Below are 144,179 nucleotides of genomic sequence, written 5' to 3'. Positions count from 1 at the left end.
GAGTACTACACAGTAAAAAAAATAATGACATCATGAATTTTTTAGGCAAATGGATGGATCTAGAAAAAATCATATTGAGTGAGGTAACCCAGACCCAGAAAGACACATATCATATGTACTCACTCATAAGTGGCTCTTAGACACAAAGCAAAGAAAACCATCCTACATTTCACAATCCCAGAGAACCTAGACAAAAATGAGGGCCCTAAGAGAGACATACATGATGTGGGAGTGTCATATATCAATCTGTTGATTTCATTGGTTAAGCAATAAAGAAACTGCTTGGCCCTCATAGGTTAAAACATAGGTGGGAGGAGTAAACAGAACAGAATGCTGGGAGAAAGAAGCTGAGTCAGGGAGTAGCCATGATTCTCCCACTCCAGGCAGATGCAGGTTAAGATCATTCCTGGTAAGCCAGCTCGTGGGCTACATAGATTATAAGAAATGGGCTAGTCCAGGTGCGAGAGTTAGCCGAGAAAACGCTAGATATAATGGGCCAAGCGGTGTTTAAAAGAATACAGTTTCCGTGTAATTATTTTGGGGCATAAGCTAGAGCTAGCCATGTGGGCCGGCTGGGTGCCGGGGACGCAGCCTCGCTGCTCTTATTTCAACAGAGTGGTGCCCAGACGTGATGGGCTAAATCCACTTAAAAACCTGAGAGAGCTTAATTTTAAACAGAGAAAAAACAGAGTTTAACGCAGAGTTTTGCTCTTTGTTGGTAGTGTGCCATAGAGAGATTTCCTGATTCGGCATCAGCAGCAGAAAAAACGCTGTGTCATTTTAAAGCGCGGCTTCTTGGGGCTGTGCTGCCAGCGCGAACTCTGGCTTTAAAGTGTTTCAATGGATTTTATGGGACTGGATGTTTGTGTTCCCGCTTGGGATCGGAAGGAGAGTGCTCTGAGACAGTGCTGATGGCTCAGCACTCCCCAACTGCACCTGGGCAGACGGCCGAATCAGGCTTAGGCAGGCGGAAGGGCATGGCGTGTTTTCAGACTGCACAGTGCTCTGCATGTCAGATTTGCCTGTAACTTGGATGAAAAGAGTTTCTGTGCTGCATGCTCAGTCTCAGAATTAAAGTGCTGAGTGCTGCTCCTTCCTGGAGGCCCCAGAGCAAGCACAAAATGGTATGTACGTCCTCCATTTTGAAATTTTCCTGACTCAGCAGCAGAAAAAAACTGGCTGTTTTAAAATGCCGGCTTTCTGGGCTGTGCCGCCATTGCAATCTCTGTCTGGCTTCTGCGGGAGACAGAGCTTTTGAATGGAACGTTTGGAGTAAAGTGCTACGATTTGTTTGATGGCAACTAGACTGCTGTGTGCCTAAAAGGGGGACATTGTGCCGCAGCTCAGAGGCACAAGCAGCTCCGCCATGCTAATGGTACAATGTGCAAGGATCAGAGGCACAGAGCGGCTCCGCCATGTTGGACTGGGCGGGGCCAGCAGGCAGTACCTGTTTTTGATCTAGGAATGTCACAGCTTAGATTCTTAAGCGCCTAATGATTTAAAGGCGCAAATCAAAAGTGCTCCTGGATAGTAAAAAATTGCAGAATCACAATAGGACAGATTCAGACCACTAAATGAGTCACACTGTTGGATGAATGTACGTAGGCTTGGGAGAGAGAAGAAAAAGAATATAGAGAATAAAGTTAATGGTTTTTTTTAAAAAAAGTAAAGTCTTTAAAGAGACAGAATACAGATAGTTATAGATTAAGAGAAATAAAATAAAAATAAGCCACATAAAAATAGAAAATTCACAGAGAGTCTGGATTATGTACATTGTGTTTTCTTTAAAATTTTTGACTGTGAAGGAGCTAAGTACAGAGAGACATTTCATTATATGGGCTGCCAAGTGGAACCAGAATGGATATAAGGGTATTACGATTTCAAAATTTGGGTCTAAGGATATGATGCTTTAGAAAGGGTCTTCTTTTGTTTTCACAGAGGACCAGACCCTGTGGATTGCATCTATCCCGATATGGTATGATAGACCACGACCTCCTAAAAAGTTCCTGTGAACACCCTCAAAAAATTACTTCACTCAACTGCCAACTGAGATAAACCTGGCACACAGGTTACACCCTAAATGATCTGATTAACAGCGTCCCTATTCAGCAGGAAGCAGTTTGGAGAGAAAAAACTGTGCCCATGTTCCCAAAATATTGTTTATAAATGTTCTTTTACATTTAAAAAGGGAAATGATATAGGTATGAATAATTTGCATTGGTATCTATTTTAAGGTCAATTTTGTTATATGTATATGTATTTTTGATCTTTACTAAGGTATTGTGATTGTGTAGTTCATTTAAAAATGTAATGTATATAGGTTGTTAATGGATAATCATTAATAATAGTCAAGTTTGTAATCATGTTAGTTAGATTTTCTAGATATATAGATATATATTTCAGTTAGATCGGCATTCTTCATATCTTTCAAAGACTACGGAATATGCTATTTAATGTTTTAATAACTTAGGGTTTTTTCATGACAATGAGACACTCTGCTCCTGGCAGCACCAATCTACTTCAAGAAGAAGATGGGCATCGAAGAGGATCCTTATGAAGTTTGATAGCCATTTGGGCAAGAAACTGCTCTTGCCTGGACTGTTACATAAAATGGACACAGAGAACCCGCAGAGAGAGGACTGCTGAACTTGCCTAAAGGTGAGACGGTCTTTTGGGGTTCATGACTCATGAAAGAGTCTGCGAGACATTCTGCAGGACACAGCAGATAGTGACTGAACTGTCTTTGGAATTTCCTGCTTCATGGAAATGTCTGCTGGAAACTATGGGCCTGTAGGCCGAAGACGGATGCCCCAACAGTGCAGAGGAACTTTGGGTGACTGTCCAGGCAGCAAGATGTCTCTGTCATTTCTAGAGTTTGGATTTCTTGTTTACTTAGGTAGTATTATATCCTTCTGGAGTCTTTGATGGAGTTGAAGAATGAATAGATATAGTTTTCCTTAGTTATGATAAAAGATAAAATAGATATAAATATTGTAACTGTAATTCTTGCTTGATAACTGTTTTGTTATATGTAATTTTGCTATGTTAAAGTTAAAGCCTTCCTTTTTTTGTTTAAACAGAAAAAGGGGAAGTGATGTGGGAGTGTCATATATCAATCTGTTGATTTCATTGGTTAAGCAATAAAGAAACTGCTTGGCCCTCATAGGTTAAAACATAGGTGGGAGGAGTAAACAGAACAGAAGCTGAGTCAGGGAGTCGCCATGATTCTCCCACTCCAGGCAGACGCAGGTTAAGATCATTCCTGGTAAGCCAGCTCGTGGGCTACATAGATTATAAGAAATGGGCTAGTCCAGGTGCGAGAGTTAGCCGAGAAAATGCTAGATATAATGGGCCAAGCGGTGTTTAAAAGAATACAGTTTCCGTGTAATTATTTTGGGGCATAAGCTAGAGCTAGCCATGTGGGCGGCTGGGTGCCGGGGACGCAGCCTCGCCGCTCTTATTTCAACACATACATGTATCTAATCTACATGGAAGTAGAAAAAGACAAGATCTCCTGAGTAAATTGGGAGCGTGGGGACCATGGGAGAGGGTTAACGGGGAGGGGAGAGGAAAGGAGGGGAGTAGAGAAAAATGTAGAGCTTACTAAAATAAAAAGTGTGTGCCACCACCACCCATCTCTCTGCTTCATTTCTGAGATGTGGTCACTCACTGAGCTAGGACTCCTCCTGTCATTTAGACTGATTGGCCAGCCAGCTTTTTGGGGTTCCTCCACCTCTTCTTCACACCTCTGAGATGCTAAGGGCACCACCACACCTGCCTTTTAGGTAGATACTGGGGATCAAAACTCAGGACCCCAGATTATAAATAGAAAGCTCTGTACCAACTGAGCTGTGACCCCAGCCTGCTTGCATCTTGAAACAGTATTTGTACAATCTCCTGCACCAGAGACCAGGGATGGGAAACTGCTGATTCGGGTAAGCTTGGTTTTGTTTTGTTTTTCTGAGCGGGAAGGGTCAGTTAGAAACTGAGGCAGAGGAAGTTTGTCAGTTTTACAGCCTCAGTATTGTGGGGGGAACTAGGACTCAACCCATTTACTACCATGAAACCCTTTCCCTTCTCACAGGGGGAGAAAAGATAAGACTTTCGGTTTTTGTGCCTACTATATTGTGGGCAAAATAAAGGGGTGGTGTAAGAGTAAAAGTCCATCCATCCATCCATCCATCCATCCATCCATCCATCCATCCATCCATCCATCCCTCCATCCCCTGGCACTGAATATTTCATCACAATACCTATTATGGTTGGTATTTCCATACATTGCTTGTTTATTGTCTTTCTCTCCAACCTGGCTGCAAGTCCACAGCGCAGGGAGGAAATAAGTTGAATACAAGTATATTCAGTTCACACTCTGAGTTCATCTTCACACCCTCCGCAGAGTGGAAATTCAATGCATATTTGCTGAGTATGGCAAACACTACAGAAATTCTTTGTCGATTTTGTCTCCTACCCTTAAGCTCCAGTAGGATCCAAAAGCCTGTTTACCCTCAGAAGGGGCTGGCATTGGGCAAATGGCACAGCCACTGCTGGAGCCAGGGAGCTGAGATCTGTCTCTAAAGACCTGATCCCTCTCAGGACCACCTAACTGACATTTGTTCTCAAATATTAGCTGTTTGTCTCATTCAGAAGCTGCTCCCAATAGACTCTGACGTCTTCTACAGTTGACTTTTCTCAGAGGAAAAATAACATTTAGAATTCTTTGTTTGCTAGATACTTTGTTCTAAACATGTTCTAATCTGTGTGTGTGTGTGTGTGTGTGTGTGTGTGTGTGTGTGTGTGTTCGTGCGTGTGTGTGTGTGTGTGTTGGGGGTGGGGTCCCCTCTATGTAACCCTGGCTGACCTAAAACTTGTTGTGTAGACTAGGCTGGTTTAAACTCACAGAGATCTACCTGTCTGCCTCTGCCTCTAAAGTGCTGAGATTAAAGGCATAAGGTACCACAAACAGTCCATGTATTTCTTTTAATGTTACAAAACTAGCATGTACTTCACACAAAATTCAAACAAATATAACTCTTCCACAAGCCTGGTTCTCTTTATTTCCTTCCTTTTTCATTCTTTTCTTTCTTTTTTTGTTTTGTTTTTTCAAGATAAGGTTCATCTGTATAGCCCTGGATGCCATGGAACTCACTCTGTAGACCAGGCTGGCCTCCAACTCAGAGATCTGCCTCCCCCTGCCTCCCAAGTGCTGGGATTAAACGTGGCTCATACCTTTAATACCTAGTTTATACCTATTTAATACCTATTTTCAAGGAAAACTTCTTTTCAGTTCTTCTGTGGCCTTTCACTAAGGGTTTTATTAACTTGTTCCTCCCTCCCTTGTGTGTGTGTGTGTGTTCTTTGAGAGCAGATATATTTTTAAGTATTAGTTTTCAGAATACAGTTCAGAGCATCATGGCCTTGACCTCTTTGCTTGTATTCTCACTCCTCCAACTCTTCGACTGGACTTTGGGACTCAGCCCAGGGCTCCACTGTGACTCTCTGCCTCTGCTTCCATCAGTTGCTTGATAAAGGTTCTATGGTGACATTTAAGATAGTCATCAATCTGACTATAGGGTTAAGACCAGTTCAGGCACCCTCTCCACTATTGCTTAGGGTCTTTGCTCGGGTCAGTCTTGTGGATTCCTGGGAATTTCTCTAGTGCCAGGTTTCTTGCTAGCCCCATAATGGCTCCCTCAATCAAGATATCTCTTTCCATGTGCTCAGTCTCTGTTGTTCCTCCATCATGACCATCCTGTTCCCTCAAGTTCTCCACACCTCTCCCCTTATTCCCTCCTGCTCCCATTCCACCCTCCCTTCTGCTCTACCCCCATGCTCCCAATGTTCCCAGGATATCTTGTCTATTTCCCCTGCCCAGGGGGATCTATATATGTTTCTCTTGGAGTTCTTTAGAAGACTATTTTTAACACATATAGAATAGTGTTAATCTCCATAGCAGGGAGATTAAGGTAGATAAGGAACTGCCCACAGCGTTGCCCTGGAAGGGAAAAGCTCTTGGGGAGTCATTCAGAGAAAGTACACAGGGAGGCCTGTGGTAAGACACGCAGTCAATCTGTGGGCAACCAGAAAAAGAGGAGAAAAGGAAGAAGAGGAGAGAAAGAGGAAGAGGAGGAGGAAGAGGAAGAAACAACCCACTTTCCCAGTTCACTCATCCAGTCTTACCGAAGCCTTGAGTTGACCAACCCAAAAAGGAAGCAGAAGATAGCATGTTCATTGTGTGTGTGTACATGCACGCACACATGCTCCATGTGTGTGCAAGTCTGAGGAGGCCAGAGTGGTGGTAGACCCCTGAATTTCCAGACAGTTGTGAGCAACCCAGTGTGGATGCTGAGAATTGAACTAGTGTCTTCTGCAGGAACAGCAAGCTCTCTTTAGTACGCAGCCCTCCCTCCAGTCCAATATTTTAAAACCAAATGAGTATAAAACTTCCAACTCTGTTGTAAAATTCAGTGTTAGATGGTAGGACGAAGGTATTTTGTCTCATACAAAATTCCTAACAACCAACATTCCAAGACAAAAAAAAAATTCTTTTCAGAGCATACTATTCTTTTTTGATCCTTAATGACTCAATTACAGCTCAGAATTTGTTTTGCCTTGCTGCGGTGGGTCTGATTTTCCATTGAATGGAACAAAACAGATGTTCCACATGAGCAGGGGGTGGGGCTCTGCTATCCATTGCTGTCTCTCACCCACGGCCCAGTTGTTTTTCCTAGATTATAGAGAAGCAGTCAGGATCTACAGGCTATGTGTGAGTACGTTTGTGGGTGTACTTATGTACTAAGGCACACAAGCACACAAATGTGCACATGTATACATCCATGGGTACACATATACATGTGTATTTGCAGAATTTTAGATAAGTAATGACCTGCATCCCAAATACCAGTTCATAACAGTCAAGGAGCAGGAGTAGGTAGAGGCTGAAAGAGAAAGCATAGATATAGATATAAATAGATATAGATAGATATAGATATTTGTGTACATATATACCTACATATGTATAGGTATGTTCCATAATTTAAACATTCAACAATAATCAAACATTTTGATTAGTTCTGATTTTCTTGCCATTATGTAACCATGATGAAGATTGTCATTTGGATTCATATTTGTTTAAAAATGTTTTCTCCTGTGGTGGTTTGAATAACAATAAGGCCTCCATAGACTCATATATATGAATGCTTGACCATAAGAGAGTGGCACTACTTGAGAAGGGTTAGGAGGTGTGGCCTTTTGGGAGTAGGTGTGGCCTCGTTGGAGGAAGCGTGGCACTGAGGATAAACTTTGAGGTTCCAAAAGCCCAAGCCAGGCCCAGAGGCTCTCTCCTCCTGCTGCCTGTGGATACAGATGTAGAACTCTGAGCTCCTTCTCCAGCACCACATCTGCTGCATACTGCCATGCTTCCCACCATGCTGACAATGGAGCTCGGAAACCGTAAGTAACCCCAATTAAATGCTTTCCTTTGTAAGATTGCCATGGTCATGATGCCTCTTCACAGCAACAAAACCCCACCTAAGACACTCCCCCACTAAGGTTTTGAACACGTTTGCATGCGAAGTTTCTGAAAGCTTTGCTGAGAGCAGGTTTGAAGATTTTTTCATGCCTATGGATACTCAAGCTGTCCCTGTGCTGTTGAGTGACATAGCCATCTTTCCTCCATTGCTTTCCCAGGCCATCTCCCACATAAGCTCAAGTCTCCACGTGTGCAGACCTAGTCCCATGCTTTGATCTGTTCTGGGGGCCTCCTTTATCCAGTTCTTAGAACCAGACCATATCATTCCAGAGCTACAGTCTTGAGCCTTGGAGAGGAAGCCAGGATACGCACAATTCCTGAGCGCCAATGCTTGCTCATACTGTCCCTCTGTGGGAGCATCTTCAGGCGAGCATCAAAACACCTCTACTGCTAGTGCCTCTTCCTTTGTGGCAAAGTCGTCGTAAATGGGAAGCGCATAACATGCAGCCTTTTGAAATGTATTTCTTTCGCTTGGCACCAGGCTTCTGACAGTCATCCAAGTGGTTGTGCGAATCAAGTCCTTGCTCTTTTTATTACATGCGCTACACTGTTGGATGGTGGTACTAGTTCTGTTCACACGTTCCCCACTTGGGTTGTTTCCAGAGTTTTATTGTTTTGCAATTACAGAGAACGGTTATGAACATTAGCGTGTGTTTTGCGGGGGAGGGGTGAAAATATCTTTTCATTTTATTGGGATGCATGGGCTGGGTATTAAGTAAATGTTTAATTTTGGAAGACTCTTGTACAGTTGTCTAGAGCAGTTGTGTTGTGTAGCATACCACACTGAACTTCGTTAGCTTTGGATTTTGGCAAAGCCCTTGATTTTGGCCTTATGAACCTGACTGGTGGTTTTAAAGTGGTATTGAATGGTAGTTTAGGTTGGCATCTCCATTGATATTGAAGCTCTTAGCACGAGCACATTTTACAAATATGTTCTCTTTGGTGAAGTGAACATTCAAGTCTGTAACCTGTTCTTTAGTTGGGGAACTTATTGTCTCATTATTGAGAATTTAAAATTTTAGTGTGGGCAAGCATGCCTCTCTCTCTCTCTCTCTCTCTCTCTCTCTCTCTCTCTCTCTCTCTCTCTTTCTCTCTCTCTCTCTCTCTCGGGGGATCAGTTTTCTCTCTTTCTGCTATATGGGGTTCAGGGATTAAAGCCTAGGTTGTTAGTCTTGATTGTGAGTGTCTTTACCCACTGAGTTATTGTACCAACCATTGCTGTTGAGTTTTAAGAATGCTTTCTGTACATAGAATATGAATATTTTCATAGGACAGGTGATTTGAAAATGTGCTGCCTGATTCCATAGGTTAATCAACTCTCCACTTTCCTTGTATTTAAAAGATCTTTATCTCAATTTCTGACTCCCGAGTTTTTATTATACTGGAACAATTTAGGTAATTGTTACGCTGGGATTAAAGGTATGTGCCACCACTGTCCAGCAGGGAACGGTACTTTTAGCAGCATAAATTTTGGTGCTTTCAGATCCACATCCATGCATTGTCTACTGAGGGATGTGGATATTTTTGACATGGTCAGAGCCATGTTTCTCTGACAATTAGGGAAGCTTGTTCATGGTGCTTCTCCCTTCTTTAGCTTCCTTTCCATTGATAGCAGATAGTAACGGCAAGTGTATGACAATCAAATTAGATCCTCTGTGTGTGTGTGTCCCCATACGTTCACAGGCACACAAGCACTCTGAGCACACGCATATGGAGGCCAGAAGTCCAGCTCAACTGTGGCTCCATGTTCAACAAATGGTGCTGGCATAATTGGATATCAACATGTAGAAAAATGAAAATAGACTCATATCTATCACCATGCACAAAACTCAAGTCCAACCACACTGAACCTCATAGAAGAGAAAATAGGAAGTACACTTGAACACATTGGCACAGGAGACCACTTCCTAAATATATCCCCAGTAGCAGAGACACTGAGAAAAACAATTAATAAATGGGACCTCTTGAAACTGAAAAATTTCTGTAAAGGACATGGTCAACAAGACAAAACAACAGCCTACAGAATGGGAAAAGATCTTCATCAACCCCACAGCAGGCAAAGGGCTGATCTCCAAAATATACAAAGAACTCAATAAAATGGTCATCAAAAGAACAAATAATCTAATAAAAAAAAAAGTGGAGTACAGACCTAAACAGAGAACTCTCAACAGAGGAATCTAAAGTGGCTGAATGACACTTAAGGAAATGCTCAACATCCTTAACCATCAGAGAAATGCAAATCAAAACAACTCTGAGATTCCATCTTACACCTGTAAGAATGGCCAAGATCAAAAACACTGATGACAACTTATGCTGGAGAGGTTGTGGGGTAAAGGGAACACTTCTGCATTGCTGGTGGGAGTGCAAGCTGGTACAGTCCCTTTGGATGTCAGTGTGGCGATTTCTCAGAAAATTAGGAAACAACCTCCCTTAAGACCCAGCAATGCCACTTTTGGGTATATACCCAAAGGATGCTCAATCGTGTCTCAAGGACATATGTTCAACTATGTTCATAGCAGCTTTGTTTGTCACAGCCAGAACCTGGAAACAACCTAAATGCCCCTTAACCAAAAAATGGATAAGGAAAATGTGGTACATTTACACAATAGAGTACTACACAGCAGAAAAAATAATGACATCTTGAAATTTGCAGGCAAATGGATGGATCTAGAAAAAAAATCATATTGAGTGAGGTAACCCAGACCCAGAAAGACAAATATATATATTCACTCATAAGTGGCTCTTAGACACAAAGCAAAGAAAACCATCCTACATTTCACAATCCCAGAGAACCTAGACAACAATGAGGACCCTAAGAGAGATATACATGGATGTAATAATCTAATAATCTATATGGAAGTAGAAAAAGACAAGATCTCCTGAGTAAATTGGGAGCATGGGGATCATGGGAGAGCGTTGAAGGGGAGGGGAGGGGAGGGAAGAGAAGAGGTAAGGAGGGGAGCAAAGAAAAATGTATACCTCAATAAAATCAATTAAAAAAAAAAGAACTGTCTAGATCTCTTACTGGCTCAGAACTCACCAACTAGGTGAGGCTGCCTGCCCAGTGAGCCTGCCTGCCCAGTGAGCCCCAGTATCTTCCTGTCTCTGTCTCCACATGGTAGGATTACAAGTGTTTCTGAGGATCGAACACAGGGCCCCATGCTTACAAGGCAAGCACTTCATCCACTAACCCATCACATCAGTGCAGTGGTGAACTCAGAACTCCCCCACTGCTGTGGAAGCCAGAGCAGGGGAAAGGCTCCTTTTATGCCTGGTGCTAAACCACAGAGCTCTGTTCATTGCACTGCATAGGAAGCTACCGGGTTTTCTCTACTGACCATGTGGCTGACTGACCAGTTAATTCAATGGAAGGAAGAATATTCTTGTCTTCCAAAATAATGGCTTGGCTTCATCTATAAAAGGTTGAAATTTCCCAATAAAAGAAAACGCAACAAATACATTTTAAATAAGCTGTGTGTGCCCTTTCATAGATTTCTACGTTAGAATTCAGAGACAGCCCATTATTCCTCCAAATGAGTTTCCTGGTCATGGAAACAGGAATTCCATTGCTCTCACTGTCTGTCACAAAGAGTGTTTTCAAATCAGTGTGCCACAACATTAGTATTTAAGGCATTGATGTTTTCTTATACCTCCGCCGTCAAACTTTGAAACAAGCAGACCCTTAGTGGAAGACTGCATCTATACTATTTCCAGTTTTTTAATATAATTCATTTTATGTTCTCCCAATTTAATTCCTGAAAGAGTAACTAAAGCATGCTAAGTGACTTCTCTCCTCGGTGGAATTTCTTGAATCTAACGAGAAATACCCGGCACCAAAAATGCTAAGCCACAGGCCTGACATCTCCCAATGTTTACCCAACAAATATTAACTTTTCTCTCAAGTTCAAGTTTTGAGTTTCGTAGACACAAGAATTCCCATAGCAGCTGTGGATGCTGCTTTAAAGTAGTGAGAAAATCGAGATAGGGAGATCAGGATCCTCTTCAAGTCCGTCCTAGTTTCTATTGTTGGGATGGAACTCGGTGGCCAAGAGCAACTACTGGGAAAGGGTTTATTCCAGCTCACAGTGAAGCTCACAGTCCATTGTGAAGGAAAGTCAGGGCATGGAACTGGGGCAGGAACTAAAGCAGCACCCACAGAAGAAAGCTGCTTACTGCTTGCTCCCTATAACTAGCTCAGTCTGCTTTCTCACATAAGCCAGGACCGCTTTCCCCAGGGTTAGCATGACGCACAGCCTCCTGGGCCCTCGCGCACCAATCAAGAAAATGACCTACAGACGTACCTATAGGCTGTTCTAATTGAGGCATTTTCTCGGTTGAGGGTTCCTCTTCCTAGATGACCTTAGCTTGTGTCAAGTTGGCAAAAAAAAAAAACAAATAAAACCACCCAGTGTAGGTCTATAGTGAAAGATGTTGTCTAAGATGAAATTCAAGATGTCATCTGTCAGGGTTGGGGAGACGGCTCATGGTTACATACAACTGCCAAGGTGCTGTTGATCAAGATGGGTGTGTTCCAGGTTTGCATGAACACCGGGGCAGAATTTTAGAATAATTTAAATTTATGAAGAGGTTACCTGACTAAGTATTTCAATGACATGGTCAAAAAAAGTTAAGATGAAGAATAAATCAAAATTTATTAAATGAAAGGCATTCAAAGAAAAAGTGATGCTTTTGGATAGGTCCAGAGGAACCACCATCTGACCTGTATTCTGAACCTGTCACCATGGGAACCGCCCTGGGAGAAACCTTTGATCATATTTAATCTACCTTGGTAGCTTCTGTCCCCTTACTCCCTCTTTATGACCACACTGAATATACTTCATACATACATACAGTATATGGGCACAGTGAAGGCACAATAAGCCAGATTCCGCATACCACACCTACCTACAAACATCCTGGCAACTGGGGCACTGAAAATCAATGAATATCAGAAGCCTTATCTAAGAAAAGAAAGTCAAGATAATCTGAGTTGTAGTTTTAATGATTTGACTGTTACCAAACTATATCTCAGAGAAGCAAGGTAACCCAGAAATGACTACAAATTCACTTTTGAACTTTAACAGCAGGGATTCCTGGGGATTTACTGACAGGAAATGGTAGGACGTCACCATCAAAGATGTTGTTCACTTCAGAATGTGCTCCCAACATGACCATATCCATGACTCCCAGTGGCTGCACTCAGGAGATCTCTTCCAGTAATAATTAGAAAACCGGGCCAGTTGTCACTTAATTACACAATTCATGCAAATGAAACATTGCTTTTTTAGGTCTCTGTCATATGAATTAGACAAATTTGTGCCAAGAACTTGTAAGGTAGAAACTCGAGGGCAGGGGATATGGCTCAGCGGTTAAGAGCACTTGCTGCTCTTGCAGAGGACCCAGGTTTGTTTCCCAGCACCTACGTGGAAGAACAGTCTGTAACTCTAGCTCCAAGCCATCTGAACCCTCTTCTGGACTCTGTGGTCACCTGCTTGTGCATACACACATGTACACACACATACATATGCATACATTAAATAAATAGATGAAAATATTTAGATTCTAAATATGAAAAGAACTTAGGAACTCACTAAAAGGCTATCCTCTCACTATTTCCCAAACCGCCTACAGTGTATTTAGAGAGCTCTTGGATAGACGGGTAGAGCTGGCACTAGGATTAACCAAGTCCACTTCTCCCTCTCATTTTGCCTGGTGTATTCTAACTACTGTCACCACTTCCTGCCACTCGGTTGTCATCCTTCCTATTCTTAAGTTTTGTACCAACTTTCTGTTACCCCCGATTGACTTTGATGTATCTATTACCATCTCCGCGGTGAAAGTCAAGCTATTTAAGCAAGAGGGGAACGTATTAGTAGATGGAGGCAGACCATTAACAGTGTTAACGGTTGGTCATTGGATTCTTATTTAATCATTATTTAATTTTCTTGGAGGTAAGTTTCTGGCCCGTGTCTCCAATCATATGTAGCACAATACGTTATTTTTAAATTTATATTTTTATTACAAATTTAAAACTACTTCAAAAGCAATCTTTTACAAATTAGACATTGTCGTCATATAAATACATAGTTGTACAAGTTCATTTTCACAATAAGGGGTGATTTTTTTTTAACATTCATATATGAGGACCAAAGCATTAATGTAGGCTGAGCAGAGGCATTAACACATGTAGTGAGAAAATATTTGAGCTGTTTAACTCACAGCCAGAGCTTTGGTGTAATTTCAAAGTAGAATTACTTCATATTTAATAGGGTTCTTCACCTTATCCTGTTTCCAATCTTGGAGTTCAAAATAGGTTGAGTTTAAGAGCAACATGTTCTTTTACCCACTACACATTCTCTAAGTGTATGCCATTCTATTGGCCACTTTTTCTCTTTTAAAAGATAATTTTAAGGGCCAGAGAGATAGCTGAGTAGGTAAAGTGTTTACCACCAAGCCTGACGACCTGAGTTTGATCCTCAGGGACAGCACAGTAAAAGAAGAGAACTGGCTTCTGGCTTCCACATGCATACCATGTCATGTATACACACACACACGGATGCACACACACATACATACACATACATACACACACACACACGGATGCACACACACATGCATACACATGCATATACACACACACATACACTTGAATATATAACCACACACATACACACACAACACACATGCATATCCACACATGCACATACACACCACACACATACATGCATACACAGACACACCACACACATACATGCACACACATCAAAAAACTAGATGGTTTTACAAAGAAAGCATTGAACTGAAAGCTGTTCTCTGAAGACTGGAATACTAGGACTTAAGCATTTATTTTAAAAAAGTAATCTTGGCTGATCCTAGGAAAAAAATGTATTTCTTTAGTGTAATTTAAGTGACTTGCTTTTAATGACTTGAATCATTTTGAAATTAGATAACCTTTTCATTTTTCCTAAATAATGCTGTTTTATTTTTCAAAAGACAGGACAGATGGCTGCTATTTTCCATTTTAATTATAGCTGTGTATGTGAGAGGCACATTTACTGCCTTTCACACCAATCTTATAAAAAATTGCAGATAATTTTGTAAGTACCACATTTTCTCAATTTTCATAATGGTTTTACCAGGAGACATTGATTGGGCTAGCTGAACTAATCTGGAATAAGCAGCACATAAAATGAGACTTACATTACCCCAATATATATATATATATATACCCCAATCTTAATTTCATTGAGAATATCAACTTCTGACTATTTTAGTTTAGTCAAAACATAATTTGGTGGAAGAGGTAAGGTTAGTTCTAATTGCACTTTGGGGCATAGTTTTTCTACCTGTGATGTATTTCAACTCCTATACTGAAATATAATTAAAGATTAGGGGCTGAAGGGATGACTCGGCAGTTAATAACACACACTGACCTCATAAAAGATCTGAATTCAGTTCCCAGCACCCATAGTTAATAACTCACAACCACCTGACTCCAGTTTCAAGGCACCAAACCTTCTTCTGAACTCCATGAGGACCTGCAAGGCTTGCACATAACTCTCCCCAACACCACACACACACACACACACACACACACACACACAAAGTAAAATGTTTTGTGAAATTATTAAAATTGATGTTAGTCAATTAGTACCTAAAATCTGAAGAATAGCAAAATATGTCAACAAACTGAAAAGGCGGGGGGAGGCTGGAGTGAGTCAGAGCTCAGGTTGACCATGCCTCAAGAGTTCTTTGACTTTAGGTCCACTGACACTTCAGTAAGGATGATTCCTAGTGGGATTTCGTCTAAGGGCTCTTTGTGCAAGGTGTAAGGATGATCCTTTGGGCTGAGAAATTCCTTAGGCCCTATGGCATTTCCTTAAGGCCTAAGTCTTAGAGAGTTGTCTTGACAACTCATTTAGTTTCCTCTCTACACGTCAATAACACCTCTCCCTTCTGTGACCACCAAAAATGCCTCGAGACACTGTCCTGAGGGACACAAATGATTCCAATGGAAGACTATTACTTGCAATTTTCATACCAATATTTAAGAAATTCAGAGTATAGGTGGTTTGGAGACTTTCTAAGTTAGGGTTTCTATTGTTGCAATGAAAGACCATGACCAAAAAGCCAGTAGGGGAGTGTGGCGGAATATCTCTATGCAAAGATGTGTTGCATTTGTTTAACTATGTAAAATGCTTTGTATTTGCTTATGCTGCAGAATATTTGTTTAACTATGTAAAGAGGTGTTGCTGCCTTACTTTGCCTGCCTTATAAGACACCTGATGAGTCTAACAAAAATCTGAACAGCCTATAGCAAGGGAGGAAGTATAGGCAGGACTTCCAGGTAGGGAGAGTAAGTAGGAGGAAGAATTTAGGGTTGGAAGGAAAAAAGAAAAAGAGATACCAGGGAGACACCAGAAACATTCTAGGGGCCAGACAGACAGACATGGAGGAGGCAGGAAAGTAGGACATACAGAATAAAAGAAAGTTAAGAAGTTCCCTAGGCAAAATGTAGATGAATGGGAAAAGGTTAATATAGTTAAGAGTTAGTGGGGAAAGCCTAAGCTAAAGCCAAGCATTCATAATTATTAAGAAGACTCCATGTCATTATTTGGGAGATGTTGCTGGTCCAAAGAAAATGCCATCCACAGGAGTGAAGAGGGCTTGTTTGGCTTAGACTTCCAGATCCTAGTCTATTATTGCAGGAAGTCAGGATAGGAACTCAAGCAGGGCTGGAATCTAGTGGCAAGAGCTGATGCATTGGCCATGGAGAGGAGCTGTTTACTAGCTTTCTCATCCTGCTTTCTTCTAGAACCCAGGACCACCAGCCCAGGGGTGGCACCACCCACAATGGCCATTGATCACTAGTTGAGAAAATGCCTTACAGCTGGATCTTATGGAAGCATTTCCTCAACCAAAGCTCCTTCCTCTATGATGACTCTACATTGTATTGTGTCAAGCTGACACACAAACCAGCCGGTACAACAGACCCCTTGCCAACTTGACATGAACACATCACTATTAGGTCACAACCCTTCCTTCCTTTCTTCTTCATCCCCAAGACCTCACATTACAGATCATGATTTTAAAAGTTCCACGGGCTTTACAAATTTAAACACATTAAAATATCAGTCCTCAAAATAGCCAATCTCTTTTCAAAGAAGTTCAAGTCTTTCATCTATGGGCTCCTTTAACAATAAAGATGAACTTTTTTTTTTTTTCAAGAGAGAAGAACCAGGGCACTGCCACAGTCTGAACAAAGCAAAACCAAATTGCAACAGTATAAATAATTCAATGTTCAATTATCTGGGGCTCTCCCATGATTTTCTGGGTTCCTCCAAGGATCTTGGGTCACTTCTCCAGTTCCACCCTTTGTAGAACACACAGCTTTTCTTCTCTGCTCTGACTTGCTCCACTCCACTGCTGCTGCTGATCTTGGCAATCATCCCATGGTGCTGGCATCTCCAAAAGTATGGAGTCTTCTGCTGCAACTGGGCTGCACTTTCACCAATGGCCTCTCATAGGCTCTCTTCATGGTACCAAGCCTCAATTTCTTTATATGGCCCCTTCGGTCCTAGGCCTTCAACTGCCACCGAGGCTGCACCTTCGCCGATGGCCTCTCCTGGTCTCTCACAGTGCCAAGTCTCAGCTGCTCTCCATGACCCCTTCATGCCTTTAAAACCAGTACCACCTGGGTAACCTCTTACATTACCAAGTCCGGATACCAGCAGGAGGCATGACCTTGACCACCTCTGGAACACAGCTTCTCTGTGTTCTCAGGAAACACTTCCCAGAAGATTTTACCTCAGCGATGCTGGTCTCTCCTTAATCATCACTAATTTCTTAGCTCCAGTTGACCATCAACAATTGTCTCAATAACTCAAAGATTTCACATCAGTAGTTCTGGTATCTTGTTCATCACAGCTGGTTCTTCAGCCCCAGCCCACAAGAACCACAGAATCTTAAATCAAACCAGCAAAAGGCCCTGACAAGAGTCTTTACACTTCCCTCTTAAACTTCCCAAGCCAGGCCTTTATCCTCCGTCCTGCTCTCAATATTCCTGTCTTCCAAGTTCCCACAGAACATCCCACAGAGAGCTCTTAGCACTCAATGGCTCCTCCAGCCCAAAGTTCCAAAGTCCTTCCAAAAACATGGTCAGTTCTGTCACAAACAATACCCTACTATACTGGCACCAATTTTTCTTAATTAGGGGTTCTGTTGCTGTGACAAAACACTATGACCAAAAAAGTAAGTTAGGGAGGAAAGGGTTTATTTGGTTTATACTTCTACATTGCTATTCATCCCTGAAGAAGTCAGGACAGGAACTCAAACAAGGTAGGATCCTGGAGGCAGGAGCTGATGCAGAGGTCATGGAAGGGAGCTGCTTTTTGGCTTACTTCCCCTGACTGCCCAGTTTGCTTTCTTACAGAACCCAAGACCACTACCCCAGGAATGTCACCACCCACAATGAGCTAGGCCGGCCCCCTTAATCACTAATTGAGAAAAAACCTTACAACTGAATCTCATGGAGGAATTTCCTCAACTGAGGCCCTTTCTTCTATGAAGAGTCTCGTTTGTGTCAAGTTGACACACAAAACCAGCCAGTACAGAGACACAATCAAAAAAAGTCTCGAACCAGAGCTGTACTGCAGATCCAATTACCTGTTTGGTTTTATTTTCCTAGAGAGACGTTATCCCATTGAAATGTGTGAATTGTATTTTCACCCCGAAACCCATGAAGGATAAAATGATGTTGCATGAGAAGCGTGCACTCCCTCACCAGGTAGCTGATGGTAGGATATTATTGGGATTATGGGATTGAGGTAATGTCTTTTATAAAAACATTTATAAACAACATTTAAAACATTTATAAAAAAGCACTTCAGAGGGAGGGATATGCTGATCGGGATACACTGCGAGGGCTGGGGGAGGGAGTGAAAGAAGATTGGATGTGGGTGGATAGTGTTGAAATCACATGACAGGTGTGAGAATCCATTAAATTATTCTCTTTAAATCATTGTAGCTGTCACAATAGCACATGACAAAATACTTCTCCATGCCTTTCTAACACGTTTAGGCTTTATCCCCTTTATAACAGCTTAGCTCTTAAAGAAAGAGCGATTTAAGTTACTAATTACTATTTTAAGTATACAGAGACAACCACAATGCATTTTCATATCCATTGAATGGATCTATTGATCAACTTACAACACTATTGCCAAGCCCTTATCTTCTTCCATTAAGGTGGCAGAGTGAGAGCTATTCCATCAACTCTAAATATTTCACTTAAATTTCACCTTTTAGATATTTTCCAAGTGATTGTGAAACTGTCATTAAAAAACCCAGTTTGGAGCCAAACATGGTTGCCTATCACTCTAATCCCACCTCTCAGAAGATAAAGACAGAAGGATTATAAATTCAAACAAACCAACCTAGGTTGGAGAACTATCTGCCCATATGTATAAACTTAAAAGTCCCAAGATTAAGGAATCAAATTACCCCAGGAATCATTATTGAATGAAATAAAGAAAAGAACATTCTCGCATTGCAAGGTATTTAGTTGAAAAAAAAAACAAAACAAAACAGTAGTTTCCTTTTCTAATTTGAATAAGTCTGAATTTTATTAACAATTTCTAATGCTGATTCAGAAATGTGCACGTCTCAATTGTTCTACAATTGCCTTTACAACCATAATATACAAATATCAATTTAGTGTCCATTATTTTTAATCAACGTAATCTCTATAGTCTGAATGTTGATGGCTACCTTCCCAGCTCATGTCTAATAGTCAATGAGTTGAGGCGATTGTATTAAAGTGAGACCTTTGGGGAAGTGAGTGATGGCTCCATCTCTGTGAACAGAGTTAACATCCTTGTAAAATAAATAAAAAGGAGATGCTTTCTGTTGTCAGCATCTGCGAACAGAGAGAAAGCACAGCTTGTAGGAAAGATCCTCGATAGACACCAAGTCTGCTTACAACTTAGCCATGGACCTCCAGGCTTCCAGCTCCAAAAGATAACTCTGTATAACTTTTAAATTCCTTAAATTGTTCTTTATAGCAGACATACAGACTCATGTTGAAACTGGTGTCAAGAGTGGGATGTTTCTATATTACCTTAAAAAAAATGCGACAATCACTTTGTCACTGCGTAGAGGCAGGATGAATTTGCCTGTGTCTGCTGACATGAACCCGTGTCACAGGAGAAGGGAGTTACAGAGGACCTGTCCCCGCTCTTAGAGATTACCCACCCGAGTGACTGTGGTTAGAACGTGGCTGGAAGTACAGATGATGGCTGCCATTCTGGTGAGTTCTCAGACACGAAAGAAAGGTCATGTTTGTTGCAGAGTGGCAATGACCTTGGCTGAATGCTGTGTGCTAGTATTCTGGGGAAGCCAGAGCTTGGGTGGCGAGACAGGCTCGTTAACAAATGGAGATCTGTTCTATGCCACCCCGTTCGTTCGATTCTATCTGAAAATGCGACACAGCTGGTAATAGAATCTGATAGATCTGCTTGCAGCTCCAGGCAGGATATGTGAGTTGTAAGGGCAACTTTCCTTTTGTGGATTTCCCTACTTTGCATTGCGAGGATTACATTAAATAAAACATACAAAGCTCTAGCTGTTGTCCTCTCTTCCAAGTATCTACTTCTTCCTTCATATCATACTGCTATGGAAAAGATTGTTATATTTTGAAAACAATACTATTATAAAAGCAAAAATATTTCTTTTCTTAAACTTTTGACTATGTGCATAGGTGTGTATTTGAGTATATGTCTGTGTTCCACATGTGTGGTATCCAGCGGAAGCCAGAAGAGGATGTTAGATCCCTTGGAACTGGAGTTACAAATGGTTGTGAGCTGCTATGTCAGTGCTAGGAACTGAACTCAGGTCCTCTGAAAGAACAGTCAGTGTTCTTAAGCATTGAACAATCTCTCCAGAGATTTCAATTTTGTTATTTTTGTTTTGTTTTGTTTGCAGTGAGGTCTCATGTAGTCCAGGCTAGCTTCAACTTCACCATGTAGCAAAGAATAACCTTAGTTACAGGACGCCCCCCCCCATCGGTCTCCACCTCCTGAGGGCTGGGATTACAAACATGCAGGACCATCCCAGCACTGTGTTCCAATTTTCAATGCAGAGACTGCTGAAAGAGTGAAGAAGACACTCAAAGAGATGAGCCGCTTCCAGCTTGTTTGTACTATTGTCAGAAAAATAACTAAACTATGATAGGTGTGTAAACTACCACGCTGAAACCATTGGGGAGAAATAAGACTGACTTTTCGGCAGCAGAAGTGAGGGAAGAATAGACCCCAATCAAGTTGAATAATAATCTTTACATTGAGAAAGTAACTGGATGGTGGAACTTTTCAAAACGAATTGTGTCTCTAGGATAACGATACTGCTTATCTTTGTTCTGCAGTTATTTTTGCCTTTTTTTCCCGCATTTTAACATCCACTTATAACTTAGCGATTGCTAAATGAAGTGGTAAATTACACAGATGCATGAACATGGCTTTCACAGGAGAGGTCTAACCCTTTGTCACAGGCCCAGCATCCCTTTAATATGCTGAAGGTTCGAAGGTCTTACTCTTGTTCCAATGTATCCCCCGTGTAATGCACTAGATCATAAGACTCACTTGGATCCTGTGCTAAGGAAAAACACCAAAGAATCAGATTCTCAGTCTCCCAGATTCTAGCTTAAATTAATGGGAGCTCTGTGTGCCCAATGTTGAGTCAAAAACAAACAAGCAAACAAAGGGCCAAGATGATTAAGCAATCAAAGATTAATGTCCTCCATGTTATGCTTTTAATTAAACATTTTGAAAATTAGTCTCCCATAATCAGTAGTGTAACGAGGGGATGTTTGTACTATAAAGTCAAATACGATTAATTTTAGAATAAATCCATTTAAAAATATGTTAGACCTAATAAAATTAGCCCAGAACTATTGGGTTAGTGTGCAGTAATTAAAGAGAAAATGAGTATGCGAAATCTATGGGATAAAAACATGATTTATAACATCCAGGAGGGTTAACAACTTGCAAGAGAATAACTAATTTCTTTAAAGAGTTTCAGTTTATTAGAAAATGGAAGTGTGAAATGACTTGGATTCATTTCATATTGATCTATTTTAGGAAAAAAAAGCAGACTGGTTATTAGGAAGTCAAATGAGAGAGAGCCAAGCGAAAGAATCTATCCAGTTGATCATTAATTAATGTCTACTGTTTTTCTTGCTAGATGTTTGTAATAAATTATTAATATTGAAATGGTTTCAATAATTTTGCCAGGTGTTTGACATAGGTTATCTTAATGATCCATGAAAGATGCCTTGCTACCATTCTGGAATGAATAACTTTATTCTTATAGGCATAAATATCTTGGCCATAACAACAGACTCAGTCATGTTACCTCATTTCTTAAACAAATTACTCTGATATCAGACATTGTTCCTAGAGCAACGCAATCTTTTGATATTCATCTTGTTAGCTTGAAATCTACAGTGTAGCCACAGGAAGAAACAGTGGCTCTCAAAACCATTTAGTTCAACATGTAAGATTTTACAGTTTATAGGAGAATGGAGTTGGGGGTAGGGGACTGCAAGGCTTTTTATTATACTTTACATCTGAAAAATTAAAGCCTTGCAGTCGAGCAGATGAAAGCCTGTCTGGTTGTTCTTCGAACAATGCCCTTTTTCTACTCAAAGCTGAGGATGAATTCTGCGGTGCTGAGCCTGGCTGGCTTCGGAGAAACAGATGCGACTATTGTTCAAGATCTGTCTTAAAAGTGAATGCTTTGCTTGGGTCCCGAAAAGTGTTGCCACTATCAGCAAGGAAGAAAAAACATCCTGTGTCAGAGGACGAGAGAATATATTTGTTCTTTGATGGGCGGTGCTTTGCCGTAGTAGTCACAGACAAAAGGTCACCAGTGACTCTCCTGACCTCTGGGTTCTAGCAGATCAAAAAAAAAAATGTCAAATATACTGACAGATATGTAAGGCCGAAACACAGGTGACACAGAAGTTACAGAAGTTACTACACATGGTGCATCTTTTCTTTTTCACTCTTTCCTTCTTATTCAACTGCCTGACCTCCAAGAGGGAAAAGAAGCCACAGTAAAAGCCTTCCAGCCTTCCAGCAGAGACGAGAGCGCAAGACAAGGGTCCCAGGGAGGTAATGCTCCTGGGGGGAGCAAATACCAATCCAGGCCCTCCAGGCGACGCTGCCACCCGAGGGGCCATATCAGCACATGTCCTGAAATGTTCTCTTATGGGATACAGTGATGGCGCTAGAAGATGCCAGAGGCTTCATCATTACCGCGATAGACAACAGTGCTACCGATTTATAGTATTTGTGAAGATCATCAGTAATTGCCCAAGTAGCATACTAAGAGTACCTAATAACACTTTCAAACAGAAACCGGGGGATGGTTACTACATACACAGAATATTTTAAATTATGTGGGACATGCTTCTTATATGTAGTTCTGCATATTTTGAAATATTTTGTGTAGAGAAGCATGCATTAGTGGCCAGAGACTCCATAGGTAAGGCACTGGTCCCCAAGCCTTAGGATGTGCAGTGGATCCCCAAAACCCACATAATGGAAATGCAGAACAGACTCCCAATTTCCACAAGTTATTTCCTGGTTCCTGGTCTCCACATGCACATTGTAGCCTGCACACACACACACACACAAAGTATGAAAAAAATACTTTAAAAATTACCTTGAACTAAGACTCCTGTAAACAAAAGCCAGCCAAGCTCACTTCAACAAAGATACTGTACTTTGGGAAGGAAGTCTTTTAGCAGGGAAATCCCTTGACCTTTTTCATATACTATTTCTTTGCTGTTTATCTGAGGGTATGGTAACGTGAGAGCTTTGGCTCAACACTTTCAAATGTCCATCAAGGGTATGGTTACCATGGAATTTCCACACTAGGAAGGACCCCTTAAGCTTGCAGGGGGTGAGGGAGCTCTGCCAGTCTGCACAACAGCAAATGGAACTCTAATGCTGAGATACTGTCGGGACATGAAGCAATAAAGGACACTATCTGACAACTACATTCTTCAGCTTGCAGAGACATCATTTCCAAAGATCAGAACCGGGACCACAAGGGATGAAAAACTCCATGTCGCTATTAGATGCCATTTTAGTCTTGGATTACTTTGTTCAACTAGAAATTTGAATGTGTCGGTTAGTAACGAATGGTCACCTTTCTCTATGTAACCAAGAAAGGCTTTGAAAAACTGAAATCGTCATGTTCACGGCAGAGTAAGTTGGCAGAAAGAAATCAGAGCAGAGATCAGCTAAAAGTCAGGTTTTTGTGGGCATTAAAACATCACTTAAACAGCTAACCAGGGCCTAACTGCAGGGGGTGGGGGAGGTGGGGGGGAGTTTTAAGAGTTCAGACTTTAACTCAGAGGGGAGATAAAGCTAAGTTTTTCCTACTTTCAGTTGTGTGTCATCCCCCAGTTCCTACCTCACCCCCAAATCCTCTTCCCCCAACCCTCTTCCACACCTTACACCCCTGCCTGTGGTGGATGAGTGGATTCGACTCTCTGGGTTTTGAAGTAGCAAGAACCATTCTGTAATTCAAAAGAATATGATTCCTTTGAGGCAGTGATTTTGAAAGCTGGGCTTGCCTTTTTAATTCCATTGGCCTTTAGGACAATAGGAATTAGGCATGGCGAGCCACTGAGTACATCTGCCACGGTGACCCCAATAACTCTAAAAAAAAAAAAGAGATTTCTTTTGGTGGGAAGGTGTTTGTAACCTGAAAATTTCTCTTTTTTATCTTTCCATTAAAAACTGTATGAATTATCCTACAGTGTTATTTAATATGTAAGTTGTACTGTTCTGTTAAAAAAAATAAAGCACAGCTTTCAGGATTTAAAAAGAAATATAGGTCATAAGTTTAAGAGAAAATTACTTAACAGCTTATTTGATCACAACTGGCCGGTGAAGTTGATAGACAGCTCAAAACCACAATTTGGATCTTTTAGACTTCCGAATGCAAAACTGGAAAGGACAGAGATGGGTAATCCACCCCAGGCGTTTAGTAAGAGGAGGCGCATGTCTTTTGGTATGTAATTATCCATTCTTATCCTTACCGTGGTGCCCATCAGCACAGCACTTCCGAGCGCTACCATGGAGCCCTGTCTGACCTGTTTGGACATTCACATCACAGCAAATGGAGAGCCAAAAACAACAATGTCACAAGGCCCAGTGTTTCCTCTTGCTGACAGTCGAAGTGGTGGGATTAGAGTCCTTGCCACCAATGTAGAGCCTGCTAACCAGCCTCCCAAATTATTATAAGAAGTCAGGGCATGTTTGCCCGTTTTTACGTTGGTCACAAAATATCCGAAAAGGCATGTTCCAAGACTCTGTTTTGTTTTTTTCTAATTAGGTGGTCTCACTGAGAGACAAGGAGCAACCTTTCAGGGGCTCGGAAAAGAAAGGCACTTGGAGCTGGAAGCGGTTTAGTGAGCTTGCCTGGAGAAATTGAGGTAGCTAAGCCAGATCCGTGTTCACTTTGCCATCATGAAGCATAAAAAGCTAATATTTTCTACACTGAAATAAACTCTTATTTTCTAAAATAGTCTCTGGTTTTATTTTTATTGGTCAAATTGTTAACTTATATTAGGATTTTGAAAGCTTCGAGGCGTCTTGAAGCAGTCGGGCTGTAAGAGAGGGCATGAGTGGTCCTTGAGATGTTTCGGATGGCGGCAGCTCCCCTGGGTGGTGAAGATTTCAAGCCCGTCATTCCACAGCTATCTCACAGACCATGAGGTTTGTAGCTTCTCTGGTGTTTCCTTTGTGAGGCTGGCATTAAGCATATGAAGTCCACAATTCCAAGTGGCAGGAGGCACTCTAGGCAAGTATTTGCCCATGCCTTATGCTTCTCAAACACCTTCACCCAGATGGCACACCCAAAACAAGCCAGGCGAGCAGACAGGAGGGCTTTTCGTTCTACATTGTAGGTTAATAAACTGGGCTTTAGAGAGGCGAAATGGTCCGCCAAATGGCTGTTAGGTAGCTGAGCTAACGTTACACTGAAATTCTTCCTCTCCCACTTTGGGTTATCTGACTGTTACTTTCAGTTGCTAACTTTACACAATTTAGAGCCACATAGGAAGGGAGTCCGGGAATTGTCTAGATCAGGATAGCCTGTGGGTGTGTCTTTTGGGGATTTTCTAGATTACCTTTATTGATTTGGGAGGGGCTCTGCCTAAAAGAGGACAGCGCCATTCCTAAAATGTGCTTTACTCCACTCCCCCAAAATGTATACTAATGTAAAATACATTAAGAACAAGAGAATTTTATTGCTCACCTTGCTGTATTTTCCTGCGACGTATCTGTGTAAATTGAAACCTTACACACTTTCCCACTTTTATGGAATCGACAAATCCTTTCTCTTTTGATTATGTCTCAATGAGTCAACATTACTTATGCTAGAATGCAGCAGGGTTCCTCTTCAATTCCACATCTGGGTTTCATTGTTATAAACATAAGCATTAAGCTCCTGGTTCATTGCTATAGCAACATCAGCACCAATGACCTTAATCATTCTTTCAGCTCCAGATATCTTTTTTTTTCCTGGAGCGAAGCGATGAGATCTTCCTTTGGTTGGATGGGAAAAGGTGATTATGAAAGTCCAAGATTAACAGAAGGTCCAGGGAGGACATATTTACTTTCAGGACAATGAATATAAGCTGAGGGTCTTGATTATGAGTCCCTTAAAACCATTAGGTCATTATATACAGGAGGGAAGAGCATTGATTCAAAGGATACCCCTGTCTGGGTTGAGAGCATGAAGAGCACCCTAGTTGTAATGTTCCTTGATGTCTCAGGAGGGTGTGTAAGGTGAATCACATCAGCAGTAATAACTTCAGGATGTTGTAGTTGCTTTTGTTTGTTTGTTTGTTTTAGTCTTTGCTCTTTGGGGGCCTGCCACCGAGCTCCCAAATAAATACATGGAAACTTAGTTTTATTTATGAATGCCCGGCCTTTGCTTGGTTTGTTTCTAGCCCGCTTTTCTAATATTTTTGATGGCAAGCCTAGCCTTTAATGTCTGAGCAATCTCTCCAGCCCCTGTCAGCTTTTCTTAAATTTATTCCATGTCCCTCTGGGTTCTGGGTTTTCATCTTTCTATATTCCTTTCTTTCCTTCTTACTCTGTTACTAGTGTGGCTGGGCGACTGGCCCCTAGAGTCCTCTCTCCTCCTCTTTTGCTCCTCCCTTTCTCCTTCGCCCTATTTATTCTCCTGCCTGTTTCTCTATCCTGCCTAGCTAGTGCCTGTTCAGCTCTTTATTAAACCAATCAGGTGTTTTAGACAGGCAAAGCAACACAGCTTCACAGAGTTAAACAAATACAACATAAAGGAATGCAGAAAATCTTTGCATCGTTAAATAAATATTCCACAGCATAAAAGAATGTAGCATACCTTTAACTAATATTCTACAACAGTAATCTTAACTTTGCCCCCGGTTGGGGAGAACTCATCCTTTTGGGACTTCCTCTGGACAGTCACTTCCCCAGTGTACCAAAGCTGTGGCATACATAGCCAGCTGTTTTGCACCAGGCATTACAGCATAGTGCCCGGGCTTTCAGATTAAAAAGAAAATATTGGAAATAGATCAAATGTTAAGACCAACTTTGGTAGTCCCCAAACTGTCTCATTATTTTGCCAAGTGAATATTTTGGCCAATTCCACTTGTTATCACTAAATTTCACACGGATACTTCATGAGGTAGGACAGAAGGGTAGGGAAATTATGGGGATGAAAGAAAGAAGAACTCCCATCCTCGGGTCTGTGAAGCAGGAACTCTGCACAATCAACGTATTTCATGATGACTGCTAACATAGAAATAATATTCACTCCCTGTGAGTTCAAGGCCAGCCTGATCTACAAGAGCTAGTTCCAGGATAGGCTCCAAAGCTACAAAGAAATCCTGTCCCAAAAAACAAACAAACACACACCACTACCAACAACAACAAAGGACTCATTCATTAGATTGAACCCATGTCTGACACTACTCAGGTGGTCAAGCATCTGAGACCGATCCAGACAATGGACCTAGGAGAAACCAAATACTACTGTTCTACTAAAGGAACCTAGCAATAAAATGACTTCCAACGACACTCTGCTGTACTTAAAGATGAGCGTCTCACTCAGCCTTCATCAGAGAAATGTCATCTTTCAGTAGACGTGAATACATACAGAGACCCACAGTTGGACAATGTGCACACAATGAGAGACCTTGGATCACTCAGTCCAAAATGGGATTTCTCCATTAAATCTCTCCCCTCAGGGCCCAGGGAACTTTGCAAAAGAGAAGACAAAAATATTGTAAGAGCCAGAGCGGATGGAGGACACCAAGGCAACAAGGCCTTCTAGACAGAACGGAGCCGATGCACATATGAACTCACAGAGACTGTGACATGAGTAACTAGCTACCTGAGTTCCTGCCTTGACTTATCCAAAAATGATGGGCTATAATCGGGAGCTATAATCTGAATAAACTCTTTTCTCCCCAACGTTGCTCTTTTTTTGTTAGGGTATGTAGTGTCATTTGGGTCACCTCGTTCCATTTCTAGTTCACTCTCTCTGCTTCCTATTTGCAGCTGAAGCATCTACTCTCAGCTTCCTGCTCCAGCCATCTGCTGCCATGCATACCCCGCCATTCTAGGCTTACCCTCTAGAACCATAGCCAACACACATTGAGTCACGGTGTTCTATCACAGCGGCAGAAGAGTAACCGAACGCACCAAGGTTATGCTCCAATTACCTATGTCCTCTCACGAGGCCGCATCCCCTAATGGTTTCACTACCTTATGGTGCGCCCTCAAATTAATCAATGGACTGGTACATTGATGAGTAGAGAGCGCCCCCAGTCTAATCCGAACACTGTTGCCAACCCCAGCCTTCAGCATTCGAGCCTTTAAGAAACGCTTCAGACACATACCCTCCAAAGCATCCTCTTCTGCGTGAAATGTAGACTTTTATCACGTGGTTTTCAATGAACAATACAGCTTCAGTTCTCTTGTGGCTGCAATGCAAAAATATTATATCCAGTGCAGTCTTCTGAAATTAGCTTCTTTCATTCTGAGAAAGACCAGTTTACCCAGATAGCACACGGGTATGGTATATTCCTTTCTAAAGATGTGTGTCATCTGGGTAGAGTGCTATAATTTATTCACACTCCTGAAATAAACACTCGTGTTATTTTGGTATCTTTCTATTACAAGCACAATGTTGCCAGGACGGATTTGCAAGTATATTTTAAAAGAAAATTCTTCACCTATGGGTGAAGAATTTATATATAGACACACATACATTTTTGACTTTATATTTTTACTTTCTCCCTTAAGTGATTAGGCACATTTACATTGTCTCTGCCAATGTATTGTATTGACAAATTCCTACCTTCCAAACCTTAGCATTATTGAATTAATATTGATCAACTTACTAACCGTAAAATCTTATCCCCCTCAATCTTTCATCTGCAGTTGATAGACTAATAATAGACCTAAGTAATACTTATATTTTATTTTATGTATGGATTCAATGCTCTACGTCTGACACACATTTTGGGTATTTTCCAGCTGGATTTTTGTGACTGTATTGATTTTCAGTACTGGGGATAGAACTAAGGGTCTTATGTTTCTTGGGTACTTTGCCACTGAGCTAATATCCCCAGCCCCTTCCTTTTTATTTTGACCAGTTGGCTAAATTGTCCAGGTGGCCTCAGACTCTTAATCCTTCCTTAGCTTTCAGAACAGCTGATTGATAGGCAGGCCTATCCCCCATCACCACCTCCTTCACACATATTCTCAATATTGTCAGTGGTAGGTGATATATGTTGAATATTTCTAAATATATATGTTTTTTCCTAATCCACTCTTAGAGTTCTTTGGGTCTAAAATGGTTGACTTGAGGTACTGGTGTGTCCTTCCTTTATGAGTCATGGCCTGTGTTTGTAGAATGGACAGTTATAGGGTACTTTCGAAACCTTATCTCAACTGGCTGTCACTGTCTCAACTTTAAAGACAAGCTAGCTATTAGCAGTTCTGTTTTACAGGTAAGGAAACTGAACAGCCTTCCCAGAACTGCAGGGCTAAGTCCTCAGACTCAGCATCCTATATCCTTTGTAAGATTAGATGATGCTTCCGCTGTTTGTAGATTATGGTTTTTTTAATTAAAAAAAAAAACTCTCTGTTTAGCATCGTTACCTATCTCTCTCCCCCATCATTTCTTCTCCTTTCTTCCTTCTTCTCCCTCCTTCCACTTTCCTTCTCTTTTGTACATAATACAAACACACATCTCTCCTCTTTACATTTTATTTTAATTACATTATTTGAATTATAGACAATTTTCTCTAAATCTAAAAAAAGTATTTATTTTTTATTTATTAGTTAGTTAGCTTGTATATTGTGAGGATAAGGTGAATGTTTGTAAGCAGCAACCTGTGTGTGGTCGGAGGACAACTTACGGGAGTCAGATCTGTCCTCGTGTGGTGTAGGTCTTAGGGAATGAACTTGGGTTTTCAGGTTGGCAAGCAGCTCCTTTACTGTCAGGCGATCTCACTGACTCTCCAAGATAATTTTCAAATTGGAATTTTTTGAAGGTCTTGAATGAAATAAAGATTAGCAAGAGTTGCCTGTTCTATAATAAACTATATTTTTTTTTAAAAAAGCAATGGGTCTGGGTGCAGGGGGACGTGTTTGAATCTCAGCATTCTAGAGGCATAGGCAGAGTTGTATCAGCGAATTCCAGGCAGCGAAAGTTAAGAAGAATAATATAGGAAAATATACTTTTAACACCACTTACTGTCTTATTTGATCACTTTGTTTCTATCACTTTCCATTTAATTATGAATTAACCTCCATTTGTTGTAGTTCATATAAATAATGTCCATATTGTAATTAGTACTGAAATGATCCCATTATTCAACCTCCAGCTGAAGCAAACCTGGGAAGGTGGGTGGGTATCTAACATCTCTGGGGGAGCCAGAAGAAAGAGAGTTGAAGGATGCCTCAATTTAGCTCTCGAATAGAAAAAAAAAAGTACTTATTATTTTCTTCTAGGTGTAAAATGAATACATTGCTAGATAAATAAATTCTCAAGTTAATACAACTACTTGTGTGCTCTTTATTTTATTTTAGTTTTGACAGCATCTCTTGTAACCTACACTAGCCTCAACTCACTTTGTAGCCAACGATAACTTGAGACTTTTGATTGTCTTGCCCCTACCTCTGGAGTACAAGGATGACCCGCATGTATCACCATGCCCAGGTTACGGTGTGCTGGGGAATGAACTCAGGACCTTGCCAGGCTAGGCAAGCATCTTGCCAACTAGGGCACAGCCTCAGCCACCACTCTTTCACCTTCTGGCGTTTCGAAGACTGGTTCTATTTCTGTATGCATTGCAGACATCAAAGAGAACTATGTTTGATGAAGCTAGCAGTAACCAGAAAGGACCTGGGGATAAATAAGGAAACAGAAATCCTATTCTAAGCTACTCTAATCACCAGCTAGAGGGTAAGCCTTAAGCACTTCCGGGACACATCCCTCCATGACTAAGAAGGGGGATAGGCCCACATCATCTCTTCTACAAAGAGAAAGGTCTTCAACAGCCACTATCCATAGTCTACTGCAAGTACTAAACATGGCCTTCTCTAGACTTCTTCCTAGGATTATCACACCTACAGTACTCATCCACAAACACACCAGTGTTCAGTTTGAAACTGGTCATCTTTTTGTTTCTCCCAAGGTGCCGCCCTTGGCACGTATTTTGATCCATGTCTGAGAGTTGTATGTGTTACACAGCAAACGCTGGCGTGTGCCTGAAGATGTTCTCTGTGTTTGCTTCTTTTGTGAGTCAGGTGTTATGCCTGGCTCCTGCAGCTCACGGTCGTTGGGGATAATTACACCCCAAAGTGGTGCCACAAGGGAGCTGAGCGCTAGGGCAAGGGGCACCTCATGACCGTGGAATTCAGGCCTGTGTTCGGAGGGAACTGGGTGAGTTGAGTGTTGGTAATTTTGAGTTTCACATACTTGACAACTGTGGGTCATTGCAGGCTGCTAATATGAGAACCACACCTTCATAACTGGGCAGCTTCTGGAATCACCTAGTCCTGAGGACCTCAACTAGGCAATTATCCACTTGAGAGGAAGGTGTGTGTGTGTGTGTGTGTGTGTGTGTGTACCTTCCACTATACACTATATGAATCCTGGGGTTTCGAACTCAGGTCAGGAGGTTTGGCATGAGGCACCTTTACTTGCTGAGCATCTCACTGGTCCACGCTTTATTTTTAAGCCGTACATCTTCCAATTTGCTTTAACAAAGAGGCTTGTGAGGAAGAGGACCATATAATTTAAAGTCCACAAAGGGTTAACATAGGTGGAACACTAGGACAACAAACCCAATAGGGGAAGTTCTAGGTAAATAAATATACAGTCAGGCTGTACACAGAGGGAAGAGTGCCCAAGGCCATTTATGAGGTGAGGTAGGAGGGCTGATTTGGCAGAGTCTTCTCTCAGGAGGAAAATGCCCAAAGCCCTAAACATTTCCTGGACACGATAAGCTAAGGGATGATTTTAAACCCTTTACAAGGGTGTGTACACCCTTCAATTAAAATTAGTGTTTGAGCTGGACAGTTCAGTGGTAGATCTGCCATGCTTGAGGCCCCTAGTTCAATCCTTCAGCAACTCCCCGTCCTCTGTTTTTAGGAAAGACTGTGCCAAAAACCAGGCTTCTGGATACCGCTGTTTGCTGCCACTTTGGATGCGAAAAAACCCAGGGACAGAGCTCACAAAAATGTCTGCTGTACTGTCTGTCTCCCCAGCCGTACTAAGAGCATATCTCCGAGTGAAGACATGTTTGAAGCCAGACCATGGGACATCTATGGGGTTCAATCATTCATTTAAAGATGCTGGAGAAAACTTACCTCAAACCTACAGGGAAAGCCTCCACAGGAACCCCACCCCGCCCCCCTGCGCGCCTGTCCAGCCCACCCAGGCGCGTACTCTTCCTTCAAGCCCCGCCCATCCAGGCTGGCACGCTGTTCAGACCCCGCCCACCACCCTCCTAGGCCCCGCCCGCGCTTAAAGCCGGTTGTTGCCGAGGGTCTGTTCAGAGCCCTCGGGTCTCCTTCGTGTTCTGGCGGCCCTGGCCTCAGCGCCGCTAGTGCGCTTGCGCGGCGTCGTGGGCTGGGTTTCCCCCTCAGACCGGACTTGGTACGGCCGGGCGGTTGGTGCGCTCGGCAGCTGCAGCCCGGGGCGCGCTTTTCAAATTGTCCCCGACTTGCACGGAGATGGAGGGGCGGCTGCTGAGGAGCCTCCCTGCACAGCAGGTGAGCGAGGTCGGGGGACTGGCAAGCTGCAGCCTGGTGAGAGTTCGGGAGCCGAGTGTGCACCGTGGGTTTGCACGCCTATAGGCTGCACCCAAGGAGGAGACAGGCCGGGGCTGCAGAAGGACACCGGGGCCTTTCTCACCTGCCGGTCCTCCCGAGGCTTGCAAAGCCGAGGTGATAGCCCGAGAACGGGTGCCCGGGTTGCTATTAGCGCCCCCGTGTCCCGCACAGCTGTGCATATAATGCTGGCAAGGCACTGCTCTCACAGGTGTGGGCGTGCATTAAATTGTGGGGGGGCGGCGGGATGGACGCTCAAATGGCACTCTCTTAGCTTTACAGGAAGATAGAAGTTTAAACGTGGATTCTTGCACAAATACTAGGGAAAGGGGAAGACACTGAGTTGCAAACAAATTCAGAGGTTTTTTTTTTTTTTCCAGCCATGTAAAATGTGTTCAAATCTTTTTTACTTAGTGTAGCCGAGAATATTTTTTATTGTTTTTATTGAACTATGTTTTTCTCCGTTCCCCTCCCTTCCTACCCCCTTACTTTGTACCCTCTCCCTTGATCCCCATGCTCCCAATTTACTCAGGAGATCTTGTCTTTTTCTACTTCCCATGTTGATTAGATCCATGTATGTTTCTCTTAGGGTCCTCTTTGTTTAGGTTCACAGGGATTGTAAATTGTAGGCTGGTTTTTCTTTGCTTTATGTCTAAAAGCCACTTATGAGTGAATACATATTATATTTGTCTTTCTGGGTCTGGGTTACCTCACTCAGTATGATATTTTCTAGATCCACCCATTTGCCCACAAATTTCAAGATGTCATTCTTTTCTGCTGTGTAGTACTTTATTGTGTACCACATTTTCTTTACCCATTCTTCAGTCAAGGGACATTTAGGTTGTTTCCAGGGTCTGGCTATGACAAACAATGCTGCTATGAACATAGTTGAGCACATGTCCTTGTGACACAATTGAGCATTTTTTGGGTATATACCCAAAAGTGGTATTGTTGGGTCTTGAAGTAGGTGGTTTCCTAACTTTCTGAGAAATTGCCGTACTGATATCCAAAGGGGCTGTACCAGGTTGCACTCCCACCAGCAATACAGGAGTGTTTCCTTTAGCCCACGTCCTCTCCAGCATAATTTTCTTTACCGTCCCCTTGGTCTCTTTGCCAGCATGGCATAGTTACAGGGTAGTAGGTAGGCAGTGATTTCAGTCAGAATTACTTATGGATTGTTTCTCTCCTTTTACCAAGCGCCCCATCCCTGCTTTCAACAATAAGGCCGTTGTCTATCTCTGTGCTGTTCTGGCTCTTAAAGCCTTTTCAGATGTCTCTCTTCTGTGATCCTGATCACCTGCTTTCTAATTTTTCTGTGGTGTTAGAGATCAAGTTCAGGGCCCTGTGCCTTCTAGAGAGGCAGCACATGGCTGCTCTAGCTCTGATTTCTGTGTGCACACGTGTGTCAAGTTAATGCTTGTCTGGGCCCATACACGCGGAGGCCAGAGTCAGCATTGGTGCATTCATAAATTATGGCTCTCCACTGTTTTATTTTTGTTGTTGTTTGTTTTTTATTTTTTTATTGTTTGTTTTTGAGACAAGTTTTCACCATGTAGGCCCTGATTGGCCTGAAACTCTATGTAGAGGAGGCTCGGCTCGCCTGAAATCACAGATCTGCTTGCCTCTGCCACACCTGGGTGGAGATGAAAGGTGTGTGCCACTATGCCTGGTGCGCTTGCTCCCCCCTCTCTCTCCCCCTCTTTCTCCCTCTTTCTCCCTCCCTCTCTCTTCCTCTCTGTTTCTCTGTTTCTCTCTCTCTCTCTCTCTCTCTCTCTCTCTCTCTCTCTCTCTCTGTGTGTGTGTGTGTGTGTGTGTGTGTGTGCAAGAGCAGGAATATTTATTGAACCCAGAACTTTCCATTTTCTGCTAGACTGACTGTCAGTAAGCCTGGGATCTATGTCTTCCCCTCCCCATCCCTGGGCTTGCAGGGGCACAGCTTTCCGTGGGTGAACTCAGGTCCCCATGCTTGCACAGTGAGCCGTCTCCCTATTTCCCCAATTCTACTTTTATGCATCTTAAAGATTTTTTATGTGTGTGAGTATATGCACATGTGTGTGGGGGTACCTGGGAGGCCAGGAGAAGGTTCTGGATCCCCTGGAGCTGGAGTCATAGGTGGTTGTGAGCTACACGTTGTGGACTCTGGGAATTGGAGCTCATAGTCTCTGAACGGCAAACAGGCAAGCATCCTAACCACTGAGCCATCTTTCCAGCCCTCATCTTCTACTTTTTAAAGGGTCCAACTATTCCGTGTTTTTGCTTTGCTCTGTCCATTCCTTCTTAGCGGCTAACTTTAACTACTTATCGTATCAGGACATTGATGTGAGTGTCTGTCTGACCTGATTCTATGCAGGCCTTTATTCAGAAAACGGAACCCAGAGGAAGAGGAGGACTAACTCATTCTTCTTGGACCCGCTTCCCCACACTCCAGCAGGGTGCACACAGAGCATCCTTTCTCGTTGGCCACAGTCACCCTTTACTCTGCCTGGGCCCAGACAGTGATAGGTGATGGTTTTAGTTCTCCGGTCCTCTTGGAGGACAGTCAGCATCTCTGTTTGCTCAGTGCATCGCCCTCCTTCCACAGTCTGCCTTCCCATTGGGTCACCCCAGACATCAGTGTCTCCCCAACGGTACCACGTGCACCTATTCAGTAAAGGCTGATCTTTGGCGCTGTAAACCATGACTTGCCTACAGCCGGTTAGTGGTGTTGATCAGAGGTTTCTTTGTAGACTGTGTGTGTGCTAACAACTTGTGTGGGAAACACAGACTTGCTGCCATTGGGGACGCTGTTAACTGAGAGTGTTCAAAGCCAACTTGTGTATGCACTGAGCAGTGTGTTCACCCTGTGTGTCATTCCTCTTTTGTCTGCTGGAAGAGCCCTGGAAAGAAGGTAGGGTCCTCGACTATAGGGTATTTCCACTGGAGTGGATCAAAGGCCACATGGTAAATATTGTTCATTTTGCTGACTACACTCTAAGTTTCTCATCTCGGCCACTGTGGTTGGGAGGTAGCCACAGCCAGGATGAGCTGGAATAATTCAGTACTTTATTTACAAAAACGGGCACCAACCGGGCCCTAGTTGGCTAACTCCTGCTGTAAAAGATGAAATTCCAGTCATAACTGCCCCAGATGCCTCATTTCCTTAGTGAACATTAGCTTAATCCCATCTATAAGCTGTTGTTTGGACTTTACAGTTCTTATCTCTTTTTTCCCAAGCCTCTGTAATTATTTGAGTCTTTTTCAACTGTTGAGGACAGGACAGTGAAAGGCTCTCCTCATAGATCAGGCAGAGGCCAGGGAGTCCAGGCTAGTAAGTAGTGTGGCTGTGGCCCCCTGCTGGTTCCTTCGGGTTGTTGCAATTTTATGATGGCTGAACTTGAGGGTCCCACAATAGCTGTCCATCTGAGCCACTAAAGCACTAGGTCAGCGGTTCTCAACCTTCCTGATGCTGCAACCTTTTAATACAGTCCCTCATGTGGTGACCCCCAACCATGAAATTAAAATTATTTCATTGCTTCTTCATAACTGATTTTGCTACTGTTAAGAATCCTAATGCAAATCGAATGCAGGATATCTGATATGTGACCCCTCCCCCCGAAGGGGGTCACGACTCACAGGTTGAGAACCATGGGGTCGGGTGCTTTAATACAGCTCTTTCTCTGTGCCTCAGTTGATCCTCAGATGTAGCCAGCTTTCAGGACCTCTGTCAGCTCCGTCAGCTCTCTCGTTGCTGTGTTTAACAGGCAAACCTGAGTTTTGAGCGCCAGCTGGCGTTTATTTACATTTGCACTGTGGCATAAAGTGGCTCATCCCAGCTTTAGGTGCTCCCAGCATGCACCTGCCAGCGCTAACCAGCCTGCTACCGTTGGTCACTGTAGACATACGGGTCCCGGAGACGCTTTTTACAGTTAACTGCAGAAGGCGTGGAAAGAGAGTAGTCATTGGGCCAACAAGTCGTACACAGACGAAGAGTTGAGGAAACGCAGTCACGCGCAAAGGAGACCGGCAAGGGACAGTGTTTATGTGGTGCCTCAGTTTGAGTCAGTGCACACTATATGACGAGGTTAGCATGTAGATTCTACAGTGTGATGGCTGAGGGTAATTAATCAGATATGTCCTCTTGTGTGAATGTCTCAGCTGATTAGTCTTGGAGAGAGTCAAATCAAAGCATCCAGCGGTTTGCTTCTGGGGACGCTCGTCATAGACTGTCAGCTCTCCTCCCTGGCTGCTTCTCTTCCTTATGAAATGATTGTCCTTTTAATATTCTCCACTTTCATCGCTAGATTCCCTTCACACTTTTTAAACTGATATTCCAGTACAATAAGAAAGCAATAGTTTTTACTGCCAAACCTGGGATCATCACTTTTAGAAATAGACACAGAAATAGGTTACGTATTTGTACATAAAGAGGACCTTCACGTCTTACAGTCTCTACAAAGTGAATTGAGAACTGCGCACCTTGTTTACGGACTTTTAATGATACGAACGAGCCCATGGCCTTGTCTTTAAAGAGAACAAAAGACCAAGAACCAGAACTAAACTACAAAGACATTTCTTGGTGACTCCAAAATAAACCCATCCAGAGCTGAGTCTCTGTCCCTGCAGCCGAGGCCTCTAGCATTTTCCAGGCCCCGAGCTCCTAGCCTTGGCTTCTACATTTTATTCCCTTGTTCACTGTGGAACCTTGCTTCCTTTATTCAGTTGTCTGCTCTTTCGGATAGTTTGTCCTGGGTGCACTCAGTGTCCCTCAGCCTCCTGCAGCACTCACGATCTGTGCATGCGTGTAGTTTGTTGCTCAGTTATTTACTTCAAAATATTTTTGTGTTTTGCAGGGGGGAGGGGGTACGTGCTTGTCCGTAGAACAAAGAGGGTGTTAGTTGCCCTGGAGCAGAAGGCAATTTTGACCTGCCGGATGTGGGTGCTGGGAACTGAGCTCTGGTCCACTGTAAGCGGAGAAGCAGCAGCAGCAGCAGCAGCAGCAGCAACAGCAGCAGCAGCAGCAGCAGCAGCAACAGCAACAGCAGCAGCAGCAGCAGCAGCAGCAGCAGCAGCAGCAGCAGCAACAGCAGCAGCAGCAGCATGGTTCTTCATTGCCCAGTCATTTCCCCAGCTGCTTACTGTGTATTCCTTAAGGCTGCTGTAACAGACATAACAGATGATCAGCACAAGTCATCGTACGGATAGCACCCTTGCCCTCTGCAGACCCTTCCTTTCCTCTTCTGGGTTCTGGCTGCTGCTAACCTCCTGTGTTCCATCTGTCTTCACGTGGTCTCCTCATGTGTCTGACATCATAGGGCCTTCTCTCTGTGTGTCTTCAGAAGACCAGCCCTGTGTGTGTGTCCTCTTGGCATGTTTCTGTATGTCTGTGATGTACCCTCTCATGGGATGTGTTACTCTTTTGGCTTTTCGAGGGACTCATCACCCAGCTCCCAAATAAATCACGCATGGAGGCTTATTGTTTATGAATGCCCAGCCTTTGCTTGGCTTGTTTCTTGCCAGCTTTTTTTTTTTTTTTTTAACTTATCCTGACTAGCTTTTACCTCTGGGCTTTTATCTTTTCTCTATTTCTGTATACCTTTCTTTCTATCTTACTCCGTTACTGGCTGGGGGCCTGGCCCCTGATGTCCTCTTTCTATTTATACTCTGCCAGCCCCGCCTATCCTTGCTCCTGCCTCGCTATTGGCCATTCATTTCTTTATTAGGACCATCAGGTGTTTTAGACAGGCACAGTAACACAGCTTCACAGAGTTAAACAAAAGTCACACACATGAAAATAATATTCCCCAATAGCCTCTGTTTCTGTGTCTTTACGCGGCTTTGGGGTGTGTGTGTCTTTACGTGGCCTCTGTGTCTGTATGTGGCTTCTATGTGTCTGTATGTGGATTCTGTGTCTGTCTTTATGTGGCTTTTGTGTGTCTGTGTCTTCCTAGCCTTCTCCCTAAATCTGTATCTTTGCATGACCTTATTAAGATTTGAGACCCATTCTAATCCAGTGTGACCTTATTTTAATTAATAATATGTGCAAAATTTTGTGTCCAAATAACCGCACATTCTAGGGTTCTAGGTAGACAAGAATGTTGAGAACTCTATTATGCTAATGGTGCTAATAGTAGCTTTGTTTTTCTCAGCTTTGTTTCTGTTTTGTTTAGCCAGTATGTTGGAAAGAATTCCTTATAATGAAAGAAATTTAAGAATTTGGCAAATAACTTTTTAAAGTCGCTGTATTTTTATAGTGTGACAAGTCAAAACTCTTGTTTTATTCTTGGAATGGTATGAAAATAAATGAATGTCTAGTACACTCCCCATTGCCTGTTTTAAATGCAGTTCTAGACGATCACTACCTCATACAAACGATTCTCTATTTTAGGACTGCAGCATCCGAGAGAAAATAGACCTAGAAATCCGCATGCGAGAAGGAATATGGAAGCTGCTCTCCCTGAGTACAAAAAAAGACCAGGTTTTACGTGCAGTTAAGAACCTCATGGTGTGCCATGCTCGGATAGAGGCGTACACGGCGGAGCTCCAGAAGTTAGAAGAACAGATTGCAAGTCAGACTGGAAGACGGTTAGTGCTGAAGTATACCTACACTTTACTGTAGTGTGGCATTTGAATGACACGGTGTCATTTAAGTGGACGTAAAAAAATGTCAGATCACTAAACCTTCTAAAGGCAAGCGTGGAAGTGCCAGCCGGCATAAGGGTTGTGTGAACGGGATAGCCTCAAGTGCGTTCACTGAACAGCCACTTCCGCGGAGCGATTCCTTGTTCAGTGTGGGAAAGTGAAGAGCGTTTTAAGAAGGGCAGAGATGGAGAGAGTGAAATCCATAGAAAATTGTCTTTAAGAAACTAATTGCTGGGGCTGGAGAGATGGCTCAGTGGTTAAGAGCACTGCCTGCTCTTCCAAAGGTCCTGAATTCAATTCCCGGCAACCACATGGTGGCTCACAACCATCTGTAATAAGGTCTGGTGCCCTCTTCTGGCCTGCAGACATATAGACAGAATATTGTATACATAATGAATAAATAAATAAATAAATATTTTAAAAAAAAGAAACTAATTGCTGTGCTAGAGAGGTGGCTTTAGTGGCTGCTCACAGCCATCGGTCACTCGAGTACTAGGGGATGCTGTGCCCTCTTCTGGCTTCCTTTGGGCTCCTGGCATGCCTGTGGTGCACATACATCTGTGCATACAAAACACCCATGCCTGAAAATAAAAATAACTCTTTTTTCAAAAATTAATTGCTTAAAAACACTCAAAGAATAGCAGCAACTTAGATAAATTGAATGGGCCCACAGATTACAAGCGCTCAAGTGGAAGGAACCCCAAACAGACAAGCACAGCCCTTCCTATGCTAAGCAAGTTCCAGGGAAGGGAGTAGCATTCTCAGAAGTGTTGCCAACTAGTTCGCAGCAGGGCTTTTGGTTAGTTTCTGGTCCTGAGGTCTCTGTCACTCCACATGGCCCTCGTGGAACAGTTGGTGCATTTGTCTCCTATCCCACAGACAATGCCAGGTCTTTCCTGGACCTTGGGTGAACTCCCTGTTCATAGAGGCTTGATTTCAGGGTCTCTCAGTAAGAATCTGTCGCAAACGTGTTCCCTTTAGATACCATGTCTCTTCCTTAGTTTAGTCTCTGAGGGAGAGAAAGTAGCTTTAAAAATGTATATACAAATACCATTTTAATGAGAAGGACACTGGTCTAACTCTTCTAAAATCTTACAATAAAATGTCAAAAATTATTACATTGTTACTCTAGAGCAGTGGTTCCCAACTTTCCCAATGCTGTGACCCTTTAATACAGTTCCTCATGTGCTGACCCCCGACCATAGAATTATTTTTATTGCTGCTTCATAACTGTCATTTTGCTACTGTTACAAATTGTAAAGTTAAATATCTACGTTTTCTGCTGGTTTGGGGACCGTGACCCGCAGGTTGAGAACCACTGCTCTAGGTTTTTTCAAAAGCAGAATCGAATCTGAGGGCCGTGGTGTGTCTGAGGAACATCTAATGTGAACTGGATATTGTGGACTGAAGGAAAAACAGTCCCACCAGATGAGGAGGAAGGAACAAAGCTGCTCCCCCAAAAGAAATAGCAAACGCAAGCTTAGAGCGAAGGACGAGCTGCAGAGGACACAGAAGGGATGTGTTGATCTGTGTAGGGTTTACCAGCAGACAACCCAGATGCTAGGTCAGGTTTGGGATTGACCCCCAAGCCCTAGGCTGCCCGTCTTCACTAAGATCTGGAAACCAGGACTGTTAGCCTGTCCAGGGTGCATAGTGCTCCCAGAGCTAGGCCAGGGACCCGAGGACTTCAAAGGCTCCGTACACCCTGCACCCCATCCTCCCACTTTCACCTGAAACCAGCCTTCTTCCTACCTCTCAAAGCTGTCAAGTAATTGCAAGATTTAACGTGAATCTTTTTAAAAAGTTCCTCTTACTGTTTTAAGCAAAAAGAATTTGCCATGTAATAGTGTTTGGGGAGATTGCATGGAAGCAGAGGATTGAGTTAAGTAACAGAAATAACCACATTTTAAGACAAATAGTTAAGACAGGGAGGCACAGACACAGCGGTGATCTAGTATCTAATAATGAAATAGCTTTTGTGTGTGCTTCCTAAAGTCAGGACCTTAGTGCGTAATGACCTGCTGTGTAGACCAGACTAGCCTTGAGCATCCTGTCTGCCAATGCCTCCCTGGTGTAGAGATTACAGGTATGTGCCACCATGCCTGGCAGGAAATGATTTTTTTAAAATAAGGTTTAGTTTAATTCTGTGTAGGTGTGCATATACATGAGTACACGTGCCCTTGATGACTAGAAAACAGTACCAGGCCATTCCCTGGAGCTGGAATTACAGGCTGTAGTGAGGCACCCAGCGGTGGGTGCTGGGAACCTGACTCAGACCCTCTGCAAGAACCATACCTGCTCTGAACTGAGCAGTGTCCCCAGTCCCTGAAATGACTGGAGTGAATGAGTTCCTCTGAGCTTACCACTGACTGGGTCTTCACTTCCCATGTTCCCATGGTCTGTATTGTAAACCACCACCGAGAGCTGGTGCAAACGACCAAGTTGCCGCACTTTGTTAAAGCCTTTGACACTTGCACTGTGAGCACCGACTTAACTTCCGTCTACCCGAGTTGTGTTTGGAAGAACTGAGAGCAGAAAGTCTTCGCTCTGCAGTTTGGGAGGAGGAAACCACTTGTCCGGTTCTCCTCCTGAGTTTATAGTGAAAATTAGGGTTCACTGGGACAGCAGTTAGCTGCGTGTGGCTTCCCCTTTTTTTCTTTCGTGTTCCGAGGCTCTTGCTGCCTCCTGCTGCTCACAGGGTCCCGGTTTGCCTACTTCTGCCTTTTGAAAAACCACTTCTTCATCTTGAACTCTTTCGCAGATAAACGCCCGTTAACTTCGTGGCACGCACGTTTGCTCCTCCGCTGCCTTCTCCCCGTGTGCGTGTGAAGACAGTGTTCTGTTGAAGCATTTGGAAAGGAGTTTGCAAGTGGGGCATGCGCACCTCAACAGTTTGGCATGCGTCTGTCTTTAAGAACCTTCTTCCGCATAGTCAGAATATGGTTGTATGCACAGGATTAACGGTTTTCTATATTCACGTTTATCCAGTGGCTCAAGATCGCCTCATAGTCGCGGTTTTTGTTTGTCTGGGTTTTTTTTTTCCCACTAAAATTTAATTTAGTTTCACGCAGTGCACTTGGTTACATCCCTGTGGTTTCTATTAATTCCCCTTTTCTAAAATTTCCCCCTTCGTTAATGCTTTGAAGAGTCTAGACACTAATACTTATAAATACCCTACATTCTGCGCTTGCCTGGTAGTTTCCTTAAGTGGTCCTGGAGCCTTCTCCATCTCTTCTTTACTATAGCTGGCAGTTGACTGTGGGGTCCTCTGGGATTGAACCTCTGGCCTTGCACTTGGTAAGCAAACTCTCTATCACTGTGGGATTGAACCTATGGCCTTGCACTTGGTAGGCAAGAGCTCTACTACTAAGCCCCCTACTCAGCTCTTATTCTTCTCTTTATTTTGCAGTAGGGTCTCACTGAGTTGCCCAGGTGGACCTTGAACAGGGATCCTGCCTCAGCCTTCCCAGCAGCTAGATTATAGGCCTGTGCCTGAAGGCCTCACACAACCTCTTTCAAATGGAGCTGACATCAGCTTCTTGTCTCCTTTTTCCCTCTTTGCCTTTTGTAAGTGACGTCTGAGTGCTGGGACTGGGTGAGTATATTATCCCGCAAGCTTCGACGTCAGTGGCTTAACCATCCATCTCTACTCCTCGCTTAAATCGCTTATTGCAGAGAGGTTTGCAAACGGGTTGTTCTATTCTTTCCCTTCAGTCCCCATTGGCTAAAATTCTTCCATCAAGGACTTCTGAGTTTGCCCGTTTTTACTAACCACCTGAGTCCATTTTTTGCTGTCCTTGCCATCATGGGTGTGGTCATCTACGGTTGGCCCACATGGCCACGCCCTGAATAAAAACTGATTCTTTTCCCCTCAGAAGCATCATTTGCCAGCAGGGCAGCTCCTGAGCTCGGGCAGATCTCACTCTGTGCTGGAATGTCGACTGGCTTCATCTTATGCAAGCATTGTGCAGGCAACCATGGCTACTAGCTACCGTGAGGTCACAAGTGCAGGGTCCTGTCTTGTCCAGAGGACACTGTTTGGCTTTGGGTCCTGCCTGACCTTAGCGGTCTTTTCATCCCTCCATTTCTGGGTGATCCCTGAGCCTCGAGAGAGGGGTTGTGATATATATATCTCCTGTGGTTGAGCACAGTGCAGATACTTAATCTCTGCACTTTAATTTGTGATTACTACATTCACCACCACCATGCACTGCAAAAAGAAACTTCTCTCAGATACTATGTCCATTTAGCAAAGTAGTAGTAGTAGTAGGTTCACAACCAGGGCCCCGAGTTCCTGAACAATGGATTCTTGGCCAGATTTATGGTCCCGGGCATGACTCTCCTCTTGCAGAGCAGATGTTAAATCCAGTAGAAAGCAGTCGGTTACCCCCATAGCATTCATACCCATAACATCCATGCCCCTGTGGCACCCATGGGTGTAGCTTTCTACACTAGTCATAATTGCTCACAAGTTCACAGCTGGTTAAGACCGTTAATAGCCCTGGCTCTCAGCAGCTTGTAGGAGCTAGCCAGTGGTTAGGGGGATGCTTGGTCAGGAACAAATTGACTGATCCATGCCTGATGTTTCTAGAAATAGGATCTTACTGTCAGGTTCTGGTGGGTGACCAAGAGCAGTGGCGATACCCTGTATCGTTGGGGGTTCTCAGGCTTTCTTTTTTCTGCTTTAAGCAATTCTTTTTGTTTATTATTTGTGTCAAGATACTAAGTCGAGGGGCTGGAGAGATGGCTCAGTGGTTAAGAGCATTGCCTGCTCTTCCAAAGGTCCTGAGTTCAGTTCTCGGCAACCACATGGTGGCTCACAACCATCTGTAAAGAGGTCTGGTGCCCTCTTCTGGCCTGCAGGCATACACACAGACAGAATATTGTATACATAATAAATAAATAAGATAAATATAAAAAAAAAGATACTAAGTCGATCCTGTTTTCCCTTTGCTCTCTCTGTTATTTTTGTGTGTTTCCGTGCATGCCTGTGAGTGTGCAGCTGGAAGCCAGAGGTCAATCCCAGCTGTTCCTTGGGCATTCTCCACCTTGGTTTTTTGAGACAGGGTCTCTCTCTCATTGACCTGGGGCTTTCCTGTTAGGCCAGAATGGGCTAGGCAGTGAACCCCAGGGACCTACTGCGTCCACCTCCCCAGTGCTGGGGTTACAAACTCAGGACCTCACGCGTGTTCGAGTGCTCTCCCAACTTCTCTCAGCCCTCTCCACTGCATTTTGAATTGTGTTATTTCTACTTTGGTAGAGTGGATAATATTTATATCTCAAGACGACCATCTGCACCTGAGCTCTAGACTTCAGTCGTCTCATCTGTTACACAGTATAACAGGCATTGCTTTTCATTGTGCTGGCCAATGACCTCGACCATTGTGCTGGCCAGTGCTGTCTCGAGCTAGCAAATGCCACACCTGAGCGGCTTTTCTTTCTCTTCTTCACATTCTTGCATAAACAAGTGTTTTCCCTTAGAGTTGCTACTTAAAAGGGCAGCTTCCCTGATTACAAACTTTCGGGCTGTAATTTCTTCCCTTGAGTCTTGAAAATCTTCCATGTCTTGATATTTTTTTTTGACTAATATTTAATTATTTTTCCTTTGTAAACAGCTTGGCCTTTTTGCCTGGAGACTGAAAGAAGTGTTTATTTGGTTTTTGTTTTGTTTTGTTTTTAATGTTGAAGCTGAATGTGTGTAAGGTGGGCTCTTGGGCTTAGGTAGGGACACACACACACACAATTCTTTTATTTACTGAAAATTTTCATTTCAGGAAATAAACTGTTAATTTTATCTTACTTTTTTTTCTTTAGAACCATTGCCACTTCACACATGTTGGACCCCGGCCCTGTCTTCTGTGCCCATCCTTGTGATCTCGTAGCACTCAATTAATTTTTTTCCCCTTTTTTTGGTTCTTTTCTCTTGCCAGCTTCATCCTGAATTTGCTTTCCGATGCTGATCCCAGAACCGGCCTTACTCCTTCCAGTTCTGTTCTTCATCCTTCTCACCGTGCATCTGCCTCTGCTTTATTCCATCTGAATATTTGGCCTTTGGATTCTCGCAGCCTCACCCACCTCCTCTGTCGCGTGTGCGATGACTTGTTTAACTGCATGTAATTCATTCTGGAGTATTGCATTCAAGTTTTGTTGTTGTTGTTGTTTTTTTCTCTTTTGTGAAGATTTGGTTGCTAGAATATTATCAGCTGACTCTTGACTTTGCAGTGGCTGCATATGGATGCAAGGGTCTCTTTTTGGTGATTGTTATTGTTGTCCTTAATGATTTAGTGACGTTTTCCTGCGCCAAGACCCTGGAGGTCTAAGTGGGATATTGCTAAAAGGGCTTCCGTGGTTTCTTACTCAGTGGTGATTTGTTTTTGGAATAGTGGACCATACCTTTAATAATGCTGCTTTGGGGACATTGGTTGGTTTTCTGGTTCTTGGACATGACGATTTTTCTTGGGGTTCTTAAGGTTAACTGCATTCTTTTTATTTCTATGCCAAACTCGTACTTCATGCCTCTCTCCTCCCATATACATATTGGTTTTCCGAGCCAGGGCTTCTCTGTGTAGCCTTGACTGTCCTGGAACTTGCTCTGTAGACCAGGCTGGCCTCGAACTCACAGAAATCCCACCTGCCTCCGCCTCCCCAGTGTTGGGATTAAAGGCGTGCGCCACCACCCATCTATCTTCTCCACAGTATTAACAATGGTTGAAGCTGAGTACATTTCAACCCCCCCCCCCCAGGGTCTAGTATCGGTATTCTACAAGCTTTCTCAAGCCTTCTATGCGCATTCTCTTTCCTTCCAGGCTAGTGTAACTTCAGCTAATGGTTACCTAGCTGTGTGGGACGAGGTCTCCAGGAGTTGCCTTTCATGTCTTCCAAAGACAGTGGCATTTGTGGCAGCCCATTTTCTGGTTGTGCTGCTGGTGGGCGTTACAGGAGACCCTGTTTTTCTTGTTGACGTGAAGACTCTAATGGGCTGTGCAGGGAGTCTCAGATGACTGTCACCGGAACTGTCAGACTCTGATCCATGAGCAAATGACTCAGTGTGTCTTCTCCCTGAGCCTCGGCTCAACCCTGGGACCCAAACATCTGTATTCACAAAGCAGGCACCCGTTTGTGTGACACCTTAAAGAGTTCCACAGACACGTGAGAGTTGTCAGTTGGTTCAGCAGCTGCAGAAGCTAACGAGATACGGCCCTCCTCTCTCTGTGGGTGCAGTCAGCCACTCACTGAGGGAAGTGGTGCTGAAGCCCAAAGCTTGACTCCAGGTCTGCTCCCAGGATGCCCATGCTTCCTGCCCTTCTCAGCAGCAGGCCCAGATGCCCAGGGCCTGGTGGGGCGCTGTGCTGGGTGAGGCACTCATCCCACAGCCCCCTCGTCCACGCTCACAGAGCTCACATTTTAACACTGTCCTCCCTCGGCCTCCATCCCCCACCCCAGCCATCCCATCTCTTCTCGACTTAAAAATCTGAAATGCTTTATTTGGCTTTGTAAGAAAAAAATAATAATGCTAATTAGAGTCATTTATAGGATTTAATTATGTGTGTCATTCAACATAATTGTGAGTTTTTAATAGTGCCGAAATAACCCTGTGAGTTGGCTGTGATTGCCAGTCTTCACACTCCAGTCTCTGACTTTATTGCTTACGTACTGTAAGTTAAAAGAAGAAAAAGCCTAGATGGTAAGAAAAAAAAAATCAGTGCTTGTAGTAGTTCTGTAATGAAACATGTATTTAAAGACTCTGCTGAAATTATTTCTTAAATTTTACACAGCTTGAGGGTCTATGGAAAGGGGCTGATTGTATCACATTTGGTATAATCTAGGGCATCATGAATCTATCACCATCATACATTGTAGTTTTAGGCTTTAAATTCTGCACTATGTATTTCTGGGCGTTTTAGTTTTTATTTGCATAAAAGGTGGAGGTTTTTATAAAATACTTTCAAATACCACTTAGAATCCTGTAACTGTTTCATTAAGAAAATGTTATCATTATGCTATTGTTACAAAGCACCAATTTTGGCACAGAAATGGTGTTTAAAGGCCCCCGTATGTAACAACATAAAACAGGCCGAGCTGTGTTTACCCAGATCATTTTCTTACTGATTTTTGAGCAACAGAGTGGCAGATTGGCGCCCTCTGTTGCTCAGTTTCTGGACCTACACTATAAAAAAGTCGAGTTTGTCTTTTATGTGTCTATCTCTTAAATTAGCATTTAGGGGTTGGGAAGTGACTCAGTGGTAGAGCACTGGTCCCTAAGTCTGGTCCTCGGCTCTGAAAAGCAGATTAACGTGTGCAGGTTTAACCAAGATAGCGCTGTGACCTGGTTTGCCTGGAGGAGGTGCACTGTTTGTACCTGTGCCCTTTGCTCAGGTTGACTCTTAACTGCGGCTTTCAGAGTCGATGTGACCGTGGCAGCTTTCAGGCATCTTTAACTAAATCAAACAGCCTTACTCAGCAGTTTCATGGTTAATCTGGATGAGTTGGGAAAACATCCCACTTTTGCACCCAAAGTAACATTTTTGAGGGTATTTAAACTGAAAATGACTGAGGCTTCAGAAAATCGAGGTTTGAGTTTTCTCCTTTTTAAAAGACAGACTTAATTCTGCAAAATTTTATGGTTAATTAGATTTATATTATAGTTTGAGAATATTTTTATATCATAACATGGCAGGCATCTGTTCTTTCTTTGCATGACATGGGTTCCGGGGATCAACCTCAGGTCCCACGTTTGCCTGCAGACGCCTTTATCCACTGAGCCACCTCACCCTCCATTGCTCTGTGTGTGAGACAGGGTCTTCATAGAGTAGCACAGGCTGGCCTTGAATGCGCGATCTTCAGCTTGAATGGTGTCTCGTTTTGTTTTGAGTGATAGGAAGTCCTGACTTTGGGAGGGAGGTTGTCTTACATCTCAGAATGTCCTTGAAAGAGGTTTTCTGTTTCCCTCTCTGCTTGCTGTTATCTCATACTAATCTGCGGTGTGCTTGTTCGTTGGAACTTAGGAGAGATGAGCTATTATGTGAGATATTATGCCACCTGCATATAAATTAAAGCCAAAGGTGAGATGGGGCTTTCTCATCTTCAGGGATAGCAGCCCACAGCTTGACTTGGGCAACACCTGACTCCTTCAGGCCAGTGCAGCCAACAGAGTCGAAATGTAGGTTTTGTGATTGCAGTCCCAGGGGCAGGAACAATACTGTCCATTATGTTGAGTTGGTCAGCAAAGCCACCATCAGAGTGTCACCAAGTACACAGTATTAGGAAGTTGAGCGGTTTATATAAACTCCCTGAAAGGTAGCTAGCTGTCGACTAAACATCTTTTGAGGCAGATACTCCACATTAGTTATTAGTATTCATAGGCGTATATTTATTTTAAAGTTCAGCTGTTTGCCAAAGACTTGAAATCGTCGCTTCTTTTAAGAAAGACCTTTGTTGGTGCTGATGTGTGTTTCTCTTGACAGCGGCGACGTGAACTGTGAGAGCAAAGAACGAAGACCCTGCAGAGGGAGGCTCGCCCTCTCAGGTAGGCTGTGGGCGCTCGCGGTACTGCTGGGTGTGTCCGTAGAGTGGCTAGAGTGGCTGGCGTTGCCGGCCTCGTGTATTCGGTATTTCCAGTCTCTCCGTTCCATTGTTCATACCTCCATCAGAATATTTATTCTAAATATTTAACCATTATTCTCTGAAGTCGCGTGGAACGTCGCAGTGTGGGGGAAACTTGCGCATTACAGACATGGTACAGGTTTGCCCTCTGTTCAGGTTGCGGAATGTGCAGAAGGCGCGTTGAGTGACCTGCCTGCTGTAGGTGCCCAAGCTGGGCTGCAAACCCACAAGCTCTCTCTCCCCGCCTTTTCTGTTTAAGGATCTTCTAAGATACAGTTTTCATGGGAGTTGGGTCCGTGTTTATCACAATATATCAAAGCTGCTGTCACTGGGCTTGGCTCCTGTGATTGCTCAGTGAATGCTGGGGAGATGACTGACCACTTTCAGCTTGTAAAAACCAAACTGCCCCAGCCCCGCCAAGTTTTCCATTCTGCCCCAGTTCTTTTTCTGGCTCTGTCTTCCATTACGCAAGTCACGTGCTTTAGGCAGATTTTTTTTTTCCTTCCTTTGTCAACACACGCCTCGGTTGAGACACCTAATTGGGTTGTGAAACTGTGGTATTTTCTCCAGGATCTGTTTGCTCATCTCTAAACCCTCCCACTATCACTGAGGCTGGAACCATGGTTCCTGTCCGCAGCGTTGGAAGACGCCTTGCCACTAGATGGCGCTTAGGCTGTGTAGTCTCAGTTTCTCCAAAATGGCAGGGCCATCCAAGACAATGGCATAGAGATGCCTCAGGATTAGCATGGCAGGCTGGCAGGTATCTTGTCAGCGCACCCTAGAAAAGCAGCGTGTCCTGTGCTTGGCCTCCAGGAATGGCTGGCTTTTCCGTTGGCCTAAGGTAGAGTGCCCAGCCGCTATACCACCGGGCTTGCCGCTTAAGGGACCGTTCTCCACCTCCGTCGCTCACAATCATGGCTGGACACAAGTTACCGTGCCGGGAGAACAGATATTTTATTTAGGACCTTATTGGAGAAATTGCCCAAAGTGCTCCAGAGAATTAGATGAGCCGCGCCAAAGCCTGTCGCTGGTTCTGTGATTACTTGCGTTCCTGCTTGGTCTCCAGTGTGCAGCCGACACAAGGCCCGCAACATTGCCTGTGTCCATTTGCTGCCAAACATGGGACATCTTCTGTTTAAATACAGTTTAACACGCATAGATTAACTATTGTAGATCTTTAGAGGAGTTTTTTTCCACCATCATTTAGATATTGTTCTCCCTCCCTTGCTTCTAGTAAGGCTCTACTCTGTGGGCAAATGAGGTAAGTGGCCTGTGGTGTGACCTCTGTGATTGCTGTCATCTGCTGTTGCTGTCATCTGCTGTCTTTTTCAGAGCGCTTGTTTACCGCATTTAGAAGGGATCCTTAAAAAAAAAAAAAAGGTATACGTGTCGGGGAGGGGTCTTTTCATGATCGTAGATAACTTTGTACAAAACCCAAGGTCGTCTTCCCCAAAACATAGTCTTTCTTCCCAAGACATTTTTTTAAAATGAAATTAAGAAAATGAAACCCAGAGGATGGGATGCATGTGCCATTAGCATGGTCTTGGCTCGCTGGACACTGGCAGCCAGGGGTCCGAATGTTTCTAAGACTGCGCTATAAACAAGACAGACCTTGAGTTTCTTGTACCTGCTTCCCCTGGCTAGAGCTTCATAACTATGGAAGTAGTGGGTTCGCCCGCATGCTTTGTACAGCAAGCAGTGGCATTGTGGCAATTGCCCTGTGTTCTCGCCAGCTGCCCACTCAGCGACTAAGCACAGTGGTTTCACTCCCTCATTTTCGTATGTGTGGATGCATGTTTGCATGTATGTAGACATGTCCTGAGGTGGAGTCATCCTCAGTCATTCTCCCACCTTTTAATTAATTTCGAGGCAGGGTCTGTCAGTCAAACTCACAGGTCCCTAGCAGTGACAATCTCTAGAGCCAACTTCCTTTGGGAAGCCCTCCGCCACCCCGCCCCAGGCTGGAATTACAGGTGGCTGCCACAGCCATCCTGCATGTAATGGGTTCTGGGGATCCAAACTGTGGTTGTGCACCAAGTGCTCAACCCCTGAGCCATCGCCCCAGCCCCTAGTTTTCTCTTAACCAAGTTACAGGCTGGCACCGGATACTTCCGGTTCGCTAGCTGTGTAGGCAGTCTCAGTTTGCTGTAAACTGTCAATGAGGATACAGGAAAAGCAAAGGTGGAGTACCATAAGCTAAACCCATGTGGGTGGTTGTTTCCCTCGGTCAGAGCTGGACCCTCTGCTATCGGAGGAATCCATGGCCAACTGGGAAACGGATGGGAAATTCTCGCTCTCCCGGGGTTTGTATGGCGCTGGGGTGAGGCGTGAGAAGGAGCAGGACCGAGCCCGGGTGTGGGGAAGCGCCTGAGGAAGCGTGGTCAGGGTCCCTCCATGAAAGTGGGAATAGTTAAGGCTGCCACACCACAGCCAGGGCAGCTGCAGTGAGAAACCGTTGGCCATCGTGGAAGGGAAGGAGGCAGCCATTGTGAAGCCAGGCCTGACAGGCCATCAGCCGAGTTAGAGTTATGAGACAAAGACATTCCTATTAAAATCAAGAACAAAATAACAATGTCTATTATGTCAACATAATTTAACACTGGTCTGGAATTGTAGCTAAAATAATGACTGAAAAATGAAGCTATTGAAAATGAATAGGCAGATTGGAGACTTTTCGAGGCTAATGGATGGCAGATGGATGTGACCTAAGGGGGAGGCACTGAGACACTTGAATTAAAGCATTCAATAAAATGTGACTGGATTTAGGATAAATAAATAAAAAGTGGTAGTTTTTCTTAAAACCAGCAATAACGTGCTACAGAATATAATGAAAAAAAAGTGTAATTTACAACAAGGCAGCAACTACCCTCAAGCATTAAATATACAAGAATAACCGTAATTAAAATGTTAGTGTGGGAGCTGCAGGCATGGCTAGCTCAGTGGGAGGTTCTGCTGAGCCTGTGGACCCCAGCTCCAGCCCTCAAACCAAAAGCCAAGGTTAGAGAAAATGTTAAAAGTAAATATACTATGTGAAGATAAAATATCGAAGACGTTATTAGTTCCCTGGGCCAATGAGAGGACTCAACAGATAAAGGCGCTTGCCGCCAACCCTGATGATCTGAGTTCAATTCCTGGGGTCCACGTGGTAGGAGAGAACCAAATTTTATAAGTTGTCTCTGACCTACACACACACACACACACACACACACACACACGGGGATGGGGGGGCGTGTAAAAATGTTTTGAGCTCCTAAGTTAATTGAGAGGGATTTTGATCAAATGGTAAAAAACCAGTGACAATCGGATGCCTCCGAAAGACAGCAATTCTAGCACGTTTGGCACTGGGATCTATAATTGCTGATTAATGATTTGGTTCCATCCGTGAAGTGTTTGGGCCAGGGACAGATGTGGGCTCAGAATGGCATAGCTGCTAAGGGAGGCATCATAAAGCCGGGGAGCGGGGAGGAAAAGGCATAGACGTGGGGCTAAAATCATAAATTAAAAGAATGAATTTTCATTTCAAATACCCCTGAATTTTACATATATTTATTAACTTCTAAAATTATCACCTATGGAGCTAGAGAGGTGGCTAAGAGTATGTATTACTCTTGCAGAGGACCTGAGTTGGGGCCCAGCTCCCACATGAGGGCTCACTACCACCTGCAACCTCAGATCTCGTGCCCTCTTCTGCCCTTCGTGGCCATCAGACATGACACACAGGTGATGCAGACAGAGCACCTGTATACATACAAGAACAAAATATTTCCTAAACCAGCTGTGAACCACTAGAAAATGTGTATATTTCATCTTTGATAGGCACTATTTATTATGGAATTCAGAGGTTCACATCACGGTGAAATAAAAATTATCAAAATAATTGTCTTTTTTTTTCTGCCGCCTTTGCAGATATCCGAATCCCACTCATGTGGAAAGACTCTGATCACTTCAGTAATAAAGAATGTACGTATGGTTTCCATTCGTAGTCGGAAGTGTTTCCTTTAGCGCACAGGATCCCAGTTTGTGATTTCTGAGGACAGACTCCATCAGCACTGAGAGATGGTGCTGCCATTTGGCAGTAAGCACGGTGCTGGTGAAGGGTTGCAAGTTCTCTGATTCAGAGTAGATGGCACATACCACGTACACTTTTCCCTCGTTGATGGGAACCTGAGTGATGGGCTCAAGGTAGAGAGGTGGGGGAGGAAGGTAGCCCCCCCCACACACACACTAAACAGCTGTCTGGAGTGAGGTCTCGGCTTTGCTTTGTTGGGTTATTTAACAGGATGTGATGAGAGGTTGTTAACTAGATGTGATCTTCTTTTCCCCTTCTATTTTACCGGCTGTATGCAGTCTTCACTAGTCTGTGTATTGCTTGGATGACGGTCATAAACCTCAGATGTCTCCTTTGCCTGGGCGAGGCAAAGCCGAGTGATCCGATAGTCCTTTATCTGCCTTGTCTATTGTGGCTTTATTCTTCATATTCCAAAAGATGAATGGTATCAGGCATAATTAATTTAATATGAAGAATTTAAATCAAGTTAGTGTTTGTTTTTCAATTAGGCCATATAATTTACTTCACCAAGGAAGGCACGTGGGAATTAAGTCAATCTTCCTGCTTACTGCAGAGAATAAACTTTTCCTGAAGAGCTACATTTTCTCAGTAATGAAGAAATCATGGCTAGCCTTTAATAAACCAGCTCTTTAATCCCCTGGCATTTGTTAGAGCATCAACAAATCGCAAGGCCTAGCAGCTCTGTTTTTATGTCCCCTGTTTTAGTCCCACTTTGTGTGCCCCCTGTTACTTTTCATTGCTTTGCCTGCCTTTTGGGCGTCGGGGCTTTCAGGTGGTTTCTTCCTGTTTTCAGCGCGGTGGAAGATATTTGCTGCTGCTGGTGTTCCCGCCTTTAAAAGTCGCTTTCTCCTAAGACTTGGACCTCCTTAGGTGTGGAATCATTATGTGTGGTGCTTAGTTTCCTGGTGGGGCACGAGTTGGTTAGTGATCAGATTGGTTTCTGGGGATCTCTTCAGGAAGCTGCGGGGCTGATGTTCATTTTTGGTCCTTCGTTTGAGGTTGGGTTTGAGTTGGGTGAGGGACCATTGGAAACACAGGAAGCCGTGGCCGGAGCTATGGCAACTCAGTGCTCAGCGTGCGTGCGTGCTAGGCGAGCATCTGGGGCCTGATTTGTCCGGCTTGTGATGGCCTCCTCTACCATCGTCTCTCCTTTAGGCACACAGCGCTACGCCATCTTTTGTTTATTCAGGATGGGAGCCGAAGTGTTTGACACCGACATGGTGATCGTGGATCAGACAGTCACAGATATATGTTTTGACAACGTCACCATATTGTAAGTATCTTTCATCTGTAAAGAATGAACTCGGAAGTCTGCCTCTTTTTCTTTTTTAAATATTTATTATGTGTACAGCATTCCTTCCATGTGTGCCTGCAAGCCAGAAGGGGGCACCAGGTCTCATAGATGGCTGTGAGCCACCATGTGGTTGCTGAACTCAGGACCTCTGGAAGAGCAGTCAGTGCTCTTAACCACTCAGCCATCTCTCCAGCCCCTGCCTCTTTTTCTTATCGGTAAAGGAGGGCCGACTGCCGTCTTTGGTTTCTGATGGCCTACGTCCTGATGGTCCTTGGATCCTTTTCAAAGCATTAACAGCTTTAAATGTTTAAAAGATACATTTTTTTTTTGGATTCAGAATAAAATAGAAATCTTCTAATTAATATAAGCAGCAAATAGTTGGCTTGTTTTGCTCTGATAAACTCTTTATAAATATTTATATTTCTATCATTAACCAAGCTATAAATATAATCGAATTTCACTTTGTTTGCTGTATAGTGAATGTAGGCATAAAGCTGATTTTTTTTGTTTTTAAACTTCACAGGAAGTTTAGTGACACGAGAAGTAAAGTAGCGAAGCAGGTTTGCTTCCCAGCCGTTCTCTAAGTGCCTAGCATGGTGCTCGGCCGTTCTTTCCCTTACAGTGGATTCCTCACGGACTCTCAGACAGTGAGCAGCCTGGCCATCTTAAAGCGCTGTTTTACGGCCCTGCTCTGCGCAGGCTCACTGTATTAATGGCCATCATACAGAGAGGCAGAAACGGCTCCTCGGGCAGCTGCGGAGATCATTTCTAACCACCCTGAGTTTTTCCTGTCCTCTCCTTCAAAGACTCTGCAGTCGCCTCGTGGGATTTGTTTCTTGGGCGCTTTCGAGATGCCATTCCCCTATCGAGTGGGAATAGCTGCGGAGCGGCTCACGCGGAGCCAGCCGCCCGCCCCTTGCCATGTCCACTGACCCTTGAGACCTCAGAGGCCCGCCTTTGCCAGTCAGGTAACACCGATGGGACCGCCGCAGACAGCATCTGTGGCTTCCGTGCTGGTGTCCCCAGCGTGATTGAATAGGACAAAACAACATGTCACCCTGGGCTATTAGCAGCAACACGGGCCATTTTACAAGCTGCATTTAAGCCAAAGGAATCCAGTGATGTCCCGCCTCAGGAAGCGTCCCAAGTTCTTGTAGAATTTAGGCTAAAGTGTATTTCCTTCATTATCTCTCTATCTTCATTTCTATTTTCAGACGTTGCTAATGACATTTTGTTTCTTGCCAAAATTACCCCACTCACTGGCTAATTGGCTCTTTTCTTCACATCACTCGGCCATTGTTTGCTTTTTTTGCCACAAAGACAAAAGTTAGATGGAACCCCCTCCCCCCGCAGGAAGAACAATACAAATGACTTGGAAGACAGCATATGATTTATTGGTATTTTTTGTGTAAATATTTCAAATTGGTCTAAAAATAACTGCTGACAAGTGTTCTCAATGTTAAAAAATGTGCTTTTTGTTATGATGCTTGTTTTTAATAAGTCTTCAATATTTATGAATCTCTGGTTTTTCTTCTAAATATTGACATTTGTTACTCATTACCAGGAATACTGTATGTTTGGAAGTTGCCAAGTAAGGAACTATAAAAATATCTGGAAGTGGGTCCTTGGATTTATTCAAACCCTAGATTGGCCGTTTGAATTTTAAGGCCCCATGACTGACTCCCTTTTGTCTTCCGGTCACGTCTGCAGATGGATGCGGTCCTAAGTGTGTCTTGCTCTTAGTAACAACACCATGGGTTTCTGTGCTGAGGGTAGTTGATTGTGCCTAGAAAGAGTAATGCCTGACATACTGTGCTTGCTAAACAGTTGATTTATCCGTTTGTTTTCTTTGTGCGCATGTCTGTGTGGGAGAGCATGAGGACAGTTGTGAAACAGCAGGTGTGGAGGTCAGAGGGCAACCTCCAGGGTAGACCGGAGCCTTTTACCTAGTGTGAGCCAGGATTTGTTTTTTTTTTCTGGCATACGCCAAACAAGTTGGCCCACGGGCTCCTGGGGTGTCTCCCGTGTCTGCCCCCAGTCTTGCTGAAGAACTGCTGAGATTACAGACACAGGCTACCACATCTGATTCATGGGTGGGGGAACCCAAACTAAGGCCCTTATGCTTGGTAAGCAAGCATCTACCAACCGAAACGTCTCCAAACTGGAGAATTTCTGAATAGGGTGTTTTGGTTTTTTTGTTTGTGTTTGTTTTTCGAGACAGGTTTCCTCTGTAGCTTTGGAGCCTCTCCTGGAACTAGCTCTTGTAGACCAGGCTGGCCTTGAACTCACAGAGATCCCCCTGCCTCTGCCGCCCGACTGCTGGGATTAAAGGTGTGCGCCACCACTGCCCGGCCCTGAATAGGTTTTAATAAAAGCCTCTCCGGTCCCATCTCCTTTCAGGCATGGTTTGTGAAGCCACAGCCTTCATCAAGGCTGTGCCTGTCCTCTGGGAGCCCCAGGCTGTGAAGTCTATCCCTTTCTCTTGGTTTTGTGGGCCTTTCTCTCTCTCTGACCAAACAGTGGAATGCTGGTGGCTGTTGGCCGCAGTGAGGCGGTGGACTGACTGGGTATGAGGACAAATGGGAACTGGAGGAGAGACAGATGTTTCAGGAAATTCCAGATATAATATAAATAGATACTTCCACATTTTGGTGGTGAAGGACTGTGAGGGAAAAACAGCAAAGCCAGCGTGTTCATGCTTTCTAAGTACTGTGCCTGTGTGTGTTGGCTCAAGTGAAGTAAAGTGCTCGCTTGCGTGTCTTGTGTATGTGTGCACACACACGTGTTCTTGTGTGTGCTGTGAATGACTGTGGGGTGTTAATGCATAAGCATCCAGACACCAGGGGACAACAGTGGGCCCTCTCTGCTGTGTTTTTAAAGACGGTCTTCTGCTGGCCTACAGCTCACTGATTAGGTCATGCCTGACCAGGTATGCATGCGTGCTTGGCAAGTGTTTCACCAAAAAAAAAAAAAGAAGTCACTCCCCAAATCTCCAAGACTCTAGTTTAGAAGCTAACAGCTCTAAAAGTTACAGCGAACCTCTAAAGCTCTTCAGAAACTAAATAACTGTGGAAATCGCATCTCCTTATATATGATTTAAATGTTGATTTTTTTTTCTTTTGACTGTCGTAAAAACATCCAAGGTGTGTTAGTTTTAGCGTCTACTGAATTTGACTCCCAGCATTCTAACTGCTCTTGTGCTTAGCCACGAAGCAGGCCCGGACTTCCGGATAAAGATCGAGGTGTACAGCTGTGGTGCAGAGGACTCCTCCATAACCAACACCCCCAAAAAGCTCGCTAAAAAGCTGAAGACATCCATCAGTAAAGCTGCAGGAAGGAAGATAAGTTCCATGCTCCAGGAAGAGAACCAAGAGGCGTGCCTGCTCGCCAGCTCCGTTGCGTAAGCTTTCTGATAGAGCGCGTGTGCTGTGGCAGAGTGTGGTCGTTAGAGTATGCATGTTTGCATTTCCAGCGGTACAGCATCTGGAAACAGAAGGAAGCCTCGGCCGCGTGGTCTTTACCTAGCTGAGATGGCCTTAGCCCCTTCTTCTGAAGGATGTAAGTCAGGTGATCTGCTTTGTAGGTGTTTGGAATTCTACGTCTACCAGAAAGGCGAACTGTTTTTCCCAGAAGGGGCTTATATGTGTCCACTTCCTGACGTTCTGCTAATTGGATTTCTTATGTGTGCTGTTCTTTCTTATTTAAAATGTTTTATCGCTTTAAGAAACCAATATGATATTATATCACATCTAACAATTTAGAAATAACTTCTTATGTAACCTGGTAGTCTATATTCAAATTGTACATTCCTGAAAAAGTCCCTTTGAGGTGTGATTGTACGAATCAGGATCAAACAAAGTGGGTAATGACACAATTGAGTGAGTCCAAATTTTAGGCTTAGTTTAGTCTCATCCAGTTCCTTCGCTGGTTTTTCTTGGCCTTACTTATTGAGGAAACCAGGTTTTTGTAGGGTGCCTGTATTTGTAATCTAGCTGCTTGCATCTCTGTGCTCCTGTATTTCCTGTCCCCTCGTAATGGATCTGAGGGACGGGTTGGCTCATTCTCCTTAGGGCTCTGATCCTCTGTCTCGTTAGAAATATTTTCACCGCATTTTTCTCTGTAGGAGACCCCGCTCCACTTCTGAGTTCAGGAGTTTCCAGCCTGATGTGTCTATTTTAAAGCCGATTGCCTGTCTTCTAGCTGAGGCTTTTAGCAGCTGTTACCCACGATTCATTGTTTCGGTCAAGACTATAATGCAGTGGATCCCTAGATTTGTTCTGCGTTTGTTCCTCTTAATGACTTCTTTGAGCATCACATATAATGTTTTGATGAGATTGGTCCTCTGCCCTCTTCTCCAGCTCTCCCCCGACCCATCCTCCACTCCTCACCCATCCAATCTGTGCCCCCCTAACCCTCCAAGTCATTCAAGACCAATTTGTGCTGCCCCAGTATTCCTGGATGTGTGGATCCTGGTTGATTGATCAGGGGATACAGTTTTAGAGGACAGCGTCTTTCTCCTCACCAGCAGCCAACAATCTCCAGTCGCTCCACGGCTAGCGGTGGGCCGTGTGTCCCACTTCCTCTCCGTGCTGGGATCTGGTCTGACTTGGGCTTGCACTGGTCTGTGATGGCTGTCACAGCCACCCTGAGTCCCTGTGAGCAGCAGCCCTGCTGCGTCCTTAACTGTTTTCCTTGTGTTCATCTACTGCCTCGGCTCTTGGTCGCTTCTCACCCGGGCTTCTACAATGACTTCTGAGCCTTAGGAGGGGAGTACGGTATAGATGTCCTGTTCAGTTGCTCTGTCTTTCTCCCCAAGACAGCAGTCTTGCAGAGAAGGCAATGCTGCCACTGCAAGACAGTGAAGAGGAAAGAGAGAAAGAAATTCAACTTTTATATGACTCTTACACTTTATCAGGTTTTAGACTTACTTGCGGGTTGGTGACAGGCATGGAAGCAGACCATGTTTTATTTGAACACACGTTTGTGTTGTGATAGTTCTCGTTCTCCCTTCTCTATTGGATGAAGCCTTCAGAATGACGCATGCCGTCTTTCCCGCATGCTGACCCTTGGAGTATCTTTGCTGCCACAGGCTGCAGGTTGGCTGTTCCCTTGTTCATTGTGTTGTTTCCTGCTGGGCCGGGCATCGGCCTTTCTGCCCAGAGCCCTGACTTCCTTTGTGCGCTTTCTTGAAACATTGTGTTTTTCTCCGCAGTCTTGTGTCTGTGTTTCATTGGGAAAGCATTGACGTGGCCACGTTCCTGGAATTTCTTTGCGTGGCTAATCAAGCTGGCTCTTCAGCATGTCAAGACGGTTCTGTAATTACAGACATGAGATATTCTAGGTGTTGATTCCAGTAACCTCAGTCATCAAGATAGAGCTAAGGATGCTTCCCATGCCAGGTGTCCTGGTGGCCTTCCACTGTGGTGTTTAGATGTTTTTTGTTGGTTGGTTGGTTTTTGTTTTTTCAAGACGGGTTTGTCTGTGTATCCCTGACTGTCCTGGAACTTGCTCTGCAGTCCAGGCTGGCCTGAAACTCAGATCCACCTGCCTCTGCCTCCTGAATGCTGGGATTACAGGTGTGCGCCACCACTGCTCAGCTTTTTTGTTTGTTTGCTTGTTTGATGGTTTTGATAGAGACTGGAACAAGAACTGTACTGCACACCATGACTGACTGCATGCATCCCTAAAGGGTAGCGCTGTTAACACTAGGTGTTTGCAATAAAGTATTAGGTATATTTTTTATTATAGTTCATTCGGATTTACCAAAATGCCATCCGTCTATAAGGCATTACATTGCTTTTATGATCCACGAGTAAACCTCAGTTTGAGGTCTGAGAAACCGTTCCCCCACCAAAAAAAAAAAAAAAAAAATTTCTTCCAAGACAGATGTTAAAACCGAGGCAGGGCGCCTTTCTTTTTTTCCTTGAGAGATTTATTTACACCAGGATCCTGTCGGGCGTTTGCTGGATTGGGTCTCAATTCTGTCACAAGGTATTTGTATTGGTCACTTCTCAGTCGCTGTGATGACACACCATGACTAAGGCAGTTTGTAGAGGAAGAGTTTGTTTGGGCCTGCAGTCCTGTGGAGTCTGAGCTCACGATGGCCGAGCAGAGGCACGCAGGCTGGGTCAGGAAGCCAAGAGCTCACATCTCGGAGTGCATCCGGAACTGCGCAAGGCTTTAAAATTAAAACATCAACGCCCAACCTCAGTGACATGACACACTTCAACACAGCCACACCAACTGGAGACAAGTCATTCAAATGCTAGAGACTGGGGGACATCTCCCATCCCAGTGCTAACCAGGCCCGACCCTGCTTAGCTTCCGAGATGAGTCTAGATCAGGCGCATTCAGGTGGTTTGGCCTTAGACATGGGGGACATCTCATTCAGACCACCACAGTAGTAGAAGCTTTTCTTCTTTACAGAGATTACATAATTCCACATTCAGATTAGGACACCTTAGAATGGAAAGAGACCATGGGGGTAGCTGCCCAGCACTGTGGCGGCGTGTCTTAAGAGCGGCATTGTCTAGGAATTGGAAGAATCACTGGGGTCTCTTCCAGCTGCACCTGCCTGCGACTTTACCCTTGGGCCTTTGTCTCCTCTACTGGAAGGCAGAGGTGCTTAGACCCAGCCCTTGTTCTCAGGGACATTTGGGGGCTTTCGGTTATCCTGAAATCAAACAGAGTTCTAAACACTTGAAAACTTTGTTGCTTGGCCATGAGAACTTAATTTTTTTAAATTTTCTATCACTTACTGCTTGTGTGACCCAAGCTTGATTACTATACTCTTTTCCCTGCCCCACACAAAGAGAATAATAATGCAATAATATCTAATTTTGTAGAATCATCATTATGAAGTTCAATAGTTAACTCTTGGACTTTGTATATGATAAGTGTTTAATAATTGCACTTTTCCATTATTGTTACTGTTTTTTTTCCCATGTTTTTTTTCCTTAATTCTTGCAGGAGCTCTCCAGTTAAAACCTTGACATGACAGCATACAACGTACATGTGCTTTCATGGCCAGCCCCCTTTGTAATTTCACAGAAGATGATGTAGATGAGGCTAGACCCTTTGTCCAGCCTGCATTTCTCTGAGAAGCCTGGTGGTTTTCTTGGCCGTCTTGTGTTATTTGTTACGTTATCACTCAGAGGGACAAAGCATCTTCATCTTGATTCTTCCATTCACGTCTGGCCTCCACGCTTTGCCCCTGAATTCAGATGCTAAGCTTTTCTATAGACATGTTCCAGGAAACCTTGATTATTTTATACTACTCCGATCATCAGAAGATGTGATAACACCCTCGACGGCATTTTACACAGTCACCTTCTCTGAGTACCAGCGTTTGCTCGGCCCTCAGGCTTGAGTGAAGAGTAGCTGGCTCACACACAACTCACAGCGCGCCTCAAGCGTTCACTCTGGCCCTTGGGAAGAGAGAGAGCATTGGTATTCAGAGAGCACAAGAAGATACAGTTTTACGTTTCTAATACAGATCAAGTTCAGTGTTGAGGCCCCCACTGCAGGTCTTATTTAGTCTCTAACCAAAATAAGTGCATATAAAATAGTGTGTCTAAGAGATGGTATGTGACCAAATATAGCTATTTTTTCTTGACAAGAATGCATCCCCCCCACACCATCTAAGTAGTCATTATTTTTCATATTGCTTGACCCCCCCCCCCGCCTGCCCCAGTATTGTAGCAATTGGCCTACTTGATAGAAGACATGTAGCTGGTTAAACTTTTGGGAACTCGGTGTTAGGGTTGGCACAAGGGAATGAGTGCAGTGTTTTAGAAACAAAATGTTATCCTGACCAGCATGCTTGAAGAGTGAAATCATTGTTGGTTTGGAAGATTCCCATGTAATTAGTCACGGGCTAAAAATGAAGCGACTTCAAATACCATCATAAAATGGTATTGTTGGGCTAAAGAAGACAGTGAACATTTTTGGTATTTTTTTTTTTAGTATGTCCCTGGTGTGACTCATTTTTTCTTTTTATCTGTGGGATTTAGGCTTACTGAAATCTCTTTAGATCTTGCCAGTTCCTCTAACAGCAGAATTAACTGTTTTTTTTTTGTTTTTTTTTTTTTTTGCTTCTCGATGGCTGGGATAATGTTCTTTGTCATTTAAACATGCTTTAAAAAATTCCTGTCAAAGCGTGTAGTTTCATTTGTGATAATTTAATTGACTAAAAGACAAACTAAATTAAAAAACAACAAGAAGAAGAAGAAGTTACTCGTGGAGAGCTGGCTTCGTAGTTAGGAGCACTAGTAGCCTTTAGCCCCGACACTTGTCTTTGACCCCAGTTCTGGGGCACCTGACGCCCTCTTGTGGCCTCTGGGAGTACTGCACACACACACATCACGCAGATGTACCTGCAGGTGAAACACTGCACATATAAACTGAAAAGAAATACCGCAAGAAGCCACTGTGCTGAAATTAAATCAGAATGCAGGTATAAAACAACGCTCCTAACACATCTCCAGCACAAATGGGGCATCTGTGGTTTGGAACAATACTGTTAAAAGATTTGAGGGTGTGAAAGCTAAGATAGGTTCTGAACTTCACTGAGGAACTGGCCTTGGAAAAGACCACAGCAGCAGGTCAGTCCTGAAGGCCCTTGGGCCTCAGAGCTTGCTCATCCCTCAGGATTCTTGCATCTCCTAAAACGTGGCTACTACGTTTTGTTTCCTCTGAGACGAGCCCTTTAATTGTAAGCTAATTGTAAGAGAGCCATGAAGACAGCATGGCATAGCGGGGCCCCATCTTAGCTACCAGCAAGTCAGCCACATTCTCTGAACATCATGCGCTTATCTGCACAGGTGCGCCGAGTTCATCCACCCTGCTCACCCCGACCCCAGAGATGCTGTCTCGCAGGTCTTTAAGGAAAGGAAGTGGTCACAGTTCTGCCGTTCTCAAGCAGACACCGCACCAAGACCTCTGCCGGCAATTGATACGCAGCCGTGGTTTTCAGCTACCGCCGCTTAGCCACACCAACCACTCGTCAGGAAGGTGGCTCTAGTTTAAGGACTAGGATCTAGAAAAGCCAAACAAACAACAAAAGTAATAATAATAAAGTTTAGAGTTCTGGCTGCTTTGGAGAGGATGCCTGCCGGGTGCTCTGAGCAGTATCTTCCTCCCACGCTCTTAAGCTCCTCCCTGTGCTGTGTTCCTGTTCCTATTTAGGCTGCGCGTGCACACACACACACACACACACACACACCGCTTTGCTCTGAAGTCACACGGTGTTTAGCCAAAGATTGTCCCTGGCCATATCGTCTGTTGGCTGGATTCTAGCACACCCATTTTAGAAGGGATTATTGATTAGTACTTTTCCTTTTCATGTTATTTTTAGATGAGCCCTTTCTAGAACCTGGAGGTTAATAATCTATGCATTTACCTTTTAGTACTTGGAGAAAGGGATTCTGGGCACGATCATGGTTTAAAGCCTGTGCTGGTTAGTTTTTGATTTGGTTTGGTTTTTTGGTTTTTCTTGTCAGCTTGACCCACACCAGGGTCGTCTAAGAAGAGTGAGCTGCAGTTGAGGAAATACCTTCATCAGACTGGCTTGTAAGCAAGTCTGTGGGGCGTTTACTTGACTAATGATGAATGTAGGGGGACCCAGCCCAGTGTGGGTGGCGCCACCCCTGGGCACGCGGTCCTGGCTTCTATAAGAAAACAGGCTGAGCAAGCCATGTGAATTAAGTCAATAAGTTGCCCCCTTTCCAAAGCCTCTCCTTCCGATCCTGCCTCCGGGCTCCTACCGTGACTTCCTTTCCTATAAGATGGAATAAACCCTTTCCCAAGTTCCTTTTTCTTGTGGTATGTGTCACAGCATCAGAGAACAGCCTAATACAAAGCCCAAGAAAAAAACTAAGCCTGTAATTCAGTCTTGGTATAATTTTTGCCTATTCTACCATCTTCCGAGTGCTCCAAGTGAGCATGGACGCATGGGCGCACTCACTACACCTGGGCAGATCTTTAGTTGCTGTGGTGTCTCCCTTTACCTCCTAAAGGATTTTGCATAGTTGCTTTCTTCCCTACCCCTCCATTTCTCGCTCAGAGCTGATCTTGTGTTTCGAATGCTGTTGGTATCCTTGACTGTCGGTGGATTTGCACGTCCTCGCCCCGTCGGACCCACCAGCTTCTCTTGGCTCTCTCTGTCCAGGGCTCATCTGCTTGAGCACCGGATCCCACTGGTCTGTCTTCTCGGTGACTGGGATGGATCCCTTCCCCCTTCCACTTCCCTGAACCATCAGCTTTTCTTTTCTTTTATCTCCCAAATATATCGACCTTCTGCAGGTCCTCCACAGCTCTTGGCTGAGGAAACAGTCTTCATAGTCCTGTCTCGCCTTCCTCTTCTCCCATTCTCCTGAATCTTTTTAGCTGACTTTCATCCTATCTCTTCCTCCATCCCAGCCTACAGGAAGTCCTGCTGAGGTCATCCAGGCAGCCACCCTCTGCCACAGCTGCTGTTGGCTCATTGGTGTAAGCCCAGCTGGTCACTGCCCATGAAGTAAGCCGTTGACTGTCTTCTTGGGTCCCGCTGTTGTGGTTCGTCTTCTACCTTAGGGAGTGCTCCTTGCCTGTCTCCATTGATCGCTGCTTTTCAGCTCAATCCAAAGGGTTGTGTTTGATCATTGGCCTTTACTTGGTTTTCTAACTTTCATTAAATTTCATCTCGGTACCGAAAACTCCCTCCCAAATTTCGGTGTTCAGTGTCTTCTGCCTCTAGACGCAACACCTGCTGCCCTCCTGCCCAATAACGGGCAATTAAATTGAGTTGTTCCAAACTCAACTCCATACCTAACCCCCTACAGTCCGCCCCATCTCAACTAGTGAGTCCCTTTTTCTGGTGGCTTGAACACAAAGCCTCGGCGCTGTTCCTGGTGTCTTTCCTGATCTGTGTTCACACTGGGTCAGCTTCGAGAGGTCGCGAGGAAGGGCACCTCCTTCCTCACTGTCCCCAGCCTGCATCCACCCTAGTTGACGTTTCTGTTTTCACGTCAGTCCCCGAGGTCTGCCCTCCACACAACCGTAGCAGCCGCCTCTCCCTGTGTCACTGAGAACAGTTTGGGCTCTTGATCCCGCACTCCGGCCAGTGCTGTGTGTAGCTTCTGCCCCTTGCTGGCCCGCTGGACATCCGGTGCCATCGCTCTGCTCCCTCCCAATAGCCCAGCCACAGTCCTGGGCGTGTGAGCCATGCCTGGCCTCACTCCCATGGCCTCGCCGTCTCTGCCTACGGCTCATTGCTCTTCCACCCAAGTCTCTGCACAAGCCTGACTGTGCGCGAAGGGCTTCCTCTCCCCTGCTCACCCAAGTTAACCCCTCCTCACCTTAATCCTCCTTCTGCGCCTCCCCTAGCCTCACCGACCCTTGCTTGTGAGAGCGCTCGCCTCCACCCTTCCTTGCTGACTGTTGCAGCCACCGTGACAGACGCAGACAACTCTACTTCATTGTCAGCGATCTTTCTCCCAAAGACAGCACGTTCTGCGTTCAATCACCGATAGGCAGTCTATTTCCTTTTCTTTCTCGCAAGGAAAATGGTACTGCTTTATCAATGTAAAGCGCTTACAGTATTCAACAATGTACTTCCATAAAACAAATGAGCATCTCGGGAGCGCGCATCATACATCACACCTGGTTACCACACAGCTGGCGTCGTATTAGCAGGCAGCCTTGTGTGCTGTTAGCGCGCTCCTTGTGCTGTGGTCTTTGGTTCCTTGGATTCATTCTCCAGTTGTCTCCCGTGCTTCCTTAATTTTGCAGGAGTAGGGGGAACTCATGTAGATGCTAGGGGAAAATGAAAGCTAATTATGAAAGGCTCCCTGGAAACATGCGTAGTGCGAGGCCGTGCTAGCAGAGACTAGCCCACATGGAGCAGGCAGTACTAGCAGAGGCTAGCCCACATGGAGCAGGCAGTGCAAGCAGAGGCTAGCCCACATGGAGCAGGCAGTACTAGCAGAGGCTAGCCCACATGGAGCAGGCAGTGCAAGCAGAGGCTAGCCCACATGGAGCAGGCAGTGCTAGCAGAGGCTAGCCCACACGGAGCGGGCAGTGCAAGCAGAGGCTAGCCCACACGGAGCGGGCAGTGCTAGCAGAGGCTAGCCCACACGGAGCAGGCAGTGCTAGCAGAGGCTAGCCCACATGGAGCAGGCAGTGCTAGCAGACTGACTCACACAGAGCATGAGGTTAGTGGCTTCAGTAGTGGCGATATGATTCACAGTGACCTAAGTGTGTAAATCTGATGTCCTGTTCAGACCCGCTAGAACTGTACACAGGTCTCACGCTGATGACGTTGTCAGGTTGAAATATGGAAATAAAAATAACAAGTTTTCCTACATAAAGTTTAACCTGAAACACTGTGTGCTAAAAATTAGTCTGGTCTGTCCGTAAGGATTATACAAAATGAAAAGCCGAGGGAGGGGCTGGAGAAAAGGCTCAGGGGTTCAGAGCACTGGCTGCTCTTGCAGAGGACCCTGGTTCAATGCCTAACCACCCACGAGGCAGCTCACAGCCATCTGCAACCCTAGCTCCAGGAGATCTGATGCCCCCTTCTGGCCTCTGTGGGGACCAGGCATGCATGTGGTGCACAGACATACATGCAGGCAAAACACTCACACACACAAAACTTAAAACATAATTTTTTTAAAAAAGAGATTTTGTTGGAAAATCTTCTATGGAACTTCCTTTTGTTTTAGAGGACGTGCATGCGTCCCTGTATGCTTGCTGTGTGCACATTTTTTATTGCAGAGATTCCAGTAAAGAATGCTATGTGCTTGCTAAACGTGTGCATATTATTATTATAGAGATCCCATCAAAGATTTGGTGGGAGCTAAGTTTGTGAAACGTCACCTGACACAGTGAAAGATTCCCATCAGGCCTCTATTTTCCCCGGGTTATCCGGGGTCTGTGTGCACACATGTACCCTTAACATACTCCTCAGCGCTTGGAGAGAAAAATAATAAAACCACGAAAACTCATTAAACGGAGGTTACTGGCATAGAAAATACAGTTGTTATTTATGTGGATTTTCTTTTTCCTTTTGGCCCTGTTCCGGGCATTGAATACACTCGGCAAACAACTTTACCACTGAGCCACACTACCCCAGTCCCAAAGTCAGTTTCTATAACCATTTACTAACTTCATCGTCATATTGTCTAAGAATTCCGGCAAGTGTGCTAGTTGTGAGACCAGACAGCCTCCGCTCCCCACGCTGCGGGTAGAAACGCCAGACCTTTCTAGTCCACAGCCGGAAGGAAGGAGATTGCGTTTGTCAGACAAAGCTGGCAGGAAATAAAGTGGTCAAGGCAGGTGCTAACAGTTTACTCTTGCTCAGGGAGCAGAAGCCAGCAAGAATGGTTCTCCACTCTAATTTATATTGGGTTTAAAAGGGGGCAGGAAGGGGCGGGGGGGTGACGAGCTAGGGCTCAGAGTCGTGGACGTGGAAATGCCACACAGCCCCAAGGGGAGTCCCCAGTGGGTCTGGGTGCAGCTTACCTGGTTTTACCAGCTGGGACGTCAGCAAGTGAGGCTGTCCCAACAGACTGGGAGACAGGGACCCACCCGTCTGTGGAGGTGGGCTGGGACCAGCGTGCAGTTCTTCGTGCAGCCTATGTAGGCCCAGGTTGAGACCCAGTTCAACAGAAGGCTCCAAAGAAGCCTGGCTAGGGTTTGGTTAAAGAGTGTCTTTGCCCTGGAAAGTCCAGTTAGTTCTAGGTTTCATTATCCACCTCTCAACTTGCGGTGATTTCCCCTTCCTCATAGACTTCAACCCACCCTCCTTCTGGGCCTCACGAAGCCCAGTGCTTTCTGACCTCGGCCTGCATGTCCAGCCTCGGCCTGCCCCCACGGGTACCAGCCACACTTCTGCTTTCCTTTGGGCGTTGAAGTTGCTTTCCCAGCTCTCCCTGCGCAGGCCATGTCTCCTCAGTTTCTGGAATCATTTGCTCATCCAGGTCTGGAATATGTATGCATGCATGCGTTCCGTGCATTTCTCACAGCCAAAGGTGAATACTGGGTGTCTCTGGATCACTCTTCACCTCATTTTGGGGTCTGTCACTCAACCTGGAGCTCACCCATTGCGGTGGCTCCCCATTCAGGTAGCATGACTGGCCAGTGACCTCCAGGGATCCACCCTTCTCTCCCACCCAGTGCAGAGAGTGCAGAGGTATAAACGGGGGTTCCTCTCTCTCTCTTTCTTTCTCTCTCTCTCTCTCTCTCTCTCTCTCTCTCTCTCTCTCTCTCTCCCTCTCCCTCTCCCTCTCCCTCTCCCTCTCCCTCTCCCTCTCTCCTCTCTCTCCCTCTCCTGGTCCCACTGCTGCTTCGAAATAATCGCTCAGAGGCTTAATATTAATTAGAAAATATTTGGCCTATAGTTTAGGCATATTACTAACTAGCTCTTACACATAAATTAACCCATTTCTACTCATCCGTGTATGGCCACGTGGCTGTGGCGTCACCAGTCTTCTGGCATCTTGTTTCTTGGGCACCTGGCTTGTGTCCTTCCCCCAGCCCCACTCGGTCCTTCTTTCTCCCTATATTCAGTTTAGCTTTCCCGCCTAGCTATATTCTGCCTTGGCGTAGGTCCGAGCAGCTTTCATTCTCAGCCAATGAGAGCAACATCTATTCACAGCGTACAGAAGGGTGATCCCACTCACTGTACAGACATGTGCTGCTTGATTTTCACATGGGTCCTGATGCTGGCACGCCAAGTCATTTCCCTACGGAGCCATCTCTCCAGCCCTGAGACCTCTTTGTGACTGCGTCAGTGCTGCTTCCTCGGAGGCACGGAGACGCTTTCTCTACTTTACCTTCTTAGCATGGCCCTTCTCACCTTTGTTCCTGTCATAGCAAAGGTTTTAGCACCGCTAGAAGTTGCTGGTATGTTATTTGTGTTTGTTGCTGTCTGTTCCCTTTTTCCCGCTCCTGCCTGCACCAGAACATAACACTGGATCTTACTGACAACTGAATGCCCATCACCTAGCACAAGACTTAGCGAACACATTATAGGGATTGAGTAAATGTGCTTAGAGCAAACAGAGACCCTTCATTGAGACATCTGTGTTATTAAAAAGCTTACAGGTTTTTCTAATTGCCAAAATATAAAGTGATAAGGATGCTAAATTGATTAATAATGTGTATTGGATATAAATCTGTCATCATGATATATAAATGTGAGGATGGGGAGACCCTACCATGGAGTTCAGGATCACAGTCTTTGGCTCTGCGTCCAACATGCTGAGAACATGGGGTGTACCATCGTGTGTGTCTTGTACAACTGAGCTTTTTTCATATTATGTCAGATTGTATGTGACTTAAATTGACTGTCTTAGCAGTTTTTGAGAACACAGTTGAGGGGTATAAGGTAGATTTACTTTGCTATTCTGGGTGGCCATCCCCACCAACTGTCTCTACTACTTCTTCATCTTCCTGAGCTGAAATGCTGTACCCCTTCAGCACTAACACCCCTGCCCCCTGCTTTTCCCTACTCGGCCTCTCACCGCCATTGTTCTGCTACCCAAGGATCTGACTGCTTCTGATGCTTGGGATGAAGTGAAGTCGTATGAGATGTGTCCTCCTGTGACAGAAATAGTTCACTTAACATCATGTTTTCACAGGTCATCCATGTTGTATGTATGTAAAATGTGTCAGAATGTGCTTTCTTTTGAAGGTTGGATAATTCTTTACAGTCTTTGGATAGATGGTTGGTAGATTGATAGGTAGGTAGATGCCATTTATCCATTCCTAGGTGGAAACTTGACCATAGAGTAGCCAACAATTTGGATAGAGAAGATGCACAGGAAGGAAAGGGTGGGGACTAGAGTTTGAGCTCTCTTGGTTCTAGAACGAGGCAAGAGATGTGTCTCACGGTGCGTTGTGGCCAAAAAGCAAGGCCAGCTAGTTGCTACTCAGCCTCTGAGCTAGTAGATTTTCACCCCAGCCTTTGAACCCCAAGTCTTATTGATAAATAGAACGAGAGACTTCATAAACCTATATATTGTGACCGGAGCAGAGCTGAGGCGTGGGGCCCCCACCAGGTCCACGGTTTAAGTAGCCAGCAGGGTGCCGACTGAGGGACTATGGGGTGGCAGATGATAATTAAAATATCAGTAGATTCATGTGCGGCCACTAAGCCAGCACTTCAGATAGACACTTAAGTTTTTCAGCCTTTCAGGTCTTATAAAGTAATGCCTCTGTGAACATAGTGCTCACATGTTTATTCCCGTCCTTCTTTTCCATCCTTGTGGAGGTGTGTCCAGAAGCCAGACTGCTGGATCTCCCTGGGATGGTCTCTTTTGCCTAATTTTTGGAGGAACCACTGCATTATTCTTCTCAACAGCTGCTGGCCCCTGCTCCGCTTGGCAGCTGTGCAAGCTTCTATATCCTCCTCGCCCCAGGCGGTGTTCCTCTGTTCCGTACCCACAACCCCAGATTTGTTTTCATGGTGGTCAGTTCGCCTAGCAGTAAACATTAGATGGTACCTTTCTGTGGTCGCTTGACCCTGGGAAATGTTCAACATGGCTTCGCCATTGGTTGGGGCCTCTCGTGTGTGTTTAGAGAAATGTCGTCCGAGTCATTTGCCCTATTCTCTAAGAACAGGTTGTTTGTTGTTTTCGTTTTGCTGGACACTTGAATGGCTGACCTCATAGAGATAGCATGTAAGAATACTTAAGGATGCCTTCTATCTCGTTCTCAGGGGTGCCAAGTACCATCTGCTAGCTCATGCCAGCCTGACCTTGGAAAGTGTGGGAGACTGCTTCAAGACCCATAATCTATCTGTTCACGGCAATGGTGAGTACTCTGTGTGTGATTTAATCACGTGTGTTGGGTGTGTGCCTGTGGTGATGGTGACTCCTAATTTTAGCGTGCTCCCCTGGAGGGGATGTTGGCTTTACAAATGTACACATGGACGAGTCTGGGTTTTCTCCACCCTGTGTCTCTCTTCCCCCGAGGAGAAAGATAAAAGGTTCTTGTTGCTGTTGTGGATAACCCTGACTCCCAATAGAAAAAATTGAAGTGTTCCGTGCCCTTTTCTCTGTGACTCAGAGTTGATGATTCTCTGTTCTGCTGGCTGACAGTCAGATGTGCCTGGGTTTAAAGTTAACGATCAGGACAAGCCACGCCTTCTGCTGATAGAAAGTGAGGGCACGGAGGAAGCAGGCTTCTGTTCATTTTAACTCCCGCCTGGATAGTAATGCTGATTTCATTGTTTTGGGTTTTTTTTTCTGAAAGGAATCTATGGGAATGTGTCTAAGAAGCTCAGGCAGTAGGGAAGGTCTGTGAGCGCGTTGCCAGCTGTACCCGGAGCGGGAAATTCAGAGAAGTGTTGGGCGAGGAGCTGAGTTCCACACTCATCCATTTCCTAGGGGAAAGGGAATGGAAGTGTGTGTACGGCTACTTCGTGCTTTCTGGCTGTAAAGGCCAGAGGCCCCGATGCTCCTGGGATAGGTGATTTCATGGTCACTTTGCAAAGTTGTAATAAAATTTACCAAAAATAGAGGGAAGGTGATGGGCTGTGAAACATGTGATTTAACCTTTTCAAGGGGAATCTCTACACACTCTTCTCACTGGTAGGACTTCCCCTAGGAACAATGGGTGTGGAAGTCCCAACATGGGTTGTGTCTGCTTCCCTGCTGGTCTTTCACGGCTCTGCCATCTGTATGTCCCTCCCCAGATGCTAGGATTTGGACCGTGTGTGGACAGAGGTGTTAAGTCCTCTTGGTGGTGGGCGTTTGCTCCCCCATATTGTGCGCTACCGCGCGCCTACAACAGAGTTGTCTTCAGGTAGCTGCAGGCTCTGCTTTCCTGTGTCTTGAGTCCTTTCCAGAAAGTATTTTCACAAGTGCTTGTGGACTCTGCCTGGATATGAGTCTTATGAGCACGGAATCTCCTTCAATACTTTATATCACACGGCTCCTGCAGTTCTGTCTGCCCCCAATCTATTTCTCGTATTGACGTCTTTTTATCTTCTCTATTTTAATGCTCATTCTCGAAATAGCCCCATCTGCCTTATTTACTAGCATGCTAATAATTTGTTATTAATGGTGAGTGTGCATAGTCTGTGTGGCCAGGAGGTATGGACGAGTCAAGTTCTGCATTCCGGTCTTCTTGGCTATTCGATTTTGCTTTGTCTAATTTGAGCCTTTGTTGTTGTACATAATCCGCGTTTTTATTTTTACTTCACAATATGCATTTTTTCATGTTATAGGCCTGCCTCTTCAAACAAGGGGTAATTACTTTTATCATTCAAATTTTCCTCTGTTGGTAAAATTACACATTATGTTGTAATATCGCAGAAATTACTCTTAAATTTGTAATCACCAAAGTAAACAGAAAGAGCCTGTTTTCTCTTTTCCCCAGACAGCATAAAAGCTTTAGAATAGTCGGACTCCATTCCCGTAATCATTGCGTTCTTGATGTAGAACATAATTCTGTTTGTTTTTAAATATCACAGGATACTTCGGGCTTCGTCTCTTGACCTGGTCTTACCCCATGTTCCACGTGTCCGTAGGGACTACTCGACTTTCATGTCTTGGGGGCTGGCAGTTTTGACTTCACTTTTGAAAGCCATTTTTATGAGCCGTCGTTGGCACTTTCATTTCCTGTCCATCCTGTCCTCGTGCGCCCTTTGGCTAGAAAGGAATGATTAAGTATTTTGACAAATGTTTTGGGCACTAGGATTGAGAGTAGCCTTGCCACGTGGACAGAGTGGACTACGGGAGTGAGGCTGCCCTGGGATATAATCGGAGGCAGTTGGCATGTGCCAGGCTCATGGTCGATGCCATGCACGTATTTCACACATGACGACTCTGCCTGAGAGAGGTGGCGTTTTTAAGTGTAGAATTAGTGCTCAGATGTTGAGTGAGTGTCCTGGAGGTCCTCTTCTTTGCAACTCTTCTGTTCCTCAGTAATCTGGAGTTATCAAAGCCTTGGTAAGAAATCGCAGGTGATGGTTGGGTATGTGGAGCTGGGGACCAAACATCTGCATCCTTGGATGCTACAGGATGGGATTCTGCATCCGGCAGCCCCTCTCAAAGCTGCTGCAGAAAGAGATTCTACATCCGCATCCCCTTTCCAGAATATGACAGGAAGGGATACTATATCCAGCATCTCCTCTCAAGGATGTTGCAGGAAGGAATTCTACATCTGCATCCCCTTTCCAGGATGTGACAGGGATTCTACATCCAGCAACCCCTCTCGAAGATGCTATAGGATTTGCACCCAGCATCCCTTCTCAAGGATGCTACAGGAAGGGATTCTGTGTCTGGCATCGCCCCTCAAGGATACTGCAGGAAGGAAGGATTTTCCCTCCCTCGTGTGAAATCTGAACTCATCTTATGAGATGCACATGATTAGTTGTGGTGTGTCACGTTCAAATACATTATTGATTGCACAAACTTTATGGACTTGTCTGAGAACCTAATCATTTATGATTCTGTGTCTTGAGGAATTACATTCTAACTTAAAAGTAAGCAACTTACAGATATTTACAACATCAGCCATTCATAAATTTGAAATTCCTATATACAAAATTTATGTGTTCCTGAGACACTTGGCTGTGTTGAGTATTTATTTTGTTTACTGCTTGTTTTAGGAAAGGTGACTCCCACTTGTTTCTTTGTGCACTGTGGAATCACTGTGCTTTGTGTAGGTGTGTGTATCCTCCCAGGTCTCCTTTACTGAGGTCTTAATAAAAAGATTGGATTTGTCCCGGAAGGTGGTAGTCTAAAGTAGGCTGACGCATAGACAAGTTTTGAATCCATTTTAGTTTTCGTTTTTCTGTTCTTTATTTAGGCTGGTTTTTCCCTCTGACTGATTACTAAACGTCGGCTGCCATATATCTTAGTCTATGCCCAGTGTCCTGGTTAGGTTCTACTATCATCTTGACAGACCTAGGAAGAGAGAGAGAGAGAGAACCTCACTGAAGAGTTGCCTCCCTCAGATTAGCCTGTGTGCATGTTGGTCGAGCATCTTCTTGATTGCTAATTGATAAAGGAAGGCTTGGCCCACTGTGGGTAGTACCATCCCTAGGCGGGTAGGTGGGTCCGGGCTGTATAAGAAACCGAGCTGAGCAGAAGCCAGAGAGCACGCTGGTAAGCAGCATTCCTCCGGGTTCCTGCTCTGAGTTCCCTCAGCGATGGGCCAGCACCAGGAAGTGTAAGCTGCAACGAGCCTTTCCGCTCCGAATTGCTTTTTGTCGTGGTGCTTATCACAGCAACAGAAAGCCAACTAGAACACTAAGTAACTGTATTTTTATCCAAACCAGTATTTTTTCAGGGTTCCTAAGGCTCTAAGTAAATAGTGATTGCAGCCAACAGCTAGTTATCAGGGTGTAGTGAGCATCCTAAAATCCTTGTCAATGTGAGACAGCCCGATGTGACAGCATGTGCCGGATATTTGTTTACACTCCAATGCCCAGAGTAAATTACCCATGCTTTCCTTCTGTATGGGTAGAAGGGATATGCCTACTGCTGTACTGTGTCCTGTACCAAAGGAATGGCATCTTGTAGGTTTCTGTCCCTTTCTGAAAGAACTTTTAAAAATAATCTCAAACTAACAAGAAACTTGCAGGTTCATTCGATCTTCCCCCTGCACACAAACACATGATACCAAGTTGCTTACCGCATGCTTTACAAACCCCAAGAATCGTAGCGTGTATTAAATTCTGTTGAGCCGCTTGGCCGCATCATCGCCACCAGCCGCCTCAGCACGCGAGGCCCTTTCTAGTGTGCAGACTCCATGCCTCTTGCCCTGCTCTGGGGGTGTTCTGTCCAAAAGCTGCAGGGCCTCTGCTCTGTTCCTAAGTCTCCCTCTTGACTCTCGCCATCTTGGCATCTTCAGAGAGAACCACTGGTGAAGTAGGATTGCCCTCCTCTGTGTTTGCCGGGTGTTGGCTCGTGATGTGACTCGAGTGTGTCTTTCTGGCTCTGCTCTCTGCCTGTTGGGGGCTGGTTCCTTTCCTGTCAGTCAGAGTATCGCGTTGTGCCGACATCGTTGTTCAGTTGGATGTTGCATTTGTTGCAGACGTAGCTATTCAAGAGGCTTCGTGTTGTTTTAAGGCCTCTCTGGGAGCACTTTCTTGCCCCCTGGAATATCCTGGAATATTCCAGCCCACCGTGCACTTTCCAGGCCACTCCATTCCTGATGGGGGAACCTTGGTTTCTCCTCCCTTTAGCTTAGTGCTCCCACGCTGGTCAGCCACTGCTTCACGGGGTCTTCTCGCTGCTCCCCGTGGCTGGGCAGCCCGTGGAACATGGTCACTCTTTATTTGGCTTGGTTGTGTCTCCTGACACCTGGCCACCCTTCGTGGCTTCACTTCAGGGATGTGCACACCTCTCTTTCTGCTTTTTCTAGGCTAGACAGACCTGTATCTAAGCTCTGCCTTGGTGTGACCTCCCCTTAGCCGGCTTGCTGAAACTCTTGATTGATGTCTGATGCTGGTGGTCCTCCTCTCACTCCTCCCCCAGTCCTCCTCCTCCTTTCCTCCTTCCCCCTCCCTCCCCTTCATCCTGTCCCTCTTCATCCTGCTGATGCCATCACTGGGCGCAGACCTCACAGTTCCTTCCCTGCCCGCACACGCAGGCTCACACTGGAGGCCGCTTCTCATGGCTCGTGATTACTTGTTCAATAGGGGAAGGCTAAGAAGTTGGGCTGAAGAGTTTAAATGTCTTTAACTCGGGTGAAATAATGTTCCACTTAGAGGCACACCTTGCTAATTATAGTGAAGATTAGAGCAAGAAGTGAAATTTGGTGACCACAAGTCACTTTTATTAGACTATTTTCTATTAAACTCTGAAGAATTCCCTTGAACGACTACTTCTGAGGTCAGGAGACGAAAGGTCGCTGCTCTGCCACCGTTCCTCCAGTTGGCCACACTGTTGGTCTGGGCCTGCCCCGGCTTCTCCACTCGCTCCCGTGTCCTTTAGTAATACAGAATTGAGGTAGATGAGCCACGATGTAAAACTTTTAAAATATTATTGTATAAAGGGAAAGAAACATAGAAAGGAAAACTCTGGAATGTGTAACAATCTTAAATGTATATTTATCACTTGTTTTTTTTCCCTCCCCTCTCTTCCTTAACCAGAGGACTGTTCCTTTTGGCTCCCCTTGTATGGCAACGTGTGCTGCCGGTTAGTGGCCCAGCCTGCTTGTATGGCCGAAGATGCATTTGCGGGATTCCTTAACGAGCAGGTAGAGGACCTCACATCTATCCTTCAGCTGCGGAGTGCTAATCAGACACCTACTATGCAGGCTCTTGCTCCAGCGGCCTTTCTGGAAGTGTTAGCCTTTGTACCGTTTACCGGACATGAGCTGCGGAAGGTGTGGGGTGGGAAGAGTGGCTGCCGAAGAGGGCCTCCTGGAGTCTGGCTCACTAAGGAGCTGCCTCTCCATTTCCCTCGGGTCACCCGTCCCACAGGCACAGGACCCTGGCAACGGTTGTCGTGTGGAAACCGACTCCGGCTGCCCAGCACCTTTCCCATAAAGGCCCCTCTGGCAGCCTGCGTTTGGCGCAGTTTGGGCCTCTGGGCTTCCAGAGCTGCCTCTGTACCACTTACTCCTGATTTATTTATAGCCAGAGTTATTTATATTCAGTAAATAATTAATCGTGGGCTTCGATGAATCAATAGCTTCTTTTTTTCTAAAAGATTCCATTAGGAGGAAAGAAAATTTGCATTCTTAGCAGGTAGTCACCGTTTTCTAGTGTTCTGAAAGAAGTGAAGGGGAATTATTTTCAGTAGAGAGAGAGTTATTTTTATAATTTCCCTGGGCCCTTTGATGAATTGCTGTGTAATTCTAAGCACTAGATTTTAATAGGCTAGCTTTCCCAAATCTGTGTTGATTTATGATTTTGTGTGTGTAAAACTGTGTGGTAATAATTACCTTCATTTTGCCTAATGCTTCTGAGAATTCTAGACTTCCCCGCTCTTGGATTTGGGGTGCTCAGCCTTACTGTCAAGCCAATGAATGTCTAATTCCGTCACATTTTAAAAGTTCTGAAGCCTTAACTGATTATGTAAAATCCTAGCTGAGATTAGAGTCGAGGTGGTAGTGACTTAGATTGATGGTTTCTTGACTTTTTTTTTTTTAATTTCCAGCAAACAGTAAAAGGTCTGGTTGGCTGGAGAAGGCTGTACTGTGCTCTGAGAGGGGGTAAACTCCACTGTTTTTACGGACCAGAAGAGATTGAAGTGAAGGTGGAGCCCACTCTGGTGGTTTCCATTGACAAGGTGAGCCGTGAGCAGCCTGCTCTTCTGTGATAAGCACCGCACCGCTGAGCCATGGCCCAGACATTTTAGATGCTGCATTCCCAAGGGCACGGCGGTGCATGATGCTTGTGTTGTCGTATGTTCTTGACATCTGTGGAGTCACAGGGAATGGAGGAAAGGACTGTGGAGACAGATGCCTTACTAACTGAACGTTCTTTCTTTGCGTGCTAGGGGTTATTGATGGGACAGAACACCATCTCTTCCCTAAGAACACATCATGGTGGAAATGCATGCTAGCAGACAGCTTTTGCAGCCCAGACCCCACATTGGTATTTGTGGGAGCTGGAGACTTGGATGATTGGTTGAGACGGCTTTCTGCCATCTGTAGAGGGTCTGAGTTCAGTTCCCAGCAGTCACATCATGCAACTCACCAACCACCTGTCACTACAATTCCAGGGGATCCAGTACCCTCTTCTGACCTCTTAAAGGCACAAGCATACACATGACATACACATAGAGGCAAAGGAGCAAATAGACTTTGAAAGTTTTTCTTAAAAGGTATATTTTTGTGAATTTATGGGACGATATGTAAACGTATATCATCAGCCTGTGTTATGGCATTATTCTTTCTAGTTAATATTCAAATGAGTTCGTAGAAAGACCTATGCATTTCTTGTTACCTGTGGGATGAGTGGACAGTTGTCTAGACCTCTGCCAGCCAGGAAAGACTGGCAGTGCCCTTTGAGCAGGAGAGGGTGTTTGCTGAACTTCCACCTTTCCACCGAAGCTCTGCCACCGGGTTTTATCCAGGTCCGTGGCAACAAAGCGACCCAGTTACACATCCTTGGCATAAATTCTGCAGGGACCTGAGTGAGCACAGGGTAGACCGTTCTTCAGGCAGTCTGAACTTTATCTCTTGCCAAGGGTCGTGTTTACCGTGCCCCACCCTCTCCTGACAGCACCCTTCCCTAGAATTCGTCCAGTGATGTTTTTGTAGCCAAGTTCCAGTTGTTTTTATCTGTTTCCATACTTCCCCGTAGAGAGGATGGGAGCCGCCACATCTGTCCAGCTGTCCATGCCCTGCTCTGGAGAGGAGTATGGAGTCGCCTGTGACTTCACACAGCAGCCTAGTTCTTGAAGGGGTGGCATTTGTGTTTTTCTTCTGATCTGTGTGGACTTGAATTCCGTTCTGTCATCTTTTCCAACAGTCTTATTGTCTATCCCATCTTGAGAAATTTTTGGTTTTTACCCACAGGGAATTCTGTAGCAGGACATTTTATTGCGTAGTTAAGTCCACTTGATTTAATGTTTTTATTTGCAAGCTCTTCATAATAAAGTTTTAATTAAAAAAGTAAAGTTTAGGGCTATTCTTTAAGAGTATAAATAAGTAATGCCTCAATATTAAAACATAATGAATTTATCTTGGTTTAGAAAATTAGGTTTACGGAATATGTAATTTTATTAATGAAGACTTCATATAGTTTTTCATTATTTGCCAACTTTGTATTTTTTGTTTTGCTTATATGGTGTTCTCTTTAACCTCTTAGTACTTGGGAAAATTCCCACAAAGGTTGAGACAGCACGCTAGCCACCTATGACCTTGGCCAGGCGGAACTCCTTTTCATCTCTACTTTGGGTGTTCTGCTGTTAATGTGCTTTCTCCTGATTATTGTTTTATTTTCTGCATCATTTGAAGATCAGTTGCAAACAGCATCTTTCTCCTAACATCAAGGGTACTTTTGTGTATAACCATAACAACATCACTTGTAGGAAGTTTGTTTCTGACACTGTATTGCTGTACACACAGCGGGTTGCCCCAGTGTCCCTGACATATCTAATTTTCATTGATTTACTTCTTTGGTCCAAGCCCCATAGGCACCGAGTCCTTTATCTAATCATGTTCTATCCTGCCTTTGTTTTTCTTTTGTGACACTGACATGTTTATTTTTTTACTTAGTTCAGGCCATGTTTGGGAGGGAGGTGTATGTGACTAATTGGTTTGTTACATTCAGATTAAGTAATTTTGACTAGAGATACACTGCAGATGATTATGTGTTTAAGTTGGTTTGCATTCAATAACTGTGTGGTAAAAAAAAAATGGAATTCTGCCAAGATTTCCTTTTGTTTGTCCCGTAGAATGTGGAGTCATAAACGAAGATAAAATGTAGTCTAAACAAATGGTAGGTTTTAGATTTTATTTAGTGTGTATGTGTGTGGGAGTACACGCGTGCGTGCTCACTTTTGAGCTTGTGTACCCATGTTTGTGCTTGGGTGCAGTCATGATGTTGGAAGGCATCCGATCCTTTGGGGCTAGAGTTCCAGGCGCTTACGGGACGCTCAGCTGTGTACTGGGCACTGAGTTCTTGTCCTCATGACTATCTGGTTAGCACCCTCCTATACATCAGTCGTCTCAATAATGTATCTGCTGAACCAATCAATAACTCTAGTTCACCGGTGTGATGTGATAGATTATATTGAATTCTTTTGAAAATGCTTTTAACTATTGTATTTATCAGGAATTTTAGAAAGCCCAGTTACCACAGATCATGTGACATGATTTCTAAACTCTGCAAAGTGAAACACATCCATTTCCCAAATTTCATTTCTTTGAGCACCCTTTGGATGACTTCCCGCAGGTAGTGGAACTTGTTATTCAAAGAACAAGTAGGACGTGGCCTTATAACGTCCTTGGCTTGTTGCCAAGTAATAAAAAACAATATCTTTCTTCAAGCCTTTGCTATTAACATGGTATTTCTTAGGAAATTCTGAGGCTTCCAGTACATTTCCTACCAATAGCTGATCAGTTTCATCTTTACCTTGTACTAGAGGGCCTGGTAGACACATATATGGTATCTGATATGTGGTATACACAAGGGATGGTTTCTATTTCTGATTATTTCTTGTAATTGAATAAATAGCAAAGTTAATTCTGAATCATCTGGAATATGTTCAGTGGTTTCAATATGTAAAACAACTTTCTGCATATTGAAAGTAACTATATTAAGAGGTTCTGGAAAATCTAATACGATAAGAATAGCATATAGCTCTAATATATGAACAGAATCATGAGGGCTTTGAGCCACTTTACTGACTTATAACCTGCCTTTCCTGATTTATTTGCGTTAGTATAAAATGTAGGGGCTCCAGAAATTGGTATTCCTCGTACAATGTGAAGAAGAACCCAATTAGTTTTTTTAATCAAATAAAATCTCTTTTAGGATATTTGTTAATCTCTCCCAAGAAATTACTTCAAGCTCTTTCCCAGTATTCATTTTCTGCTCATAATGATGGAAATTCAGCATTAGTGAAAGGTACCATGATTTCTGTTCCTGATAATTCACAAAGTCTCAATTTTTCCTTCAGAATCAATTCAGAAACCCTTTCTACATAGATCTTTCATGTTTTAATCTGTTTGTGTGGTAAGAAAAAAATATCCATTTTAAGATATTATCTTGTCCCTGCATAAAAATTCCTGTAGGAGAATACATAGAAGGTAGTATGACCAGGATGCAATCAAGCCCTGGATCCAAGCAATCACATGTGTGTACACCCTGTACTTTCTCTTCTACCAAAGCCAAATGTCTGTCAACCTCAACTGATAATTTTCTTGGACTATTTAAGTTCTTATGACCTTGTAAGATATGAAATAAATTACTTAGTTTTTGAGTTGTCAGTCCAACTGTGGTCTGTAGCCAGTTAATACCTCCCAGCAATGTTTGAAAATCACTAAGAGTTCGTACTTGATCTCTTCTGATTTGTACTTTCTATGGTTGAATTTTTTTGTAATCTCTTTTATATCCTAGGTAGTTAATAGAATCTCTTTTTCTGTATTTTTTCAGGAGCAATTCGTAGTCCCCAGCAAGGCAAAATTTTCTTTACCTCTTCAAACATGTTTTCTAAGGTATCTGAGTCTGAATCACCTAGTAAGATGTCATCCATATAATGGAAAATTATAGATTAAGGAAGCTGTTTACAAATTATTTCCAATGGTTGTTGTACAAAATATTAATACAGGGTAGGACTGTTTAACTTCCCTTGTGGAAAATTTTCTACTGATAAAAACAGGCTGGGAAATATTATAAGTAGGCACTGTGAAGGCAAGTTTTTCTCCTATTCTTGTAAAGGTTTAATTTTTTAAGAAAAACAGTCTTTTTAAATCAATCACTCTAATAGACCATCCTATAGGTAATAGAGAATGCAGAGTAATTCCAGGCTCTAAGGAGCCCATTGGCCAAATCACCTTATTTACGGCTCTTAAATCTGTTAACATTCTCCATTTTCTAGATTTCTTTTTAGTGACATATACAGGAGAATTCCAAGGGACTGGTCGATTCTTCAATTGATCATTTGGCTGCTCCTCTACCAGCTGTTCTAGTGTCTGTAAATTTCCTGATGTCAGAGGCCATTGTTCCACCCACATGGGTTTGTCAGTTAACCCTTTTAAAGGTAGGGCTGTTGGTGCCTCTGAAAGAACACTCGGTGACTGTTCCTGATAATACCTTTTAGTATCTTTCTCAGAAGCATGTGTTAGCTTCTCATTTGTTTCTGAGATTAGGGGGGTGTTAATCTGTGTCTTCCATTGCTGCAACAAATCACACCTCCATAAACTCATTGCTCTGCTAGCCACATATGGTTTTAATTTTCCTGTCTGTCCTCCTGGCCCGATACACTTGACCCATCTTGCACTTTGTTTTACCTGAGAGAAAGTTCCAAGCCCTAAAACCTGATCATTTACCTCTTGAAGAGGCCAATCTGGATGCCAAGATTTTCATGAAATTATTGTTAAATCCGTGCCTGTGTCTAGTAAACCTTCAATCACAGTGATGATTTGTATTTTTAGCTTGGTCTTTGATAGTTTATAGAAGTTGCCAAAATACTTGTTTTATGGTTTTATGGTCTCTCCTCAACTTTTTTTTAATCTACTGAAGTTGTTCTGTCATTTATTGTTTTTCACAACAGGCATTAAGTCTTTTAATTACTCTGTGGAGGAGTTTCCCCAGTGGTGGCAGGGAGTGATTGAACCAAATTCGACAAATAGCTTGCAAGAGTCCCCCTAAGGTGTTTTGTGATGGCAAAGGGTTACCTTGCCTGTCTCATGTTGATCTTCATTCATTACTCTCCAGTGCCAGCCTTTGCCACACCCGCATACACCAGAAACCTGGGGCTTTCTTTTTGGATTAGCGCTAGAAAAAAACGTTCCTAGAAAATGTCTTGCCTAGAGTCCCTTTTCAGATGACTTGGTTTACCACAGTTCAAACATCTAGCCTTTTGATTTTTATTAAAATTTTTAGAAATCACTCCTCCTATCCAAGTATCATAAGCATGAGACCCAATATTGACTATTTTGTATCCATTCATCTATTGGTGCTGATCTTGCCTTCAAAGGCCTAATCACTCTTTGACATTCTGAATTAGCATTTTTTTTTTCAAAAGCCAAAGACTCAATTAGTATTTTTCCAACTTCTGGATCTAATTATCATTTAAGTTACAGCTGAAATCAATCTTTTTTTTTCCCTCACACAAAATCAGTGAAGGCTTCATAATTTTAGTAAATGACTCGGTCCTCTTCTGATTCTTCAGCCCTGTCCCAAGCATTCAGAGCTGCTAAACGGCATAGAGCCAAGGTATGCTCACCCTGCTAGGAGTGATTGACTGCTTGTCCTTGCAGTGTTTAGGATGTAAGTTCTGAAATCTACCCTGCTGTTTTCTTATGATTTCATCTTTGGAGGAGGACAGGGCTCAGCCTGCTTTGATGTCACCAGTACAACAAGCAGCTTGAGTGGACTTTAACACTTGACAGGCCTCACTTGTTCAAATCCTTCTTTCTTTGACACACAATCTTTAATTATAAATATTTCCAATTAGTCAGATAATCTGGGTGATAAAATGTAATTTAGTCTCAACTCGGCATTTTATTTTCACTTGTTAAAAAGCAAATAAAATCTTTGACCTACCCCAATATTCTCTAAGTTCATAGCCAGCCTGGTTTACATAGTGAGTTCAGGCCAAGCCTATGTAGTGAGATCCTGTCTCAAAACAAATAAAAGCCCTTCCTTGGGATATTTAAAAACAATAGAAATGTTTAATGGCTATTGGAGTTAATGAAGGGTATAGTATTTATCTGTATATTGTTGACTTGAATTTTCTTAGGATATAAATGGTCTGTTTCATCGTTCTCTGCTTAGTGGCTTCATTAGAAACAATACCTTGTGGAAAGTAAAACACTTATATACCAAGAATCGCATTTTCTGTACTTAGAAGTTGAAATCTATTTAATCTCTGTACAAGAGTAATCAGAAACATGTTGAAGTGAAATTGATTGGGGGAAGTCAGAGTCTCAGCAACAAGAAAATTTTTTACCCCTCTCCCCAACTTGAATTCAGGCTTCAGTTAGGCTGATAGAAGCATCCTGAAAATTCTTCTAGGGCTTCAGTCACCCTCTACTGATGATAACAAATTTTATTTTATTTTTTAAAACATTTATTTATTTATTAATTATGTATACAATATTCTGTCTGTGTGTATGTCTGCAGGCCAGAAGAGGGCACCAGACCACATGTGAGCCACCATGTGGTTGCCGGGAATTGAACTCAGGACCTTTGGAAGAGCATGCAATGCTCTTAACCACTGAGCCATCTCTCCAGCCCCAAATTTTATTTTTAAAGAGATCACTTGGTTGTTGTTTGGTTGGTTGGGTAGTTGATTGCATGGTTGGTTGTTATTGGTTGTTGATGGTTGATTGGGTGGTGGTTGGTGGGGTTGGGTGGATTGAATGATTGGCTATTGTTGTTGGTGGCTTTGGCTTTAAAGGATTCCATTTAGTAAGCAGTATTTTAAAAAATTTTTATGTTGTATAAATGATTACTTAACTGGGATTGTAATGGAACTTTCTTATGAAAGCTTGGCCTTAGCCTAGGCTTGTCCCCAACTAGCTCTTAAAACTTAACCATCTATATTCATTTACATTCTGCCACATGGCTCGTTACCTCTCCTCATTACTGTATGCCCTACTTCCTCTGTACCTGCTTAGCGAATCCCTCACCTCAGATTCTTCCCACAGTTCTCTATCTCTGCCCTGAAGTCCTGCCTGTTTTCTCCTGCCTAGTTATTGGCTGTGCAGCTCTTTATTAAACCAGTCAGGAGGTGCCTGAGGCAGGTGAGGAAGGACAGAGACACATCTTCGCACAATTTGTTATCTAGAGATGGGAATGTACAAAGACCTTGTCACTTTAAAATCATGTGTTGACTCTGTGTCCCGTTGCATTCTGGTGACCATCTGCACTCCCTGATTTCCCAGTGACCACCAGTCAGACCCATCCCAAGATAGCTGCAGGTTCTTGTATTCTGTAATATTCCAAAGTTTGAAAGACACATGGCTGTTTTCTACAGCAGACATGTTCCAGGGAATTCTAGAAGAATGGAGTCCTCTGGAAATGAATTCCCTGTCTGGTACAGACGGCGTTCAGCTGCAAGGGTTCACCCACCCTTCGGGGAATAGAGTTTTCCTTCCAACCCCATTACTTCCCCGATACTCACATTATGGTCACCGTAGGTGCATCTCCGTGTGGGCTGTTATTTTCTCCCCTCTCCTAAGTGGTGTGTGTAGCCGCAGACCAGTACATCCTGCACACATTGTAGAAAGCTTTGCTGCCTCCCTCTGGATGGGACTGAATTCACAGGAGCCTTCAGGAGCTGTGGGTGCTTAAGTGAGACAGCTAGAGTTGAGTCGTGGTCTTAAATATAAACTACAGATTGGACTTTGAAGAATGAAAACGAAAAAAAATAACATATTTTTTATCAAATTTGCCACTAAAATTAACTTCACCCATTTTTACTTTTTAAATACGTTTGTAAAAATTTCTGAATTGCCTCTGTGGCTCCTGTCATGTCTCTACTAGACAGTTCTGTCCTCAGATGATGGAAAATGAATCTTTTTTCCCAGATTTCATCCCCCCAATATTCTTCCATCTAAACTGCACAGGGTTGCTGTTACTACTTGCCCGATTGGAACCTGGGGCCTGGCCTCTAGCACCATGAATGTCATGGCAACATCCTACCTGATACCACTCAGAAAAACAATTGAGTTTCCCAGCAGGAATGAGACCATTGCCCTTACGATAGAATGTTGTATTCGACATTGAAGGAATAACTTGAACATTGGGATGTCTGAAAACCCTCATGGGCCTTGAGCTGTCAGCATTAACAAGGAGCGCCATGTATGAAATGCATGTTCATGAAGAAAACCTGTTGTTGTCTTGTAAACTGTTACATTTTCGCTATTTTGACAAATAACACTATAATATGTATGACTATCAGAATAAGGAAGAAACAGACTTGACTGGCTGAATTTTATGACTGCTGGAAATGTAATTGATATATAATCCACATTAAAGCCATGGCATGTTACACTTGCTTTACAGTTATTTCAAGATATATATTAAAGGCAGGAGGCTGAGATCCTAGTGGAAGTTACGTTCTAAGAACATGTAATTTAGAACATACCATATGTGTACAGCATATCCAAAGCTCTTTTAATAAAAAATGTCTTTAAGAAACATTCTAGTTTGAGCTTGAACCCTGAAAATTCTTGAAATGACATATTTTAAATTTCAAACCAGCAGCCGTAATATTATACAATTTGCATAAATGTGGTGCCTAAGCAATAAAATATTTGACCATCTCAGAACTATTCTCTGATAAACCACCAATTTTATCTTAATTTTTAGGAAACCAAAATTCAGGCCCTAGAGAAGGATCCGAGGAAAGTCTATCACTTCTCTATAGTCAACACTGTGGCTGGGCGAGCCGTGACTCACGTCTTTGCCGCGGACAGCCTAGAAGACCTTCAGGAATGGATGGGCGCCTTCCGGCAGCATTTCTTTGATCTCAGTAAGCAGATATTCATGTTTTCTAGTAGTGTGTTCACGAGGCTTGGGGGGCTGGACAATAGTGGTCCAGATATTAAAATGAGTTTTTGTGCCAGGGATGTTCCCCCCCCCCCCGGAAAACCTTGGTCATGTACCACAAACCTTTTCCAGATAACGATCATCCATCCTGAGATCATAATGTTCAAAAGAGTATCATTTTTAGTCACCGGCTAACTGCAGATTTTTCGTGATGGCGTTTCTTGCTTCATCCAGAGACGAGTTTTAGCCCCATGAAGGTCCTTTTCCATCTCAGTAGCACAGTCCAGTGCGGTGCCTAAAGTACGTGAGGGTCTCGGGGTTCACTCCCTGTTCATGGGAGTCTTGCTCACAGGGAGATTCTTGGCCTTAATGATAAACCAAGCAGCCTGCATGTTATCTGTGATCTTACTTTGAAAATGGAGTCTGTTGACCGTGGCTGCTTCTGATCCATGTAAGCCTCCTGTTGGAGTCAGGCAGTCTTCCACGTCTACAGAATGCTACAGATCTGTGCCATAGAGTGATTTCTGGGCGGCTGTAAAGAGGGGGCACCTGCTGTCGTCTAGCAGTTCCCAGGCCTGCTCTGCTGTGCAGGTGCGGGGGTGGGGAGGGGTGGGGGGGAAGGTTGGGAAGGAGACAAATAGGCCATGAGTGTGAATATAGCTCCGGGGCTCCAGGGCCCTGCATGCTTCTCTCGAGGTCCTCAGGAGGTAAGTTGCCTGGCTTTACTCTCATGATGAGAAAAGTGAGACCCAGAGAAGCCTGTGGTTGCCGCATTGAATTGGGGGAGCCCTTCAAGGCATCTTCCTTAAGGACCATCCTGAGGGCACATCGTAAAGGCCTAAGCTCTCCTCCGGGTTTGTGGCTGTCCTGAGTTTCTTCCTCCGAAGTCACTGCAGACCGTGTGTGCATGCATGACTTCGGTAACGGCGTATATTCTGAGTAAAATTTCAGTTCTTTAGCCTAATTTAAGAGTGGAAACCTAAGACCGAGCTAATCAGGATTCATGAAGAAGCGGTTATGGATGTCGATGTGCTTAGCCGGACTAGCCATGGTATGAAGGTGAGGGGCAAAGGGGATAGAATTGCTGTTTTAGTATTTTGAGAGTTTAAAAAAGAGGCATGACCCTTGTTCTACATAGTCAGTAGCTAAGAATGGTAGACCAAAGAGGGAATGTTTAAACAGACAGGGTTTTTTTTTCCCCAAACATTTACTATAAATACTGAGTTACAGGAACAGCTCAGCACAAGAGATCGTTGTACTAGAGACCATGAGTAGTGATGGAGACAGCCAGGCGGCCAGCAGGTAGCGACACTCACCATCCGGCCTGACAACCGCAGTTCCATTCCTAGGACCCCCGTGGTAGGGACAGCACCAACTCCTCCAGGCTGTCTCCCTGACCCCCACAGAGGCCACGGCATGCACATGCTTACATGCACGTGTGTGCCTGCACATATGTGTGTCCATGCGCATGCTTACACACACATTGAATATGTGTAATTGGTAACAGCATTGTGGGAAACCCCCTTTCTCTCTAGAGCAGGTTATGTGAACACAGTGCATCCTGCCTGATATTTACCCCGTGTTAACGCAGCGGCTATCATGTATTTTTACGTACAGACTTAGTCATGGCAGAATGCTTCCGGTGTGAAACCACCTCTGACATCAGGAGCACGTGGGGTGGGACAGGGCTGTGTGCCCATCTTCAGCGTGGCTGGTGCTGTTTCTTGTATAGCTATGAACCACTTCATCTTCAGCTCCCTGTGCAGAAATCATGTTGCATCTAAGAACGTGGAAAGAGAAATGCTGGTCCATTTCAAATGAATCATTATTTTTCATTAAATACGATGTTTCTTTCACTGCCATAAAGAAGAAAAAAATTAGTCTTATATATTTATCTAGAAAGGAAGGAAGTGTGTAAGAGTTCAGCTCCAGCTTCTGGATTCCCACCCTGGGGAGGAACCTTTGCAGCCCTGTCCTGTGTGTGTGGGGGGGGGGAGGTCTGTTTCCTGTTGGTTTGCTGTGTGGTAATCGGCATCATAGTAAACCCCCCCCCCGAAGGCTTTCGATGTGTCTTAACTAGTTATGGTAATGGATTCAAAATGTAGGTGTTTATCACAATGTGCCATGACAAGAGAATGAATATGTAATTAAGTAAACCTGAAATGTCATTAACATTTTCAGCCATGGAAAACTGTCATGTTGGACGGATTGAATATCCATGTTTGAGACTATTCGAAAAAGGAAAAGAAATAAAAGTCACCCGTAGAAGGCATACAAGTGTGTCTTCCCTTCCTTTCTAGTGATGTGAGATACGGGGTTGTGAGCCCCGTGACTTCTGTGACGTCAGTGGATGCTCATGTGGTATGCAGGAATGCAAGTCAGAAAATATCAATCTTTTTTTCTTTTTCCCCACAGAGAAGAAAGTCTGAAACCCTTAAGGTTTTAAAGAGCGAAGCAATGAAAATAAACATTGATAATGCCCACACTTTGGTATTTTAACTTAATAGTTGAGCTATTAAATAATTCTTACTTCTTAACTTTCCAAATTAAAGCTGTATGAGGACTTGAATTCTGTATTGCTTTTTCCGTCTGACTCCTGGATTGCAATGGGGTTTGTCTTTCAAATGTCTTGAATCCTGGATGTTTTCATCCAACACACAGAGCGGGAGTTGTGTGCACTGTGACAGTGAATACGATGTTTAATGTGGTTGCTGATGCTTGTGCGTGGTGTTGCACTAGCTGACGGCCTTGGGACTCTTACTCTCTCCCCAGAACTGTTTTTCTTAAGGAATCACTCGTGAAGAATCAACTTTGGAAACTGTGGATTGTACCAGGTTTATATGCAAGCTTCTTGAAAGCCAGACTTCATTGATACATTTCCAACACCGCGCACGCCTACACACACACACACACACACACACACACACACACACACACACACACACGCACACGCACGCGCACACACACGCACGCACACACTGTGCTGAAGATATTGGCGGAAAATGAAATACATGGCTTCACGTTTAGATTTCAAACTAGCCTAGTTCTTTCTTTCTCTTAGGCCAATGGAAGCATTGTTGTGAAGAACTTATGAAAATTGAGATTATGTCGCCACGGAAACCACCTTTGTTCCTGACAAAGGAGGCGACCTCCGTGTACCACGATATGAGTAAGTAGGGCTTGCCTCTTCTGAGCCGCAGGGCGACAGAACCAGCATTGTCCACACACCAGCCGCTTATTCTGTTGACATTAAAATGCTAAAATTTTCAGGGCACAATCAAATTGAATAATAAAAAAAAGACTATGATTGTAGACGGAGGAGCTCATGTTTAATAGATGAATTAATACAAAATTAATGAACTCATATTTTTCATAGTTCAAATGCTCACAATCAAGCAGAAAACTTCAGGCTTAAAAGAATAAAGTACTTAGCTTTATGAGGTTCAGAAAATGTGAACAAACAGATCTAAGATGTGGTCACGTTCAGTCGTTTTCTGGGTTTGTTCTTTGTTCGCTGTTTGTATTACTGATGAGGACATATTAATGGGTGGAAGTGTTCATTCCCGATCAAAAACAACTATTTAGATCTAGTTCTTAAGAAATTTGTCTGTCTTAAATTTTTCTATTTCACTTCCAACACTTTGAATTGGTGTTTGATCCTGTAGGGTGGCCTACGGGGTGATTGCTGCATGCTTATCTGGACTGTAGTGTCCGTTTATCCCACTGCTAATGCCTTTGCAAGGGTGTGTGTGTGTGTGTGTGTGTGTGTGTGTGTGTGTGTGTGTATTTGCGATCTTAGGTTCCAAGTGGTGACTTTAAAATATCGCATCACAGATTTAATCAGCAGACATTTATCTCAGTTTCTTTATTTTTCCCAAGGAAAATTTTACCCAGCATTCTTATCACCAAAATAATGTGAGGGTTTCCAATTTGCCCTGGGGCTTTGGTTTGGGGGACGTCCCGTTTTGCTTTGTCTTTGTCTCTGACCGTGAGCAGAGACTTCAGAGGTCTACAGATAAAACTGTTGACTCATCACCTCCACCCCTCTTTATATAACAAACGTCCTAGCGGGCAAAATCAGGGTTATACAGAAAAGTTACTATGTAATAAATATTTAAGCTAAAGAATTTAAGAAGTGCTTATATGTGTCCGTCTGTCTTGTGTATGTAGGAACTTATGTATTTCTCATATACTATGGGTGTTATATATATATTTAGTGTATAGTACAGTACATGACAGCCTTGTTTGGGGGCCCTCTTCACAAGGTTAGTTTTACATGTTTTTATTATTTATGCTCCCCAAGCGTTTGATAGTCCTTGTAAGCAGCATGCTGATTTGGAAGATAGTAATAACTTATTTGGATAAAGTACATGTGACTGTTGGATTTTTTTTTCCCTATGAAGTTTCTTCTTAAAATTCTTGTAGGCATCGATTCACCTGTGAAACTTGAAAGTTTAACTGACATAATAAAGAAAAAAATTGGAGAGACGAACGGACAGTTCCTCATTGGTCAGGATGAAGAATCCGCACCACCCCCGTGGGCCGCAGTCTTTGATGGCAACCACGAAATGGTCATCCAGAAGAAAGTGGTGTCCCCCGCAGGCCACCCGGCCCCTGATGGGAAAAGGAAAAAGAGGCGAGCACCACTTCCTCCCACTGACCAGCCTCCCTTCAGCATAAAGACACAAGGTGGCACAGACCAACCCAAGGACAGCAGGACCCAGGCCAGCATCTCTGCAGCCTCGCCTTCAGATCCCAGGCTGTCGTCACAAATGCATTCCTTCCAGAAACCAGTGGCTGCCCCTCGCAAACTTCCTGCCAGGAAAAACAGTTCAGCTGATGGTGAGCACACAGACACAAAAACCAGTTTAGAAGACAAGCCAGTGCCGGCTCCAAGGCAGAAATCCATCAGAGACATTCTGGACCCTCGATCATGGCTGCAAACACAAGTATAGACAGTCTGTACTGTCTAAATCGAGCTGTAAAGCTCGGGTCAGAGGCATTATGCGTGTAATGTTATAAAATTGTATAGGTAAAGACCATAGCAATTTCCATAAACCATTAATAAGCTATTAGATACAGAAGGCACCTTTTAATAGAGAATTGAATTTCATTTTTTACTTCTCATTTCCAGAATATAAATGATCCCCCCACCCCCAGCAAAGGCGCAGTTTCTAGACAGTATCCTAATTGTTGGGAGGGCTAATTTATTCCTAAGTTAGTAGCAGGCGGTGAAGAAGCAGTAGGCAGGAGAAAGCACTGATGTTTCTTTTGGAGAAAGATTGTCTAGTAATGTAGAATGTGCTAAAGACAAGCCATATTCTCATTGTGAGGATTTTAATACTTAATGGAATGTTTCAAAGGTTTTATTCAAACCACAAATTACCGAATCCACCCAGAAAATTTCCCCTTGAGCTCTCTGGGATCCTCATCTGACGGTCCGCTGCCTCCTCTCTATTGTTTCACTTGGTGGTTTACAGGCTTGACCTTTTAAATTCCTGGGATAAATTTTAGAATATTAAATTCTTTGTCTTTAAAGGGAATTTGTAATCTGCTCCTCGGCGTCATTTCCGTGATGAGCCCTGAAATCCTGTTGACTCTGCCGCTCATCAGCGAGGCAGTGCACTTGTTAGTGAGGGAAGCGGATATGAAATGGCCCACTCGGCTCCGCTGGCTGTACGGTGATGATCCTTACTGTGCCCTCCAGAATTCAGGGAGGCAAGTAGCTCACGTCTTAAATTTTCTTTAGTACTTATTTTAAAAAGCAGATGACAGATTTAAAATGTATCAGAAAAGTTGACCGTAGTCATTTTCAGAATTAATCCTTTTTCAATCTTTTAATTAGATTTCCCTCTTTGAGTAAGGTTTGATGTCTGTTATTGATATTATTCATGAAAAGATATATTCAGTAATCACGTTGGCATCACTTCCATAGGAGGGAATTTCCATAGCAACTAATCATAGTGACCTAAACAGGATTATGAGTTGAATGGGGGGATAAATAGCAAGAGGATGAATATCCTAAATGGACAAAAAGAAAAAATCCACTTTTAATGATCACTTTTTGGGTTTTTTGTTTGTTTTTTAAAGTAGCAACTATTTTATTTTTATTTGGAAAAAAAATTCTCATCTGTAAAAAGGAGCCCCAAAACAAGTAGTAACCCAGAGTTCTACTCAGGAGGACCCTCCCAAGAAGGAGGATGAGCAGAAGCTGCCGCTCACCCGAACTCTCATGTCCTGGTCTCCCTGGCAACAAAGTGAGCATCTCCAGGCTCAGAACCTCATGGGCCACATTTTGGTTAATAAGATATGCCACAAATTTTGAAGCGGTCAGGCAAAGTTGCTTACCATTCCTTCGCATCCTTCCCAGAACTTAAGAATTAGTCTCTTGAGGATTAGTTCCCCACCAAAGCTGCATAAACAGGAGTGAAGACTGGAGAAGCACTCTGCGCCTACAGGACAGACCTGGACAGCAGGCCTCTGCCTCTGTTTACTTGAAAGAGCTCTTGGTCTTGGATAATCACACTTACATTGGAGATGATCTTGTTCATGAGACCATTGATTGATCCCTTCAGGGCCTCCCAGCTCATCCTCTGATAGGCTAGGCTGTTTCCACCTGTGATCTCCAGCATCACCCCTCTTCTTGTGAAGGCCTTCTTGAGTAGAACTCTGGGTTGACACTTTTTCTGGGCTCCTTTTTCCAAGAGCTGAGGATTTCCGGGACTAATCCAGTCTGCATCTCTTTCTCTGCATTTTTCTTAGTCCCTACTTTTGACTCCACGCTATCATCATAAGAACACCCTCTTCTTGACCGCTCACAGACAAGCTGTAATCACAGTAATCTCTATTCAGGGCGACCTTGCTTGTTCTGCGTATCTGTCTTCTGGGGAGGAGTTCCGGGGGTGTGAACTGTGGCTCTCCCTTCTGTCGTGACCAGAGCAGTGTTTCATGGGTGCCGTACTTTTCATTTTTCTAGTGTCAGTTGACCAGACAAACTGGATTCTTCAAGTTGGTTCCAGTAACAAGTCCTCATGGTCTGAGTTCCTTGAGAGTTTTCTTTTTCTGTCTCCATGGACCACCTCTGCTGAATCCTCAGACCAAAGGGGCGATCCCATCCCAATGGAGCCTCAGAATGCTGTGTCTTCGAAACCTCAGATTGGATGTCCAGTAACCCTCTTTGTAAACAAGAACAGCAAACAGTTTTAAAATGCCATCAGTGTTTCCATGCAAAACTTGTCAGCCTCGGTCCTGAGGCTCTAGGGACCTCCCAAGCCATAACAGTCCCCGTGCACCATCAGGCTGTAGGAAGTCAGCTAGAGCAGGACCAGAACTCCATCAGCGTGCAATGAAGGCTGGACAACAGAAGCATTCATGGAAACTTTCATCATTTTTAAGTAGCGGAGGGGGATATTTTCTTGGTCTATTTTTTTTTTTTTTTTGCTGTTTTGTTTTGTTTTGTGTTTTTCTCTATACTGTGCTGTGACTGCCAGATACAAATAAATACACTATTACTTGACCAGGACACCCAGGAACAGCGACTCATCAAGTCTCTCTCTGGGGTCGGTGACACCAGAGCAGACAGCCCCCTTGGTGAAGGTAGCATGCTGGTTTCGGTGGTGACTGGCCATTTCAGTAAATCAAACGCTTAAGTTATAGTATTGTTCAGAATGCCCTTTTCAAGTCCAAACTGCTATCTCCAGCAATGTCTATGAACTACTGGTACCGCCTCTCTATTGGTTTGTTTGCTTTTTTTGTTCAGAGATGCTGCTGGCAAAATTACTTCTGATCACTGGCACCCAAGTGCCCCCGCCCCATCCCCCAGTGCCCTTCTGTGTTCCTTTATTACAAGCCAGGACTTCAATATACGCCTCACCTTCCAATTTCTTGTACAAGCTGCAACCGGAAGAGTTTGGGGTGCACAGGAGAGAGAGAGACGTTCCTGGAGATCCTAGAGGAGTCATGTCCTCGGAGGGAGGGGGAGCTGTGAACCAGGTCTGAAATCAGCCTCCTGCCCGGAGCCCCATAAGTGACGCCCTCCCCAGCCCCGAACCATTTCTGGAGGTTCAGCTCTGTGTCACTGCTCCTTAGATGCTAGTTCACCTGCGCCCCACCCCGCATAACAGAAGTTAGTTAGGACAGAGTCGTTGTTTTCTTTCTTCCTCCTCTCCTAACTCTTCCCACCTTCCCTCCCCCTCTCCTCTCTCTCCCTCACAACCTAAACCTATCTGAAGATGCTGGCTTAAGAACTGCCGAAGAATTTTTTTTTTCAGAAGGACTTTCTCATTTACTGAACTAGACAGACCAGCGACGGAGGGATGTACCACGTGACGTGAAAGGTGCCACTGCTTTAGGAGAGCTGGTCCTTACATGTCCTTCCAGTTCACTTCACATCTTGATAAAACTGTAATTGGAGACACTTCATAGAAAATAGATATTTTAAATTACGGTACTTCTGATAATGGGGAGTGAACGTCTTGGGCAATTGCATCTACATCTCAAGGTCTAGGGTATAAATTACAACAGCATTTGCGGTGGTATCATTTTTAATTGCTGCAAAAAAATAGTAATTTTCTCATTTTAACATCTTTCAGAGAGAAAGAACACTTTATATATAATGTAAATACACTCCTCTCAAGCTAAAACCTCTCAAAAAATACCAAGCACGGCAGCAGCTTGCTGACTTCACGGCATCTTAACTATACCCTCCATACGCTGCTCCTTTCAGACAGATAACGGCTGCATGCGGAAAGCTCCGCCCATTCCTTACCAATACCTGCCTCTGCCCTTTAGGATAAAATATCTCTCACTTGGTACTGTTTGTTAAAAGTGAATCGGAGCTGTCTTGGCTTGGAGACAACCTGTGGTAGGTAGGCAGGTAGGTGGCGATATCCAGTCTTTTAGGTACCTCAGCCACCTACTGTGAAGTTAATGAATTCAGTCCAAAATGAAATTATAGGGGCGTTTGGTGTAGTTTATGTTAAATGCCATCCAAAGGCAGTCATCTGTGCAGCCACAGCAGGGACAGCCATGTTAGAGAGGCAGCAGATGCTAGGAGCAAGCGGGGAGGGGGAGAGAAACACGGAGGCTCTGCGGCGAGATGCATTGCCTGGTCAGAACTTCCCAGAACTCATTGGCATGTGATGGATAGCAGTTAGGCTGTAATTAATGACAATTTGCATCCTGGCAGTTGTCTGTTAAGTTTCAGAAGCATTTCTATCTTTAAATTTGTGTGTATGTATGCATGCATATATGTATAAGTGTGCCAGTGTCATTGTGCCAATGGAGGCCAGAGGGGATCGTCAGACTTCCCTAGAACTGGATCACAGATGAGCCTCCCAGTGCTGGTGACAAAGAACCGAACCTGGGTCCTCTCCAGGAGCAGCAAATGCTCTTAGCCACTGAGCCATTGATCCAGCCTGAAAGATGTGTTTTACTGCTTCATTGCTAATAATAGTTCCATGGCACCGTTGTTCAGGATTCTGAGTTTTTCCTAGCTAGCCCTGGGGAAAATACCACTTTTGAGTTTCTTGAAGGATTTGTTTGTTTTTAAAAATGATATTCATTTGTTTATTTTGTAAAGGTGCATGTGCCACCACCTACATATGGAATCACTTGACAATGCAGCAGGCACCTCTCTCCTTCCACTAAGTGGGTCCTTTCAATTGAGCTCAGATCCTCGAGTTTAGCTGCAAGCACCTTTATCCACTGAGCCCTCTAGCCAGCCCCACCTTTGAGTTTTTTTTAAAAGGCAAGATTTCATTGGAAAGTGGATTGCATTATTTCCTAATAGATGTTTATAATATTAGCAGTGTTTATTTAATTATATGTGGATCAAATGTCTGGATTCAAATAGTATTAATTATATCAGATGTTTTCTTAAGGTCAACAAGGAAGCCTAAGTCGCATGATTAAAACTTGAGTGATAATTAAAGAACATGATTCATGAAGACATTTTCTGAGGTTCTCCCTCCGGGCTGAACTAATAGAGAAGGATGGACAGTTAGCTGCTGAGGGAAAGCCAGCTTCGGGTATTAGGAAACTCATCATCAGGCCTTTTGAGGTCCTTAATAGTTAAGTATTTGCATGGAATTGCTAGGAAAGTGTGGACTCCAAAAAGTCTTTTGTACCTGCTTGTAATTTATCAAGCCAGGTTTTCCCCCGTCTAAGTCACTAGCCACTAGGAAATACCTTGTTTTAATTCGCCTCCTTCCTACATAATGTATTCTCTTGGAGCACTTCAGGTGGAGAGAAGAGGCCTCTTCTGCTTCAAATTTCCTATTTCACTATTTTATTTCTAAGTGTGGTGTAGGATCAGAAGTCCTCTACATTTCTTTCTAAAACAAAACAAAAGAAAATTTCTATTTCTCTCAGAGGCTAACCAATCAGGGAGCGTAGACAGAAACAGAGGTCCTTAAGGTTGAACAAATCAAAAAAAAAGGAAAAAATAATAAACAGTTACAGAAATGTCTGAAAGTGTTTTTCCTTCTGTGAGTATAGGAAAGGGCCTGATTCTGACATGTTTTAACAGTTAACCAATACCATGCAGAAAATTATGTTTTCAATGGGTAGCAGTTTGCTTTAGGGAAGCGTGGTGCTGCTCTCTTACCTCGACTACGACAGGGGAGGTCAGTTGTAAAGGAGTCTGTCTGTGTAATTATACCCTGTCGCAAACCACAGATGTGTGTCAAGATACTGAATTAAATCCTGGCAAAAGTGGAAGAGTTGTTTCTTATATCAAAATATCTACAGGAAAGTCAGTAGGGCTGGGGAGATGGCTCAGTGGGCATGAGGACCTGAATTCAGTCCTCAGTATTCACATAAACAGCATGGCAGAGCCATGTGTGCCTGTAACCCCAACATTTGGGATGAAAGACAAGAAGATCCTAAGAGCTCACTGGCATAAACCATAAGCTTCTGGTCTAGTAGAGACCCTAACTCAAGGTGGTAAGGCAGGCCGGAAGCAGTAGAGGAAGATTCTTGAGGTCCTCCTCTGGCCTCCTAATCAGCAAATGTGGGTGTATGTAGCACACACACACACACACACACACACACACACACACAGTTTCCTTTTGGTGTTTGTGAATGGGTACATTTTTGCAGGGCTTACTTATCTGAATACACATTTTAACTTAGCTTAGGATCTTTACTATTTTTCACGGAAAGAAGTATTGAGAATGACCAGCCTAACCTCATGTATTAAAACCAGTAGACTGTATATGTTAAATATAGACCTGTATGCTAAGACCTGCGATGGATTTTCTGTCTTTAAGTCAGTTATTTTTAGTGTGTGTGTGTGTGTGTGTATGTACGTACGTACATGTGTCCATGCACATACATGAGTGAATACCCAAGAAGTCCAGAAGAGGGTGTGGGAACTCCTGGGGCTGGAGTTACAGGTGGTTGTGAGCTACTGTGTGGTTGTTGGAAGCTGAACTCGGGTCCTCTGCAACAGCAGTGTGTTCAAGTTCCCAATCCAACTTCAACAATGTGTTCTCGAAAACTGGGAACAGATTTTACACTTTCAATGAGAGTTGCCTGGTCTGAGCTTAGTGAAGGCATTCTTTGATCCTCTCGGAGAATCCAGTAGGTTTTCAATAAATTACCCCACTTAGTTTTCCTCTTTGACTTCAGCTCCATATGTGGGTTTCTACCTGAAGAAAGGAAGGCCACAGGAAACACCATGATGAAGACCAAATCACACTCCACAGGCCAGTCTAAACGCCACTTCTTCCCATCCATCCTCCCAGACAAATATGAGATAGAGTGGATTCCTTTCTGGTCACCTAGCTAGCAGCAGCCTTGTGATCAAGTCAGTTTTGGGTCTACCCAGATCCCCCCTCTGCTCACATCATCATCACATCTGCGACAGCACTGGGCAGAGCTTCCTGTGCCAAGACGGATTTTTAGTGCCGGCTTTATTTAGATGGCACATTACTGTGAGGAGGAGTTTGGAGGAGTCGGGATGTGTATGTCGCTGCCATGTACACCCTCGGTGTTGGTATCTGGGAGAGAGTGGAAACATTTGTTCTAAATACGCTCAAATCCTGTGCTGGTTGCTGCTGTCTATACCTCCACGGGTTCCCCTGGAAAGGTGATGATGGCTGTACTATAGAGATGTACTGGAGCTGTTTAGCTGCGACAGAGACTAGCAGAGAGGCTCATTCCCCCGACCTTGTCCCAAGAACATCAAGCTGGGTGCTATAGGTTTTCCAGACCAGAGAAATTGGCAGCCGTTCCTGGTCTCTTACCGATTAGGAAGTTGAAAAGGTGAATAAATAGCTTTGTCCAAAGCAATGTGGCTTAATGATAAACTAGAATCCAGTTTCCTTTGTTTGTTAACGGATGGCTCTTTCCACCCACTTGGCCGTGCTGGTGTGTCAGCTTTTCCTATAGCTAGCCGTATTTTCTAGCACTGATGTCCAAGGTTCGCTGTGTAGTCTAGCATAGCCTACTTTCCTTCTACCATGTGGATCCTGTGACTTGAACTGAGCTCATCAGACTTGGTGGCAAGTGTCTTGCCCTCTGAGAAGTCTCACCAGCCCTGTGCCAATGCCAGCATTTTTTTTTTATTTTTAAACTAAAGAGTGAGGCATTGAGTTGTATCCATAACAGATACCTCAGCAGGACTGAGTTGATCACCTCTCTTCTTTGTAGGGAAGGTGAAGGAGAGGCCTGGAAGCTGGTAGAAGATGGTGCTTAGGAATGAGCAGATCGAAGGGAGCAAAGGGCAGGGACCTAGGGCAAAGCTCAGATGCATGCATGTCCAACAGTGTAGAATGGACTTTGTTTCTCTCTGAGGGAAATCAATCTCTCTCCCCATCCCCCATACCAAAGTCTTTCTTAAGTAGTCTATTACAAGAAGAAAAAACAGTACAAGCTTTTGGGGGAGAGTAGATGTAATTGTGGGATATCCTTCATCTACACTGAACCATCACAGAAAGCAGCCCAAGAATTAACATTCCATAAAACCATGATGATAGAATTCCCCTTCTGACTGATTTCAGCCCAAAACAGCCACTAAAATAATAATGGGCATCAGAAGGTGTTGGGCCAATTGCATCACAATTGCTTTTACCAACATCAATGGAAAGACTTTAAGTTCACGGCCACGGATTTTCTGAAAATCATTCAACACACACTACAAAAACCATTGTGAGTAGGGCGTCCTCCAACTGCACCGCCTTCATCCCTGTTGTCCGTGGGTCTCTGCTAGCTGCCAGGGTGTGTGAAGATGGAGGATGGAGGCCAATCTCTAACCTCGAGGGATTATAAATTAGTTAAATTGATTCTCGGAGTTCAGCTCTAGGGTCAGGAGGAAACAAACTGTTTTTATGATCAATCACCAGCAGTAAAATGATTATTTTACTCTATGCTTTTGCCCCTCCCCAGCTGTGTTTCCAAATAACATTATTTAGACCTTCACTAAATAAGATCTCATCAGAGGAGGAAGTGAGGAGCATTGGTCCAGCCATGATCCATGGTACTTCTCCCACCCCCTCCCCAGACTCTCAGCAGTTTCTTTTGGGGACTTTTACATCTCCCAGAATAGGTTGAAGAACACTGGTTTAGGGTTAACTTGACCAGTCTTCCCCCCACCCCCAAGAAGACAGGGTTTCTCTCTGTAGCCCTGGCTGGCCTTGAACTCATAAATCTGTGTCTGCTTCCCGAGTGCTGGGACTAAAGGCATGCACCACTACTGCCCAGCTTCTTAATCAGTCCTAACGAAGTATTTACACTAGTTGCTCAGTAAAGAAGCTGATGGGCTGTAGTGTGACTAACTCCACTCTTCCTGGTTGCAAAGAACCTTCTAGAGCCCCACATTTTGACTACTTAGTGCTAAACTATTCAGTTGAAAACAATGCTTGTCTCAATAAAACACTGTATATACACAGGAGAAAACATTTTTCATTTTTAAAAATTGTGGGTTTTTCATTTTTTTTGAGACAGAATCCCATGTAGCCCAGGCTAGCCTGAAATTTACCGTCCTTTTGCCTCAAGCTCCCCAGTACTGTAAAGGCAGGTACCACCACACTGGCAAGCATAGATTTTTCAATAAGAACAAGCAATCTTGGGACTGGGGAGACGGTTTGATGTACAAGAGGAGTTCTTGCTAACCAAACATGAGGACCTGTATTGGGTTCCCCTAGCCCATGTCAAAAGTTGAATGCATCCAAACACATCTGTAACCTCAGCACTGGCTGGCAGTGATAGAGGGATTGCCACAGTTTGCTGGCCTCCAGGCTGGCCATTCTGCCCCGTCTTCCACGTGCGTGTGCACACACCTATACTCAAATATATATACCACACACATATACACACAAAGAATAATTTAACACAAAATCTTAACGTCATTTCATTTCAGCATACAGATGTGGTTTGTATGACTTTTAATTAGGGATTCCAGGGGAAGGCGCCAGTGTTAAGAGCATCCTAATGGTTTAGTTCCCCCTGCAACTCCATGGAAGGCAGAGCCGCTCTCTGCTGCCCTCCACATTCGCTCCTTCCTCACATCAAGGGTTTCCTTTGTCCACCTCACTTAAAGCCGATGCTTCGCTTACCCATAGCAAGAGAGAACAAGTGCGAACTGCAGATGTGCAGTTGCTTTAACGACCCTTAACTGGGGTATGGAGAAAGGAGCCCTTCTTTCAACCCCTCACTGTTCGGCCGGCCACATTCGGTGAAAGCTTGAACTGAATTGTAGAAGATTCCCAAATGCAAAACAGTAAGCATATGTGTTAAGAGCGACAGAGAGACAGAGTGTGTGTGTGTTTTGGGAGAAGGGTCCCGGAAGGAAGCCAAGCACAGAAAGATAACTGACAGTCGCGTTTTTAGAAACGACTGACTTGTCTCATGTTCAGCACATCTTACGGCCTTATAGCAAGAGCCTAGCAGCCTCCACAAGCTGGCCTTCAGCTTAAGCATGTTAAGGCCTAGACCTTATAATGTCGTACCAAGAGGCCTTACTCAGCATGTTAGCAACTATTTGAAGTCCCAAGGAGACAGTAAGTTGTTGTAAGGAGGCTGCTTGTTCATTTCCTGGCCGCCCAGCAGCTCAGACCCGAAATAACCACACAGAAACTATATTATTTTAAACCACTGCTTGGTCCGTTAGCTCTAGCTTCTTATTGGCTAACTCTTATATCTTAATTTAATCCATTTCTAGTAGTCTGCGTATTGACACGTGGCTGTGGCTTACCGGGTAAAGTTCCTGCATCTGTCTCCTGCAGGGCTACATGGCTTCTCCTGACTCTGCCTCCTTTCTCCCAGCTTTCAGTTTAGTTCCCTTCACACACACCTAAGTTCTGCCCTGTCAACAGGCCAAGGCAGTTTCTTTATTCACCAGTGGTATTCACAACATGCAGAGGGGAAGCCCACATCAGTAAGTACTCAATGGCTCAGTAAATGTTACTTTAACTATGATTGTTACCCCAACCCAAGTCATCGTTACATGCACAAGACAGCAGATAGGCTGTGTAGGAACCTTTCAACTTTAAGGCTGGTGGGGAGTTAGGGGTCAAGTTACACAGTGCCATCAGTTCGGATGTTCGTTTATCCAGATCTCTCCCTAAATAGATCAAAACCGAAAGATGTCACACTCTTAACTAGGAAGCAAGTCTCAATATCTTAGTCAATGGCTTTGACACATTTAGGGAAACAGATGTGTTAACTATTGAAAGACACGATGAAAGTTGTTGGTACCCAGAACTGACAGGAAGAACATGAGTGTCAGATCGGGGAGTCAAGGCAGTGAGGAAGATCTTAGCAAGAGCGCCTGTGAGTGGTGGAGGGGTGACCACCTAGCAGCTAATGGTTGGTTTCCTGTGAAGTCAGACACGTGGTTTGCCAGCGAGTGGTGAGGTTTATTTTCTATTGATTTTTATTCGTATATGTATGTGTATATATTTGCGTGTGTGTGCATGCGCGCGCACAGTGCTCACAGGGATCAGAAGAGGGCTTCAGATGCCCATGTAACCGTAGCCATCCCTTGTGGATGCTGGGAACAGAATTTGGGTCCTCTGCAAGAGCAGCAAATGCTTCTAACTGTTGAGCAAGCCATCTCCCCAGTGCTGGAATGGTAAGCTTCTTAAATGAGCATTAGCCAAAAGATATCTCCAGAAAGCAAGACTTCCATTTTCTGTTCAGTCATCCAAAAATGCCTGTTTGCTCTCCTAACTCATCTCTTGTTTGAGATCATTGCAAACTAATTATAAAATGTGAGCAGAATATTAGCATCTCGGTACACTTGCTTATTGAGGCGTCTTTCTCCGGAGTAAATGTAATTCCTTAATCGTAGTACTTAGGAGCTCCTTGAGCAAAGAATATACCTCGAAGGCAATCCAGTTTCTCTCCCAGGCAGAAGCCATGTCCCAGCCTGGGATTAGCTAGCCTCTGACTGATAGGTTCTTTGTTCTGGTTTTATGTGTATTGTATATGTGTACGTGCGTGTGTGTAGGCGTGTGCATGTGTGTGGTCAGAGGTTGACCTCAGCTGTCATCCTCAGTTGCTCCAGCTTAGGTTTTGAAACAAGGTCTCTCGCTGAACCTGGAGCTCACCAATTTGAGTAGCGTGACTAGCCAGTGGGCTCCAGGAGCCTCCCGTCGCTTACCCACATGCTCTAGGCTAGGATTACAGGTGCAGACAGTCATTCAGTTTTTATATGGGTCCTGGGCATTCACACTCTGACCTTTATGCTTCAGTGACAGGCAGTTTACCAGCCCAGCCATTTTCATTTTAGTTTCAGGAGGTTTTTTTTGTTTCTTTGTTTTTTGGTTTTTGTTTTAGAAAATTCAGCCATGTTTCTGGTAAATTTCAGTTCTATGAAGTTTCCTTACCTATCCAGAATCCATTTTCTTGAAACCAGCAACACTTTATACAAACAACCTGTATACTTCTTGACTGTCCAATTTCTAGGTTTTTCCTCATCTTTATGGGTTTACAGGTGACTTTCTCAAAAGAGTACTTGTCTTATGGTTACTATTGCTATGATGAAGCACCATGACCAAAGGCAAGAAGTGAAGTGAAGGGAAGGTTTATTTTACTCACAGTTTCATATAGCTGTTCATCATCAAAAGCAGTGAGGATAGAAACTCAGGCAGGGCAGGAACCTGGAGGCAGGAACTGATTCAGAGAGCATGGAGGAATGCTGTTAATTGGCTTGCTCCCCATGGCTTTCTTATAGAACCCAGCCTGCTTTCTTATAGAACCCAGGACTGTGGACCCCCAGACCCTGAATTTCCTGTACCCCCTGCCTGTCAGAGTACACAACTTGTTTTCCTATGCTTGCAGCTGCTCTGAGCAAACAACTTGTTTTGCAGCTGCTCTGAGCACAAGACCCTCAGGAGTTCCTGATGGCAGGGGAGTGGTTTCTGGTGGGCCTGCAGCTGAGAGTTAGGGCGTAGCCATTAGTCAAGGAGACCCTACGTAAGCTGCCCTGGAACACAATAAAGAGAGCATTCTTGGCATCATCCGTGTCTCTGTGTGTCTCTGTGTGTTTCAATCTCCAGCCCCTTGCCCAACTCACGAACCCTACCGTAGCACATAGCGCATAGAGCAGGCGTTGTACCACACAGCAGCCCACAGATGACCCCACCCATATTGGGCAGGGCTCTCGTCCATGAATCACTAATTAAGAAAAGCACTACAGACTTGCCCATGTCCAGTCTTATGGGGGCATTTTCTCAGTGGGGATCATCTCCTCTCTGAGACTCTAGCTTTCGTCAAGTTAATATAAAACTAGCCAGTACAACAGTAAACTATATAGTATCCAGAAACTGGTATCTCCAGCCACCTCCTAAGTCCTCCGTACGTAATACCTCAGATGCCACGTGAAGCTTCTATACTGAAGTTCACGGACCGGCATCAAATGAATGCATGGCAGAGCCCTTGTCATGTCTTTTTTTCCATTCCGTGTTTGCCAGAGACTCTCTCTTGACGTTACGTGTATTTGGACAGTCCCTTCGTTGCTCATTAGCCAAAGGCCCTGGAGAGAGAGATTATAGGAACCATTATGGCATTCAACACTGATATTTCAGTTACTCAACTAATCCACCCACTAATAGAGTGAACTTTGAATCGAACGCTTGGAAGATTGAAGTCAAATAAATCTTGATACAAATGAATGACTACAGAAATCTTGTTTGACAAGAGGCATGGGCAGGAATGCTAAAATTAAGGCTGTTTGGGGAGAAATCCTCATTCCACTGCATACTTAGCGAAGGGAGACTCACCGGAATGCCTCCCGGTGAGAAGGCAGAAACAGGTCTCTGTTGCTGCACCTTTGACTCCTGCAGCGCACCCTTGCAGTATTCCGCTCTCAGGAACACACGTTTTTGTGGTGATTTAGGTTTATTTGATCAGCTTATCTTGAGCCCCACCCCAAACTTCCTGTGTGCCAGGCTAGGCACTGAGAGCTCTCAGCGTTGTTTGCAACGTGAGACCGTTCGCACACTCCACATTTCCCAGAAGCCTCCAGGGACGTGGAGGTAAGAACAGCAGAGCACTCAGGCTTTCATAAAGTAGAACTACAGCATGAAGGTGGCGCATGCCCTTAATCCCAGCACTGGGAGGCAGAGGTAGGTGGATGGCTGTGAGTTCGAGGCCAGCCTGGTTTACGTAGTGAGTTCCAGGGCAGCAAGAGTTGTATGAGGAGACCCTGTCTCAAAAGACAACAGAAAGGTAGAGCTGAGAGCAGTGGTGCACCTATAACCCCAGCACTCAGGAGATGGAGGCAGGAGGATTGCTGCATGTTCTAGTCTTTTCCAGGTCAGTCTGGGTACAGAATGAGAGAATGTCTTCAGAACAGGAGGAATGAAATCAGTGTCACGGCTTAAGAGGATGCCGCGGATCTGTCCATGGTGGATTTCATGAGGCTTGTTCGTGTTCCCTGGACCCATTTCATCACACTAATTCTAAAGGTTGCATGTGCATACATACAAACATAATTTATATAAATGGGACAGAAGACAGTGAAATTCAGAATTGAAGTGTATACCTTGAGGGCAGGAGAGATGACTCCCAATAGGAAGTCTGTCCTGAAAACACAAAGACCTGATCACCCGAACCCACAAACAAAAAGTTAGTTGTGGCAATACATGTGTGTGCTCTCACCACTGGGGAGGCAGAGACATGCTGATGGATGCCCAGAGCCTCTCTGGCCAATAGGGAAAGTTCCAGGCCAGTCAAAGATACTATTCAAAAATAAATAAATAAACATACACACAAAGAATGACACATGAGGAATGACTTGGGTGCTACATGCATGTACACACATACATAGCATGTATACATTGCCTGCTCTGGTTTCCAGGACCACTCTTTAGAGATTTCAAGCACTGTTAAGATTTTCGTGTCTGCTTCCAACCTTCGTTTCTGTGTGTTTAAAAGTATGTTCCAATCAAACATGAAGTTGTACGTGCAAGCACCTACTAAGTCACTACCCTTGTATATCGATAGGTCATGTTCACAGTTTTCTTGCCTAATAAATACTAACTCCACCCTTCCAATCGCTTGTATCAAAAGAACACATCTTTGACTCCTCCTTTCCTGGATTTCTATGCACAGCTTATCAGCAAACCCTGATGGGCAAATAAATGCAGGGCTCAGCCACATATTACATCTCTCTTGCTCCCCCCCCCATTCAAGCCACGGGCATCTCTCCCCTGAGTTACTCCTATAGACCCAGTGTGTCTCCCTGCTTCTCCTTTTGCTCACTGTCTTCTATGTCCAGGGTGGTACCCAGAGGGCTCCTGTGAACATAGTCCACACTGGGTACTGGCTGTGCTTATTCTACTGCATGCTAAAATCAGTTCAGAATGCAAACTGAGGTCATCACAATGACCTTACCACGTGACCTGCTGACCTCTGTATGTCTGTGCCTCACGGGTGGCATTCGCTTGGTACCTGTTCTGTCTTTTCATTCTCTGGATTTTCAAGTCTTCCATCAGATTTGTGGTTGGCAATGACTTTTGTCCCAAATGGTGACTGTCTTTTCTCTAAATGTTATCCTCAGTTTTGATGAAATTCAATTCCCCTCTTTTATTTTTTATTTTTCAATTTTCACAGAACATGGTTGTGGGCATCATATTAAAGAAGGTTACATCGAACCCACAATTTAGATGTTTTCTTCTAAAAATTTTATAGCTGGGATTATATATTTGTCCTTTGATAAATTAAGTACAATAATTACCATGGGTTGGTTTGTTTTGATTTTTTTTGTCAATTATATTAGTTCTTTGACGCTTTCATACATGTATATAATGTTTCCTGGTTACTCTCCCTTCAACTCTCTCCTCCCTTTCCCATCCCTGTTGACTCCTCACTACAAATCCTGTTGTGACATTTATTACATTTTTATTTATTTTACCATCCACCAAATTAAACCAGGGTCATTCACTTGACTGTGGCTTTGGAAGTATCCTTTGGACGTGGGATACTTTCACTGCATTAGCTCGTGGGATACAGTTGTGTGTCTTGTGCTACAATGCCATGGGAAGTATGGAGGACCAGTCCCACCGCAGAGTGTGAAAACTGAGGTTAAAGAGATAGAGTAGCATCTGCTCATCAGAGCACAGGCTAGTCCAGGACAAAGCTTGGGATGGACCTCCCTCTAAAGCCAGGGAGTCTGAGGTTCACACGGGTGATCTGAAGTCAACATTACATGTTGCCATTACCTTGTTTGAGAATTTTTAAGTTCTCAAGGTTGCGTTGATTGTTTCTGTTTTCACTTGGAAACATGTTTTCAGTAGCTTCAGTATTGAGGATTTCCTTGCATTTTTTTAATCCTCCAGGCCTTGGAGAGTTGCCATACCTCGCAGACTCACAGAGTGGCTCTTGGTTCCTGCAAATCCACTGGCCAATCAGGAAGCCTGGCATTTATTGTTCTAAATGTCCTTTCTTCCCCTAGATGTTATATTTAATGCTATTATCTTTCAGATTCTCTGGGTTTTACATCCCTACCCCAAAACTATTATTAGCAAGATGTAATTTATTCATAATTTTAAAAATCTGCTATTTTTATTTGATATAATGCTTTGTTTTCTTTTTGTCAAGAAGCTATCAGGCTAAACAATCCGACTTGGGTTTTGGATGATTTCAGTTTGTGTGAATGTATGTTTACCAGGCTGGCATACCAGTGCCTATCAAGGTCCCCCTCACCTTTTGGTGGTGCTGGTTGTGGGTGTGACCCTTGACGATATATGTAGGCAAAATGATTATAACAGCAACACTGAAAAGATACCCTGTTTGTCACAATGTCGGCATGTGTCCTAGAAAAAGGTGTGCAAGCACAACTCTTGGTGGCTTGTCACTCCAGGCTACCCTACTGTCACTATATGCCTTGATATATAGTGTCTGAAGAAGAGGGAAGGTGTTAGGGGAGGGGCAAGGGAAGGGAGAGAGAGGAAAAGGAAGGGAAGGGGAGGGGAGGGAACAAGAGAGAGGGAAAAGAAGGGAGAAGAGGAGGGAGAGGAGAGAGATTTTGCCTCATTTAATGTCCTGAGGGAGCAGGTAGCAATTACCAATTTTCTTAAGCATTGGCCCTTGATTACTATAATGCTCCGTAATGTTCTGTGTGATAAAAGAGGAGGCATACAGAGCCCTGCAGAAAGCAAAGCTCGGTGACTGTGCTAAGGAAAAAGTGGTTCTATGGTTGTTTGAGCTGTGAGTTCCACCAGCCTCCCGCTTTTGTTTTTACGTGAATAAACAGCCCGTATGTTTAACGTGCATATTTCTCAAAAAAACGAACCGGGTCAGCCTGTCACCGTGAGAGATACAGCTGCGAGTATCCGTTGCTAGTGTGAGATGGTTAGCCTGCCAGGGAAAAGGAGAACTTGGAGAAACCCCCTCTGTCACCTTCCGCAAGAGGCTTCCTGGTGTCTGAGGCCCTTCCAATGAGCGGCAGTGATGTTGCAGAGCGTGATTCTTTGTGTGGCATGAGGAAATGCACCGGTCTTTGCAAAACCCGTGTCAGCCAGTCATATGCTCCCGATTGCTGGTGCAAAAAGTTACAAAAATCCTACGCGCTGTGAAAGTTCAAGAGGGAGTCTCGGATGCGATTGGGACGACACAAACTGTCTGTGGCCGTGACTGCACGGCAACCACTGTCCCTTGTCAGCTTTTGGAATGTGACCAAGAGCGACAGCCATGGCACAGGAGAAGGGCTACTTCCTAAACACAGCTCTGGATGGGTCCCCCACTCGACACGCACTTCATCCAAACCAGTTTACCACGACAGATTAAGCACAAAGGCAGACACTGAGAATCCGGTAGTTGTTTATTTTTAATCAAGCCAGACGTTAAAAGAGATTTGTAAAATGCAGACAGACATAAAATGATGTTGCTCTTCTCACATATTTCTAATTTGTCATTTTGGAATTTCATTTTAATTTTAAAAATATTGTCAGCATTAACATAGCATTGCTTTTTTAAATTAAATTTATTTATTTTATTTTTAAGTACGTACTTGTGTATTGGTTATGTGCACATGGGTGCAGTACCCATAGAGGCCAGAGGAGGGCACCAGATTTCTTCTGGAGTTTCAGGAGGTTGTGAGCTGCTTAGCGTGAGTGCTGGGAACTAAATTCCAATTCTTCTCAAGGACAGCATGAGCTCCTAACTGCGAGCCATCTCTCCAGCCCCAAGGAGAATTGTTATCGTTCATTGAACTAAAAAATAATAATAATAATAATTCTAGCTCTCTTTGTTTCACTTTATAAATATAGTAAATGTTGACAGCCATACACCAAGTACACGAAAGCTACTTGAAGTCCTCAAAGAGATCCTGCGAACACTGCATTAGGGAGCTGTTGGCTCCCGTCTCCCAGATACACAGATGCTGCCTCCCTGACTACAATCAGCCTTTCTGTCCAAGGTGGCTGTTATTTTCCTAGGCCCTGCCCTCTATCTCTTCTTAGATGTGTGTGTTGAGGGGCAGCTGAGGGTTGATGGAGTTTGGGAAGTGAATTTTGACTCCCTTGAGGCCTACCTGTTTTCCTCTTTCCATTCAGGTAGGGCCCATGCGTGAGGGCTGGAACCCCATATGAGTTATCAGAAAGGGCCCAACATGGCACCTATCAGAAAGAGCAAGGAGTAAAAAGGTTGGTTCGCTGTTGACAAGAGAAGAAAGCAGATATGCAAAGGGGGAGGGAGCCCTGAGAGGCAGAGAGGACACATACTCCCCCAGGATTCCCAGAGAGCTCAGATCCTTGACTGAGTGTTCCCACCACAGATGTAGGTTCTCAGAGAGGGCCCAGGACCATCGGCGACACCCATCTTTTCAGTTCTTGAGTGGGTTTCCGTCACCTACAACCACTTAGAATGATCGCCAGCTACTGAAGTGCTACACACGTGGCCCACTAGCAAACTTGATATGGTTTGTGCTTTTGTGATACCCGTTAGGGTCGGATTAAATTAAAAACACAAAGCCTGTGTTTCCCGGAAATGCGGGATATGGTATCTGTATTGAAGCTGAAAGGGAAGAATGGTAACGTGCTGCCCACAGATCAATTGCTATCTCCGAAGAATTAGAACGCGCCCAAACATTCCCGCCCCCAAATTAGGCAGAACAAAATTTAATCTTTCTGTGACTGTTCAGAAGAATTTAGCATCTTGTAATGCTCTAGGGACATTACCATTTTATAAACTGTACCCCCCCAAAAAAAATCTCATTATTTCTGCTCTCTGGTAGTTAGGATTCAGAAGAAATGGGAATTTCCTGTAATACTTTGAATTATTGAGTTCTGGGAGCTCAAAGTACTTTAAATATACATGCATTATATCACTTATCTTGCTCATGAAATTTACAAATGGAAACAGTTAGCAATGGGTGGATTTTTGGACACAGAGTCTGTTTCTTGAAGGTCTGATGAATAATTCTTCCATTTGGCATTTCCAAACTGATACTGGCTTACTTTTCTATTTCAGTTATGTCGTATCATGTAATATGCACATCAGCTGAAGATCAAGTAGGGCTAGGTCTTGCAGCAAAGACATTCGAGCTATAATTTTATTGTATTTTAAAGTAAATAGTAGTCTGATTCCAGACTTCAGCTCACAAATGTTCTGATGAACCTGGATGGTGCAATTTCTGTTCGTATAAACGAAAACCCCACTGCGGTGCCATAAAAGCCGGTACATTTGCATGCCTGCCTGGTTTTCATCAAGCTAAAAATATTATTCAAACTGTACAGGAAAAAAATGTCTTAATTTATAAGATGTTTTGTTCTCGTCTTCATTCTCAGACTCAGTGTAATTGTGCTTTCTATTTATGGCTTAACTATGGCCAAATATAATATATTTAAAATATAAATGACTTTCTTGCCACGCTTGCAAATCTTTCTCTCTCCCTTAAAATGTAATTAGTTTCATTCTGCTGCTAAAAAAAAAAATTAATGCACTCAAAAGCCAGGGTTTATTTCTGCATCTCCTGCTGTTTGGGGGGCGTCTGTCCTCCCACCGCTGAGCACAGATAATCAACAGCAAACCGAGAGGGGCAAATCTCCGCTGAGGAAGCAAGGTCTAAGTCTGATCTAACCGATTAATACAGAGCATGTGGTACATTCCGTAGGAAAATGGCATTTAAATATTAATACTAGATAAATACACTCTTGCTGCTATCCTTGACAATCTCTAAGTCCTACGCTTCTGGGAGGAAGTAAATCACTCTTCGTTTATGCTGTTGCTGGGAAACATGCAGAAACACGGGAAGCAAGGCGGCGCTTCCCTGGTTAGCTCTAGCAGGGTCCAGTTTCAACCTCATTCTCCTGCCGCCTTGATTTGTGTTCTGATTGGTGCTTGATCCTAATACGGTTTCCCATATTAAATGTATATTTCCCCCCAACCAATATCCGAAGTGGTAATGTTCCAACAGTCCAAATGTCAATGACGAAAACAAACATTTGTTTCTCGAGCAAGTGTTTTCACACAAGAGCATTTGATTCTGCGTACCGAAGCAAACAAACATTTGCTCTAGGCGTTGAAGGCAGCCAAAAGTTCCCGCAGAAACATTTTGCAGGCTGGCTGGCTTTCCCTCCCTGGAGCAGGGCTTGCTGATGTCCAAGGAAGCCTGTGAGCCCAGTTGCTGGCCTCTGGGACCTGCCCCGGCACACAGAGCCCAGGAAGAAGCTTATGCCGTCTTAAAACACATCTTGGAAGACGACATGCATCTACTTGTGATGTCTCCATTAGAATATGTCTTCGTGTCTCAAGAATACTTGGTTTGCTAGAACGACTTCAGCCTTGGATGCGATTCCAGGACCGAATTCTTTGGAAAATTCACAAAGCTGGTTCTCACATAAAAACACTCCCACAATTTGGCAAACATTATTTATGCGGCAGCCCGTGAGAGCTCACTACATGAATAGGCCTCTCGCCGCATTGAGTTTATTTTCTCTCTTGAACACGGTCGAGATTATCCTTGTAAATATATTTTACTGAAGTGCACACCCGCTTCACTGTTGAGATGCGGGCTCCGCAGAAAAGTCCTCTTGTTTCTGTATTATTTAATGCTTTTTGAAATGAATCAATATTTCTAGGGAAGTAATTTACTTAAATACATGTTCTTTAAAGCAGAGGGAAATTGATTCTTTACTTCTGCTCCAAAGACATAGTATCCTAGCAACTGAGTAAAGATTGATTCTCCAGCTAGCTCTAAACTGGAAATAGTTCCCAGCTCATTTAAAAACCAAACCACAAAAATCGCCTGGATGAATGAATGAATGAATGAATGAACATGCAGACGGAAAATCATTTCAGGCGTATTCAGTAGAACACATGACAATTTTGAATCTCTATCTTGTCACCGTTGAGGCGTCTGCTGAATCTGAGGCTAGCCTGGGCTACACTGTGAGTTCTAAGATCAGTCTGGATGGAAGGGGTAAGCCCCTGCCTCAAGAAACAAACAAGCAAAAACCAAGAAAGCAGGCCTTTGCTGAACTGTGCTTGTTAGTTTTTTTTTTTTTTTTGTCTTGTCAATTTGACACAAGCTAGAGTCATCTGAGAAGGGGGAACTCAGAAGAGGTCCCTATCAGATGGCCTGTCAGCAAACCTGTGGGGTACCTTCTTGATTGATGATTGACGGGAGAGGGCTCAGCCCACGGCAGGCAGTGCCCATTCCTGGACAGGTGGTCCTGGGATGCAGAAGAAAGCAAAGTGAAGAAGCCACGAGGAGCAAACCAGGAAGGAGTATTCCTCCGCAGCCTCTGCTTGACTTCCTGCCTGACTGCTTTTCACAACAGCCACCTGTGAGATGAACTAAACCCTTTCCTCTCCAAGCTGCGTCAGCCATGGTGTCTACAGCAGCGGTGGAAACCCTGAAAAGGACAAACACCACACGGTGGTGACCATTCTAGTGACAACAGATTTGACCTGTACTGTGACTAGTGTCTTCCAGCGAATTTACTGGAAACAGAAATGAAACAGCCAGGGCCTCTGTGATGTTGATCCTCTAGCTAGTACGCGTTGTCTTTACGAAACTTCCAACTAGGAGCAGAGAACATGTACCCAAGGGAACCAGGGAGTCACTGGGGAGCATGGACATGGGTGTTATTGAGGGCTGGTAATGTTGGAGAGGCCAACGCTTGTGTTGTTTATGGAGTCGGTGGGGAAGGAGCTTAGCCTGGGATATGAGCAGGTGGGGTAAGGGCGAGCAAGGAGCTCGTAAATCATTTGAATCCATCTCTCACTCCGTTATTCATCCGTGGACTAGTCTTGAAGGAGCTACAGAAGGAATTGGAAGAAAACTGCTCATTTCTCTATTTCAGCCTTGTGCTTAGAGATCTGGGGGAGTCAACACTTCCGAGACCTCTCTTTGGAGGATGGCAGTATCCACGGTTAAGAGGCAGCGGCACACACTGGACAGGAAACAGTGACATTTAAAAATAGAGATGGCTCAGTGGTTAAGAGTCCCAGCGGGTCTTCCAGAGAACCCAGGTTCCATTCCCAGGAGATCTGAAGCCTTCTTCTGGCCTGTGGTGTGCCATGTATATTCAGGCAAACACCCAGATACATAAGATAAAAATAAAATTAACCCCCCCCCAATCCCAAAACTTTGCATTGCATTAACAAAAGTTAAACCCAGAGCAATTTCGTGTTACCATCAATCATTCAAATATAGTTATATAGGAACAAATTCGTAGTCAACACCCCATAATTTAAATTATTTTTCTCTGTGATCTCATAATTTACTTTCTCTTATCCCATTAAATTTTACTTTGAAATAATACATATGATTTTTGCATTTTTTTAGAATGGCTCTAGTGGAACTTCCTGTTTATATAAATAAAAACAGAAACCGGAATTTCATTTCCTGTGTTCAATAAAGCTGTAGGTACTTAGAAAATTTTCCTTCTGGAAAAAAAAATGATTAAGACATCTCAAATATACTTCTAGCATTTTTATGAATAACAGAATAAAGTTTGAATTTCATTAAAAGCGCGTAAGTGTGTCAGATGGAAGGGGCTTTGTGGATCTCATGGGTGAGTCCGGAATCAGGATGCGTAACTGTATCCCCAAGCTTCGCCTGTGCCAACCATAGGTCAGACAGAGTGGCCCCCATCACTATATTTTCCCATTTTCCAAGCATGGCTGTGATTTAGCCATCCTTGCTCATTTCCATTTTCAGTCTAAGCACAGACCATCAGGGGTATTCTAGACGATAAGGGGGGGTCAGACCATGATCTTGGCCAGATGGCCAGACCCAAGAGAGGGATGGCATCCCTGTGTGACTCTGTGAGTTCCATGCGCAGCAATTATTTTTTTTTTCTTTTCCCAAAAGTCTTCTGTGACAAAGTTCCGACGTCCATTTCCTGCAGGGTCTTGGTGTTTGACTGTTCGATGATTTAAGGATGTTCGATTATTTAATATGAACGCTGATTTTGCTGGGGAGAGCAAGGACAGACACATGATTTGTCCGCAAGGTTGAGCTGATGGCGGAGATTCTAGAGCGGAGCAATCTCTCTGTCCGTTTCTCTCCCTAATTAAAATTAACCCAGCTAACTAAATAAATAAATAAGTTTTAAAAAGTGAGGCAGGGGGAGAGGAACTCAATTTGGCAGTAGCACGGAGAATACTGTTTCTTTAGGCAGCGAAGTAGAAAATCAAGCCTCCGAGTACCACACGTCCTCCGAAATAACAGCACAGGAAAAACAATTGAGCAAATTCTATTTATTTTTCACAGCCGAAGTCACGATTCTCTTCCCACAGAATGGAGGCCGAGAGCCCTGATATCAAATTTAATAATACCAAATTCTTTATTTTCCAGGATAAATAGATTTGGGGACCGCGGCCAGTGGAATTTTCCACTTCAATTAGCCACAGTGGGGAGTTTGCATTGTTACACAATTGTAATGAAGTTTAGTAATGAGCATTACAACGGAAAATTAATAAAAGCTCAGTGTAGCCCAACCCATTCAAGTAATTGTCAATTAAGGGTTACAATCAATACAGAGGTAATAGCTGATGAACGCAGATTCTTGGGCATTTTCTTCATTAGCGTCGCAAATCGGTGTGGCTGTTTGGTGTAAGCGCGGAGGAATGATGTCGTAGATTGGAGGTAGTCATAGTTGGAAAACCTGCAGTCTGAAGCAACCCAGGGATCCGAGTTGCCTGGATGCAGAAGTCAGGGAAGAGCCCCTTCCCATTCTGAGAAGACTGATTACTGCAAGGCAGACTTTTGTTCCAATCTGGAGCTGGGATCCTCAGAGGGCACCTTGGTTTCTTTTTCTACATTTAGGACACAGATCAATTTATGTTTATTTCCATCATCCCGTTTGCCTCGAGTCCCCCATAGATATTTGCATTTTTTTTCCTGTTGTTAAGACCACAGCTTTAGGACCAGGAAGTTGGCTCAGTGTGTAAAAGCACTTGCAGCGGAAGTCTGACCCCTTGAGTTCAATCACCGGAACTCAAATAAAGGTGGAACTAAAACTAAAACTAAGACCGGGGCCAGCAGCTGTGTGGCATAGAAGGCATCCATGCTTTTCTCTCCATCCTCGCGGTAATGGGTGGGGCTTCTGTTTTTCCCACGTTGAACCTCTAGCTGCAGTGGTGACCCACCAATGCCAGGCAAGAGAAGAGCATGAAGGACAGACAGGGAAAGAAGTAGTGATCCTCTGCTGATCGTCTGGATTGTAAATTACACTGTGCATGAATTCTCAAGCTCTTGTGTGGGTCAACAGTGAACTGAACCTTCTGGGACCCTCACCCCTACCTCCCTGGTTCTCTTGGCCTTGTTTTCTGTCTTCTATCTCTTATCCCAAGTCTGGAAATAGGGTTTAAAAATTTAAAAATTAGACTTACTTATTTGTTTGTGTTTGTGTTGAGGAACCACAAAATACCTGGCAGGAGTCAATTCTCTCCTGCTACCATGTGGGTTCCAGGCCACAAGCATTTTTACCCAATGAGCCATCTCACTAGATCCTACCTAAACATTTTTGTTCCCAAAATACAGGAAAAATTAGTTTTGGGTCTTTATTCAGCTCAAATTTTATCTACATTTTTCTCTACTCCCCTGCCTCTCCACTCCCTCCTTCAGCCCTCCCCCAAGGTTGCCATGCTCCCAATTTACTCTGGAGATCTTGTCTTTTTCTACTTTCTACTTCCCATGTAGATTAGATCTATGTAAGTCTCTCTTAGTGTCCTCATTGTTGTCTAAGTTCTCTGGGATTGTGGTTTGCAGGCTGGTTTTCTTTGCTTTATGTTTAAAAACCATCTATGAGTGAGTACATGTGATAATTGTCTTTCTGTGTCTGGGTTACCTCATCCAAAATAATATTTAGAACACATTTTCTTAAACATATGATGTTACAGATGAAAATATAATATGAAGTCATATGTGTGCTACAGTGTTTTATGAGCATATGATGCTTATTAAAACACACACACAGAGAGAGAGAGAGAGAGAGAGAGAGAGAGAGAGAGAGCACTGACTAGCTAGGATCAGAAGATGTTAAGACTTGTTAATTTTAGGGGGGCAAAATCATCGTCGCTGGGTTTATTTTTATTTGTGTACCTCCTCCACATTTTTTGATACTGAATGCATGTTTTTTTAGAATGATATTTCCAAATGTCACTTTCCTGTCTGAGGGTAGGGAGGGTGGAAGAGTGCCAGATAAGTAAACGATGCCCAGTTAACTTTGAATTTCAGATAAATAACATCTTTAAAATAGGTACACCCCCAAGATCACATAACAACCAATGCTGACAAGTACACATTGTTATCTGAAATTTGGACTTTGCCGGCTGTTCTGGGTTTTGTTTTGGATTTGCTAAATCTAGCTACCCTTAGTCTTGATACCCTCGGGCTGGGGCAGCTCCTCAGGTCACTGGAGAATTTTCCCATCATTATGACCTTCAATATATCCTCCCAAAGTTACCCCTGCTTGTAGAGACCAAGGGTTTTGTTGCAGAAGAGTACCATCATGGCATGCTGGGGGATGACTAGGTCCCTAGAGTACTTATCATGACTCTCCCGCACATAGGTGAGACCAACCCCATTTGGCACCATGAAGACAGCTCTTCTGGGAACTGTCAAACCCACCTCATCACTGACTGGCCTTCTTGCCTGAGCTCTGTTTCTGAGGCAGAGTAAAGGACTGTCCCTCTTCAGTGACGCTATAGGGCAGAAGCAGGCTCGCTGGCAAGATGGAGGCTTTCTAGAATGCCTGAGGCCTCAGAATCAGGACCTGATACTCTGGATCTCTGGGTTTGGGGCAGAGATCCTGCATGCAGACAGGAAGGTCTCTGTCCATAGAGAACCATGGGGCTGAGAAAGCCTCCTGCAAATGGCCAGGAAGCTGAATGAGTTGTCCTTGTTTCTGAGAGACTCTCCTTTGGCCTCATGTTTCTGCAAGAACACACGTGCGTCCAGAGTGGTCCTCTTTGAGGAATGAAGTATCTAGAACCCATGACCAGTGGCCAAGGACCATCATGACCCCATAGAGGATCTTGGCGGCCTCACTACCTTGCCCTCTGGAGTAGCCCCGAGATGACCCCACGTGGAGACAACTGGGAGGAAACACGGGAGGTGTAGTGGGCGAAACATTAGCCAGGACCCGTGAACATAGACTCCAAAGGAGTGCTGACTAACTGGGCGTGGCACGTTGGACTTTGGACACGCCCCCTCAACACTCTAGGCCTCTGTTCATCTTGGCAAGATGGGCGGCTTCAACCAGCGCCAAGAAGAGGGTCTTTTAATGTGAAAGTCTCATGATGTGAACTCTAGGGGTTTATTGGCTGAGGGGCTCCATTTCCTGAGCCAGAGAAGCGCAGAGGAGACTCAGGGCAGCATCCTTGACTGACCCTTGTAGGCTGAGGGGAGTAGGTTGGATCCGCCCTTCTCAAACACCTGGTGTGGTTCTTATACACGCTGCTGTTCTATGTTTTGGCACCACTCTCTACACAAGAGAGTGTGTAGGAAAATAGAGTCACCAAGAGGTTAAGTGACTGGTTTTTTGTTTCGTTTTGTTTTTAAGGTCATTCAGGTAGCAAGTGTAGAGCCAGAATTTGAACAGGAATTGTTATCTAGTGAACTTGGCTGCAATATCCTGACATGCTCTGTGGTTAGCTCTCAGCTGCAACAGGTGAGGACAGAAATGCGAGGCAGGGGTTCTCTGCTCTTTCTCCCGTGACTGTTCTATAGGCTGTGAAAGGAAAGAAAAAGCCCAACTTCCACATATCAGACACCGATACCAAAGCCTCTATCTCCAGGATCCTGCGCTCCAACAGGTTCCTCACCCTCCGGTTCTGGTCCCTGAAATACCTTCCAAGGCATTCCCTCTGCTGCCGAGACCCGGCTGAAAGAGAATTCTCTCTGAAGATGGAATGGGAGTTTACAGATGTTCCATGCCCTATCTACCCTGGATGGCCGACTGTCTCATTCCCAGGGGCAGTCACTCCCAGGAGCCTAAGGTGGAGCCCACACTAAGGATCTGGATGCTGAGACAATAGCACCTCCCTACACACAGAGACACTGAAGTCGGACCTGGGGATGACTCCAGGCAGTGGTGAGCAGAGATACCTGGAGCTTATGGGGCGTGGCTTTGTAGTTGAAGCTTGGTGTAAAGTAGTCACTGAAATAATGGGAACGCCAAGTAGCGAAGACTGAATGGAGGGAGTTCAGTGGAAGGGGGGTACTTGCTCATCATAACCTGGCTTCTGTCTCACTACACACACACACCCTACCACCACCACCATCAACAACAACAGCAACAACAATAACAAGTGGAGAAACAATGTGGGGGTGAAAAGGGAATCAGTTAGAGGAGAACACTGGGGCGTTCATTTCACAGACTGATTAACTGAGAGCTTCCCTATAGCGAAGCCAGAGGTTCTAAGACAAAGCCACACTACTTCCTGCTAAACAAATACTTGGTGACTTGGAGAAAGAGAGAGAGGGAGAGACGGAGAGACAGAAAGACAGAGACAGACAGACACACACACACATACAGAGAGAGAGAGAATATGCACTCTGGACATGAGATCTCCTGATGATGTTGCTCAGACTGACCCCCAAATCCTAGACTGAAGCATTCCTCCTGCTTCAGCCTTCTGAGTAACTAGGATTATGGATGTGTTCCTAGTTATTAAGCATATTTGTGAGTATGATTAACAGGCAAGACGGGAGAAAATGGAATAATATGCAATGCTCAATTAAAACCAGAGATGGTAGAAAAAGAGAATGGAAAAACAAAACAGATAAATCAGTAGAATAAGGGCTGTAAGAGAACACAGTTAGAAATATGGTAGCTATTAATCCAACTATGTCAATAGCCACTTTAAATGCCATTAGTCTAAATGCAAAATAAAGAGCTAGAGATTCACAGAGTGAATGAAAAATAAGACCCAAATAGCTATATGTTGTCAGCAAGCAGCTCACTTTCAAATTAAAAAAAAAAAAACACACAGGTGCTCATTAAAATACCAAAAGAGGGGTTAGAGAGGAGGTGACTGATGGTTAAGAACTCTGCTGTTCTTGGAGATGACTTGGGTTCGGTCCCAGCACCCACGTGGGGGCGTGTAACCCTCGATCCCAATTTCAGAGGACTCATTGCCCTATTCTGGTCTTTGAGGGCACCAAGCATAGGTGGTGCCTGTACAACGTGCAGGCAAACACTCATATACCTACTTGTTTTTTATTAAAAGAGCCAAGGAAAGGAGAAAGATAGAAAAGGGGCAAGCTCTCCAGCAAGACCATTTGAGCATTCATGAGGATGCGCCTGTGGTGTATTTCTGAAATCGATTACCCAGGACTGTCACAGACCCTAGGTTAGACCCTCCTCTCCCAGATATGAACTGAACTGCAGACAGCAGACTTCTCAGGCTCCTCCCACTTCAGGCCCAAGGGGACACATCCAAAGCCATCCCTTCCAGTTGGAATTTCCTAGAATGACCTGTGGTCATTTGCCCTATCCCTCCTCTGCTCTGCATATAGAGAAACCAGTCTTCTGGGACTAGCTTACCCCTAGTAAAAGCCCACCGCATCTTATTTCAGAATTCTTGACCTCTAGCCCCCTGCAGAGGGTCCTATGAGCTGACACCAGCTTGCAGGGGGCTCCTCTTTGGGGCTTTCCATCTCTGAGGGAGTCAGACCCTACCTCCACCCCCCACACACACATACACTCCCTGCTTCCAACTCAGCATTGGCCTCTGGCTAGTAGCGAGCCTCCTGTTTGTGGAGGAGCTAACCATGAATTAATAGAAATAAGGCGAGGAGCCGGGCTGTGAACTGACCGGGTTCTGGGTAAGGGACTGAGGGCCCCTCTGAAGAGCTTTTTTCCCCCTGACTCCAGTACCCACAATGAAGCTTGCTTGGTGATGAGTGCTGGGTAGGATGCCTGCCTTCCTCTGACTCCTGTGTTCCCAGGCTGGTACTTCTGTCACCTCCCAAAGGACTCATTTGCACTTCAATGCTTATCCTAGGGTCTGTGTTTGGGGCATACGAAGACACTTGTGTTCCCTGGAAAAAGTCGTTTGTGTTCCCTGGAAAAGGCTTTCCTTGAGTTTCCTAATACTCAATACTCATGGGATGCTTATTTTTTTGTCCTACATGGCATAGACTTCAAACTGAGAAAAAAGAAACACTACTCTATTTCTTTTTATTTTATTTTTAAAATGTATTTTGGTTTTTAAAAAATTGACACATGCATGTGTGCGTGTGCATGCATGTGTGTCTGTGCGTGTGTGTGTGTGCATGTGTGTGCATGCATGTGTGTATGTGTGTGCATGCATGTGTGTATGTGCGTGTGTGTGTGTGTGTATGCTGAGTGCATACACTGAGTTCACACATGGTGCACTTTGAACCATGTCCAAGGACTAAGCCAAAATTACTGTTTATCATTATTGTCATTCCAACTATAGGTCAGTTTTGTTCTGAGGAGCACCCTCCCACACAACACACACATACACACACACACACATGCGCGCGCGCGCACACACACACACACAGAGAGAGAGAGAGAGAGAGAGAGAGAGAGAGATCAGAAGTAGATGAGAGTGAGCAGAGTGTCCTGTTCATCCTTCTGAATTGGCTTGTGCAGATGCCAGCCTCCCCTTACTCTTCTCTGATAGACTTGACTGCATCTGCTACCCTGATGGTTTCCATGGGCCATGAAGACCCAGAGGGTGGGCCCATTATGATGGCACTGTGGGTCTGGGGGTTTGGTTGGGAGCCAAGCGATTTTGGGAGCTATGTTTGCATCACTGTTGAGTCTGATATCCCAGCCAAGAGCTTAGTCAGGAGTACTGCAGGGAGGAGAAGCAGCTGGCGCCTCTGTTCTACAGAGGATGCAGCGCCCCACCCCCACCCCGTGCAGGACATCTCATGCTTCTGCGTGGGCCATCTCTCGCCTCTCTTTTCGGTTACCTTTCTCACTTTGGACACTCGTCTTTGATCTACTGGTGGCTCCTTATGCATGAGCCTTCTCATATTTTTAAAACATTATCCATTTCTTTTCTCACCTGTTGTCTGATTCTCTCTTCAGGAAGTCAGATGTCCTGTTTCTGTTATGATGGTATTGCCCACAGCTAAGCCCATGCCTGATGTTGAGAGGGTCTCCACAGACCCTTCTGGGTCTTGCAGTCACATGTAAATGCCTCCCCTTCTAGGACCTGCCCTTCCCACACAGTCCTGTTCTGAAAGCCACTGAAGGGTGGAGAAGTTAGTGTAGTGGTTAATATTATCAGCTGGACACCTAGGAGGTAGGACTCAGGGCCTGGCTCTGAGGGATCGTCTACATTAAGGCTAGTCTCTGCGCATGCCTGGCATCAAGCCCAAAGCCTGAGAGGTTTAGGGCCCTGGAGCTTGCATGGGTGGAAGAAAGATGGGACAGTGTGAGCCATCTCAAGCCTGCCCAGCGATCAGCAGATGGGGAAGAAGACCGGAGGTGAGCCTGTATCTGGTTTTGTCATCTCTCTCTGTTTTATCTGCAGAGAGGAAATGCGTGTACAAACTGTAACGATGTTCTTTTTTAAAGTCTCATTTTCTTTTGTTTGTTTTAACCCTCCTGGTACTGAGGCTATGTGCTCTGATTGTTGTGTGGGGGGCGCTGCGTAGAGGGCACATCCTCACAGGAGGCTAGTGGGGAAATCAAATCTGTGAGACCCAGGAACGTCTCCTGCTCTAGAAATATCTGCTCCGAGAACACTAGAAATGTCCTCAGGGCTACTTCAGTTGTATTTCTCTTAGCCAGTGTACTTCTGGTATCTCTTTAAAATATTTTCTGACTGGGAAGAGCTGGTGCACACCTTTCATCCTAGCACTTGGGAGGCAGAGGTAGGCAGATCTCTGTGAGTTCAAAGCCAGCCTAGTCTACAAGATCAAGTTCCAGGATAGCTAGGGTTGCTACACAGAGAAACCCTGTCGCAAAACCAGTGTGTGTGTGTGTGTGTGTGTGTGTGTGTGTGTGTGTGTGTGTGTGGTGGGTGCCCTTGTAGTCCAGAAGAAGGAATCAGATTGTCCTGAACGGAAGCTACAGATGGTTATGAACTTCCATGTGGGTGCTGGGAACCAAACCCAGGTCTTATGCAAGATTAGTGAGTGCTCTCAACTGCCGAGCCATCTCTCCATCCCCACTATTAGACATTTTTAAGTATATAAACTAATCCTTTATTAAGACATGAAAATGCAGTGAGGGATGCTGAAGCGATGGCTCAGTGACTAGAGCATCTGCCACGCGCACACGAGGACTGGAGTTTAGATCATCAGCAGCTGTGTAAATGCTGGGTGGGCGTGGCCAACAGCCTCTCATCCCCCACACCGGAGAAGCAAAGACAGGAAGGAGCTCCTGAGAATCTGGCTAGCTACATCCCCACATTGACAAACTCTGGGCTCAGCTGAAAGACTCTGCCTCAATGTGTAAGGTAGAAGCACTCCAAGAAGACACAGTGTCCATATATACATTCAGGCAAAACACTCATATACATAAAATAAAAATAATAAGAAAATATCTAGCAGTAGAACAAAGACTAGAATCAAATATAAAAATGGCATTCCTTATGCCAGCACAAACATTTGTCTCCTGCTTCCTCTAAAACTGACCAGCAAGAGAGGAACCCATGTGCACAGTCATCCATTTCAACTGAATAGTAACGCTTTTACAAAGGTTTTATTTAAAGCTTAATTTTATGAGTGTGATGTTTTGCCTGCATGTATGCCTGTGCATCATGAGTGTGCCTGGTATCTAAAGAGGCCAGAAGGGAGTGTCGGATCCCCTGGAACTGGAGTTACAGATGGTTGCCAGCCATATCATGTGGATGCTGGGAACCGGACATCAGTCGCCTGCAAAAACAACAAACTCTTACCCACTGAGCCATCTCTTCAGCCTTCAATACTAACTCTTCATAAAGGGCCATCTGCCTGGTTCAACTAATGTCTTCTTGTGGATTACTTTCCCTTTGGTTTGGACCAGCAGTGCCACCTCGGCCTCAGCCAGGTCTAGTTGTTCTTCATAGGTGACTGAGCAAAGGGCCTTGCCACTTAGTGTCTTGAAGTCTGAGTTTTTTTTTTTAAAGTGTCTGCCTGCTGTTTATTGGCTTTTCTAATTACAGATTTTTAAAAATTATTTTTACTGTGCTTAGTAATCGACTGTATGCATCAAATACTCCTTCTGGGTGCTCTTTTGATCAATCCTCTATTTTATTTACATGTGCTTTTTGAGAGAAAGAAAAGGTAATCTGCCCCTTCGATGTCACATGAATTATGAAGATTTCCCAGCCCATGTCTGCCAGTTTTCTTTCCTCTTGGTTTAGGACATTCTTCTCACAACTCCATTTGCAGTTTTATGTAATAGAATATTGACTTTTTTTTTGTCTCTAGTTCTTCTATGGGTCCAGTCCTTCCTAAAAATCCTTCCTTATTCCAAGAGTAAATAAAATTAGACATTCACTTTTTCAAATTTTTATGATTTTAAAATCTCTTTGTGTGTGTGTGTGTGTGTGTGTGTGTGTGTGTGTGTGTGTGTGTGTGTCGGAGACTGAATTCCCAACACTTTATTGGCTCCTTCCCTGCTTTTTTGTATTCAAATCTTTGATCCACTGGGAATCAATGCTAGGGTATTGGGTGAAGCTGATAGCCAACTTAATTTTCCTCTGCTAATGAGCTATTGATCCAGCATCATTAATTGGGGGGAATCTCCTTTTCCTACTGTTTTAAAATGTCTCATTTTCACATGTTAATTCTCAGGTGGACCTGGTTTCATTTAATGGAGTCTTCATTCTTATTTCTTGGTCTACTTTTTTCTGGTCCACGCTATTTTAGTGATTGGAGCTTTAAATTGGCCTTAGCTGTCAAGCTGGGATAATTCCTTCTATTACATTTCATTTTCAAGAATGTTTCAGATTAATCTTCATAATTGGTTTTATAAATTAACTTTAATATTATTTTAACTTATACCAAAAATGTTGGAAATGACTATTTCTATTGGAACTTCAGTCAATTTAAATATTAATTTGTGGGGAAATGGTGTTTTCCCATCAGGCTGCAGTTCATCTTTCTACTTAAGTCATTTGGGGGGTTTGTTCATACTTATTAAAGTGTTTATGACAAGCGTTCTGCAAGTTACATCTTACATTTAAGTCCGGGATTATTTTGGTTGGTATTTTGAGTGAGACCTTTTATGCAGTTAATGTGTGTGTGTGTTTCCAATTTGTCTCTTCCCTGAGTTCTCTGAGTGTTCCTTACTGTTTGTCACATGGAGTGCTTGTGTTTCCTGGGCCTGGCTGGTTCTATTGAATGTAAATTATTCCATGCAGGGATATTTGTCAAGTCTGTACTTCCCCCTGAAAGCCCTGCTTCCCCTTTCTACCTCAGCCCTCTGCATTCTCAGTTCCTAGAACACCATGCGCTACATGGTCTGTGGGATTTCATGCGTCTTCTTTGCCTGGTCATCATTTTCCTGGTTTCAGCTGAGCAGCCACGTCTTCCCGGAGCTCCAGCTGACACTGGCTCCCTCGTTTTGGGCAGCTGCTGTCCACTGGCTGTTCTCCTTTGGTCTCTTTGGTCGTACTCCCACCCCGAGACTTCTGAATCCAGGACAGACCTTGTGCTCCGGGATACACAGAGGGGCGCTGCATCAGTACTGCAAGCAGGGTTCTTGTCTGTCACTAAAAGGTGAATTTCCCATCTTTGCTTAGAGTTCATGCTTTACTGAATAAAATCCACATATATACATATAAAATATACATATATATGTATATATATGTATATATATACCAACCAAAAACAAAAACCAAAAAAAAAAAACCATTGGATTTCAGTCTGAAATGGCCTGCCCCAAATATGACATTGTTTGGTGCCTTTGCTATTGTCTTAAACTTTAGAAGAAAGCATGCTTTTTTCCCCATAATACGTCTGTTATTTTCATTATAAAAATTACATTATTTTTAATGTCTGAGCAAATGAATATAATACGAGACCAGCATGGCTTTTTCTTTGTAGGCCTCAGTGAACCGGCGATTTAAACTCTTTGTCTTTAACGGAAAAGATTAAACTTCACCTAGTTTCTCACTGAAAGGATACTATTGCTATGAACTGGGTATTTATATCCCCCTGAAATTTGTGTTCAAATGTGATTTCCAACTGGACGATGCTTGGAGGTGTGGTCCTTGTGAAGAAGTTAGATGACAGGAGTGGACACCTCAAGCGATGAGCTGCATGTGATAACGCAGAAGTGTTGGCAAGCATCGCAATAGTCTAAATGTGGAATGGCCCCCTGGTGATGAGACACAGAGCTTCCAGAATGATGTCCCCGGGTCCAACTTGCCTCTGCTTTCTGCTTCGCAAGGATCTTGGGTCACAGTGCACGTAGAGCTTTTATGCCTGCATCTCCTAAGTTTTTGAATAGGTGGCAGTGTCAGGGTGGGCCTTCTTTCTTCAAGCTGCCCTGAGTATTGCATGCTAAAGCAAATGAAGGTCTTAGCAAGGGGCTCACCCATGCACACAGCTTGGTGTGTGTCCCAGAAAGAGAGCCCCCTGGAGCTGCGGTGCTGGTCCTTTCCCCAGCATCTGCATCTGCCGCACCTTGGCTGTGTGGAACTTCACCGCCTGTTGGAGGCTCTGTCCTGCAGCATTACTGAAAGAAGCCAGGAGGAGCTATTCGCTCCCAACCTGGAGAACTGCTCCTGGAGGTTTGGAGGAGGCAAGCCAGCATGCTATATGCAGCGGTGCATGTCAGCTGCTTTGCTTTGTAAAGGGAGAACCCTTAGAAATAAAGAAAAACGTGGCCTAATATAATATTATATCCACATACTCTCTTTGCCCCAAATCTCTTAAGTATAATGCTTTTCTACTTTGTTTCAGATCTAAACAATGTAACTAAAAGGGCTAGAAAGAGGAATCGGTAGTTTAGAGAACTGGCTGCTCTTCTCGAAGACACAGATTCAATTCCCAGCATCTGCATAATGGCTCACAACCATCTCAAGAGCACTCAGGTGACAGGCACCTGTGGCCATGTCTGGTTTATCACGGTGGTACTGGGGGCTTGAATTCAGGTCCCCCTTGTCTTCACAGCAAACACACTTACCCCTGTGTTACTATTACCCAAACTCCGAATGTTCCGGTAGTGAGTCTCTTTTCATTGCGCGTTTGTTTCTGATAGCTTCTTACCGTCGTTCGCAGGTGCTTTACACCGTTAGCTGTGGCCCCGTTACTCCACTTGCTGATTTCCCCACTGTGTCTTGAGAAGCCTGCAGGTCGTTCTCCATTTGTGCGTGGAGAGCCACATGACAACTGACAGCCCATATACGCTCCTCCAAAGTGTGGGGCCTCGGCGGGACCCAAGCGCGTTCTTTCTCAGGTTCCATCCCCACGGAGCACATCTGCGCACTCCCTTTCACCAAATTACTTTCAAAAATATATTATTTTAGATTTAATTCATGGGCACATTTTAGTCCTATTGCTGTCCTTAATGGAAAAAAATTAAAATATCACTTTAGCTATGGTTGGAAGCTAAAAGTATTACAGACATCAGTATTTTAATCTTAAATTAAGCCAAGTGTGCTGAAATCTCCTGTTCACTATAGTAATCTATCTGCAAATTCTTTGGCATTTTTCAGAAGAGTATTCATGTTAATTTTTAAAAAAGTACCAATTTTGTTTCCTCATATCTAAACATTCTAAAAAGGTTTGTTTTTATTTTTATTAACGTGTGGGTATTCATGTATATCTGCCACATGTGTGCAGATACCCATGGAGGACAGAAGAGGGTGTTCAAACCACTAGAGCTGGAGTTACTGGCAGCTGCCTGAGGGGGTGCTGGGAACCCAACCTGTGAGCCCTGGGAAATCAGGAAATGTCCTTAATGCCGAGTCCTCTCGCCGGCCCCTTCATCTTTTTTATTTCACAGTCTAGGCAAATGACACTGCCCAGGAGTCACAGTTAAAGAGATGGTGTTTCAAGGGTGTCAAAAACCATCAAAGCCCGTCTCTGAAGGTGGATCGCGATCTGATGACTGACAACCACTTTTGGGTCAGAGTGACTGGCTGACCGCAGTCCTGAGGGCCACCCAGCAGAACAGAACACCAGGCACGATGTTCAACTATCATGTCGTTTTGAGTTCTACATTTGTGAGTTTAACAAATGGGATTAAAATATTTGCCTCTACCAGACATTACCAGGATATCATTTAGATTTTTGGTCTTTTCCCTTAAGTACACAGTATAATGGTTATTTATATAGCATTTTTATTATCTTTGATATTAGAAGTAATCTAGATGGGCCAGCAAGATGGCTCAGTGATTAAGACACTTGTGTTTGCAGACGATCTGAGGCTGCTTCCCAGCGCCCAGGGCAGGTGGCTCACGACTACCTGTGACCCCAGCGCCAGGGGACCTGCATGCCTTCTTTTGGCTTTTGTGTGCACTGACCTTCACATGTACATACCCCACACAGACACCCACACATACATAATTGAAAATGAAATTTTTTTCTGAGGGTGTGCAGAAATTTTCTTACTGATTTTATTGAACTATACATTTTCTCTGCTCCCCTCCTTGCCTCTCCCCTCCCCTTCAACCAAAAATGAAAATATTTTTAAAGATTGCTTAACAATGATTTCAAGTATTCAGGAGGGCATTTGCAGATGGTTTTTAAATACTGAGTCAACTGTATTAGACTCTTTTTTTTTTTTTTGATTTTTCAAGACAGGGTTTCTCTGTAGCTTTTGGTTCCTGTCCTGGAACTAGCTCTTGTAGACCAGGCTGGCCTCGAACTCACAGAGATCCGCCTGCCTCTGCCTCCCGAGTGCTGGGATTAAAGGCGTGCGCCACCACCGCCCGGCTTGTATTAGACTCTTGATCGTCTGTTGATTTGAGCACCCCAGTGGGGGCAGGGATCAGAAAAGCAGTCCCCTGGGATCACTGAGGGTAAATATATGTAGTTGGACATATTTGTCAACACTGCACACTGCACATCTCTGCACGTTGTCACCTCTGCCTGCTTCCCTTTTGATTTTTAGAAGCCCTCTGTGAAAGAAATGAAGCTGTTGTGTGCAGATGCAACTATTTAGTTGCCAAATACAATTTGCACTTGGGATCTGTCTCTCTATATTGAAGCTTTGTACTGAGGACTGCTGAAGCCCCATCAAGCTGGCTTGGCGTCTACATTGTGAGTCCTGGCTAGGGTGATTTTTCCCCCTTTGAGGACTAGGAATTGATTCTGTTGTTTTCTTCAAGATCTTTTCAGCTAACCAATTTTAAAAAAAAAATAATGAAATTTTTAATCCACTTGGAGTTCATCTGTCAATTGCTGGAGGAGTGGGCTCCACTTAATTTTATTCCAGATGGTTCTACATATTATTTCATTAGTAAAATGTCTAACCTTTAACATCCTTCTATTTCTAAATAAACGCTTCTTGGGCGTGGTTTAATTTTACTTTCATATACTTCAAATATGTAAGTTGTGAGCGCATATTTTCATATGTTTATGTATACATGCAGGCATCTGTCTGCAGGGATGTACATAGGAAAACATAGACTTATACCTTTCTTAAGGTTTCTGCTTGTGGTTTATGAGTGAGATCGGTCTGTACTTTTCCTGTCTTTCACTATCCATCTTGAGTTATTGGAAATGAGATCCCAGAGAACTCATAAAAACCTTGTATAGCCATTTCTCGTCATCAGCGCTCTGAAATGATTCTATAGCTATATGCACCTGGTGCTTTTTTGGTTAGGAAAATACTAACATGCCAACCAATTTTTTTAATTATATGACCTTCACAGCTCTTGGAAAATTTTGTTATTTCTTTCCCTAGAAAACAGTTTTTCACCACAGTTGAAGCTTAAGATCCTCATAAATTAGCTAGTCTGTTGCCTCCATTTTCATCCCTAACACTGTCTACTGAGAGCGCCTCCTTTTATTGCTTTTCCTCTGTTGGTATCACTAATTTTCAAATCGCCTAAGGATGTGCCGACTCAGCATTTTGGTGGATTCCATGTGGGGCATTTTAGGGTCAAAGGGGGGATGGTGGAGATACGATATAGATGGAGGCACGAAGGCAAACAGATGGCTCTGCCACCACCGCAGGGCAGCCTGGTTCATCTTGACAGGTTAGCAAAATCTTAATAATGTCTTTTTTTTTATTCTCAACAGTAAAGTACAAATAAATATCATCGTTTCCGATTTGATTCTTTTCATTTGTGTGGAAATAAGTATCACGTTTATGTCATGAATTATGATGATGGTTTAGATGAATGAAGACCACCCCTCACTTTGACCCTACCCCAATTAAAAACACTTCAAGCAGCATGGGTGGTGTGTTCAGTCAGTATAATTAATCACTTTGATCATCTCTACATCAGTGAAGTAACGGACTGAGGCTTGAAGGAAACACCAAAACAGCAGAACACGGTTGTCATAGGCTTAGACATACACGATGCCCTCCTCACCCCATCCCACCTGACTACCTGGCCATCCATCTCATGTTGACTGCTGTTGTTCCTTTGCCGAACTACAGTTCCCAGCATTCTCCTGGATACGGACATTTCCCAGAAGCCTTTGCATTCCCCGTTAAAAGCGAAGGTCTTTACGAGTTCGCCCCTTTCCCTTCCCCCTTTTGCTCTCCTAGTGTATTACACACCTGTCCCTGCCTGTTGCCCCTCCCCCCATTAAAGTGCACCCACGTGGGACCTCCGCGTGTCTGTGTCTTTTCCTCGCGTAACAGCCTTCGCCTTTTACCTTTGCAGCCAAGCCAGAATTATTTAACAACAACTGCTCTCCCAGCCCCATAAGAAAATGGCAAATTGTTATGGAATGAAGTCGGATGACTTGAATAATGCTGTGTCTAGCATGTCACAGGCTTCCTGAAAAGTGAATTCATTCTTCCCATAGATTTAACCCAAAAGGTTGGGCTGGATTGCAGGGTGATGTCATTGTAGGCATTCCTCGGTGCTTGCTCAGTGATTGATTTATTCATTGAGCAAGAATTTAATTCCTGCGATGTGTAAATCCGGGATGAAATAGAGCATCGCCGTTCATTAATTTCTTTTTGCCAAGAACGTCATTTGCTTCACAGTAATAGCAATGTGTAGATACGGGATATCTGCAGTTGAGTCTAGTCACACACACAAACTGGTCAGCTGGGTCTTCTAGATTTCTATGGTTCTATTTGCCATGGAGCAACATGTAGCTACTCAAACTTAAGGTCTAAAACTAGATAGAATTCAGGAATCGGTTCCTTTGTTACACGGGGCACATTTTAGGGGCTCAGTAGCTACATTGACCATGAGATATGATACTGGAAAATCTTCCAGAACATTCCCACCACCCCAGGAAGTTGTACCGGGCAGTTCCATCCTACAGCGAGTCAGCAGCAATGAATGCGGTGGAGATTCTGAGAACCGACCTGATTGACCTACACATGAGGCGGCTGACTGAATGCCTGTGGTTTTGACCTATACACAAGGCAGCTGGCCGAATGCCTATGGTTCTGGAAAACATGATTAAAAATAGTCCACTATTTCAACAAATGCTTCACAATGTTACTGCTGGTAACTTGCCCAGAGGTCTTCAAATTCAGGAATTCTGAATCCATGAACCACAAATTAATGTGATTTACTTTTATTTAGCAGCTCACTTTTAAGGCTCTCCTTTCTTTAACCCTATTCCCAACCACTGGTCATTTCCAACTCTGTCCCTGCCACTTGGACTTACTGTAAATAACCACTTAGTTCCTGGTCGCTATCAGCTGTGAAACATTTGTTCTCTTTGGCCCCTTTCCTGGAATGTATCATTAGGCATTTTCATTGCTTTTGTGGCCCAAGTGAATCTTTACCAAAAGTATTGTCCCATTCTGACAATATTTGCCAACCAAGCCTGGTTAAAAATAGATAACTTATCATGAAGTTTCCTGTTATGCATGAATCACGGACTCTGATCTACAAAGGCCGATGTGTCACGGAGGGCTAAGATGTTCTTTTGATGTATTCAACCAAGTCACATTGCATGATGAAATACACACGGGTCAGAATGAGAGGCAGGTAACCTTGGGGCTAGGGGTTCTTTCCATTAGAAAAGGGATAGCACTCAGTAAGGAGAGGGTGAGGCCACAGACATGTTGCCATAACTCTTGTTGACCCCATAGTTCCTTCGAGATGAGAAAAAGGGTCCTAGGGTTTTTTGGGTTGCTGTTTTGTCTAAATAGGTTTCCCCCCATCCTTCCAGAGCTAGGGTTGCAGGCTTGCTTCTTCTCTCCTGTCTACTCAAAGCCCATCCTGATGATGTGACGTGATCTTAAGCTTAACTTATTACCAAAGTCCCCCCTGACCCGGTTCCCTGTCCATCCTGCCTCATCTCTGAGAAGCCTTAGGAAAGGAATCTATAGCACTGCTTCGTAAATGCCTCATTTCAACTGACGCAAGCCGAGGAGGGCCAGGGGCAAGCCCACAGGCTCCGAGGGATGGACATCTTTATCTACCATCTCCACCCAATGAATACAAAAGACCTCAGAATCTGTTTGCCTACCTTTTCAACCCTAGTGCTCTCTCTGCCGGATGCCCCCTGAGAGGTGACCATCCAGTCCACCACCCCAGGCCAAACGGTCACCACCCCTATGTTAGACTCTGCTCAGCTGCCTTCACATAGCACGTCAGTGGGGACAAACCCAAACCTGTGACCTACCTGCTTCAACCTCCCTTTTTGGTCAGGATAAGGACCAGAGGCTTGGCCTGGCCTACTTAGGTGATGCCTGCCATACTTTAACCTCACCTAACCACATTCCTTACGTGTTCTAATCGTGCCTTGTAAGCTATTATCCCCGGAGTCCCTTCAATTCCCGTAAGAAGCTCAACTCGTTTCTGCCTTGGGGCCTTTGCGCACAGGGTCCCTGGCGCTTGATACTGTCTCCCAGTTCCCTGTCACTAGAGTCATGCTTATCCTGAATAAAGAAAGGTTCAGGGATGACTTCCTTGTACTCTTTAGACATTAGTCATTAGACTCTTATCCCCAGAATGGGCCTATCTTGGGCTTTTTCTGTTCTGACTCCATTTACAAGTTCCATGGCCGGTGTTTCTCTTTTACTTTCTATTGTATTTGCTGTTCCCAACAACCAGCCTGGCCCCAGAGATATCAAGACACATTTGTTGACTAAGTCAATGGACGGTAACTTGATGTGACCGGTCAGCATAGGAAAGACATAGATTTTTACGACCCTGACTTCAAATCTCAACTCCGCCACTTACAGTAGATAGTAGACAAGTGACGACCTCTCTAAGCTATAGTTCCCTCACTAGTGAATCAGCCATAACTGTATGTACATGAAGCTTCCGGAAGGTTCCCAACGAGGCACACTCATTAGTATCACCATCTCTGACTTAGAGACCAGAGACTGAATATCCTCTGCTGAGGCCGCAAAGCTCCCCAGGAATAAGTGACAGACACCCCAAAGGAAACAGATAGTAACATTTTTTATTAAATATTACAGTGGATCAAAAAGTACAAAATATCTCTTGCCTGCTATGTGATTGGGAAACTATTGGCACGGAATACAGTATCAAAAGCAGTAATAAGTACAATTTGGAAAACATACAAAATTGAGTGTTTATAGTTGGCTCAGCATTCTTCTGGTAGTGTTCAAACTAACGCAAAGGTTACTCAATAACCTCTCCATTGGGAAATTATATAACATCACTGGGCCAGGTTGTTATATACAAATGATCACCTTACAGAGCTTAGAGGTTACATAGCCGGAGTCACTCAGAGTGTACAATATTTACAACACAGGGAAGTTTAAAAAAGTATAAGCAGCCAAGAGATTATGCTGCTATTTTTTTTATTTTTTTAATTTTTATTTTTTTTGCAGAGATCTTTCTGCCACGGGGAGACAAGCAGAATATCAAATACATCAACAACCAACACTGGAGCCGAGGTGCTCAAAGTCACTACTCCAGGGGCGTGGGTCTCACCAGGGCAAAATCATTCCCGTTACTCTTTTAGCTCGGGACAATGAGAGTCAAACTAGACCACATGGGACGTGGCTGACCACCACCAAATGTGACTCAGTGGGACAAGAAGTGAAGAGAAATAATGGTTCTCTTTGAAGGCACACTACATAAAATATATCTGTGGGATCACCTTGACATTTCCATCAGACACACCAACACAATGAAATACAGTACTTGAGGATTCATGCACCAGGTCGCAAAGCTGTGACGTCAACACAGAGTCTGGACAAACCCTTCCATATATGCCCTGATGAACCAGCGAACTTGCGAGCTTCTAGCTAGGAAACAAACCAGTCAGTCCTGTGGCAAACACTACACGTTTCAATCACTTACTAGGAAAAAAAAAATACGTTAAACCTAAAGCTTGATTGGGCTGTCATGGTATTTTATTTTTACTTTATAATTTTATCTTTAAGCCAAATTGCCAAAAGTTAGGCCAGGAGTTGCATGGAGATGATATATTTTTCAATATTATTTAGAATCTCCAACTCTCCAATCATTCTCGGGCTGGGTGCATTTTGAATTGCAACATTTCTCGGAAGCCACACTTGGTAAATGGATTTATGACTCCAGTGCCAATTGGATTCCACAGTTTCCTTTACAGAACTACCAATAACAATGGTTTGATTGCACAAAGAAAGGCTTGTGCAACGCCATTCAATAATAAGGCCCCTTGAACTCAATGCAAACAAAGCCTGATTTAAGACTTTTTAAAACGTCCTTCTCAGCCAATGAAAAAATTCAATGGTCTTTTTGAAAGATTTCCAAGATCTCCGTTTGGAGTTTTAAAATAAATAACACCCCGCTTCTGTTCTTTGCATTCTGTCCTGATGTTTTGCTGAGGGTCTGAGCTTCCTTCAACAGAAACAGCGAGTCTCCTCTCGGAAGAGATGAGAAAAACAATAGCTGGACTATGTTGACATTGTTTGAAAATGGTGTGATCGAATTCCTACACGATGAACACATCTCGACTCACCACAGTGAGGAAAACAATCGCCCCATCTTGCAAATGGGTGAGCTCGTGTGGGAACGGGCGGGGGGGGGGCACACAGACATCTCCGTTTTCTTCGAGAAACGAACTCACAGGGACCACGTCTGGCTCCAGCCCATGCCTGCTGCAGAATCCCTGGTTCTTTGCTCCTCTTCTGATTCTGTCACTATTCAATCTAGTGCAACTTTCTCATACTGTGTCCTGGCCAGCATTCTGCTGGCTGGAATTGAGACCCGTCCCCTCACACATACACACACACACACTCTTTCTTGCGCAGCTGCAGAATAATCTGCATGTGCACATTTATGATCTAAGTTATACTAGTCTATCTATGGTCCTATTAAATATAATATATATATATATATTATTCCACAGGAAGGTAAATAATTAATTGAAGCGAATGGAACTCTTAACACTGGGTCGCTACATTCTTTTGTTTCCACCTTTGGATAGCATGTTACTACATGGACTATTTGGCTTCATATCATGAGGACATTTCCGTACAAATGAGTGGCATGCATGGCTTTGCGTAAGAACCGCAGGTTCACGGTCACTGGTTTCGATTATTTTTGTAGTTGAGTTACCTATTCAGAGATGTTGGAAACTGTCATCAAGTTTCATAGACTTAAATATGCCAGAGGTAAAAATAAAAAGACTTGGTTAACTATGGTCCTAGAGTTTATTGGTAGTGTTGGGGGAGAGGAGGGCGGTAGGCTGGGGACCTCTCAAAGCAGCTTTTGGCAGGGATGGGTGGAGATGGGAAAAGGAGTCCACTCTATGCAACCACTTGCTACACTTAGCAGATGTGGTGCCTTGGGAGCAAAAGGAATCAAGAGTCAAGAGTGACAAAAAAAATATATATATATACCCCAAAGTGGACAGTATGACCACGTGGTGAAAAGCTTGATACGAACCACCTTACGTATATACATCTTCATCAAAGCCACCCCCCAGAAACCCAAGGGGGATGGCTTTCTTTTGAAACAGATTATCCAGTTACTCCTCTAAGATTGTAACCTGGAGGAATCTTGCTAGGAAACTCAAGAAGTTAGCTGACGGTGGCAATAACTCTGTCACTCAAACGGGCCAAGGGCCTGGCTGGGATGCCCAGTGATCAGACCTTAAGTAACTCCTCCTCTGCTGGATGGTCACACACACACACACATACCATCCCTTTCCAATCTCCATTCTCCAGACCATTTAAAAGGTGCAGTTCCAACACCAGCGTGAGTCACCCTGGCTCTTGTCTTAAGATGTGAAATTCCTAAAACATCTTCACAGCCCACTAACTAGTATATCCTCTAGACTGTTCTTCCGCGGCTTTTTGCCAACATGGTTTTTGTTTTATGATTTCTCTGGTATGCAGGACGGGTTCACAGCCTAGATAACACGAGTCCAATGTTTAATATTTTCACATAATCCAATACTTCAAAGCAAAGCATTTGGCCAGAGAAGCAGTGTCTAAGCTCTCTTAACTATGCCCCTTATGAGGAACGGATTCCTCAAGGTGCAGACCCGCGAAGGCACAGGCTTTAGGCTGGCTCGTGTTCCTCCGCGGGGTTCTTTTCAGTCTGTTCCACTAAAATCAGTTGCTTCAATTTGTAAACAATAACTTGACCACCCAAAGCTGCTCAAAAGAAGATGTGGGGGGAGGGGAGATTGAGAAAATACACATTAACAACTAGGGGAGTCAGTCAGCCTTGCAAACAAAACAAAACAGAACAAAAAATACTAAAAAACAAAAACAAAAGACCTGCAAATAGAAGGGATACTGTTTAATTAAAAAACAAACAAACAAACAAACAGATAAACAAACCAAAAAATACCCAGGGCAGGAACAAGAAAGAACCAGGAGAAAACAGAACTATCTGTATAAATTAGGTGAGCGGACAGTGAGACGGGTAGCTTGAAGAAGCGAATATATACAGTTTAACAGTGTTTACTTCTCTGGATTGTTTAATAGTGTCAGAATGAAAGGTCTCTTTAAGTTTAACTATACATTGCATTGATTGAACTTGGTGAGTTGTATGAAAAAGAGGGGCGTTCCCCTGGCTATTACTTGCCAGTCTTTCTTGCCCTATGCTTCGAAAAGCCTGCCCCCACTTTTTTTCCCCCCAGATTGCTTCCTTACCATCCAAACTCAGAGGGGTCCTCTGAGTTCTTCTGGGTAGACACAGATACCTTCAGAAGACCAACATCGAAAAGGAAATGACCTGGAGGCCCTAGGCCATCTGTGTTGGAAGGGAGGTCACAACTGGCCAGCCAGGCTAGGGTTGTCCCCAAAAAGATAGGCATGTTCACCTGGCCTTTAGGCCTCTATGGCTGGGATGAAGGGTACCACCGGATCAGAAGGAATACTGACTTCCAACTCTGCAAGCCAGCCCTCCAGGGTTGGGTGCACGGACCCCGCAGCTTGGGGGTTGCTGGGCACAGCGAGGCTTACAGTTTCGTGCTGGGGTGTACGGATGACAGCTGAGACGGGGGAAAGGCAGCCTGAGGGTTGATAGCAGCTAACGGGTAGATGCTATTGTGCAACAGGTCCCCGTAGGAACTTCCTACGGGCGTCGCTGCGGCCAAGTGTCTGTACAGCTGCTGAGAATTGGTCGGCGATGTGAAAATTCCTCTTTGCATCACGAGCGAGTGGAAAGCCAGAGGCTGCATGAGAGGAGAAAGCACCGTCTGGTTCTTCAAGTACTGCAGAGAATGGGAGTACCCGGCCGGGAGCCTGGAGTTGAGGCCTGAGTTACACAGGCTACCAGAATACAAACCTGGAAAGATAGGGGAGGAGACCGGAAGCTTGTGACCTTCCGACGCAGGCCCAGAATGCCCACTGTAGGCTCCTTTGCTGCCCTCACTCTCCTGTTCAGAGGCCTTCTCTTTCCCAGAAGCCTCCTTGGAGGGGTCCAAGGGAGACACAGCTCTGGCTTTTTTCCCGGCAATCACAAGATCTAAATCCTCCAGGCTGCGCTTTATGGGGCGAGCAGCTCCAATGTTCTGAGGACTCATCTTCCGGTGCAGGATGGGATGGACCATGCCTTCCATTTTTCTGAAGCTCTCCAGTCTCACATGGTGAGGTTTTCCCGACCTTGCAATCGACTCGGGGTATTTTTTAGGGGTCGACATGGTCATGGGTGATACCCGGCAGGCTTTGGGGTGACAGTCTCGATTCTGGCCGCTGATGACCTGGTACTGGGAGGCGCCTTTGATCTCCTGGGACCCCGAGGCTGAGTGGGCCAGGCCTAGGACTTTGCTGGTTAGTTTCTGTGGGTTCTTGGGAAGGCTCAGGTCTGTTGGTTGGTCATCTCTAGCAGCTTCCGCCGCAGCCAACTTCTTATCTTGCTGATGGAGAGAGGCGAGATGATTGACGTGGATCTTCTCCGGGTGTTTGTGAGAAAGAAAAGCGCCGTTTTCAGATTCCTGGTACATGTCCCTAGAGGCGTACTTGGGCGACTGTTCGTTATGAAGATGGTGTTCCGTGTGCCGGTAGAGGCTGTGGAGATGCGGGGAAGAGTAGAAGTCAGCCAGGAAACTGGGCACGTGGCCGTGGGAGACCGCTCTTTTCTCTAACAGTTTGTCCTTTCCCTCCTGGACCTCTTGTTTCAGGGCGTAGGAGTCGGCCAGGGTGCTCAGCTGGTGCTTGGAGAGACCACAGCGGTGAGCATCGGCCCGACTCAGTTTGTCATGCTTGAAGATATCATTGATGCTCTTTCTCTCCTCGGAGGCCTTGCTTTTGAAGCTCTGGACGTGTTGGATTACCGATGGCCGGCTGACGGCCATGTGGTCCGAGCTTTGGCTGTGGTGGGCCTGGGACAAACCCGAGCACAGGTCGTCCCTGGCAATCAGTTTCTTTTTGCTGATCAAAGGGGGTGGGGAGCCATAGGGGTAGCTGCTGGAGAGGTTGGCCCCGCTCACCTGAGACAAAAGCTTCTTCTTGGCCAGTGGGGACATGATACCAGGATTGCCCCGGGAGTAGAGCAGGGGCGTGTAATTAAGTCCGTGGTTCTCGTTCATGGGCCCGGTCAAGTCTTTGTCTTTGAACATATCAAATGATTGGACCACAAGGACCTTTGGGGTCTGCTTGAGGGCAGTGTGGATGTCGTCACTGCCCAGCTGGTCCACCTTCACAGTGCAGTTGGCAATGTAATTAGCCATGGCAGGAAGCTTGTCTTCCTCTGCCTCGTGCTGGCTTGCCAGTGGTGGCTGGGTGGCGGGGAAGCTGGTAAAGGATGCTTCTTGGAGGTCACTTTCAGAGCTCTCGGTAAAGCTGCAGGGTTTGGCTTCTGGCTTTGAGTCCATTTGGGCACTGGGCGAGGCAAGGGGCTGTTTGCCAGCCCCAGGGGTAGGAGCTGACTCTCTTTCAGGAGGCAGGGGAGGGCTTGGGAGTAGAGGGGCAAGGCCCTTGTCTCCCACCTCCTCAGCCTCCTCACTGTTGGAACCTTGGTGAGTTTCATTGCCCTTTTCTGGTTCGGGTCTGGACACTGGGGCCCTCGCTGCAATGTCCTTGTGTCCTTCTGACTTCTTCTTCACCTCTGGAGCTGGGAGAGGCTCTGTGGCACTTTTCTGGTTCAACGTCTCCTTTTCCTTCCCCTGCTCCACTGAAACCTGGACAAACATTGCAGGAGACATTTAGAAGAGGACCACACACACCAGCACACTTCGCTAGGAAATAAAGCATCATCACTCACTGCAGGCTTGAAACAGGGTTTGTCAATCAGTTCACCAAGTTTTCATAAGGCTTTTTTACTCCCCAATCACTCCCTAAACAAAGAAATCTAAATTACAGAAACATTCGGGGAAACCAGCACATTCGCTTCAGCCCCTTATGAGACACCTATCAAAACAGCAGAGTGACGTACGATGATCAGTATCACTCCTTCATCGTAATATATAGTTTAATCCTGAGGTTGTCAAATCAGTCAATTATCCAAATAGGTTTTAAATTACACATTGCATTTCATGATGCTTCTCTGAAAGATTTTTTTTTAAGAGCATCTCTCATTCTCCTTCAAACAATTGAACCAACCCCATGGCAGTAACAAACAACAAACAACGCCTGGCCTTTCCTGGAGAGCCGTCCCTTCCTAAGGAATTTGGTGGATCAGCCGGAATCCAGCGAGGTTTACACCTTCATCATTTCTTAGAACTCCAGGATGTGTAGATCTTGTTAAAATACCAAAGACACACGTAGATGGAGTGCGTGCAGCCAGGGCTACGGTCTCGTCTAGGTCCTCCCATGACACACCAAACTGATTTGTTTTCAAAGCCAAATGTGACTCAGGTGGGCACTGTCACCCCCCCGGGACAAGTTGATGTTTATTGAAATAAACTGTCATCAAGGGGACGGATGCTTCCTGTGTGCAGTAGTTATGGGCACAGCTTAACCCATTTACTACCTGGAGTCATAGAAACTTTAACCTCAAAGGTGAATCTAAGTTTTCACCTGCGATAGAGTTCGTGGACAAGCCTTTCGATAATGGATCTGACATGCCTCAGTGGGACAGTCACGAGACATTTGAACTGAGTTGGTCCCCACTCCCTCAGCCCAATCACATCACCAGGACATTTTTCTACTATGAAGACCCCACCAAGTGGCATCATATCTCTGACGGCAGTATGGAGGGTATTTAGGAAAAGTGATCTCAAGGATTAATACCCATTCTGTAGATTTTTTCCCCCCTCGGATCCACATGAAGATATCCTCAGCAGTCAAGTGTGTGATTCTCAAGAGCCTTCCCCTCTTCTTGCACTAATAGCTGTGTTTTTAAATGCAGGCATCGTTGTCAGTTTTACACTAATAATCGTCATTTGTCTCTTGCGCTTATACATTCAATTAAAAGACATAAAAATGAGTGACCGCAAAAGGCAAATTTTGCTCAGTTCTTCAGAATTTATGTGTCCGCGGCCTTAGGCGACATTGGAGCCTCGCATGTCTGTCTATAAATCCAGTTTATGGATGGATTTGAAAATTCGGCCAACAAAAGTGAAAGGATTTGTCCCCCGCCCCCCAAAGATGATGCTTTCTGAACTTCCTGGGTCTGTTCAAGGACAGTGCCTCACTCTGTACTTTGTAATCCCCAAGGAGAGTGGATTTGACTAGACTCCTTCTCTCTTCACTAAGTTTAGTGCTTCAGATTGAAAGCATCAAAAACTACAGTATGGCATTAAATGCAAACCCGAAACCTGGCTCGCAGATATGCTGAATTCCTCACATACGTAGTCCATGGGCTTGGTTCTTACTGTGCAGATCATTTTAAAGGGGTTGAGACATCAGGACTTCCTAGAGCAGATTTAGAAGCTCCAAATGCCCAAAGCCCAGTTCAGAAAAGGCAATCCTTGGCAATAGAATGATTTCCCTGTGGAGGACAGGGAGCCCCACAGCTGTCAGAGGTTTGCTGGACTCTGGAGCAAGGCTGCTTACTCTAGTCTTGGGAATGGTCGTCACCTGAGCTAATGGGCTCCATGGCGGACTAAGTAAGGATCCTTCTTCCCACGGCTCACAAGCTCACTGTTTCAAATTTTCCCCACTCCAGCGGAGCCATTGGAAGGTCAGCTGTCTCCATGATCCTCCAGGCATCTGCTGGTGCTTTGGCTGGGGTGGACATCTGGTGTCTAATGGAACTGACCAATCCAAAGCCCCGTGATAAATCACCAAGCCAGCAGGATCAAGGAGGAATGGAATGTAACCCTTAACTTGGAATTTCCTTGCTTTGGGCCATTTATGTTGCAAACTTGCAAATGTTTAGAAGTCTGCATCATCTAGTATTTTTCTTCCTTTTGGAGTGACTAGGACTTAAAATAATTATAAGACTTAATAAATCCAGGCCTGGCTCAGACTGGGACAGTAGGATTGTGAGTTCAAGTCCTGACTAGACTGCAGCATGAGTTTAAGGCCAGCTTCAGCAACTTATGGAGACTGTCTGAACAAAAAGCTAACAGATATTCAGGATAGAGCTCAATGAGAGGACACTTCACTACTGTGTGCCAAACTTGAGGCTTGAGGTTCCATTTCCAGTGAAACAAAGTATTAAAATTATCGTTTTAAGGAGGAATCTGCTGGGAGTTGATGTGTGTGTGTGTGTGTGAAAGAGAGAGAGAGAGAGAGAGAGAGAGAGAGACTGTGTTTTAAACTGGTATTTAATGAAGCTGTCTCTTACATGTTCATTATAAGCCTGGTTTTTAGAGAGTGTTTAATATCAGTACCCAAATTCCCTCAGGGCTTGAATCCTAGAACATGCTGTCTCCAAATCTAACTGCTTTTTTTTTTTTTAATGGGCAGCAGGATTTTTATTATTCATGTTGAAACAGAGCCCAGTTCGGCCTCCTTGGTTGGCTGGATGCTACCAGTCATGATTTTTGCTGAAGAGCTCCTAGCACTGGGGCTTTTGGTTTGAAAGGCTCAGAAACCACCTCTTACCATGAGCGAGAGCACTGGTTTCTGTGAAATCACTTCGAAATTTCTCTGTAAACAATACAGACTAAAGATCTTGCTGAATTGGTCTCAACCCAAGGGTTTTGAATGGAGGTCAAGAATGAGAAGCAAACATCACTAAATTTTGGGAGAGGGGCCCAAGGAGACACTCAAGGTCTTAGCCCTCCTTCCTGATACCTGCTCCCCACCCCCACTCCCCAAATCACACTGACTCCTTAAATAATAACGGTTGTGAAATCCCCCAAGAAGCCACGTTTACTCAGGGGAATCCTAAGTTTCAGGAGGGTTTAGTTCGGTCTCCAATTTAGTTTAGTTTCGTCTCCAATTTAGTTTAGTTTGGTCTCCAGTTCTGAGTCTTTGCTTCCAATTTCCTCCAGGGTATTCTCGTCTTTCTAGATTCTTCTAGATTCTAGTCATAGCCTATGCCTCTCTTTACCATGCACCCTGCACCTAAGCTCCCAAGGGAAAGAAAGCTTTAGGGTTTTTAGAATATTTTAATTAATTATTATTTGTATGTGTGTGTAAGTACCTTTGGAAGCCAGAAGAGGGCATTGATTCCATGGAACTGGTTACCGGCAGTTATGAACTGCCCTTTGAGGTGGGTGCTAAGAACCCAACTTAGATCCTCTGGAAAAGCAACAGGTGTTGAGCCATCTCTCCAGAGTCCATAAGAGAAGGGTTTGGAAAGTTATTTTTGAGAGTTTGTCTATTTTATGTATGTGTGTGCAGGCCAGTGGCCAACATTCCAGACAGAATCAGTCTCTCCTTTCACCATGAACTGTCCCGAGGATCAAACTTAGGCCGTCAGACTTGGCAGCAAGCGCCTTTACTCACTGAGCCTTCTTGCCAGCCCAGAGACTAGGGTTTGTGACTTCTCAGATCAGCCATGTCATATAGAGACCCAGCTGGAGATTCTGGGGTCTGGAAATCCTGGGGGTAGAGTGGTTTCCCAGGGCTGGTATCTCCGGGAGACACAGCAACTCACCTCAGATGTATCCTGGGGCTTTGGTGTATTCTCTTTTTCTTTCTTGTTTTTGGGCAGTTCATGTTTGATGCGCTTGGTTCCCGACACTTTTGTTCGGTTCTCGTTTTCCTGTGAATTGTTCTCCTGTTTCCGAGGTTTGATTGGCGGCAAAGGCTTATCTTCTTCTCCCTTGATAAACCTTTCATATGGTAGGATTAACCTGAAGGGAAAGCAGAAGAGATGGTATATCAGATGGCCAGTTCTCATGACAGCATCACTCTGGGCTTGCTTCCTCTTCCTGTACATGATGCACTCTGTAGGGATACATTCTCAGACTCCTCAGGGATGGTGAAGCTGTTAAAGCACCAAGCTCGCTCTCTCTGTCCTATACTTTTCCTATGCTTGAATACTTAAAACAGTTAAATTTAAAAATTAGGCAAAGTAAGCGATTAGAAGATGTAACAATAAAATAAAACAACTGTAACAACATACTGCAATAAAAGTTACATAAATGTAACTCTCCTGAACAAGTCAAGATGGGTGTTGTTTTCTAACTATGGCTGACCATATTGCTGAAACCAAGCAAAGCAAAACCATGCATAAGCAACTTGTTGAGTGACCTCATCACCATGACATGCATACTTCCGGGGGCTTACTCTACGTAATCTACTTTATTAGTACAACTTGGTTATCTGGTCACTTAAACGTGTCCCCGAAAGACTGCTACCAATGGAGGTGGCCAAGGTTGACCCGGTCACCATGGCCCGTAGCACTTGGCTGATTGCCAATGACATCGGCCAATAAGGACAGCTGCTGTCCATGTATTCTTCTGTCAGATGTATACTGAGTACCCACCCTATGCCAGGCACTGCTCCAACTTCTGAAAAGACAGCCATGAACAAAACATTCAAGACCTCTGACCTCATTCAGCTTCTACTCTAAGACAGGCTAGGTACAAGATGCGAATCATTCCATATAATCCCCACCACATCTCTTCAGATTAATGCTCTTATCATCACCATGAGTTTCATGACCATCATCCTTCTCCTGAGATTAAAAAAAGGGCCCAAGGGTTTCCACATCTGTTAGAGCTGGAGTTTGGTGTTCACCTCAAAATGTAGACCCGACGGTATACATTCGAAAGAAGCTGCTATCGTGAAACCCAACCCTAGGTACAACAAACATACGCCACTGAAAAATAGATATATTTTATATGTGTATAACATATATAA

At 44.2% G+C, this 144,179-nt stretch overlaps 2 protein-coding genes and 1 pseudogene across 5 annotated transcripts in view; 1 reads left to right on the top strand and 2 right to left on the bottom strand.

Moving 5' to 3' along the window:
- The first annotated feature begins 32,684 nt into the window (after window positions 1-32,684).
- Window positions 32,685-93,670, top strand: Rtkn2 (rhotekin 2). The gene is made up of 12 exons (XM_075980063.1): window positions 32,685-32,883; window positions 39,305-39,501; window positions 49,023-49,084; window positions 53,068-53,121; window positions 54,386-54,503; window positions 57,730-57,924; window positions 71,224-71,318; window positions 76,612-76,718; window positions 77,624-77,755; window positions 86,461-86,623; window positions 89,702-89,809; window positions 91,066-93,670. Exons 1-12 carry the CDS (start codon window positions 32,845-32,847, stop codon window positions 91,593-91,595), a joined length of 1,800 nt encoding a protein of 599 aa, XP_075836178.1. The 5' UTR covers window positions 32,685-32,844; the 3' UTR covers window positions 91,596-93,670.
- On the bottom strand, window positions 92,564-93,608 carry LOC142853970 (pre-mRNA-splicing factor CWC22 homolog pseudogene; annotated as a pseudogene).
- A 42,644-nt stretch (window positions 93,671-136,314) lies between the features above and the next one.
- The window catches only part of Arid5b (AT-rich interaction domain 5B), a 174,827-nt gene continuing 166,962 nt past the window's right edge, over window positions 136,315-144,179 (bottom strand). For 3 of the 4 annotated variants that reach the window (XM_075980059.1, XM_075980060.1, XM_075980062.1), the window contains 2 exons: window positions 142,969-143,167; window positions 136,856-139,156 (listed from right to left, as the gene is read on the bottom strand). In XM_075980059.1, coding sequence (XP_075836174.1) covers window positions 136,994-139,156; window positions 142,969-143,167 — 2,362 coding nt within the window. In that variant the 3' untranslated portion in view covers window positions 136,856-136,993. Of the gene's footprint in view, window positions 139,157-142,968; window positions 143,168-144,179 lie in introns of all 4 variants that reach the window. The other variant, XM_075980061.1, reaches the window with a different exon arrangement.

The sequence above is a fragment of the Microtus pennsylvanicus genome, chromosome 7 (assembly GCF_037038515.1).
Source record: "Microtus pennsylvanicus isolate mMicPen1 chromosome 7, mMicPen1.hap1, whole genome shotgun sequence".
Taxonomy (NCBI): Eukaryota; Metazoa; Chordata; class Mammalia; order Rodentia; family Cricetidae; genus Microtus; species Microtus pennsylvanicus.
This window is presented reverse-complemented; position numbering and strand designations above follow the sequence as displayed.

What these genes read in the sequence shown, in the direction of transcription:
- Rtkn2 (XM_075980063.1), top strand. Translation starts at nt 32,845, where the DNA reads ATGGAGGGGCGGCTGCTGAGGAGCCTCCCTGCACAGCAG. An exon ending in GCAAGTCAGACTGGAAGACG is followed by an intron (nt 39,502 to 49,022) that starts GTTAGTGCTGAA and finishes TTCTCTTGACAG; the next exon opens with CGGCGACGTGAACTGTGAGA. An exon ending in AGGGAGGCTCGCCCTCTCAG is followed by an intron (nt 49,085 to 53,067) that starts GTAGGCTGTGGG and finishes CCGCCTTTGCAG; the next exon opens with ATATCCGAATCCCACTCATG.